The sequence below is a fragment of the Coturnix japonica genome, chromosome 2, assembly GCF_054131305.1.
Source record: "Coturnix japonica strain WE chromosome 2, WE-NBRP24, whole genome shotgun sequence".
Lineage (NCBI taxonomy): Eukaryota > Metazoa > Chordata > Aves > Galliformes > Phasianidae > Coturnix > Coturnix japonica.
Window position 1 is genome coordinate 5,943,941 of NC_140664.1, and position 144,179 is coordinate 6,088,119.

At 37.2% G+C, this 144,179-nt stretch overlaps 1 protein-coding gene across 3 annotated transcripts; it reads right to left on the reverse strand.

The window, feature by feature from the left end:
- Positions 1–5,874: 5,874 nt before the first annotated feature.
- On the reverse strand, positions 5,875–82,777 carry KHDRBS3 (KH RNA binding domain containing, signal transduction associated 3). Of its 3 annotated transcripts, XR_004306295.2 has the most exons (11): positions 82,297–82,777; positions 60,029–60,147; positions 49,295–49,411; positions 47,100–47,246; positions 43,587–43,726; positions 35,087–35,279; positions 23,870–23,952; positions 13,092–13,150; positions 9,917–10,066; positions 8,478–8,537; positions 5,875–6,605 (listed from the first exon to the last, which is right to left on the reverse strand). XR_004306295.2 is itself a non-coding variant. In XM_032442911.2 (9 exons), the coding sequence occupies exons 1-9, from the start codon at positions 82,382–82,384 to the stop codon at positions 9,975–9,977; spliced, it is 1,038 nt and encodes a 345-aa protein (XP_032298802.1). In that variant the 5' UTR covers positions 82,385–82,777; the 3' UTR covers positions 9,463–9,974. The 3 variants fall into 3 exon arrangements, 2 of the variants coding, with proteins under 2 accessions (XP_032298802.1, XP_085393053.1); XM_032442911.2 differs by lacking the exons at positions 5,875–6,605; positions 8,478–8,537 and having other exon boundaries at positions 9,463–10,066; XM_085536927.1 differs by lacking the exons at positions 5,875–6,605; positions 8,478–8,537; positions 47,100–47,246 and having other exon boundaries at positions 9,463–10,066.
- Positions 82,778–144,179: the final 61,402 nt, after the last annotated feature.

A 144,179-nucleotide genomic window follows, 5' to 3' on the forward strand; every position in this document is an offset into this window, starting at 1 on the left:
ATTCAATGATTTATACATAACCATAAATTTTCTCCTGTATGAGTCGGTTCAGCCAATGTTGAAGCTAATCCTTAGATTTAAAGTGCTTATGAGCAAAGAAAAGTATGTAGTGATGTTTAACAGAAAGCTCTGGGAACAAACACTAGCTATGGAAACACACAAGACAAGAAGGCCACGTCACAGGAACATCTGAAGTGGAAGGCATCAAAGGATAAGTCTTTTTCCGCTCAACCTTGGCCAGAAGGAGAGGAGGAAGGTGGGCAATAAACAGAGTTACGTGTACCTCTCTCATCTACTCCTACTCAGTAAAATTCACTCTATGCTGTGTACCAAACCACATCTTCCACAAATTACTATGACAGCTGCTTTCTGTGATTTTTTCCAAGTTTCTATTTATTTCCAAACCATATCAATTGCCATTATTTTCACTGTATCAACAAACCTAGATTTGGAACTGAAATATAAGTGGGAATCACCATGCCTCACTTCAGACATCTAGAGATTAAACATCCAAATGAGTCTAATCACCCACAAAATCACGGGGAAAGAGCCTGTTGCTTTCAGAGGATGAGACACCTGATCCCAATGTACTTCTGCCTCAGGTAAGATGAGTTATCATTTGAGCTCGTTTCTCTTGGTTGACTGTGACAGGAGTCTGGGCAACTAGTCTCGAGTTTGCCATCTGAGTTTTAGAAGCATAAATTGCCACAGTTATTAGATCATTATTGCAGTTATTAGATCACTCAACCTATTCTCCTGTGTAGAAAAACACACAGAAGCCTGTTCTTGTTTATGTAGCTTGCTGCTGTGGCTAACCCCGCTCATGTGAGCCTAACTTCTCATTTAAGACTGCAGAGCTCTTGCACCAGCATTAGTTCTTAGTTTTTTTGCCATTGCTAGATTAGAGTCATTTAGTACTTTTTATTCTATCCCTGCACACACAATTATAAACCACAATCAAGCTTTTTCAAGTCGTTCACAGTAAGATTTCTTATCTCATTTGAATTATTGTTCTGAAGAGCACTTACCAAGCACTTTAAATTATGTACACATGCATGTAAATACTACTCAGGAGTACACAGTGACCTTTCAATGAGGTACTGATTGTAGCATTATGAACATTATCTGCTTATAACTTTGAAGGCTACAACCAAAAGTTAATAAGGTTACTACTGCTCTATGAGGGATGCCAATGCCAGACTAGTTAGTACAGATAGCTCAGTTATCAGAGATCATGCATGGTACCCACATTTTGCTGTTAAAGGAAACCCCTCTGACCTAGGGCAGATCACTTCAACTTCTTAACATTAGATATATCTAATTCAAGAGTAAACCCCATGGAATCATGTAGGGAATACTGTCTGCCAAAATATGTTGTTTTGAAGATTAGCAGCTATTACATGGCCTCCCGGACTAGCTCAGGAAAGCTGTGCTCTGCAGCATAAAGGCTTTTTTCTTCCATTCCAGACTTGGAAATACAAATGGCTTTTAGTATTTAAATTGCTTTTTTAATGACCTTTTTTTTTTTTTTTTTTTTCCTCCATCCAGAATTTCCAATTCATTAATATACTTATTCTAACTTCCATTTTCTCCTGTCTGTAACAAATATAATAAAAAATGTAAATGCAGTCAATGTTCACCATAAAACACATCAAGAAACTGCCACAATTCCTTACACGTTACAGACCTTTCAAGAGGAAGAACTGCCAGAGGATCCTTCTCTGCTTTCTCAGCTTCTACTCATAGAATCATAGAATCACAAGGTTGGAAAGGACCTACAAGATCATTTAGTCCAACCATCCTTCCATTACCATTGCTACCACAGGCTACTAAACCATCTCTTGTAGCTCCTCATCCACATACTTCTTGAACACTGCCAGGGACAGCGACTCCACCACTTCCCTGGGCAAGAAAATTCCAGTACCTGACCACTCTCTGAGAGAAAAAGTTTTTCCTTATGTCTAATCTAAACGTCTTCTGGTACAACTTGTGGCTATTTACTCTGGTCCTGTTTGTTGCCTGGCAGAAGAGGCCAAGCTCCTCCTCATCACAACCTCCCTTCAGGAAGCTGTAGAGTGCAATGAGGTCTCCCCTGAGCCTCCTCTTCTCCAGACTAAACAATCACATCTCCCTGAGCTGCTCCTCATAAGACTTGTGCTCCAGACCACTCACCAGTTTCATTGCCCTTCTCTGGACATGTTCCAGAGCCTCAATGTCTTTCTCATAGTGAGGAGCCCAAAACTGAACACAGTACTCGAGATGTGGCTTCACCAGAGCTGAGTACAGGCGGATGATCACCTCTCTGCTCCTGCTGGCCACACTATTTCTAATACAGGCCAGGAGCCCTTGGCTCTCTTGGCCACCTGGGCACACTGTCGGCTCATATTCAGGTGAGCATCGACCAACACCTTCAGGTCCCTTTCCTCTTCAAAGTCATCAAGCCACTTATCCCCAAGCCTATAGTGCTGCATGGGGTTATTGTTGCCAAAGTGCAGGACAAAGCATATCAATCTTAGAGGGTCTCAACTGCTGATAGAACAATGATAGAATAAGTGAATCATGAAAAAGTACACACTTATTAATATACTGGATAACTGAGCGTCATCCCTGGTATATTTCTGGTTCAAACCATCAGAAGTTAAGAAGCTTAAGTGCAGTAAAAAATGAAATTATAAACTGAATATGGTTAATTTTTGCATTTGAAAAATTCCAATAATTCCAGACAACCTCCACAATCCATCTAGGAAGTATTCACCATAGTTAATGTATACTTGGTCCTCTCATTGGCTTTCAAGCCTGTGATCAACTATCCTGAAGGGTCTAATGAGTTTTTTAAAGAGTAAATATTCATATTGCAATATAAACATTACAAAATTATCTAGTAGAAACCTAAGGTTCATGAAAAGTACATGTAACAGAGCAATTCTGTAGCAGTCCATTGACACTGGAGGCAAAAGGTTGCATCAATGGATTTATGAGCTGGTAACTGAATGATCAGGAGAATTAATTTCAGAACAGATGCTTCTTTCATATACATCCTCAGTGACAGAAGCGATTTCTGTAGAGGTGGAGTCTGCATCTTTTCTCTAAGTAGGAGGTACACAAGAAATAGCCACTTCCAAATTAAGAAGAAACAGAACCACTCAGAAGAACAAGGAAATAAGACAATATTAAATGAAGATGCATGGTGTGGGGGAGGGGGCCAAATCTTTCACAGGCAGATCAACAGCATTAGCACAAGTTACCACTTCAATCCTTTGCCTTAGGAAGCAATTAACAACTCTGTTTGTTTGTTTGAGTCAGCAGTTGGAGCAGTTCAGAATGTTTTCCTTTGGAGGGGAAAATCACTCTAAGGTCAGTAAAATAACCTTCTCTGACTCCACAAAGGAAGGGGCCAGTATTTCAATTCAGATAAAATTCTTCTATCTTGACTTTATACATCACTTAAGCTGTGTTACACCAAATTATTCCGGGCATAATGAACTGTGGATAACTCCAGTTTTGCAAAAGCAGAATCTGACCCCATGGACTGATTCACATGGGATTTCTCTCAGGGTGGTAGGATTAGAACCTCGTTTAGTCAGGAACAGCACAGTAGCTTTCTGTCTTGAAATAGCATGAGTTATTTTGATATCTGGATGTAAACATTTCTGAGAAATTTTATCCCACACACTAATTAAATCTAAATTATTTTTATTTCATAAATCACAAGTATGATGAAAACTGGAAATTTCCATAAAGTCTCTTCCCTCATTTGCTATTCTTAGTAATGTCACCATTTCATACTCTCTTAATACTTTCCAATAAGGAGACTAAAAAATAACTATACAGCAAAGCAGCTTTATTTCTGCCCTTGGCTAAAGTTTCTGAGCATTTTAAAGATCCAAGCTAACAGAGATGTGTGCTCTCAGCTTGTAGCTGTAGAGACAGCCTGCCTGAAGACAAGCACCAATACACTGTAAACTCATTCAAGGCTGCACAAACATTTATCATCTTACCAATATGTGCTTTAACACTAACTACCTTCAATAATTTCCTTTACCATAGGGGATTTTTTTCCCCATTAAATAAAATGCAGCTGTCTTGGAAAAAAAATTGCTGAGCTAGTGAAAATAACTCTCAGCCTCTTGAACCAATTAATCTTTTACATAAACTTGAAGTCAAAGATACTCTTGAATCTTGCTGTGCATTTGCTCAGCTGTGACAGCATTAAGGTTGCTGGACATCAGTTATTTGGCAATTTTACCACCCAAGGGCAGATTCAGTACCATCAGCATATTAAATATGTTTTTAACTTTGATAACTATTTTCATCTTTAAAGTTTCCATTCTCTTACCCAGAAGGATGAGGAGTTCACACTTGAAAAGTACACGCAGCAACATGTTTTTAGGAATATGGATAACCAAGGTTTCATTCAACTCATCCACTCACAGGCTGTTTCCTTAATTTATGTACCTAAATGTGGTGAGACTACTACTGCTATTAGACACTGAAATACACTGTTGGAAAGACTAGGATTCAGATTGAAGATGCAGGCTCATGTCTTTTTTCCAAACCTTTAGGTAATGCATCATTAGGACCTGGTAACACAGAACCATAGGGGCTTCTGTATCACAGTAAAGGTGGGAGTCATCAATGACAGCACAGGCAGGATGCACCCAATGTTTCCAACACCCATACAGGTTCTTGATGTGAATGACAAAACACTCATCTCTTCAACATGTCCAAGATTTCACCCAAAAGAGATCACAACAAATACATGATTGCACTTAGTAAGAATAGGACTCGGCAGTAACAAAGATAATGACTCCCAGCACAAGTTTTTAGTAGAATTAAGCAATTGCTTTTAATACAGAATAGCACAGTCAGCTCACTTTCATTCAACCCTATCAGTTCCCATGTTAGGCTACTCAATGATTAGAAAAGATATCAGAATTACTGGCAATACTAGATAGCTTTGATAGTGCCATATATTAAAACAAGTCAAGTCATACTGGCCAGACATTTCAGTATCAGTGTTAGGAAACTCACTCTGTAGTGAATAACTTACTTATTAAATAGTTCATAATATTCCTCAAATGAGATTGTGCCAGTAGTCCTGCTGTTCAGTCCAAACTGCAGCAAGTGAAATTGCTTTCTGCTTATCAAAGTTCCAGCCCCCCAACCTCTTTCAGGATCTACAGATAGTTTTTATCCTTGGCCAGCACTTAAAATGTGCTGTTCCACACTGGAGGCGCCTGTCTGTCATTTGTGACGAGAATCCATTATAATCCATCTCTGGTGCTTACTCAAATGTTTTTGGAGTTTGCTTTTAAAGCATGTTATTCATTTACTATTTACTTATTGCTTGCTGTGGAAAACATTGCAAAAATGCAGTTGTAATACACTGAGAGATGACGGCAGGGAAATTCTTTCCCAACTTTGAGAGTAACAAGTAAAAATCAACTTAAATATTCAAACACTGGAGGTAGACATTTTTTAGACTATAATCAAAGTTGTTTGTTTGTTCGGTTTTGTGTGTTTTTTCTTTTCTTTTTTTCTTTTTTTTTTTTTTTCCCGCAAATTATTACTCAAGACATTTGCATCAGTGTAAGCGTTAACATGAAATCTTAATATTCCCCGGATGCCCAATAAATTTCTAATCCATTCTTCAATAAGTCAGTATTAGAAAATAATATATGCTGAAGAGGAGACACTTGGTGTAAAGATTTTACCTGACATTGCTTATTCAAAGTAAATTAGGCTTATCTTGCAGTTTTTGGTGGAATGAGACTCGGTGAATGTAAGAAAAATATATCTGATGGACATGTAACAAGAAGGGGACACTCGTGTGTTTTTTTTTTTCCCTAAATATTATTTGAAAAGCACAAGGACTTGAATTATCAGAATTTTATTTCTGTTTCAAATTATCACAACCACAACTGAAATAAAGCAGAAAGCGTCGAGTAAACAGAACTGTAAGATACAAGATTAATCAAAGTGTAAAAGCCTCATCCAGGACTACTGCTAGAAAACCAGTGATTGCTTATCAGAAAAAACAATTCTATGCAAACACCAAGTGAAAGAGAATAAGCGGCATAATACAACAGACAGGAATTAAAATACCATGTCATACAAGTTTCTGAAGGAAACTGGATTATCACTACTACCCATGAGTTTTGTTTGGTGCTTATGTTTAGCTAATACATAAATTTCCTGAAGAAACACTGATCCTCAGTTTAATTTATCCACGTTGTTCATATATCAGACAATCTATTTCCAAAAGCATATTTAAAGTCTAGTAATGAGAATTCATACACACTTAAGTTTCTGCATAAGGCTAAAAAGAGTCACTACAGGAATGTGAAGGTGCATTATTGCTTTGTAACAGGAACTTAAATGAAAATTCTTTATTGAGATCCAAGTAGAACATTTTGAATCACTAAACAAATAAGGGTTCATATATACAATTATTTTAAAAAGTATATAACATTATACACTTTAAGGCTTTAATACAAGAAATACAGAAACAGAGTTTTCATACTCCGAAGCCTGTCTCATTGTTGCCTAGGCACATGGACAAGTACAATGTTCTAAGCAGTCAGTAATTAACATGGCAGAAGTTCCTGAAAAAGAGAAAAACAGAATTTATTTGTACACAATCTGAGAATAGCAAATACTAGTTTTCTGAAGACTGTGAGATTACAGGCAGTAGGATCAGGAAATAATGTGGACAATAAATACATGCAGAATTAGGGAAACCATTGCAAAGACTGCTGTCATTGAATTCAATGCAAGTGTGATAATGGGTTCAATGAAAGCAGCTAATTCTGTCACTATAATGATATTTGACCAATAACAAAGCAAAACAGGGACACCTGATTTTTATTTTCGTTTTTCTCTCTAAACAGAACCAAGAAAATTAAGGTTTATAGAATTTCAGGACTGTATTGAGGAGAAAGTGAATACATTCATCCTTCATACAGAAGGTACTAACAAATGCAATCAAAAAATACATCTTGGGTAGGCAACCCAGAAAGCTGAATTCACTTCTGATTCACTTGTTCACCTACTAGCCAAGCCCCACCACTAGCCATTTTAGGTTTAAGCCACACAGTTTCATCGTATATCAAATGAATAACTTAATGATTTATGCAAAACATCATTATCTTTCAGTAGATAAAAAGGGCCTATAAGAAAGAAGGGGACAGACTCTTTAGCTGGATCTAACAGAACAAAGATAAATGGTTTCAAACTAAAAGAGGGGAGATTCACATTGGACATAAGGAAAATGGTCTTTTGCAATAAGGGTAGTGAAGCACTGGAACAGGTTGCCTGGAGATGTGCCGGAGGCCCAGTCCCCAGAGAAACTCAAGGTCAGGCTGGACAGGGCTATGACAAACCTTATCTACCTGTAGGTATCTCTGTTCACTACAGGGGAATTGGATTAGATGACCTTCAAGGGTCCCTTCAAACTCAAACGATTTCATGATTACATGGTGTTGAATGTGTCGATATAGATTTAAACAGGTTCACCATGTCTATTTTAAAAAGATGCTCCAGTTTGCTGCAGCAGTTCCAGCAACTAGTTTTTTCTCTCAGTTATTGAATCTTTGCCCTTTGAACCTGAGTGGGCAGAAATCTTCTCCAAGCTTTCCTAACCTTTATAAGGTCCTCTACTTTAAATCTTTGTAGTAGTCTCAAAATTGTTCTAAAACCATATTTGTATGTACAAAAAAATCCTTTAGCTTGTTACAGTTGCCTCCTAAATATACTATGCAATATGATGTGTGAAAAAATATTTTAAGTATGCAGCTCTAAGTCATGTCTACCGCAGGCACTGAGTGCATGGGGTTAGCAGTAAGAGTAACTGGTCCAAATAGGAAGCAAAGAGAGTATCTGTGCAAAATAGTTCAATTATTTCTTACTTTATGTATTGGATTTATCAGAAACAGCACAGCTAGCTATTCTATAGCTAATGTTTCTCAGCGACTTGCTCTCCATTTGTGCCAGAATTCACTTTGTGTCTTGTGCAGAAATGCTCACCTTTAAATCTTTTTAGAAAATGCTTTATTCAGCTTTATAAAACCACTTTAGACAAGCCTGCTGACCAGATCAGGATTTTAAGTTCCCATTTGAACATCAGTAGCATAAAATTACATTTAGTTTCATTCACTTTCTCCTGTGATGAAATTCTTAATTAGCTGAAATGCTATCAAAGGTAAATATACCTTTTATTCCCAGTCTGAGATACATTTACACAATAAGCAGCTAGAGGACAGTGTACGCACACCCGTACAGTTTAATGCCCTGTTTAATGACAATTTAAATTCATGCCTTTTCCCAGAGGAACTGAAAATGTCCAGTGATTTTGACCGTATTCTATTTCAGTACCTGTAACCATTATGTAATTAAACCCTTATGTATAAAAATTCAAGGACCCGATCAGAAGCTTCATTATTTATCTAATGATTTCAGAGATGAGTGAAGATACCTACCAAAGCATCAGAAGATTAAGGTTTTTGTTTTTGTCTTGGCTGTCCAAGGAGTTGAGTTTCCTGACAAGAGAAAAAAAAAACAACAACACAACATTTTACTAAATCTGAAATATTTAAAATAAAAAATAAAGAAAACAATATAAATCCAACTACAATAGAAACTTAATGATTAACAAAGCTTCAGATAACATTTGCAATGTTTACGTTACTAGAATTTATGGAAAAATAATATCTTACAAACTACTGGTTATGAGGTTTTACAGTTGTTTAATAGGGAATAGTTTGTCCACATTTAACTATCTAAGCTAAGGATTTTAGATTACTAACACAAATTAAACGTTTTAAAATGAGAATTTAGGTGCTCTTAAAACCTTCCCTACATTCTGAAATGAAACTCTCTAAGTTGTAGTCTCCCTGTTTTTATTGGTTAAACTAAAATAAATTAGTGAGATTAAAATCTTATTGGATTTATTTACCTTTGCAAATGAAGACCGTTTTAAGGGTTACACATCCTCTGCCTCTGACGAAAGCGACCTCAATTAGTCAAGTCAGAAAGTCTTTAAAAGCTTTGTGTTTATTGCTTCCAGCACGGAGCGAGGTGGTCATTAACGTACCAAAATTCTCATAAAAATTCCAAAGTTGCACTAGTGAAAAAACGCTCAACAAGGTGAAAACTAATCACATCGTTTTCAGTAAATTCATTAGCTATTTTAACCCATTTTTTTTTACAAAAAATATTTTGATTTAATGTGGCACTCAAGCAGATCCATACCATTTGGATACTTTAAACAGCATTTATATCTACGGTGAGTATGTAAACGTACATTTAAGTTTATACCTTTTTTTAAAAGAAAAAAAAAAAGTTGTGCAATGTTTAATATAAGCCTTTTATGCTGATCAGTGTTAAATTGATTTCTCCCTGTTTACTACTATTTATGGAGTTTTATTATAAGATAGACCATAAAATTAATCTCACACACACTGATTTTCTTTCAAAAGTTTATTTAGTATCAAGCAAGGGTAAAACTTTGCTTAACACTACAGAACATTTCAAGACTTGAGTTACAAAATACCACATTATTTGCATTTGTAATTTGCTTCCCTTTTTACGCATGTTTGCAAAGAGAAAAAAACTAGCAAATGGCTGAAAATAAAAAACTAAAAACTAAGTTGTTGAAAACCTTTAAAATAAAAGGTTACGCTTATGTTAAAAGAACGGACTAACATATTTAGTAAACCTAGTTTAACACTAGTTAATCAAAGGTTATTTTTTTGATTACCTATTTTTCAAATACAGTCTGGAAATAACAAAGTTCCTTGTTTTACATATCTTTCTGTCCAGGTTGTTCTGTCAACAAAATATTTTAAGCTCAGTCCATCCATTCAGATTTTTAAGCGTTTTGATTTAATAAAAAGGGATTGTTCATAGAAAAAATTACTTTGAACAGTATACAGGACTGGTGGAGATTGGATATTTCACAACATCAGACAGTACAATCAGTATCTGGCATATGGCTGGTCTCTGTAGACTCCTTTTGTCGTCCTTGCTGAAGGCGCCTTGTGTCTTGAGTTGGTCCATTCCTCTTGCCCTACAAGAAGGGAAAACACAATTAGAACTCTTTCAGTATTCTCCAATGCTGTACTTTCTTCTTAATTGTGAAATTAATCGAAACACTATTTTCTGAAACCAAGGTATACAAAAGGAAGTTTAACACTTGGTCAAAAAAGTGTGGATGCAACAGATCTGAATGAGCTAGCTTAGTCGTTCAGCCCATAACAGCATGCAGTGTGACAAGACTTAAGGTGAAACTATCTAAGGTTCTGGCATTCATCTAAGTCTGCATAGTGCAAAGGCAAAAAATGCCAGGTACATTAACAGACAAATAATTACACTAGAATAAAATAATTGAAGGATTTCAGTTACATTTAAGTGACTCAGAAATATTTTTATTTTGATCAATAGCAATTTAGGCTTCCTTCATATATGCTATCTAACAGTGAAAAGCCACAGCTTCACTGTAAATACTTGTGGCTTCTAAAAATCTCAAGGCAAAATTGAATTCCTTGAACACTCACTTCCTCTAGCTGCCAAGGAATGAGGGTACATTATAAAATTAAGGAGAAAGATTCATCACTTGTTTGAATTTTGACAACAACAACAAAAAAATCTCAAAAACGTGTGCTATACTCAGTGCTTCATAATTCTACCATTTTCATGGTCATAGATATTAAGACCAAGTATCAACACATCTTATTAAATGAGAATCCGAAGTGAAGTCAGGGATTCATAACAAGAGGAAAATCCAGGACCAAATGCAGAGTTTAACAAAACATGACTTAGGCATGCTTTAAAATGTAAGCACAAATCAGAGTACCTTATAGGTACTCATTTAGGTTAGAAATAATTCTTTACAGAAAGGGTAGTTAAACACTGGAATAGGCTCCCCAGGGAGGTGGTCAAGTCACCGTCCCTGGATGTGTTTAAGAGCCGTTTGGATGTGGTGCTCAGAGATACGATTTTGCAGAGGGTTGTTAGAGTTAGGGTACTATGGTTAGGCTGCAGTTGGACTTGATGATCTTTGAGGTCTTTTCCAACCTGAGTAATTCTATGATTCTGTGATAAACCCTGAAAAAAAAGGAAGAAATCCCAAAAGCAACCACACACATTCTAGATCTGTCTTCTGAGAACTGCTCTGCACTAAGCATAAAGGTGTACAACTGAATCCAGTGATATCCAGAAACGAAATGTCAAATCTAAATGGCTAGATATAGCAATATAAAACGTTTAAGTCAATAGAACAAAAACACTACAGCCAACAACTGAAGAACCTCTGTATTTCTTTGAATGATAAAACAACTTCCTCTGATGGCAGATATCTGCCATCAGCTGACACAATTAGGAAATCAATAATTTCAAGAGTACAATTTCATCACCTCATTATAATAGTCTAATTCCAGCTATTTTAATAAAAAGAAAAGCACAGCAAGGCTGGAAGAATTAAAATTTACCTTAGCCATCTGGTAACAGTAATATGCATGAAAAGCAACCTCTGAGGCTTATTCATTACAGTGAAAGCAAGGCTTGTATTAAGCAGAAGAACCCTGGCTACACAGTAAAGGCAGCTGGCTAAGGAATAAGAAATAAACTATTCTAGCTTTTACGTACTGCTGCAAAGAACAGTTTACATACAAAAAAACCCGCAGCATTATTTAGAAGTAAGAACAGTTTGAGGGGACTACATGCGTATTTTCAAGCACCTGACTAAATGAGTACAGTGGAGTCACAGTACTTTTCATTATGTAAGTAAGTACTTTCATCATAAGTATTGTACTTCTGCATTCTTTAAATACTCTTAGAAATATCATACTTACTTTGGCAAAGAGTTTAACGAAAAAGTAAATTTTTCACTTGCATTTATCTATCTATCAACATCAACTGAAAGTGATGTGGGATAAAGAAATTTGAAATTAGCACTTCTTTTGATGAACTGACTTTTCTCTTAAGCAAAAAGAACTATCTTAATCAGATGTCACTGTGAAAACTAACATATTAGGTATATTTACAGAACCATAGAATGCTTGTGTTGGGAGGGACCTTTACAATCTGCTTGTTCCAACCCCCCTGCTATAGGCAGGGACACCTCTCTTTAGACAATGTTTACTTATGACAAGGATCCTGGTTGGGGTAATTTTTGTTTTCACAGAACATGTTTTAAAATATAATTCAAGAAATACTCATAAAGCTCTTTTAAGTTCTAAAATCCTGTCACATGCACAACTCAGAATCATAACTCTCATACTGTGTACTAGCAATCCTCAAATGTCTGATATTTGAATGATCTTGTTTTTAATTTCTCTGATCTCTAGCCAGAGATTTAATATTTATCCCTTAAGCAAAGGTGCCTTTTAACATGCTTTATGCCTCTAATCCGTAACAGATTTCTTTAATTAAACCTGTCACTACCACACTTCTACCTCAAAAAATGTGATCTTTACTACTGGCATATGGTTTTTGCTTCATTACACATTGTTTTGTCTCCAGATGAGTAACTCCCTGCCCTCATGCCTATGAGCCACCTAAAGTACTTCCACAACCTTTACCTAATGACTGTGCTTGATTTCACAGGACTGATGCATGCCAATGAAATAATGCAAAAAGACCATAACAGTTTTAAATGCATTTGGTTTGGCTTTGTGTCAGAGAAGTTCAGCGTATTCTATGCTGGTATTGAGTTCACCACCAGTTATGCCATACGAGAAACATTTACATTCAGCAGCAAACAACCGTCGAACTAAGGACCAACACACATTTTTTAGTTTAAATCTCACTCAATGAGACACTGCAGCACAATTTAGGCTAATCTCTTTTAGTTTATTTCTTTGATTTCACATTCACATGAGTACACTAGCTAATAGACCACAGTAGTTTCCTGCAGTGTTCTTCTCAATAACCACATGTGGAGCTCTGTGACAGTGAAGGAATTCCTAGCAGCTGTTAGCCACTGCAGCAATGAAGTTTGCCTTATGGAAATTTTACATCTTTGATTATATATACATATAATTTTTTTTTCAGGCATCCTTACTACTGTAGTCACTTAGCCTAAAGCTACTCACCATATGATTCATATGTTTCTTCACTCAGTCCATGGCCGTAGTCATAGTAATCAGCTCCACTGTACAGGAGGGAAGCAGGAAGGAAAGCAAAAAATAAAGGAGTTACATTTTAAGAAGCAATGCTTCCCACTACACATTCTGACTTCAAAATGAGAATCTAGAATGTAGATGTGTCCTAAGCTAAAGAAACTGAGCATTCAAGTGACAGTACAGCTAAAAGGTCCTCATTGTACATTAAGAAGAAGGAAAAGTAAACCTCATTTACATCTGTTTAGGTTGATTTTTCCAGCATTGAGACCCCAGTCCACAGTGCAAAGTGTTATGTGGGAATTTTACATTTATTATTACACATACAGATAGGAAAGTTGAAGATCTTAGCAGTGCCAGTAAGAAGAGTAGCAGGTAATGTTCTGAATCCAATTCCTTTGCTATCATTGTCTATTACTTCCTAGTGGTTTGCATTTGAATCTTTGAATTCACAGTAAAAAAAACACACAAAGCATAAGCAAGGGTTATACATTGCCTACATGTTTGCAGAGTTTAGTGCCTTCAAAACAAGACAGATGTGCACAAATGCAAAGGCTATCACTTGAAGAAGTAGAAAAGAAATGACAATCAGAATTTCAAAGCTTAAAGCAGAAATCTGCATTCATTAGTACTCAAAAATTTGTATGAGTACTATAACCATGGATTAAAACAGTCTTCCTTTTCATGGTGACATTTTCTATTCACAGTAAGATCACTGAATGTAACCTAGAGGACAAGCACTACTAAAAGCAATATATCCATCATTCTCTCATATTTTGTATAAGTATAGCTATGTATAAGCTTTTATATATTGTCCATTCCATCCATTAGGTAACAAAATACTAGTCATCAAAAAAAAAGTGTCTCATTTTCTTTCCTTTTCTTTCTAACCACAGGCAGAGCACAAAGACGATAACTGTATACTCCACAAACCGATGTCACCAAATCTTTACCTGCTTGGTAAAGAAATCTTGTAAAATGTGATTACTAACAAGTAATTGCAAATACTGACAAAGTGTTTCCAAAACTAGATGGATTTCTATCAAAAGAAAAATCAGAGTGAAAAGGCAATTTACAGCCTTAGCATGAACCGGTAGATATAATATTATAATACAAGTAACTCTCAAGTTACAATTACTTCTAAGCTGAGTAAGATCACCACAGATTTCATTTTTTAATTAGTAACTTCTGAATTCCACAAAATAATCCAAGCCAAATACAGTAAAACCCTGATGTGTGTAAATACATATCTGAAAACTGTAGCTGAATGTTTTTTAATTGCTAATGTAAAACTTCCTGAACAGAAACATGAACAACGCACTATGAAAACCGTCACAATATATCTGTATCTAACAATATATCTGTACCCAACAAAACCACTTTATGTGGTTTGTCAGCCCATGTGATACACAGCACAGAAATAAGGTCGAAGTTTGAAGCCTAAGATATAACATAATCTTTCCCTGCAGCAGCCAGTGATAGAACAGTCTTTATTCTGACAACCAACCTGAAATTGACATGCACTATCCCTCCACACAGTGCGTGATTATTTATTTTCAAACTGTCAACTTCAGAGGCCTGTAGCAGCTGAGCCCTATTCCCGTATCTGTCAATCCTGTCAGAATGACTTCTGCAGGGTTTCATTTCATAGACCCAAATATCCATTAAACAAAATGTGACTCATTTTACATTATGTAAACCACAATACAAATAAACATCTGAAATGGAAAATATTCTACTTGCACTAATAGGATATCATGCCTTATCTATATTAATCGACTGATCCTTCAAAATTAATAATCTGTATAAAAATAGAAATAATAATGGGAAGTGATGTTGCCCAGTGAGATTCAGTACTTTTTACTTCAATTTCTCCTTCTCAGTGACGAAAGCCAGCTTTTTTTTGTTTGTTCTTTTGTTTTTGGAACTTGTCTCCTGTAATGCTTGCTAGGGAAAAATAACTTTTTTTTCCCCCGTTTCTCCATTTTACACATGGATATCAGCATTAATTTTGGAACTAACGGAAGGCAGAGAGTTTTCAGAAAACAACCAAAGAAAACTTCCAAACAGGGAAGGTATTTTGTTTTAAGAGTAGCTTCATAAATGTCACCTTTGTCCTAAAGAAATCACACACAACAACAATGTAGAAAGAACAAGTATGGATCTTTTTAGGAAGATGTCCTACATGATAGACCCTGAATGACAGGATCACATCCAAACAGAACTTTTCCACAAGGACAAGCCTCTTTCTGTCCCTCCCCTCAGATCTTCATGCACAGCTGCCTCTGATATCAAAATCCATCTGTCAACAGCGAACAGGAATAAGCATGTCCTAAGTATTATTGTCAAGACAATGATCATCTTAGTGAAGCTTCTCATCTCCACAATGTCTTGAGCACAACATTGAATATATGTTCTTAATGCTTTTGTGGATCATTAAAATAGATTCTGTAATCCAGCTTACAGCAGGGTATCATGAAACCAGGACATCCAGAGAAGATTTGGATCTCACAGATATATTTTTTTATTTACTGCACAGCTATAACACTTCTTGGCAGAAGTTTCTTTGGCTCACATTCTCAGCCTGCATCTCAGCTTATGTCTAATACAGAGATAATGACTTCAAAAAGCAGCTGAGACCTATATGTGCAAGCCTCATAAAGTACAAGAAAATGATGCAATCACTCTTAAACTACATTCCATTTTAATCTCATAATATAAATAGCAAATCTATTTCCTATAATCCAAAAAGATGACCACAGTGCCCTCTCAAGGATTCTCTTAGCTATCACTGTTTAGAAATTACTTTTATGGCAGGAATTGTAATATTTTTTACTTGTGTTGAAGAACAGTGAAATGCCTTCATAAACACCTGCATTTTGAAGCTACCTACCAGGCACAAAACTAGGACAATGTATTTCTAACAGAACTGTCTTTCCTTAAAGCAAACAGTTCTACCACCTGGAATTTCTGGTTACTGGTATCTCCAGTCCTTTATCCCTGGACTCCACCCCCATCATGTGTCATATCTCAAAAAGGGAAACACAAAGGACAAGCAGCAGGAGTGACTACAGTGCACAAAGCAAGTAAGAAGACTTCTCAGGAATGGCAGTAGTAGGAACCTATAGTGTTACAGCAAAACTGGACTATACTAACAATCCATTCCTAAACGTGGGAAAGACAAAACAAAATGTCAGCATCAAACCAAAAAGCAGCAGCAGAGAAACTAACAAGTTGAACCCTAACCAACCTCACATCACATTTCTCTGGCTTGCAAAGCAGTTTGAGGATGAGATAACAAGGATATCAATCCATGCTGTCAAAGGAAACTAGACTGGAAGTCCTGAACAATCCAAGTGTTTACCAATGTGTTTCAACAGCTAAATGAGAACAGAAACAAGAACCAACATGAACAATAATGCTGAAGTATGTCATTTTCAAACAGACAAGAACTCTCAGCACAATGGGAGCAGTGGGGGCAACAAAGATCTGAACGGTATAAGTTAGACTTCGTAGAGTACAGAAAGGCAGTCCTCAAATTACAGAGATGAATTCATTTAACTTGTTCACTGGCCTTCCATGGGTCTATGTTGTGTGTTTCAAATGCATTACACATCACTCTCATCTGATGTGATGATATGACAATAAAATTTAAATTCTGATGGGTACTAACTGATTGTTTTTCATGGCATCTGGTGCCATAATAGTGCAACTTCCATCTTCCAGTTATTTTTTCTAAAGTAAAATTAAGGAAGGAGAAAAAAAAAAAAAAAAAAAAAAAAAAAAAAGACTAATTTAACATTTTTCTGTAACTGTTTTCCTTTTCTAAGATTTGGCCAGTAAAATAGATACTCTACCACCAATGGAAACAAGTAGAATTTTTCTCCCCTTGCAAGAAAAGCAAATACTTCAGGGTACTCTCTGATTGATAAAGCTACAGTTTTCAAGTAACACTAGTAAGCATATGTTCTGTAACATAAAAATGTGTCCTGAACTGATGAAGACCTGTTTCTGTGTCTCTGTCACTTGCCTACTATTCACTGGTTTCCAAGAAAGCATGAGCTTCAAGTTCCTTCTCCACCTAACATCAGGGAAATCAATGTTATGTATATATATTTTTGAGACTCCTGTAAGTGTGGAATTATGGCATAGTCTTTTTTTTCCTATCTGTAAAAGGGTGATGTAGTCTTCGATCCTTCCATGTCTATCTTTCAATGAAACTGGTTATGATATATGGCAACTTTAAAGTTATTTCTAAGCAAATAATTTGTAAACCCTGGAAGTCCAATCATCCAGCTTTTGTCTCCAAAGACCATAAATCTGAGACCCCTGCTGCTGCACACTAATGCTTAGGAACAAGGTATTTCCAAATTACATTAATCTCACTTAAATGTAGTCTTCATTATTGAAGCTTAAGTCATCTTCTTTAGCCTAGCAACCGTGTATTCCAAAATTCATTTTACCCTACTCAATACAAGGTCTTATAGTCTTCATTACTGAAGCTTAAGTAACCTTCTTTTTAAAAACATACTCTAATTAAATTTAAGCACTAAAATTGATGTATTTTTTAATTTGTGACTAATTTGAGAAGTAACCATTAATATCTGCACAGACTTTTATATACAAAAAAATATTCACTGTTAATTATTTTCTCTCCTTATTAAGTATTTCTTAAAAAGACCCAATTTAACCCACTCTTTTCTCACACTGTTCCACCTGCATAATCAGCTAAGCAAAGATTCCTAAATCCCACCAAATACTCACCCTCTTTAATTAGCTTGTTTGCGATAATGCTTTTGAAGCTTTATTTGTGCAGAACTATAGCCTACAACAAGCTTCTGTGTACCAGGTGCTCATAAGCAGCAATAAAGAAATTGCAAAATTGTGGCCATTCTTACTATCCCAACAATGCTGTGAATTGATTTGATTTATAAGTCAGAGCATGAAATACTAACTGCTACTAGCATTAAAATCCAGAGAATTACATCTTGAAAAGCTACAGTAACAGACACTGTTTTGCATATAATGCATATTTATGGACCCTGGAAATGCTTGACTACTGACAAACTTAACTTAATGTAAATTTAACACATGGAACATCACAAACAAAATGATAGCAATTAACTTGGGAATGCCAACAGCAACACCTAAATAAGCTAGCTTCAAATCCATCTACTCAACTCTTTGCAAAATCCCTCCTTTCATAAAACAGTAATGTTGCCTGCTTTTTGTAAATACTAGGCACAGTTAAAGAATGTAACTGAAAATTTGAGTTCTTCGTTGAAAATATGGAGGACCACATTTTTGGGCTTGGGAAAGAAACAGAATCAGTTTGCTGAAACTAAGGTGCCTCTTCAGCGGCACTAGAAGAGGGACTGAGAAATCTGGAGAACTTTGGCCAATTAGTTTACCTATATTAATTCAGAATCAATTGAGCAACACCATTATTTGATTTTCTATCTTTGTTTTCGATTCTTGATGTGACGTCCAGTAATTTTTCCTTCATTAACTAACTGAAGCTACTAATAACTTCCTTGAACCTTTCCAACCAGAGTCCTTGAACATAGTCTCCTGCAAAAATAAATAAATAAATAAATAAATAAATAAATAAATAAAATTGTCTTGAATCAGTCACTTGATGAACAGTGAAGAACAGGGCTCCACTGCATGGCATCCATAACACTGAGTTTTTAACACTCTTAGCAATTGCCACATGTACATTTCTTTTCGCAAGCTTTTAGACATGCACTGTTCCTTCAACACATTGAGGAATAAGTGCACTGAACTAAATGCATTGAAAGGTGGACTGAAGAGAATTTGTAAATCCCCTCAAAAAGTTCAGATTAGCTTGACAAGATGACTCTAAAGCTTGTTATTTGAATGCACTGCATTTTGTTGTAATTTGAAGTGGTAGGAATTGTTGTTCACTATGCAAGAAAAGTGACTGAGAAACACTGCTTAAGGCAACAGCACAATAGCTGTTGCTGAGAGAAATCTGGAGGATTAAGAAGGAAATGTGGAAAGCAGAGAAAAGGATAGGAAACTAGACAAGCTAGCAATTATTTTAAGTGCTAAACTCTCCCTGTTTTTAATCAGTATTTAGATTAAATTCTCCTGCAACAGAGTCAAGATCACTCAGACTGAAGATCTAAAGCAATTTTAAAATAATAACTGTTGCAAATTAAACATCAAATGACTCCACGACTACAGCAATGACTTGATTTTGCCCCTGAACAGGCACAGGTATGCAGCTATACAAATCATTTCTTTTATAGCAAAGACTGCACATCTCCACTGTAGGTAAGAAATAATGAAAATAGTCATTATTATTATTATTTTCCTTTTATTCCTGAGGAAAAGATGTAAATGCTAGCAGGAAAGCATGAAGAGTTACCAGAAACTTCTGAGTGGCAAAAGCAGACAGATGGGGTTCTCTAAATTTTTTTGTGCTACAGTAGCAGCATTATCCATTCTCTTCACAGCAAACTTAAAAGCAAACAGTAAACCTTTAATGCTGTTGGAGAGGTAACAAACCCACCCCCTTTCTCAGTAACCTTATCACATAATCTGAATTTTAGTAACAAACCTCATTCTCTGGCATGTTAACTCTCTGCAGCATCTGTCACTGCTATGAATGGTTGATCATAAGTACCTCTGTAGTCATCTCAGTGCTATTAAGCAGATGGCAACGCTAAATCCGAATGATGTAGTACATCTCCCTAGTGGACTTTGTTTCCATACACTACCATTATTCTGCAATTCCTCAGTGATAAATCTTATGTATTCTAGAGAACATTTAACAGTGAACTGACAGTGCCAATTGATTTATTAGCACACGTTTCTCCCCGCCCTATTATCGTCTTCGCAAACACTTGTGCAGATCATGTATGAAACCACTAAGGGACAAAAGCACATTCATTCAATTTACAACATATTTCAGAGATTTAAAAGATTTAACAGACTTTTTTCTTCATATGAAAATATCTAAAAATTGATCTACCAGCTAAGAAGCAAGGCCCCATTAAATTATCTCATTTCCTCCACAACATTCTTCTCTAGATTTTCATAATAAAATTGTTCTAGCACTAATATCAGACCAGAAAAATGCCCACTACTTTCTGCAATAAATCTGAGTCAAAGACTGGAGTTCTAGATGGATTTGGGAAGTCTCTCAGGGCTTTTCTCTTTTCACTGGTGAGAGGATAGGGGGAAATGGACTTAGGTTGCACCAGAGTAAGTTTATGTTGGATAGCAGGAAAAACCTCTTTACAGAAAGGGTTTTTAAGCACTCAAATAGGCTCCCGAGGGAGGTGGTTTAGTCACCACCCTAGATGTGTTTAAAAACCATTTGTATGTGGTGGCAAGGGACATGATTTAGCACAGGGTTGTTAGAGTTAGGGTAGTACAGTTGGGTTGAAGTTGGACTTGATCTTTAAGGTCTTTTCCAACCTTGGCAATTCTATGATTCTAAGTTAGCTGTGTTGTGTGATCATGCACACACATAGTTAGGGGTGCTGTCAAATCTACATGCATATGATGCACACGAGTATATGAACCAAGAGCCCCACAAGGAGATGCCGCACTAGTATCACGGACTTACAACTCACAATCTACTGTAAGATCCCCAAGTTTTTCACATAGCTCTTCAATATTTAATTACTATATGCTTTTATACAACAGATTTCCTGAAGGAATTACTGACTGCATAATGGGATATCTGTGCAGCATGACCAACTATCTTGAGTTCTACTTTTGCTGCTTTCTTTAGCTATGCATTATGCATCTCCCTTAAATGACTAGAGGTTCTGAACATTTTTCATTGCTCTATAAGCAAAATTCTTGGCTGCTTTAATTGTTTAATTTTCAGAAGTTGAGACATTTGTGTTAAATTCATTTTAGATTGTTTAGGTTTTTATAAAAACACTGAACAGCATTTAAACACCTTACTAGTTTGCACTAACATATATTTTGTCTAAGGATCCTCTGCAAAAAATTAAACATAATATAGTCACATCTCTTCTAAAAAATCAGTTAAGATACCCAGTCAAGCTCAGTGCAGCTCCAAGGGATATCTTTTTAAAGTTCCTTTAACCATAACAAATAATTCTGATAAAAAAACATCCCCAAGCACTACAATCTGGGGCTTTGTAGCATGAACAAACAACTGTGGATAAGGAAATGTTTTAAATGAAAGCAACCTCTACAGGATTACAGGGCATTAAGATGGATCAGAACTTAGAAAGAACTCTGATGCTTCTCTCCTTATTAATGCTGTGACAGGCTTTAACTAAAGCTTCGCATTGTGTACGACTTACATACTTTCTTGTACATGATAATGTTAAGTAAAACACCACTGAAGTTAAAACAAACATGATATGGTAGCATTAAACCAGTAATAGGAATGAAGAACTGTTTGCAAACAAATGCAAACATGTAAAAATAAAAAGAATACTGAAGAGTACTGCTGTCCTGTACTGAATGGCTGAATTTGAAGGACATGTGATCCTGCATGCAGACATCTTAAAGATGCAAAAAACAATTTAGAACTATTTCAATTCTAGTGCAAATTTCCATTTTTAACAAAGGAACCACTAAAATAAGGAAAACCTTTAAAAACAAAATAAGTATTTAAACAAGCTCAACATTACCACACAAGAAAACTGTTTTCCTTTATTTATATATTTATATATTTATACATCTATAAATATTAACCAGTTCTAATGAGGTGAAGAACTACTGCATATGATTTAATGAGCAATACTCATATTTTCTGTTTATTAGTAATTTCCGAAATTTTCTTCTTAATACCGAATATCTTTGATATCAGAATATTCTGGAGAAATCAGTATCAGAAGATATGCTAAAATACTATTATTTAAAAAGATTACTGCTTTCAGCATTCAAATGGAAATAAGAGTATGTTTGTTATTAAATGTGTTGTAAGCATACAAACATCTTTTCTATCCATGCATCACAAGGTAGGTAAAATACCAAGTATTATTTAAGTTTAAGGTACGACAACAATTCCATTTTCCATTATTTCCTTCACAGGAAGAACACTGCAATGCAACTAAGTATGATAAAACATCTCTTAATGATTAAAAAACTTTTTGCAATATGGCCTACTATTGATATTCAAATTAAAGCCAGCAATGCTATTATTCTAGGTAGTTCAGATGGCTGTTGATCGCTACTACTTTTTGCCTGCCAAGACAATCCTAATATTCTTTTTGCCAAGTCAGAACGCATGCAGAGAACAAGCATCCATATCCCAAGAGAAATGTACAAATGAACCATTTTTTGTTTTCTTTTAGAATATTTAACGAAATTATGGGGGGAAAAAATGGAGCAATCATTGAAGACATGAACTCCAAACATAACTGTATGTAGGACTTTGAAATTACATGGAAAACATGCAGAAATCAGTTTGCGAAGCATCTCCTTCCAGAACAATTTTAAACATTTATGCATAAGAATATATAATATCCATACGTATGCGTATCATTGTTAGTTCTTTACATGAACAATTTCATCTCATGGGATAAAGTATTTTCTAATTTTAGTTCGAAGAAAAAGAAATCCTAGTGAAATCCTCAACATAAAAAAAGAAGCAAATCCTAGTAATGTTTTCAGTTTTGGCTCAGTCAAATGACTTGGTAATGAAATCTGATTGCTGTGTGCAATAAACCCTGTTACCCAACTCTAGAAGCAGTAAAATAGTACAGAATTACCAACATAAAAGTGGAGGACTATTCTGGTAATTTTCTTTCAGGGGAAAAAAAAAATCTATTACCAGCAGCTGGTCTCTAAATGCCTACAGAGCTTTGTATTTTGGAGGTCCTACACTGTGGAGTCATGTCTTTCCTTTTTTTTAAAATCCATTTTTAGTAGCTTACAACACTGTAGGAATCAAGTACCATATATGCAAAGGTAATCTTTCCCTTGTGTTAGTACTCAACAATAAAGACACTGGAACTTTCCACTAAGGTATTTCACATGAAGTTGATGGGAATAGGGAAATATTCATAAATACAACTAAATTTAAGTTGGGTGTGCCAACATTAAAGTAACGCAGATGTCAGTTATAAACAGCTTGGATCTCAATTTTGCTTTGAAATGTTTTGCAGTCTCATACTACACTGAAAACAAGTAAACATTGCTGAAGCTAAATAGTATTTCTCTGATTCTTTCATTAACACACATCCAGCAGCATTTCCCTTCCCTTGTATCTTGCTTCCAGTGGGCATGGTTTGAAGCCCTCATAATTCCAAGCAAGAAGTTACACCTCAGTAAAACATGCACAAGAATTCTCTCTCCTTTTTCAAATGTATCCACTAGAAACAGCTCATAACGAGGATCATAAGCCAAACTTTGTGAGAGGTGATGTTTGCTATTAATTCAAACTGCTACCCCAATACAAGTAACTATTACTTCACAGCTTTTTTTTTTTTTTTTGTCCTGCTACTGGAAATTTGGACACATTATTTTTTTCTATATAATTAATGGAATTTTCAAGTAACTTCTTTAAGCAAAAATTGAAGAAAGTAAATCACTTTCAAGATATCACTTCTGTTTCTTTTCATCCACTCAGTAATTGACTTTCATACTGGTGGTACTAAAGACAAAACAAAGCAGATTATTTCTAATAAGCATTTTGTAATATATTTGTTATCTAAAATGAATCTGAAAATGTCTAAGTAAAATTAACTTTCCAGCTGTACAGTATTACACCTACAGAACTTGAAACTTACCTTTGTGCTTGAGTACTATAGCTGTTATCATAGGAATCATAGCTTTGTTCATCATAAGCAGTTCCATAGCCATCATCATATTCCTGAAAGGATACAAAAGAAACATAAAATATTAACCCCCAAAATACTTTACAAACAGTAACTCAGTCCTAAATATGAAAGAGTATAATCTCCAAAAACAAACATGACATATGTACATCCTAAAATGGCAAAATCTTGATGTTCATCAAGACTAATTCCATGCACATCTAAGATTGTATGGTAACTTTGAAATTCTTAAGAGCTACTGGCAGCAACACACTTTGAAACAGAAGTTTTAATTCAACACACTGCCTAGTGCAGAGAGCAGTGCAAATGCCTCATGTTTCCACATACTTGAAGCATGAGAGGCACGGAGCTTCGAGAGTTCTGGGAAGTACTTCAGATAGTAACCAAAGCATCTGAGTAAAAAACTGTGGACTTATGTAACTGATTCTTTATTCTGGACACCAAATTCAATACTCCTACCTAGACATAAGAGATAGCACTAGTAAGAACCACAGCTTTACTTCAAATGTCTCCTGCATACTCTTCAACCTGTGGGAATTTAGCAACTCTTATTTAAAACACTGAAAGTAAGGAATGTAATATTGTTCCTCCTAAAGTTTAAGAATATACTGTAATATTGCTTTTCCCAACAGTAGCACTGCATTTCAAGCTGAAAAAATAAGCTTCAGCTATATGCTGTACAGAAGTTTAATATGGAAATGGTTGACAATGATGCTGGGCTTTCCTTAAAAGATGCAAAGTGGAGAGATAAAGAACTGCTGCTAATTTAATACTGGATAACACAATAAGCTGAAATTAGCTAAGCTAATGATCAGCAAAAATGACACTGCCTTGGTAGTGATCCCTCATAAGGAAGAATTAGGAAATCCAAATAACCCAAAGGCCTCAATGAATATTTAGAAGTACCTTGTCCAGTTTCACCAAGTGAGAAAGCCCTCTCAAAACAAAGGGAGCCAGAGAAATGAAGATCATGTAACAGCATATAAATTATGCCAGTAGAAAACATCTCCAGTGATCTCAATCTGACAACCTGCCATATTCTGGAAGGAAAGCTTTCTACAGCAGAGTCAGTGACATCCTCAAACCAAGTAAGAGCTGTGAAGTTGCTATCTATGAGGCTTTTTAGAATTTTCCCCGTCATTTGATATTGTTTATGTGGAAAACCAAGCAATCAGGCCATCAATGCTGCTTCACCACTAACCAGCGAAACTTACTGTGTCCCAGCAGTGATTAGTAGAAGGATGCCTATGATTATTTGCAGGTAGAGGAGAATGGCAGACAATCCCTATTCTGGAAGAGGAAACAAAGATTCCTCCAGTTGGGAAAATAAATACAAATTATTAAAGCCTAAAATGAAAATGAAATATATTGTTTTCTCTTTCATCAATTCACTACCCAGAAACTAAATATTAAAATAGAGTCTTAGCATTTTCTTTGCCCATCTGATACGGATATGAATTTTCCTTGACGCACCGCACACCAAGCCCACAAAACCATTGCCTCTTGGCACTTAATTATGAACAAGCACTTTATTACTTATTGATGCAATGCACAGACATCTGTTTACAACAGAGTCATTGATCAACAGCAGAAGCTGTCTGAGCCAATGTATTTGCCCTGTTCCAGAGCACTTACATGACATTTGGGCTCCCCTCATAGAATCTACCAACTGTGAAAGCTCCAATCCTAAGAGGGACTCCCAAATTTCAAACTACGTGCACATATCAGTGAGAACAAATGAAAGCAGAAGACTGAAATTAACCTTTTAACATTTAACAGGAATTGGTCATATTCTTCACATTCACATCGAACAGGCATAGAAAAAAAAGGGGGGGGGTGGGAGGGGGGAACAAGACTGCTCGTATATATATATAATGTCTCACAGACATAAGAACAAATTAAAAAGGAATGGACTTATCAGGTTAACAAAGTATAAAAACCAAAATGAAAGCAGAACTTTAGGAAAGCCCACTTTTCATATTATACTTCAGTGTCTGGTGTTACCTTTCTCTTCCACAGAAAGTTTGCCTGGAATTCATTACTGCTGACAATTGTACATGCTAATTTCTGCAGTAGTGAATCTAATATCTTTTTCATTATTATTATTTTGCTTTAGGTGACTAAGCTTTGACTGAAAAATAGCTAGATTCTGTTTTTATAAGTAGGACTCCTATCAGTTAAGGACGATGTTGCTTATTACCATAATCTACTTAAATAGATCAATTTTAGTGCTGTATTTATATTTTAAAAAAATCACAAATTTACACTAAAAATAAATATCCCGTGGTACATGCTCCAAAAAACAGAATATTTTTATATAACTGCTGATGACATCTTGTGAACAGAAAAGATTCAAATTTCAAAATATCTTTATATTGTTCACTTGAAATATCAAGGGCACAGGGGCAACTGAAATCTCTATCAGAGCATTCCATGAAATTGGTCTGATTTTGTATTTTGTGTCAATCACACTGGATTTGAAGTTTCCCTTTCAGGAAGTCATTAACAAGGCTGGGCAAAGTAGAGTATTTTAATGCAATCAAAGCCGCGCTATTTTTATTTTTATTTCTGAAATAAGACCTCTTGTAACTTCAATAAATGGCTCATTTAACATTAGTTGATACCCATGTGAAGGATTCTCGGACACTTGTATGGGAAACTGTTGATCACAGCCTGAACCTCTGATTAACCAGGTGAGGTAAGCAATGAGGCAGCAGTGGGAGCACAGGTGAAGGTAATTCAGCTGTGGTTCCTGAAGAGGTGGAGCTTGGCTCCACCTCTCCCAGATCTCATTTAAGGCTGACTACCACTAAGGCAGGATCTCTTCCATTTATCATAGATTATCTTCCTATCACAATAATCTTTCATATGAAACATCTGTTTAACCTCTGCTTACCTATCAATTGTATAACTGTACAATTGTATAACTGTACAGCCACCTGACCTGTTTCAGGTAATATAAAACATGTAAACATGAATAGAAAGATTTGCATTTATATAAATAACGTAAAACATGTAAATTTAACAGTATATATTCATACATAATAAAAATATATTATATTTTTATAATGGTATATATTTCAGAACATGAGATTCATTGGCCAACAGTGCTTAAAGTGAGTAGAAGAAAAATTATACCCTCATACAAATATTTCCATTACATTTTTATACCTTATTTTGGTATGTTTCAGTTACTTCTAAGATATTATTTTTCTTATTTAAAGCCATTATTACATTTCATGTAGCAGACAGCATTTGTACTTCTACTACCTATTAAAAGCAATACAATGGACTTCTCCTGTATTCTAATCACACAGGGTTAAAAAATACCTCTTGCTGAAGATAATCAGTAACTACAGAATTATAGAATCATAAAGGTTGGAAAAGGCTTCTAAGATCTCTAGTCCAACCATCAATTCATCCCATTAAGCCACATCCCTTGGTACCACATCACCATGTTTCTTGAATACCTATGGAGACAGTGACTCCACCACCTTCCTGTTCCAATGCACTGACACACTGGGAATTTTTTCCTAATATTCAACCTGACCCTTTCTTGGCCACAGCTTAAAGCCATTACCTCTTGTGCTGTCACAAGTAACAGCCTCCTATCTCACCAGAACCACATTCAGGCAGTGGTAGAGGGCAATAAATTCTCCTGAGCCTCCTCCGGATGGTCCCTCCACTGCTCCCCACAGAACTTATGCTCCAGACTCTTCACAGCCTTGTTATCAGGAAATTCATATTTGCCTCCCAAGCAAGCACAAGCAAGAACACTTTATCTATGAATGGAAGCACTCTGTTTCTATGACTCACCATCCTGCTTCTCAGAACAACCCGGAAAAGCAACCCTCAAACTTAGGCTGATGAGAAGGCAGCAAACGTGCTGCCCAGTTCATGCTTACAATATAAAAATGTAAAAAATACTGAGCTGAAAATATTACAACTGACTTAAAAGTGCAGGCATTTTTCACAGTACAACTGAAATATAAACTAGAACGGTATCATGAGAGACTGCCCTGATTTAAATCCTGATTTTAGGAATTTGTTTTCAATTTAAGAGATTAAGTAGAATTATATGGCAGATGCTCTGAAATGATATGAAACTGTTCTGTAAAATCTCAAACCTTGTTAATTACTATCCTATTAAGCTAGCATCACTTTACTTTTCCTCTTAAAGAGAACCCATGCCTGCAGTTGTCTTAATGACAGTGCCTGCAACTGCTGTAATACCAAAGAGTGGAGAGCAGCACAGAAATTTTTCATGGACAGAACCAATGGCAACGTGTAAAAATTCATCATTCAAGTATGTTAAACACTAAGTTACACGGGTCAAATGGTAATAATGATAACAAACTTTGTCAAAACTTCTGCACTACCCCCCAAAAAATCATGAATTGTGTTGTCTTGAACATCTGCATTTCCTTCTAATAACCGAGTACTTTAAACATTCCCTTGTTTATGGGGAATAGGAAATGGCGGCTTTGAATTATAACCTGCAAGCAGTGACAATGCCAGATTAGTGGCTAGGACATGAAATTCACAATGTTTCAAAGAGAGCATGGCAGAAGCTGGCAAAAAAAGTGTAAAAAATTTATTTTTGCAAGAAGGTCATTTGCAGTGCTGGAAAAAATCAATAAGAAATCAAATTCTCAGCTCGTTCTCTGTAAGAAAATTTAGACGGGCTGGTATCACTACAATACAAAGGTCTCTGTTTCCTTTCCTCATCGTTCTATGAATTTAATACTCACAGCAGTACTCTATCACACAATGCTGGTGGAGTGCCTACCTTTCAGGCAAGAACTACCACATTCAGAAAAGTACTGAATGCAGAGATGGACTTGAAGGAGAAAGCTCATGAGGTAATACCAGCAATGAAGATTTTTTTTGAATTTGAATTTGAATTTGAATAAAAAAATGAAGAATTTTTTTAGGCAAATTAAAATGGTAAAAAGAAGCAACAGCTGTTTTACTGCGTAAAAATGACATCACCCCATCATTTAAATAACAGGGAATAGAGAGCTATCGAGACAAACATAGGCAGCTGAACTCTGAGTTGTAACACCTGAAGTCTGAGTGATAACAGCAGCAAACAGGCACAGGCTCTAAACTCTTAGAACGCTTCCATTTGTTTTCATTGAGGAGTCCATGTTCAACCAGAACAAGCAAGGTGTTTCTGAAATGAGAAATGCACTGGTAGGTTCTGTTTCACGCACTTTAAAATACAATAATAAAATAAACTAGGGAAGTTGCTAAAGAATATAAGGAGCAGCACTTAAAATCAAGACCAAAATAGTTGTGTGTGTTCTTTTTTTTTTTTTCTTTTTTTTTTTCTTTTTTTTTTTTTTTTTCCCTGTATACAATGGCAGGAGCCAGAGTCAGAATCAAAAACTCACACCTACACAACTGCATCAAGTCACAAAGGTCCAAATAAAGATTAGCAGCTTGAAATCTGAAATAATTGAGGGAATTGTTTACATGCACAACACAGGTTGTATTTCAACCTCAAGATAGGCAGGCAAGAGAAATTTTCCTGCTTTGGCTCCAAAACATTTTACTGTTTCCACAAGTCAAAAAGCATGCCTGAGTTCCTGACAAAAACCAAAAGCTTTTCCACAGTCTCTTAGGCCAGTCACAAAAATCCTAACAGTAACGTTATACCATAAAAAAGAAAAATAAATAAAACATAGCAACTTTAAATTTTCTTTAAACATTTATTTTTGCTTGACCTACTTAGTAAGTAAAAGAACTCTGAAACATACAATAAGACAAGAAACTGTGCTATTTTGTTCTGAACTTCTTTTCCAAAAGCCTTACCAGAATTCACCCTGACTTTAAGTACTTCAGAAAAGCCAAAACTCAGTAAACACAATGCTTTAAAAATCAAGTGAGATTTCAGTGTAAACCACAGCATTATCCACAAAAGGGAACAGAAACAGAAAAGAGTATTTCTGTAATCCCCAGAGAATGAAGTTACGACAAATCCTTTTCCAGGAACTGAAAGCTGCACTGAAGGAAAACAAACAAACAAACAAAAAAAAACAAACAAAAAAAACACTTAAGTAAACAAGAAGTTCTGAATTTAATTTGATTAAAATAATTACAAATTATAAAGAAAATATCCAAATTCAGAATCACAAAATGGCTTGGATTGGAAGGGACCTCCAAGGTCTAGTTACAACCCCACTGCACATTGCAGGCAGGGTTAAATGCCCTGGCAAATCAGAACATAGTGTAATTCCTGCAAATTGAGACAAAAATTATATTGGAACTCCGTGCAGTTAAAATTTTAATCCTTTATAAAATCTTATGACTTCTGTGTTAGCTCTTTGCATAATATTTTGCCTTGCATCCCAAGAAATTCATTTGTTCACTTGGAAATAAAGATTTCATATTTTTCTTACAGTATACAAACATTTTGCTGCCACTCCTGACAGATCTTTCCTTTTCAACAAGAAACAGCAAGTGAGCAAATGAATGTTAGTGAGAAGGAATTCTGGTTTAAACGCAGTCTGCCCTGCAAAATCAATATAGCTCCAAGAAATTGCTCTCACAGTATGCTCTGTGTAATCCTCACTTTCAGTTTTCTGACATTTTCCAAATTTGGTGTGATCTCAGTGAAAAGATGCAGAAAGGATACTTACAAATCAGAATGCTGTGTTAAATGGTTGAACTTCAGAACTTCTTATCAGCTAGACTCCACACAGCCCCTGAACACCTTACAGAGTGGATATTAAGACACCCAGTAAGTACTGAAGTCACCTAACACAAGATTATTGGTAAAAACGAAGGCATGAAAAACATTCATTGTGGCCTCAATCCTGTTTATATTCAAGAAGCATCAGTCTTAGATACCTGGCTTAACTCTCAGATTGCTCTGTATGCAGCCAGGAGTTGGGCTTTATGATCTTCATAGGTCCCTTCCAACTCGGGATACTCTATGGTTCTGTGACTTTTTATAAACAGTTATTTAGGAATTGACGCATACACTCCTATTCTCATTGCTCTAAACTCATCACCATTACATCTGGCATTTTCCACAGTGGAAAAAAAGACTTGATGTTACAGCCAGTACTCAGCATCTGCAGAGTTGAAGTTGAATGCTGGAGATTAAGCCTGAGAGAATTTGAATGAACTTTCTAAGAAGATGCACTATAAAAATAGGTTGATCAGCTGAAGGGGCTCTCACCTGGAAACATTTAGGCTTTGCATTCATTCCTTTCACTAATTTACACATACATATTTTATAATCATCACTGGGCTGTGAAATGGAGTCTGGACTTTTGTTCTTAGCCATCCAGCCAAACATCACTTGTAAACAAACTACCCACACCTCCTCCTTCCTTTTAATCTTCCCACAGAATTCTTAAGAGTTCCTTCCCAAATGGAAAGGATGGAAACCACAGCTCATAACACTGAGAATGCCAGGACAGCCAGCAGCATGGTGATGAGCATATGCTCCCCAGGGAGAACTGAGGAAATGTGAATATCTTCAACAGAAATCTCAACTGAAGGCCTTCCACTGCTTTCAGTGGAACCAAGCTTTCAGTTAAGTGAGACTTACAGCATTACATTTGATCTTTTTTGTGTAGATCTTGTTATTCAGAATGTTATTACGTCCTTTGAGTTTTCCCCGTTCCTTGCAGGGAACAGTATGAGTATAGCCTCACACTATCAAAGTGAATGTAACTTGTATGAGTGTAGCTTTGTAGAACAGACTTTGCATGACAATTAAAAGCTGAAGTCTGAATTCAATCTGAAGCACATCAATGTGCACCAGTAAAAGCAATGTATTTCTGGAAATACCCACAAGTGTAAGCTTTACAAACAGTAAACTTTAGCTATTACTAAGATCTTCCAGAAACAGATGATAAGATAATCTTAAAATAGATTATAAAACATCAATTTTGAAATTTGTTATGGGCACCTATTTCACATCGAAGTGTTCTATAAATTCTTTGAAGAAGGCTGCACCTTCAAGTTAAAATAAATAAATAAATAACCCCCCTGTAATTGACGTTCCATCTTATTCAGTAATAAGAAACTTAATTATTTCAATGAGAATGCATTCTACTTATAACAGTAACTGCTAAACATTGTGCATGTGGCATTAAGTAAATCTTCCACTAAGTTAACCCTTATCTGAACATAAGAAGAAAGCATCGGTAAACTTCCAGAAACAGGACTAAAGCTCTGCAGTCACTCCCACACACATGGCAGAACATTCAGAACTGACTGTTTTCCGAGGTAGCGCTTAAGAAAGTCTTGTCCATAACTTACTAGATTGCCAAGTTATTTTTTGTTTCAATAAACAATGTGCTTTAAATCCATGTTTAAAGTTCAATATTTAATGCCTAACAACTGATTATCGGGTCAAGTAAATCTCACGTTAAATTTAACACATTTAAAAAAAGAACTTGACGTGGCATCATAACTAATATATTAAAACAGTAGAGAATTGAAAGGGAGTATCTACAAAACATTTTTGTGAAACGAGAATAGAAGCAAATAAAAATCTAATCTTGAACAGCTTCAATCACACTGCTGCGTTATTAATTTGGAAAAAAAGCCTCAAAGTTTTAAAGCTGGTGGGAGAACAACAACAAAAAGCACAGAGCAGGAGTAGTTTCTAGACAGTACTTGTGATTCAACAGTTATGCTCTTATCCTGTGTTTGACTGAATATTAAGAAATCAACAGTAGAAAAAAGAAAAAAAAAAAAGGATTATGTTACTTATTTCCTGCTTATTGAAAATTATGGAAAAGATTAAAATCTCCAGGTAGTAAAAAATCAATTTCTATACCTTATCTTCATGGAATAAATCGGCAACTTAAAAATACACGAAAAATATTTTGACTTACTTACCTATTGCATGTTTGGTTCTGTAAATACAGCAACTCTTGATGAAGAGAACAGCATCCCTGAGACTATCTGCAAGTGCTTCTATAAAGCCAGCAACTGTCTAGGATGTTTTCCCTTATCCACCTATTATAAAAATAATCCTGGACATCATTCTACCTCATACCAGGCTTCCTCCTGACCCAAGCATATGAGGATTTAGAAACGGGAGGTGTATTAGCCTTCCAAGAAAGTTTATCACACCAGAGCAGAAAGATTAGGACAGCCATTATAAAGCTGGCTGGCTGCAGAGTCCTGAATTTTTTCCTATCGCACAAACTGATGCTACAGCTATTAAAAAGACAATGTTAACACAAGACGATAAGGAGCTGTGGTTTAGTAGCTTCAAAAACTTCATCATGGTACTAGCAATATGGTAAAGCCCAAGAGAAATGTGTCCTGGGGTTGAATACAACACAGAAGTGAGACTGGCAAAAAGTGGAAAAACTATACTGAAATGGAAAAAAGCGTGCAGATATTGCTGCTATTCCAGTACTTCTGTGATGTCAGCAGAGAAGGCCACATCCAGCGTACAAGAGTGTTACAGGCCTCTGAGAAAGCTCACTGAGCAATGAAGGCAGTCTACCTCTTGTGTAGAACCTCCTGTAAGAGTTAAGTCCTGTGCTCCAAAGATGGGACGGATCATCTGTTCCTGATGATTTTGAGCTCACATTAACTAACTTCTCTGTCAAAATCAAAGAGTATTTGCTCCTGGCATCATTTCTGTAGTGTGAAATACTGCCTCAAAATTCACCCTTCAGATTTTTCAGACTATTGTAGGTATTTTCAATTTGGATTTATTTTTACAGATAGTTTCTTAAGTAATAGAAGACAGGAGAGAAATTAGGATAGACAGGAGAAAGAACTGAGTAAATTACTGTTAGATGTTATAGATTCACTGGTCTGATGTGTTAAGGACTATGAAATAAGTCACTAAAGGGAGTGATAAAGAAGAAACTGTTTATGTGACTCAATGATGGCCTCATTTTCTGTCACACCATGTACACAATTGTATGTTAGAGAAAAGGGCAAAGATTTTATGTACTGAAAGCTCTGCATCATCTTAGATTACAGAATTACAGAATAAAGTGTTTGAAGGCTGCATCCACTATACAGCTTGCTTCCTTCCAAACAATTTCACGCTGTTTTAAAGAGTACAGAATAGAGATATGTTTGTCTGTGGAAATGAAAATTTTCACAGATCTTTGTAGACATTCCAGTCTACAATGGAAATGTTTCCAAGGCTGTTCCGTAACTTCTGCAGATATCTGGGTCTCTGGGATTCAGAAACTATGCCATAGAGGCTGCTTAAATAGCTTCTTAATGATACTCACAATCTATTTTCCTTTCAGCAAACTGTGACACCTTACCCACCTTGGATATTCCATATTGTAAAAGAACACTTGATACTTACCAGCAATTAGTAAGCGAAGACTGAAGTAGAACTCTTATCATGTTACCTTACTGACTAAAATGTACAGTTATGGCCCTTTGATTATATGCTAAAATTGGACAGGTGGATGGAGTATCATGCATTGACACACATACAGTACTCTAATGGTTCATATTTTCTTCAGACTTTTCTAGCAAAGCACTATTTTAACAAAGGAGACACAACTTTTGATAACTGTTAAATGAATCTGCTTGCATTGCTTCATCAGTTACAGGATAATGTATTTACCATTGCTCAGATACATGGAAGATAAGTGGTCTAGTTTAGAGAATGCTGTTGCTTTTTAGCAGCCGTATAACATAGCACTGTTTTTATATGTATTTCCAAACATTCTCTCGAAAGAAACATATACCTGGATAGCAATTCAGAAGGCTGTTACTTCCACACCACACAATTGCTACAAACAGGCATTTAAAAGTAAGAAGTTAATCAGGTGTACATTCTACCAAACTGCCACCCAATCTACAATGCATGGCCTAGAAATAGGCAGAGTAATTCAGAATTAAACATCTACCAACAACATGGTTTTCAGATTTTTTTGAAGCAGAAACCTAATACATTTAAGAACTACGTAAATATTTTTCTGAATGCACTGTAAATGTCTTTATGATCACACACAAAACCTGAAGTCTGAGCAATATGAAACAGTTCAAGCCTGAGAGGGCGATAAGATTATCACATTCTCCATAGATTCTGGGTGTAAGGATTCATTAGGTTCTAATGAAGAGGTTCTGTTGGGTTCTAAAACAGTAGTTAAGCCCATCCCTTCAAAAATCCAAATAGCTCACATTAATAGCTCTGAGAACAGCTCAACTTACATATTCACCATATGTCTCCTGTGCTGGAGGTGGTGGCAGAGGCCGGTAGCCTGCAGGTGGAGGTACTCCTCTTGCTCTGGGTGCTAGAAGTCCACGGCTACGACTGACTGGTCCTCTACTGGGAGGCACTCCTCTGGGTGCTGGTGCCCCTCTCGGTACTCCTGCAGGTGGTGGAGGGACTCCTCCACGGCCCCTGTGAATACATGGATTACTTACATAAATATCCCCCTTGGTAGCTCTCTCAGTAGCTCCCTCCCACAGCAGCATGACAACTGGGCTTTGCTACAGACAGAGAAAAACTATGAAAGAGCCATTTCAGTCTGATATATTTCTGTATGCTTTAATTCAATTAAATGCATTATACAGTAAATGCTGGAAGATTAAAAACTAGTCGTATGATTCAGTGATGAACTTCTCAGTGGTTTGAGCCATTCTCTTTGCTGATCACATACAAAGAAACACTTAATCAATCGTCTTCACTAAAATTAGATTTATAGCATGTGAAATCACAAACACAGAATATGAAGTTCATTTGAACCTGTCAAGCTACTTCATACTCAGAGGAATCAGTCCCAATGCTCTTCTCATCCTGAGCAAGCTCCGAAATGCAATCCAAAGATCACACTGCATGCAAAAGCTTGGATGGGTCAGAATAAATTATTTTATTTTTCTCCTAGTTCTAAAGAAGTGAATTCCAGCTGTTGCAGGAAACTTTAAGACTTGTAATAAATGCATAAAGTGTTCAATTGGAAACAACCTATGTATATATTCAGGGACAAGAAAAAACAGTACTATATACATATATTTTAAAAAAAATTCTGAAGGATTAATAGAGGTTAACTTGCAGCCCATTGATTTTGACAATTCTATATTTGAATTACTCCTACTTTTCCATATTGAAGTAAAAAAATCAGAGACGTAAACAGGGACAGTTTGCAGAAGTATTTGACCCATTTACAGGTAGAGTTCCCTCCTACCTTCCTATAGTAAAGGCAGATCCGTAGAAGCACAACTTGTCAAGTTTGCATCAATTATCCTCTTTTCAACAGGATGTCTAAACTACTGCAAATAGACATCTCCTATTTAAAGGAGTCCATTTTCCCCCATTTACTATAATTGAGTTTAAATGACTGCTCTGTAGGCATACTCGACTTAAGACACCATCATTGTCTAATATAACAGTTACATAGAAGAAAATGAACAAAAATTCTTTACTACCTTCTCTACACATCAAACCATTATCTAATTTCCAGAGTAGTAATTGGATGAAAATATTCTGTCCTGATTTCAATAGTTATTTGCAACATCACCAGTACTGTAGAATAAGATCCAGATCTAGTTTTGAGATTTCCTATTCCATTTCAATTAAATTACATAAAGATCTTCTACTTCCAGTTAAGTTAACTACTTCCTAGTTAAGGTCCCTTCCAATCCAAGACATAATATAATTTTTTTTTAATTAACTTATTAAAAAAGAGTTCTATTTTAGCAGAGAATTCTTATTTTAAAAACTACATAAATGTTAAAAGAATGCAGAAATGTAAACATTTCAAGATCAGCATCTAATTGCTTTTAATTACTGATCAAAACACAGAGAGTAAATGATTTAAAACTGTGCTTATTACTTGTTTTTGGCTAATCTGTAGAATGACTCCTCAGGACAGGGTACCAGATGCTTATTTGACTTCACTGAAGTGGGGGCATGGGTGAGCAGTGATGTTCCCAGACAGCCTGCTGAAGTAATATAAAGAAATTGCAAATACGACACTTTCCAGGCGAAGCCAAAGGAAAGGGAAGTGAGTCTATTGGCATAGACAATAGCCAATACCAAGTTAAAAACAAAAACAAAACAAAAAACAGTCAAAAAACTCAAGAATCACAAGACAATATTCTGCACTTCATGTTGGGTAAAAGTGAAAGAAGGAAGAAATTGGATATGCTGAAAAAACATCTGAAGGAAGAAAAAAGTACAATTTTTAAAGCCTGCATCAGTTTATTCTTGGAGTGGTATTATAACACTAGATACACAATTAAAAGGTATCTTCTGCAAAGTTAACAGGATTGATGTAGTGATGCTGGGTAATCATACTTATATTAGAAGACCACTTATATAAAGGTTTTCTGAGTTCTTGAGACGTGTACGAACAATCTGTGAAGTACAGAACTGGGCTACGTCACTCGGATGTTAACTGCAACAGTCTGGGAAAGACCATAAAAAGGTGCAGAGATGGGAAACCCAATAACTGGAGAGTTCAATTACAACCATGCAGAGAGAGCCTATCAGGGTATGACGTAAAAAGCTAACTTTAGGAAACTAAAGAAGATATCAGGAACTGAAGTTTGACTGACAGGAGCAATAACAGAAACTGATATATAATACAGAGGAAACTCTTGAACAGCAATCCTTGCATGTCTTTACGGAAAAGAACACAAGTTCTATTACTGCTTAATTTGAAAGAGGGAAGGTAGATAAATCGTTTTTGAAAATATGAAAAATATATAAGAGCAAAATGTGTACACACAGCATGGGAAGAAATTCCAGAACATCCCATGCTAAGTAGTACCAAATACACAACAGTAGTCAAAAAAAAAAAAAAAAAAAAAAAAAAAAAGGATTTAGGGAAAAGGAATAAAGGAGTTCAGTAAGGCCAGCGGAGCAGAAGGAGAGGTATTTAAACAGGTGTCACTTGAAAAGCTGAAACTATCTTTGAAATTGAGAGACAGAGACCATTAAAATGTATCTAAAATACTCAAAACCATGTCAGGTTAAGGCATTTTTGAAATGCCTACACAGCTACAAGTCATTTAAACACTCTGGAATCAGGAAAGCTGCCAAGAGTCTGAAATCATCAGTAAAGAATATCTGTAACATCCATTAAGTTTTTTGCAACACAATCAAGAAAGGATGGACAAGGTCCTAAAGCAGAAGACTTCTCTTATTGGGAATGCATTGGATGCTGCAGCCAACTATCTTAGTAAAAATGTTACAGAGCATATAAAGCAAGTATAGTATTGTACTATCTTTGTACAAACTGTAATATGAGTTCAGAACCTTAGCTCCATAATCTGGAGCTGAATGCCAAACTGAATGTCAAGGAAAGAAAATAGCAACCAAAATTCAAAGCAGTAAACTAAGCAGGTGCTGTTAGCGTGTGTGTGTGTGTATTAGACATACAGGCACAGCTGTACATCTCCTAACATCACAGAAAGTAACAGGATTGGAGTTATTCCTACCCATAGAGCATTTGTATTTAACACAGATCCAGTGGGTCAATGATCCAGTGAAAAAAAATAAGCTACCTTCTAGAAAAAAATTAATAGTGAATAAATAGAACACTACTATGCTTATTTACCATTTTGTTTTCTCATTTGCAAAGGACAGTACAGAACAACCTAAATATAGGAAAAAATTAAGTAGATTAAGGCACTTTAGACTACAGTTGGGAACTGAGGACAACACAATGTGACAGAATCCAACAGAAGCCAACAACGGATCAGAAATTATATAAAGAAATATTTACCAAGCGTTCTCAAGGTAAGAATGAGGGGATAGGAATTAAGAGGGACTGTATATCAAGTCAGATTGCCTTAAGGTTAGAGTTGTTGTGACTGCTCTTACAGTGTATGTTCACTGAATCACAGAATGGCTGAGGTTGGCAGGAACCTCTGGGTCCATCTGGTTCACCCCCTGCTGAAGCAGGAACACAGAGCACAGTGCACAGGATCAGCTCTAGGCAGCTTCCAAAGATCTCCAAGGAGCAGCCTCTGAGCAACCCGTGCTGGTGTTCAGTCACACACAGTGAAAAAAATTCCCTTATTTTCAGTGGAAGCCTCTGAAGCGAAGTGGTCATTGTCATTACTCACATTTATGATACTGCAAACTTGCAGTACATAAGCACTATGAGAGACAAAAGTTTGCCTATTTTGCCACATTTATGAGAAAAAACTCTACTCTTGAATATTAGTATGCTAACCAGAACCCCCAGCATTTCTCTGGGTGAAGAAAATTCCACTCCTTAAGTACATATATATACACATACATAAACTGTATTACATATACCATAACCCTAATATCAGTATTATCTACTGAACAGTCTGCAACAATTAATAATAGCACTTAAGCACATGCCAAAACTTAGCTTGTAGCAGGTGCTGTGAACACGACCTCCAGACATATTCTGAAGAAAAAGTGATGGTCTACGCACTTGAGGCCACTGTTATCAAAGAAATACTCTGCCCTAAAACATCACTACAGCCAAGCACATTATTGTTCCACTTTTATTACCAGCTTGGTTTAGATTTTCCAGACTGTATAAGTCTGGCATTGACGAAACAAGTGACAAAAAACTGCATATTTAATGAGGATGTAAATTCAAGTGTTTAAAGAACTGATTTTATTCCTAGAGCTTGGTAAATTAACATGTAGATTTTTCAAGGAACGAAGTCTTTTAGTCCTATTCCCAGGGCCTAAACTAAACAAAACATCTCAAATATACATACATACATAAATATATTTGGTACACTAATCTGTACTCCAGAACAATGTGTGGAAGTAACATAAATCGCTCATTATGTCATGAAAGATATTTGGTTGGAATGTGAATAATACCCCATAATACCTTTCTAAAAATTATTTATACTTGCAATTTAGCATAAGAAAAAATCTACAAGCAAAAAACAATGCATATGAAGCAATTTTCTTAATCTGCTGTTATGAATGCAGTGAAGAATGAAACAACAGTCCCTTCAGAAAATCATTTAACTTTGCTACAGCACTATCTGTAGAGATAGTATAGTAATTATATAACTTTACTTCATGAAAATCCCAAAATGCACCTCACTGTGTTCAGATAAAAATAACTAGAGCACTGAATCTTGTAATTTATTATCGTGTGCTTTTTGACTCAAGAGTGTTACACAAGGAAAAGCACTTTACTCGTACCATTCAAAACCAGGTTATATTATTATTAGACTTAAAGATGTGAACATTTAGCAGTAATTTACAGGTAGTAGTATAATTTTTGACTGCCAATGAAGTAGCACAGTACTAGCTCATACAACTTAGGTACATTAACACAACTATTTAAACACTTTTCTTTTGTCATCATAAGCAATAATTTTTTATAATCACGACTACTTTATAGTAGCCTTGTATAATTACTATGACTTATTTACAAGAAGTAATTATCATCGTTGACCATTACAATCACCTTCTATCTAGCATGTCCTACCAGTTTCCCTTGGCAATAACCCTGCTGTCTCATCTGTTCACTTATCAACATATTTTTACCTAATTACATATCAGATGCTATTACAAGCTTCTCCTTTCATTCAATGGCTGTATGAGTTAGTAACTCTGATTACAAAATCACAGCTTAAGTTTGTACCTTTCTGTATTTTTACTAAAAACAAATTTAATTAGTACTTTCTATATAAAGCTCTTTTTCAGTATCTGATCAACAGTAGGAAGTATATAGAAGAATGGATCCAATATGAAAACGCTCATGAAATTTAGGACTAGCTTCCTAAAACGTTATTACTCAGATACTAAATGCCTCACATTCCTTAATTTTAACATCCATAATTCCATGCATCTGCATTATTTTAAATGTAAGTCAGTCAGCATAGCATTATTTTGTCAAAAGGCATTGAAGCACTTCTTTATTTGAGCACAGATGGCTACAGTCAGTGCTCCTCAAACAGGTAATTTTGTCCAGGTTTAACAGTAGACATCTGAAAAGTAAGAGTTCCATTATATTATTTTTAAGTGTGAGCACCAAATTATTGAACACTTCAATACTCAGGTCCCCAGCACAGAGAGCTAGGCTTCCTCTGCCTTTTCATCATTATACCATTTATATGACTGAGGGTAGAAAAGCTTTGTGGAGGCCTCTGAATAGATTAGGTTGATAGGCTGAGTCCAATTGCATGACCTTCAAGAAGGCTAAGTGTCAGGTTCTGACCTGGATCAAAACAATTCCATGCAGCAGCATAGGCTTTGTAGTCACAATAAATAAATAAATAAATAAATAAATAAATAAATGAATAAATAGATAGATAGATAGATAGATAGATAGATAGATAGATAGATAGATAAATAAATCAAGGCAAGAAAACCTGCAACCATCTGGAAACAGTGAAATAAAAATCATTAAGAAATGACTTACCACATACAGGAATGCACAAGCTAGAATTTTATATGAAAGGACAGGACATTAATTTCTACAAAGAGAAATTTTCCTACGGAGCTAAACATACATGTAATAAGTTGTCATAAAAGAAGGCACTTGATAAGATACGTTATCTCCAGTTTATGTCTGATAAGGAGTAAAAAGGCAAAAATTAGCATTCAAGTGAAACTATTCATGAATAATGTATTATAGAAAGGCTTAATAAACTGGGAACTTCAACACAGTTATCACATCCTCATTAGGATGTTGTAAGAATATTGTAAAAACATTCTACAGATTATAAAGAGAGGTTAGAACTGATTTTTTTTAGACTTAATTTTAGAAGTCTTCTCAGGCTGCCTACTACTTTGAAGATATGCAAGTAAATTTTGTTATTCTGAAAGCTTTGCTTCAGCCTCTCTTATAGGTCTCATACATGCTTATTACTCCAACTGCCTCATCATGGGAACGAAAAGCCTTTAACGAAGTCTTATTTCAATGAAAATATTAATCACTGAAGTCAATTTCTGCCAAAAGGAATGACAGAGTTACAACTGAGTTTGAGAGCTTGAACTCAGTTGCTGTAGTACCACTGCTACTGAGATATTATAAGTCATACTCAAGTAATCTTTTCTGCTAAAGCAAAACTTCAATTTCTGAGGGGAAAAAGAAGAACCAAAGTTTAAGAAAGTCTTTAAAAAAAGGAAAAAAACAAAAACAAACAAAAAAAAAACCCACAACCATCTTCCAGTTTTGTTTGGATCATATGAAAAAATGGAGAAGACAAATATATTTTTTAGCTGCCATCTCCAAATCTTTCACTAATAAAATTTACATTTACCCTGAAGATACTTCAAGAGCATGCCAATTCAATGAATTGCAAACAACTGAGAGATAGATAGCAATATATGTGCCTTGCATAAAAATGGTGGTTTGAAAAAATAATTTACTGAAGGGGGAAATAGTGGTAACTTTTTATTATACTGAAATTCTCAGATAAGTATGCATGTAGTAAGTGCTTCATAGAGGAAATTAGTTACGAGGAACTTCAGTGAGAAAGATGGAAGAACAGAACAAACTACTTATATTCGGTATCACAGAAACACTAGGTTAAGGATACATTAGGAATGAGAAAACGTTTACAGAGAACTGTAAATGTCTGCACTAAGACCTCAGTATCTGTAAAAAAGTTCTGGTAGAGATCTATAGAAAAGTTGAAAACAAGGTACTTAACTGAAGTAAATCAGCAAACAAAATTCATCAAAATTATTTAAGATCTGATTTGCAGTATTTTTTACAGCTGATTACAGTGCTAAAGTCAGGAACCTCAAGGTATAATTACCACTACTTAGAGAAAAATTAAAATAAAAAGGAGAATAGACAAATTTATTTAACATAACTCAACTAAGAATAAATCAACAAATCTGTGCTGTTAAAGAGAAGGCAGTTATATTCCAAATTCCCTAACTTAAGGTCCATTCTGTATTGTGTTAACAATCATTGTTGGGACACAGAACTATTTAACAGATTGGAATTTCTCAGTATTTCTTCTAACATGCTTAAGCTAAAACAGAACACTTCAAAACACTATCTGAAAACCATTCTAGAAGCTACAATGTCAGTTACAAGCTTGCTGTAAGGAAGATTCATAGTAAGATAAAGAAAGCAGATCATCATTGCACTTAGCTGCAGCAGTCACAATCTACTGTAAAAGAAACAGTTAAGGAGTTTATTTGGTTTTGTTTTCACACTTTGGGACTCAGGACTTAAAGCTGTCATCCCAATACTTCAACAAAGGCAGGGAGCTTCCAGAGCAAAAACAAGAGATGCCAAAATCCAAGTTCTACCTCTACAACATATCTGTAAAACAAATTAATCACAATCTTGAAAATTGACTATGATACAGTAAAGAAAAGGAATGCATATATTCTATAGATTAGAAAAATCCCTCTGTAATCTGTAAATCAAGGACACCTTTTAAAAAGCTGTGAGCTCCACAGGGCCAAGACATCAACCCTACATGTGCCAAAGGAGCAACTGGAAGTTAATGGTTAAGTGAACAACCACAGTAAGACTGAACATCTCCTATGATGTACAGTATTTCTTCAAATGTATAATTCAAGTTTCATAAGATAAATTTCAGCACCGTTGTTAATTCAGCCTAAACTGATTAGATGATCTTTGAAGAATCAAAGTTATTTCTTTCTTCCCATTTTTTGGGTGCTAATGTACACTATATAGATTGTTTTGTTTTGTTTTTTAAATGTTTGAAGGGATAAGCATAAAATACACACATACAAATGAAATTCCATTGCAGCTGAGACATCTACCTGGTCAAAGCAGGAACCGGTACTCCCCTTGCTCGAATAGATGGCTTTCCACGAACTACTGGAACCTCTGCATTCTCTGAACCACCATTCAAATACGTTAACTCTTGAAGCTGTGCCTGTCTGATTTCATCATTGTAGTCCTAAAACAAGGGAGGGTAAAGGGGGAGAAAGCAAACTTTTCAACCACCATACCAAGTTATAAGCAGCAAAACAAAGCTTCTTAAAGGGCTTCCTCTTAAATGAACTCCCCACTGAAAAGTTTAATACACAGAAGAGTGCTATAAGCATATTTCTAGAAGAAGCCTATGCATTAACTGCAATTTGTGCTCAGGTCATGTTTTTCTTCCCTACTGCATATTACCTCCAGGTAGCTTTATCACTTAAAATGTGAATGTTAAAATGCTGTAGATGACAGGTGAAAATAAAATAGAAAAATCAAGGTCTTGTACTCTGAGCTGAGATCTAGCCTGTAGTTATTTAAGATGGATAGCTCATAAAAAGCAGGAAACATCTATTGCCTAGTGTTGCAGTGTGGTACAGAAGAAATGCGCTGTTGTGAACAGCCCCCCACAAACAAGGAATAGATTAACCACCTATGCTCTTAAAATCAGGAGTTAAGGAGAGAATAAAAAATGAAACTCAATCAAATGTTCACTGTTCTCTCAAATAAAGACCTCAAAAACCTTCAGTTCTACAATAAGCAAGGGTGAATAAAGTGAAGACAAATTATTTGTTTCTTATTCAGTACAAATCTTCACTCAAGGTCTACAGAAAACTGAGGTCATTTACATGGAATTAATATAGTATTTCTCAAACCCACAAAAGACTTTTCAAGGGACTTTGTGCCAACCTCCAAAACTGGCATATCACAGGAATAAAAGGGATAGCACAATGAGCTCTTCAGAACTGAGCATATTTTACTGTCATTTCCCTGCACCTTAACTGGAGCCAAATAATTAATATGCTGAAGTGAATCCAAAGATTCATTTTATTCAGCATGTATACATATATAGTAAGTATAAAAAATATGCATAGCTACTTTAAGAATGAAGTGATACTTCTGATAAAAATCGCTCTTCTGCAAATCTTTCCATTTCAAAGAAGGATGGCTTGTACAAATACTACTGCTTAAAGAATTCAGTTCTGAAATCAAAAGAGCTTCATCTCTCCCCAGAAATCTGATTTTTGTTACAATTAGGTACTATGCAGATACCAAATGACAATAAGACAGCCTTTCACTGGAGAACTCCTGAAACAATGCTGCACAGGAAGATTAATACTTCTGTAAATTCAAAGATCTCAATTATCCTTGGAACATTCTCCTTCCCTTAAACTTCTGCAAAGAAAATACAGAAGTTTTCCTTTACATGCCATTTATGAACCACTAAACTGAGAAATCTGTGGCACTATACAAACATTTTGTCTAGCTACTGTTTTATAATAGGATCTGAAATTTAAATCACAACTGCCCCTTTAAGATCATTCTCTAAATAGCATGAGAAACCAGCTGGCAGAAGATGAGGAATAACTGGAAGACTGAATCAACAGAACTGTTTCAAGAACTGCATATAAGAAGTGTCTGAAATATATATTCCATTGTAAAACCAATGCCCAAGATCCAACAAAGTCACAAAGTCACACTACCACAAGGAAGAGGCAATAAGTATTGCTCTGATAACTACTGAACAGAAATCCAGAATGAATTCTGGGTAGATTAGAATCAAGCACAACACCTACAAGTCTAGCAATCGAAAATGCTATTGACCATAAAGTCTGACAAGAACAAAGCGACTGAGTAATTTAAAGGAAAGGAAGAGAACATACCAAAAGACAGATAAGAGTCAAGGCAACTCGATGAGCACAGCCAAAATAAAACAAACCCAAAACATCAAATGCTTTTATATCTTACTTTCAGTCATTCTGAAAAAGTTACACTGCTGCAGGTGTTGAAGGCTCACCTTCAGTGTAAAAGTGATTGCCCGTGATCTAGAAAGAGTAAAGTGGCCCATAGTACTTTACCATACTCAGCTGAAAGGATATTTCATATTTTACACTTTACCACCATCTGTGATTGCATATTCAGATCTGATCTGGAAATTGAAAAACTTCCATAAATCAGGATCAGTATATAAGAATGCATCGTCAGCTGGCACTGTTCAGAACAAAAACTGAAATCATATTCTGAAATCAGGTCTTCTTTCTGGAAGAAAACTGATAGTTTGCCTAGAAGCCACAGCAGATCATACAGGAAATAAAATCAAATAGCATTTGGCAGCAGTTAGCCCAATATTTATTACTTCTAGAAGGGACAAAGCCAGTCCCTATAACTTCACGGGGATAATGCTGCAAGCAGTTGGGGAACAAGAGATTATGGCTTTTAGAACAACCGCGATAAGATTACATTTGAAAAGCCAAAGGGAAATTAAGTCATGATCTCATATTTCACAAGAGATCATGCAGTTCTGCTCAGTACAATCAAGGCAATGATCAAAATGTGAGTAGAAATGTCTAATCGATAAAAAGAATTGTTCATTATCAGTCTAATTTTGCTGGTTTAATGTTAATAAGGACTATAATTTGCTAAGTATGTTCATTATGACATAAGGTAAATTAAGCTCAATGAAGAAATGAGATTTGCACAGGACTCAGACATACACTCTGAATTCAAAAGGCGTTTCTGATCAAATCATGGGCATTTTCATCTAAAAACAGCTGTTTGCCCACAAAAGCAGACAAGCTCCTTATATCTTACTGAGAAGATACTTAAGCCTCCACACAAATTTGAATCATGTAAATATAGTAACCTGCTACATTAAAACGACTCAGCATTCCTACAAATGTTCTGCTGGTTTTCCCTTACATCATCAGTTTGTTTGTCTGAACAGAAGTATATGAAAAGAGGTAAAAATATATGTAAAAAAATCTACTTGGAACTCTTATACATATTTTTGTTATTTATATATATATATATATATATATATATACACACACACACACACACAGTAGCATTCTCAGGTCCAGTTGCTCCACCCTAGAGCAGAACTTGCAGCTCCACTTAGGCTGTAGTAGCCATACAGAACAGGCATCAAACTGGTTCTTCACTACACTGACTAAACACAAATATCTGTGCTACTGTCACTCCTGGACATGTACTTTTGAAAAGTCTTCTTACCTAAATCTCCCACATTTCCAAGATCTTATACTATTCAGGAACAAAATTTAGCAACCTTATCAGCACCATATAAAAAGAGAAGTGAAATCAATACACCTTGAACAAATATAGAAACCAAAGCATGCTCATTCAATAAAACTGATTTCTCTGAATTCTGTGTAGCAACTTCCTACACAGAAGAATTGCCTTGTACATTAAAAACTATTTTCCTGGGATTATCAAGATACAAGAATAATAACTTCAATGAACATCAAGATAAATTACCTTATGAACTGATTATTCTGCACCATCTTATTACTTTGATCAAAGTCAAAGAAGGAAATATAGAAATAAATACTAACAGGGATGAGAAACTTCTTGATTTCTTCTAACGCATGCCCCATTCTGGCATATGCTTCTGCTGGTGGAGCAAAAACTTCAATTAAAACATGAAGGTCATCATTTAGGTGGAAGTATTTTGCCTCTCCGCTTTTTCTCAATTCCTCCTCCTAAAAAGAACAGAAAAAAGGTGGTTTTTCTTTTCTTTTTTTTTTCTTTTTTTTTTTTTTACTTTATCATTTTAAACATTTTAATGTAGGTGTTAGATTTTCTTTGGATGCATTTATGCTTACTGTCCACGTTTAGACAGCAGCAGCTAAAAAGCCTAGAATTTTATACTTTTCTGACACACTTCAAACAAACTTGTTGCTAAATATCATAATGTTATCAATTTGCTTGTCAACACTAGAAGCCTAGTAACCTAGAAAAGGACTCAGTAGCTTCTTCTCATATACAAGAATGCTAATACAAGGCAGAAAGCTTTCAGTTTTCCCCAAGTGCGCCAGTTTTATGTGGGAAACAAAAAGAGAAATAAATAAGATAAAATGGAAAGCTTCTTTTCTCAAAGGTAACATCTTTAGAAATAGGTTTGTTCCACTATTCCACAATAGATCTTTGCCAGTATTATTTCCATCTCTTAGTTTTAATGCACTCCTCAAATGCTGCAAAGAATAAATGGGAAGTGTGGCCAAAAGGTTGAAGGAAGCGATTCTGCCCCTTTTCTTCCTGCAGTTATGAGACCCTACCTGCAATATTCTCTCCAGCGCTGGGGTCCCAAGCACATGAACTTTGAGCAATCTGGTTTAGTGCAAGGTGTTCCAATAGGGTAGGAACTAGATATGTAAAGGTCCCTTCCAACCCAAATCACTACTGCTTTGAGCACTACTTAGACAGCAATGACTAAATTGCTTGTTTTGGTACCTGCATTACTGTCAGATAAAAAAGGATGTGTAGTCTATCCGCAGGAAGAAACAAAGCTTCTGTCCACATTTTAAGAATTATATCATACAGAATGATGTAATTTCTTTTTTTGTTAAACACCACATTAAAGTTTCAATTAGAATTATATGATTTTCTAGGAAATACACGCATTAGTCACATCTCAGAACTTGCCAGCCTAATAACTAAGTTGTTAATCAGTAATTAAATACTAAGCTCCACTTCAGTGCAGACTGCTGTTCCTTCTCATACAGGAGGAAAAGCACAGAGTGGTTTTATATTTTTGGGAACATTATAAGCCAGACAAGGTGGCCAGTAAATCATGGCATACTATTGACAAGTACTATTTTCATTTGTAATAGTGAAAACGTGCAATTCACTAGGCAGGTGATGTGATTGTCTTCTTACTGATTTACATTGCCTTTGTGTGCTAAAGCTTGAGCCAGATTACAGAATCTTAGAATCACACAATCATAGAATGGTTTCGGGGACCTTTAAGACCACCTACTTCCAATCCCCCTCTTGTAGGCAGGGACACCTCCCACTAGTCCTGGTTGCTCACGGCCCCATCCAGCCTGGCCTTGAATGCTTTCAGGGATGGGCCATCCACAACCTCTCTGGACAACCTGATCAGTGTCTCACCACCCAAACAAATACATCGCAACACAAAAAATGCATATAAATGTTAAGCTACAGATTTCTGATGTCTGCTTGGGCTTCACGTAATGGATACTGTCACGATAACCAAACATCCACTATTAAAACAACTGCAATTGCATGTTGGCTTAACCTGTACCCAGCATCCTAAATCAGGGCTGTTAGGTTTTTTTTTTCCTTCTTGTACTTCATTTGCTTTCGTCACCTGTTATTCTTTGCATATAAAAACAAATGTTATTAAACATAAGTGTTTTTTTCTGTGAAAACTCTTTGACATTATCCAGAAGTCTTTCTAAGGTGGAAACACTGTGATGTGGACACTATACATTACAAGCACTATTAGACTGATCTATAATGAGCCACTGCTAATGCCAGTTACTTTCCCAGGAACTCTTGTTTTAGAAATATACATGCAGCTTGTAGTAGCCTCAACGCCAAATGTGACAATAGGCTCCTTACAGACAACAGACTCCATCTGAGTCCAATTAGTACAAGTATATTTGATGTTTTTTATTTCCTCCCTGAATTTATTTTTTTTGTCACAGGATTTGCTCATCTCTCCAACAATTTTAGGAAGAAATTCAGGTATCTTAAACACTCAACTGAAATAATCAACTCTTACCTTTGTCTTATCCCTCATAGAACCTTTTCCCAAAATAGACATCTTTGTCAGCGTTTCTTCCTGCAAGCGCTTTAAAGAATTGCCACGTGGACCCAAAAGCTTTCCCACAAAGTTAAACTGTAAGAAAACAAAAAGATATTATGACCACTCAATTTCTAAGCACAGAAACATGCAAAATTTGCTGAAACAACTTTTTGTTCTGGGTGCAAAAAAGCAGCAAGTGCTTAATCATAAATGACAGTCACTAAGTAGAAACGTATAGGACAGTTAACAGCATGTTAGGGAAAACCAGATGCCAACTGAAACCTAGAAGTATCTGAACTCAAAGAACTTTCAAACAGCATAGACAAATGACACATTCAAGGCTGAGACCAGATGTGCTCAAACTGCAATTCAGTTTTTCAACAGTTGTTATCAGGTATATAACCATAAAAACAAAGCTGGCAGCAATCCCTCACAGATGCAGTAGCACCCAAAAAAAGTTTTGAAAATGAAAAAATCTGAATTGCCTTATGCTGCCTGTAAGATTTATGAAGTAATATAGCCTCTCATATAATATACCCTACACTAAAACACAGAAACAAACAGGGAATTAAATCCAAAATTTATATGCTTGTGTTTTCTGTCTCAAAACAAAACGAACATTCTTTAAGGCATTCTCAACTGTTTCCTAACCTCTATTATCACTGAAGTTTACCAAAACCAGCTGCAGTTCATAGCCAGGGCAAAACACTACTAAAGTAACTAAGGAGAAGGTAGTGATGCACTACAAATACAAAGGAACAATATTACTCGGTTAAAACTCAAACACAAAGCATAAAAACAGGCTTCTGTGAATACCTGGTGCTCTATCAGCCCAGAATGTGATTCAGAGGGAAGACAAGTCAAAAACACAAATTCTACAACCCACCTAGAGCAGAGAAATAATAAAAAAAGAAAATGTCTGCTTTTATTTAAGTATACAAAATTGGGTTCAATGGAGCCAGGTGGCATGAGAAATCTGCACAGCACATATATTCCCAGATGCCTACTGAGAGAAAAGGTACGTAAATTTAATAGGTCACTTTTGTACATCTACATGTTGCATTTTGGAAGTTACATGAAATCTGAAGGATGGTTAGAGAAGATTTTAAGAATAATTTTAAGTAAACATACACTATTTATATATTTATTTATTTTCATACTAAAATGGGCCTGTAAACATGAGATACACTTTGAAATTTGTATGGAACAGCACATACCGAAAGCATGAATTCATTCTATTATAAATAATACACAAATTTGGAGATTACTGTTCAGGTATATTTACTATACCCTGCAAAGCTTTATAAAACCATGATATCCATAAACTGTTACAGTCTAAGGCAACCCATTTATGGTAACAGAATTTTAGGCATAAGTGATAAACAACAACACTATAAAACAAATACCTTTGGACTACTTGTTTTTCTGGCCTCATTCATGCAACTGTTCTTCACTTGTCTCTTCCTCTAGTACTGCATGATTAGAGGGCCACAATGGAGAGCTCATTAGAGCCCCCTATCATTAGAGGGCTCATTTGATCTCCCTACTGGGCTAGACGAATCCAATAGCAGTTGACAATGGGGCAGTAGCAGCTCTAACAAACTCTATTGTTGCTACAATGGAAGTGCTGATGGAAAAAGAAGTCCAGCTCAGGTTCTCCTACAATGAAGAAAGTCTACAGCTCCAGTTCACCTACTTCAATCTGAGACAAAAAAGAAATGCAAGCAATAAAAAAGCCTATTAAAAATGAAAACTTAATTCTTCTCTCTTTAGTACATGCAAGGTCAATTCCTGACTTAGAAACAAGATACGACTGAATGTATGGCTATGGATGACTGGTCCACACAAGCTATTGAATAAGGCCTTTCATGAACTAGCCTTTTCTGAAACTAGCAGATCAAATCTCAAAAAATACTAATGTGACACTTTACTGTGATGCCTCATTTTATTGCTTACAGTTTTTTTTTTATATACTGTCAAGGAAAACAGATTGGAAACAGGTTGCCCAAAGGAATAGAATTCTGCCATGCTGAGAGCGTTCACAAGGTCATCAGGAGGTTGTACCAGAGCTGTCACAGAATTCCCTTTCTACACAGACTTTTGACTTTATGATTACAAGGGTGTAACTGCAATAACACTCAAACTAGTTTCAATAATTTCTTTAAAAAATAAAATAAAATAAAATAAAATAAAATAAAATAAAATAAAATAAAATAAAATAAAATAAAAACATTAAAGAAAATCCAAACACAGTAACTGTCAAGTCAGAAATGCCTTGTCATTTTCTTAAATAAGTGATCACTACTAATGATCAGGGCCTTTACAGTTAAATGCAAATGGAAACCTTCATGTAATGGAATACGACATCAACTTTACAAGAACTTCAGGTTACTCACATTTTCAGTAGTCTTGTTAATTAGGAAAACAAGGATTACATACATTGTTAAAAAAGATTATTCAGCTTACAATTGACTATGATAAAAATATTTCTGAATGCTCAGTAGAAGTAGTCTGATATAAGCTACTTTCAATCTATTTTACTATGTTTTCAAATTGAACTTTACTCAAAAATATTCACAACTTAGGAATATGTAATTATGTAATTAACTATTCAGTGCATAGTGCTGAACTTGTAATTGAAACAAACTACTTGACCACTGAAAACTAAAAATCCTAACATACAAATACATATTTCCAACAATAGAAATGAGTTCTACTTTCAGATGACATTTTTGGAAAGGAAAGAAAATAACTAGAAAGCTCTGGAACTCTGAGAAGAGCTTTCTTCTGTTCACTCCTACTGTTTAATACCAAATTGTGTGTGTGTGTGTGTGTGTGTGTATCGTGTACCAAGTGCTTGCTTGATCTAGAAAACTAATATCAAACATTGTTGCCTTTTCTGCAAATACAAGAAAGCCTGTAGTACGGTCACTATATGAGTAGCCACAAAGCTGGACATTCTAGGCAGCACATTTAATAAACATTAAAGTTATTAACTGCACCCTGAGAACCATGGAACTAGTCTTTACTGGGCAATCAGTCTCCAAACATTAGACTTGACACCTTTGAAGCATGAGAAATCTGTGGTGCAAGAATGAAATTCTGCTAATTGGAATGTGCATTATCTTTAGATATAGCCAGATATTACTATAAGTTACTAGAAATAACATTACATAGTCTTATTACTCCCACATAAGAAAGCTAGGAAAGGACTGACCCATTTGAAATTGAATGAAATCTTTTAGTAAAGTTACTTTGAACATGTACTAGACTTCTTGAACGAAGGAACGTTAAATAGGAATTATCTCTTCAGAAAAAGCTTTGCATAAAATGTGTCATTTTATCCTACTGAAATGCTCAAAAAGATAACCACTAAATTACCTTCACTATACAGAGTATATTAGTATCAGTAATCAACAACTGGGACTGGAACCCAAGGTAAGAAAAAGCAACCTGGTAATACAAATTTTCATAATGAAATTAACAAATCCAGCCTAGCTGCTGGTGGAACATAAGGAAATAAACCTGGAAAATCCAAGCTAGCCCTTACAGAAGTTTTGCACATGTAAGGTTCGCAGCTACTTCCCTTGCCTCACACTCCTGAATTTCTTTTGTCCTGAACACAGGAAAACAAACAAGAAAATCCGATTGGTATTGAACTCAAGCTTGCAAACTCACTGAATTAGATAATGAATAGTGAAAACAAGATATCTGTGCAGGTATGGACAAGCAAGATCAGACAGTGACTTGTTATCTCTGGTGCAAAATTCAAGCTGACAGATTCTTCTCTCCACTGTCCTCTCAGTACAGCATGATCTTACCTAAATTGCACACTATTAGTCAAAACTGTATTCAAATTTGCTAGTTTCAGTTTAAAAATGTATTAAAACAGACACATTACTTTCCACTACTAACAAGTGCTTTCAGAAAGATTGGGAAGGCTATGGCAGACACGTGACCCTTAGGAAAACACATAATAGCAAAAAAAAGTTGAGACATTTTAGCAAGAAGCATTAAGGCTGAGAGTAACAGACTTAGGCAGACCAGATTGAAGAAGACACCAGATATTGCTAAGTTAATGCCTAAAAACACTCCCCAATAGTGAGTGGAAAAATGGTACCCCTGAAGTCCCACATCAACACAAATAAATCCAACACAATCTCCACTAATTCCTTAGGTATGAGATTGTGTCTGTTGGCCACAATGCCCACTAGCCCCAAAACCACTTAATCTTCTGTATGAATATCAGGAAAAAATGGAATTAATGCCAATGCTGCAGCATGTTTAAGTGTATATATTACAGGAAGTAGGATATAATAGAAAAAGTAATCTTTGTTTATCCCCATCAAGACAAGTCTGCTGAGACCGGTTCATCCAGCTTAAAATACTTAGTGAAAGTACAAATACCAAACCAACTGCTTTGCTGTAAAGCTCTAGCAATCCATTGCTAAAGCTATAGAAAGTTTTCTTGGCATATTAGTTTTCTGCAATGGTTCATATGTGATAGATTCACTAGGAGAAAAAGTATTTAAGTTATGATTCAGTGCACTTTTCCTTCCAGTGACCTGTAGTCTGGAAGAGTTCAAGATTTTCCTAACTCAATCGAAGAAAATATGGTTTCTATAGGAAGGTGAGTGCTTCAATCATTTATGCTGCACCAAACTGCTCCTTCCTCCACTCAGTTCTCATATTCTAAATAGTCACACAATTAGAAGGACTGCTCTGAAAGTAATGCCTCCTATTCCTTTATGTTGAACCAGAATTTCAGAGGTGGAGGTTTATGAAATAGCAGAAGAGGTTGATATATTTCAATATGACATTTTGTTGCCATACGACATATGGCAGAGGAGAATCTGATTAAACGGCTCTTGACATAGAAGTGCATATGAAGCAAAAGTGCGGAACTGAACTCTCGCATGTGGAAAAAATGGCACCCACTGACATTCATCAACACTCGCGGAACCTAACAGTGGATTTGGGCACAGTGAGGTGGTGGCTGTTGCATGCATTTCAGCAGTATTAACAGCAGTGTGAAAGATTGGCCATGTACTGGACGGCCATACATAGCTTCATACCATGAAATGAACAGCATCTCTCTATTAAGTGCAAATCAGCAGATTACAACCAAGAAACGGTATGGAGCTGATATTGGCTTCAATACACTGGAAAAAATGGTGACAATGCTGGAAATCGAAGTTTGCACCAAGTGGATCCCACCAATGCTCACTCAGAAAAAGAAGACCATATTATATATGTCAAAATCTACTGAACCAATAACAGTTTTGCCCTTGCAACACAATAATGCCAGATCCTGTATCTGTTGAAGACCATGTAGGCTAGATTTGGTGTCTCCTGACTTCCATCTGTACAAGATAATGAAAGACAGATTGCATGAGCAGCATCTTCCTAGCAATGATACCATTACAGCAGTGGTGAAACGGTGGATCACATCCAGTGGTGCAGCTGAGAATTTGCTCTATCAAACAGTCTTAATATGCTCTTTGTATCTGTTGTAGTTTCCAAAGAAATAGGAGGCATTAATTTTGGAGCAACTTATGTAAAATATGAATCTCTCCAAAACTATGTAGATACTTCAAATACCTTATACATGACAGTCAGTTTGAAATATGCATTCCAATTTTAAATGTTGAGTTAGAACACTTTATGGAAGTAACTTTTGAGAATATAGAGTATCACTTTAGGGAAATATTACAAATCACTTCTTATGAACTTCCAAAATCTACTCAGTATTTAAATATAGTTCTGTAAGCAGTTTTCAAAATGGTAGATTGTCAAAAGGTGGAAGTGATTATTCCTGCAGTTTTGATTGATTCCATGGAAAATCATTACCATTCCATTTATCACCTATTAAAGCTATTTCTCTGAAGTCAGAACACTTCAGCTTACTAAGCTAGCAGAAGAAAATCAGATGTCTGAGATTACAGACTATTTCACAATGCATATTTATCAGATGCATGTGCTTGGGGGGATAATACCCTCCTGCTGCATCTTTACATATGTAAGTTATGAGAATTTTCAGAAGTTCAGGCATTTCATAGATGCAGTAGGAAAGATTTAGAGGCCCTTCGTTCTCATACTGCCACACCATGATCCTCCATTGCCAGCACTCTTTATCACTACCATTATGTCCGTGCAAGTTTAAAGATTCATTTTTCAAGCATGACATTGAACAGAAGTTATAGGGTTGCATTTTCACACTTGACCTGGCATCAGCAAAGATATTCAGCTGATGAGATAGCAAAGTATATTAAATCACCCTAAACTCCAATTCCTACCAGGACAAAACCACACTAAGCTAACAGCATGTAGAGGCATCCAGCATTCACATGGACTGCTTTATATAGGTAACAATCTGGAATGTAATCCTACCTCAAAAAACTGGCCCTTTTCCATTGAGGCTGCATAAAATCCTAACTTTCCCACTTACCCTTGTTCATCATCCATGTCTCAGAATAGGACTGCACACAGCCTAATCAGAACATACAAAAGTCTCACCTAAATATTTCAGAGTAATTCCAGTATCTCAGCAATGCAAAACTTTCAGACGAATCCATCAAGCTAGACCAACCTGAAGTACTCCTAACAAGATTGTACACAATCAGATTTCGAAAAGACTTGCTGGGGCCTGCAAGCCTACAGTGCCTTTCCTACACAGTTCTGTCTCACCAAATAATGCCATCATCATGTTGAAATATAATGGCTGAATTCTTTAAAAGCACAAATGTTTCCAAGTGGAAGAGTAAAATGAATAGTATATGACGTTGTTACCATATATTGTCTACTAGATCACAAACATCTTCTGTACAGGGAAAAAAATCAGCAATAACTGCAACATTCTCTTTGTCAAGTATACAGGTATTTCTAGAGTAAGACTAAATGCTAATGTACTACTGGTCATTAACTTATGAAAGATAGAAGAAAAAAGCTAAGAGAAGAGGGGGGGAGGGCTCCTTCTTCAGAGATATTCAAGATCCATCCCAGCACCTTCCTATACAACCTGCTGCAGGTTATCTGCTTTAGAGGGAGGTTGGACTCAGTGATCTCCAGAGGTCCCTTCCAACCCCTACAATTCTGTAATTCTGTGAACTCTACTATGAGAGATTACAGTTAGGCAAACTTAACACATCCACATCAATACTCAACTATTCAACTACAAACAACTGTTGAACTACTACTAAGACCAAGAAAACAAGATTTTTTTTCAGGGAGACCAACAATAATCAAACAAAGGAAAATGGGGGATACTACTTCTCAACCTGATATATACCAGATTCCCTTCAGAGATAAAACCAGCAGCTCTGAACTTCAGTTGAATAGCTTTCTACTGCAGTTAACCTGTCACCCTTAGGTATGTCAGAGGTAATGAGGCTGAGTATGCACAGGACCCAGCCATGATCTTGCAAGAATACATCTGACAGGACAGGTAATGTGAGCAGTCATTACAATGATGTGTTGATCAGATCAGAGCTACAACTGTCTGACCTATGTTGAGGCTATTATGATTTATTCAAGGAGTCAGAGTTGGAGAGGTTTTAAAGAGAGAAAGCACAATGAAATACTTAAAGGGAACTCAGTTAACCCTGTGTCAGCATAAGTGAGGTGTCTGAATGGTGAGTAGCACACTGGTGGACTGATTTGGTGCAGGGATCTCAAAAACTAACTGGTATTTCATTGATCCCATCTATTTATCTAAACAGCAGTGACATCATGACTTACCAGATTATCACCAGCAAACATTAGCAGAATGGTTTTTGCTAGCAAAATCATTTGTAGTTAGTAACATTTTAGATACCATACCATCTTAAGGATTTAATAACTTCAATAATCCACTATTCCGTTCCAGTTTAAGTAGAAAAAGCTGCATTGTTTCAGAGTTGAAACAAGCTTCCTTTTTTTTGTCACTGTCTGGACACCTTAGGTTTGTCAGTCAAATTGGTACTCCACATGTATGATGGATTTATCAATTATCATAGTACCTTTGTCAGCTCTAAACAACAGATTCTCACTTCATTAACAAAGTGACTACATCTGAAATACTAGAAGTATCCTTGTCCAGGATTTGTATGCTAACTGACAGCTTTAGCATGGACTGCTGGCATAGAGAGAGAAGAAAAATTGTGATGAGAACTGCTCTAGACTTATTATTTACATGCAGAAGAGCTTTTTGCACAGCTGTCATCCATATTTATCTGCCTTACATTCCATGTTTCTGAAGCACTTGTCACCAGTACTGATCAGCAGAAAGGAGAAAATTACTCACAAATCAGAATCAACCTTCAACCATTTTTGTGAGGTACTATCAATTTGGCACCCTCTTCAAATGACATATTTGCATTAACTCTAACACCTCTTGCAGGCAAAATGGTTTGGCAAACAACATACAAGCACAGAAAAGCATGGCCTAGAGGTGTAAAGCATCATTTCAGGCTTTTTAAGAACCACATTATGTCTTCTAGTTAAATTCTGCACCATCTGAATATATAATAAATACATTCAAAGAACAGCTCACTAAAGTGTCTGGAATCCCTTCATAGCTACCCTGACAGAACTGATAAGGCATTACTAATTCAACCCTACCCTGAATGTATTTAACGGGAATAGAATTAGTATTTAGACTTTCTGCATTGTAAGGTTTGCTCTTTCTCCCCTCATGTTCAAGGCATTCAAAGCTGCAGACTACAATACATCAGAATAAGGCACTCTGTTTGTCATGTTGAAGCAATGCCACCTTGTACAAAGTATTTAAATTTATTACAGATCGGAAATAAAGCAGCAAGCCCAATTCTAGTAAACAAGATGACACATAATTACAGCGACTGCTTGTATTTTGGATCTCTTTCAGAGAAGACCAAGATTGCCTGTGACAAGCCTGAATCCATGCCCACCTCCCAGACTGCTCCCACACAGTGAGGAATTTAATTCCTTTTGACAATATTTAATCTGTAATGAGCAAGCTTTTACACAATTATCCATTTATATGTAATAAGATTGAACTTTCTGAAAGAAGTATTGAGCATCTCCCTATCCATTAGGGATCAAAAACACATTTCAACCAGAAAATACTTATAGCTTTATTCCCTTTAGGAGAAGAGATTTGTCTGGGAGGAGCTGCCAGTATTCCCCATTTTGCTGAAAAAGGAGACATGCGAACTCACATGGGAAGCTTGTTCTGCCAAGCAGCTGTGTACTGTCCCTTGGATCCCGTTCATCTAAACACACAGCATTACAAAGCCCAATCTTTGGGATATAAATTCAGGTTCCTTTCCATAAGATAAGATAAGGCTTGTCTCCAGTTCAGATAGTCAAAAAAAAGTCCATGGACCTTGAATCTCCCAGCAGAACACAGCACAGCATCCCAGTCCTTTCAAAAGACAGCATGGACTTTACCACTAGCTATCCTAAGCATGAATTTCAGTGTTTAGATATTTATGGAAAGTTGACACTAAAGAAAGAGAACCTTTCAAAAGGCACTTTTTCTCCTCTTACTGTCAACTCCTGCTTTCCCTCCTTTCAATCTCAACTGCCTACACATCTCAACATTTAAATGAAGAAAAACATCTTGATTAGAAATACGAACCACGTGCGTTTACAATTCTTAATGTCATATTTATAAGACAGCTCTTCCTGATGATTAGATAAACATGGAATTCTGTGTCAGAATTCCAAAAAGGTGCCCAAGCATACAAAGTCATCGAAGCAATATTTCACTAAAATTTGTTCAAAGTTGAAACTTCTGCAAATTACTTGGCATAGTCTAAGAGAAAAACACTGATAGTGAAAAGAAAACTATTTAGAAAGTCTAGTCTTCCAGGCATAATGGAGGAAAGGAATGAAGATATTAGCAGAAACAGAAGCAGCCCTGAAATTTCCAATGAAGGCTATCTCAAGGAAGTAAAAAACTGCAGGATCATATGATGACAGAATGGCTTGGGTTGGAAGGGATCTAAAGATCATCTAGTTCAACCTTCCTGCTATGGACAGGATTGGTAACTACGAAATCAGGCACCTGATTAGGTTACCCAGTTCCCCATCCAACCTGGCAAATTCAAACAGTCTTCTGTTATTGTTTTGTTCTTTTTTTAAACATTAGTAGATACATTTTTGGAGACACAAAAGAATCAAGTTCCACAGAACACTGAATGTCTAACATGCTTCCACGCAGCAACGTATTAACACCTAATAAAGAAATATTAGGAATTCAAAATTATCAACAGAATAGTTTCTACTTCCCATAGAATACACTGCCTAATTTCAGAGTGTGCATATGCCCAGTTCAAGACTAACACTGCCTAAAACCGAAGACAATAAGGAAGAAATTTACACAGTGAGTTTCTCTGGCAGTTGATTTTAAGCTGTATTTTTTGTGTGAAAAATCAAGTATGTCCCCAAGCCCAGAATCAGCACTAATTTAAAAGCATTATTTCTTTCTTCTATTCCAAAATGGATTTTACTATTCATTAGATATCATTTATAGCTTGTTTTCAACATGTTTTTTGTGTGCTTCACAACATTCTTCTGTGCATTCATTTCAAGAAACATTCCAACCTTAGAATTCCCATAGAATAAACTAGAGAACAGCATTAGTACAGGTAGTTAATGCTATCTTAAATGGAAGAGTCATCTCCTTAAGATATACCATTACTATATTTTTATAAGCATTCAGCTATGTAGTATGAAAATCACACTTACCTTAGGGAATTGCTTTACTGGAATCAAAACTTTTTGCCCCAACTTCATATTTTTATTGATGACCACATCAATATATTTTTCTTCCTCCTTTCCTTCTCCTTTCTGGTATTTTTCAATTTCTATTAAAAGAAAAATGTTTGTTATTTTCTTAGCTTAACACTGCTATTTGAAAGCTAAGAATCTTCAAAACGAATATCAATTTAAAATAACTTCAGAAATAATACTGTATAGCATGACACTATTATACATAATTCCCGATGCATAAAAAAAATTGAGTAAACCATGTTTTCCACTTACAGCATTTTTAATACTTACATTCAGATCATTATCTTAAATTATCAGTGCAAGCATTTTAAATTTGTTTTAACTTAATTTAGGATACATTTATGTATCGTATAGCTCAAGAAAGGAAAACTATTTTGTCTTAGACATTTTACTTTTTGAGTTAAAAAATTTATCATGTAATTTAATTATTATATGTTATTACATATACATTTGTATATGAAGTTCTGTAAGGTATGCATTTGTAATGGTGGTTGTATACTGTTAAAAAAATGCCAACTCAAGTTCTCAAAATTTCAGAATTGCAACTAAAGCACATTGGAATAACACTCGTCTGAGACCTCTGACCCAAGCTGACAATTAGGGACAAGATTTAAAAGTAATGAGATGAGAACAAACACAGGCCTCCTATTCTGCAGACCGAATAACTCCACTTCCCTCACAACTGCTCCTCCTAAGTCTGTTCTCTACTTACTTCACCAAACCTGAAGGTTTCTGAAAGAACAGACCTCCCTAGATATACATTCAAATCTACCTGGCACGACCCTCAAAATTTTAATCATACGAATTCTAACATGGTAAACATTTGGGAAGATCCATATTTTGTAAAGCAACCTTCTTCCAGTGCCCTTTATACTGCAGTGTACTAATAAAAAACACTGAATTTCAGTACATGACCCTGTAAAATGGTGACAACAGAGAAATATTTCAAACACTGAATCAACAACGGAATTTCCGTGGGTTCTGCAGATGCCACTTTATGGACTGAAGAATTATAAGCAATAAGATAGATGTAAAGTCATATTGAAATTCACTCCCAAATGAAATTAAGACTGAAATTTTGCAGACCATGGTGTTCCAGTTCACAGAAAGCAGATGAACAATGTGTTAAGAATTCTGAATTTCTCAATCCACACAGACCTGAAGTGCAGTACTACTGCAGGACTCTGAAATATAAATGAACTACTTCCAACTCCCCTGCTTCCTCATCTAACAAGGACAATGAGGGAAAGGCTCTCATTTTTTCGGATAACAAGATCAGACACCCAAAGTTTTATGTTTTGAAGTGCAAAGCAAACTATGACATTGATTTTTAGCACTCTAGTTTGTACACGCTAAGTATGAATCCTCAGGACTCAGAACTGTGAAACAAGAATGAAGGACTCTAGCAAGATTTTATACCAATATTTACCACATAGCAAAACTGTAGTAAGAAAAGTTCTATTCTATGACTGAAGCAAATACAACCATAATGAAATTTAACAGGAAGACTAGAAGTTGTTTAGAAAAGCAGAATAACATATCCTGACTGCGTTCCAGATCCAAACACTACAAGACAGTGCATTAATTTCATTTCAAAACAGATCAGTGCACAGAAGACTCCCAGTAGTTACATAGATACAAAATCTTCAGACATTTTCAGTAGCAGTAATGAATGATAAAGTCGAGTCATATTTCTAGAGTAATTTAAGCTCACAGAGTAGGAATTGCATTAAGACTCAAATTCAGAAGATCATTGTATTTTTATCAAAGGGTAGGTACAGCTAAAAATTCATTTTCTCCTGCTGAGAACACATTACGTTACGGTACATACAGCAATCCTCCCCTATCCGCCAGAGGTATTTTCATAGAAGTTGCATTTGTAGATCTAATTTGAACCATGAATTTGCAAATTAATCCCTGTTAAAAGATATTCATGGAAAACACTAATAAGTGTGACACAACTGAAGGTTTCAAGAACATTTGCAGATCTCAGACTTGTAGATGTTTAAGTGTTACAAACGAGGCCCTAAAAACATCACAGTAACATTCCTCAGATGACCAACCACATAAATTCCTTCAAAGCTCAGTGTGATGTTACTTGCATGTTCTAAATCTTAGCTCATATTATCATTTGAGTTTGGTATTAGAAAAACTTGTTGATGGCAACTTCAATGCAATGTTTATTCATTATTCTGATTTACTTAAGACAGCAAGATTAAAAAGGTCCTAAAAATAGCACCATCTTCTTGCACTAATAATCACTCAACATGAAGTAGCCAGTAAGTTTTGGGGAAAACAAACAAAACATACAAAACAAACAAACAAACAAACAAAAACCCTCTCATTTGAAGAGCTGCTTTTGTACCACTAATAAGCTATGTACTTTTATTGACCATGTTAAGAACAGTCATTTCTGTATTTCCCACTGCTTAAAAAACCTTTCAATTGATTGAATAAGCTACTGAACCTCATGAGATTGCCAATCAATTGTTAGCAATATGGATGACATTTTCCTGTTTTACTTCAAATTCAAATGAATTCGTTTTCTTCTGAGCAGCCATAAAATGCACTGACACAGCATTACAAAACAAGAATTTACTCATATTATTTTCAAAAGAATCAAAATAACCTAAGACTTCTTGAATGTTCACTGAACTAATGACAGAAGTTATCCTAAGAGCAAAAAAATTTTATCACAGATTTGTATTTACTCTGATTTCATTACACTCAAAACTAAGGTGAATATGAAATAAAACTAAGCATTGAATTAAGCATCGAATCGGATTTACGCAAGTCACTTGCTATTTATTATCCACGTATATAAAGCTTTAGATAATTAGGGAAAAATCATGCACAATCACATAGTAAATCCAATCTGATTTCCAAGGTCAAATGGACAGGAAGATTTGCTTTTTCTTAATCCTTAGATTACATTCACTGCTGCTTAGCTATATGAAGTAATGACTTCTCTAAGATCACAAATAGTAAATGAACATGTGATTAAAGCTTTTCCTAATACTAGATATTAAAATCCCATGCTCTCAGATCAAGGATACAACTAATGCAATAGTAGAGGAATTTAGCTGGATGAAGAAATAACAGCTTTTATTTTTATTTTTTTCTTCTTTGTTTGTTTGGCTTTACATTTAATCATAGCAGAGATCTATGCAATGATTACTTCTCAGTTAATTCACCAAACAACACTGTCAGATACATTAGATAATGACAAAGTAGAATTGCTTCATGTTAATCGCAAGGTAGAATTAATCTTCCTATGGAAAACTACAAGCTACAATTCCAGGTCCCTCTCCTAAGCCAATCTAAGTTTCTGCAATTAATGCAGAATGACGTGATAGTGTGTAATTGTCTCTTGTAAATCAATCTGTAAATCAATGCAAGACAAAATGTCATACAAGTCTGTATTGCATTTATACTTAATACAGAGTTAACAAAACAACAGAAACAAGAATCAGCTAAGTCTGGAAATCCATAACGAAGGATATTGCTTTTCCTCTGACACAGAAGTTTTATTAGAGACCTTATTAAATTTAAGTGATTTCATTAATTTTCCTACTTCAGATGAAAAGTAGGTGAAGAATAGAAGGTTAAACTTTGAGGACATTGAAATGTTTTCAAAAAACAGGGTGCTGATGAAAATGCACTGTGGTTCCGCTAGAAATATTATTCACATTCATTTCCAAAATTAAAGTATTCTAAGAATATGATAATGTATGAAAGCTCTTAAATAAAGAGTGATGGCAAAATATGCCAAAGATGTTTTGGAAGCTGCTAACAGCACAACAACATACCATTGCATGTTCTCAGCAAATCTAGTTCTGGACTCCCCAACACATAAGGGACATGGACATACTAGGTAAAACTGTTTTTCCTAGAGAATGAAAGTTGGGAGGGATGTCAGTGTTCATAAAATGAGGATGCAATGATGATGGAGCCAGGCTCTCCTCTGTTGTGTCTAACATGAGCACATAAGGCAGTGAGCACAAAATGGAACACTGGAACTTCCCCTTGATGTTCAAAAAGCTGTGCGGATGACAGCACTGGCACAGCTTGCCCAGAGAGGCTGCAGAATCTTTTCTGCTACTGGCCAGATAAAATACTTTTCTAGATGGATGTGTGGCCTGACAGTACAGTCATTCCTTACACTTTCATGTTGGGAAATACATACATATATATATATGTATCAGTAAATATAATATATATATATATATATATATATATATATATATATATATATATATATATGTATGTATGTATGTATCAGTAAATATTATATATATATATATATCTATGTCAGAAAAAAGATTAGAACTACACTTTGGCTCACTAGGTTACATTTTTATACAGATCTACATTAAAGAATACATATAGGCTTTGAGAAAAGCAAGCTTCCAAAGGAAGAAAAGTGTATTCTCAGTAGCAGCAGAATTCCAGAGTAGTTTAATGGAGAAAGAACAAGGACAACATTATCTGCCCTGTTTCAAACTTTCTACAACTCTTCCAGCACAGAGCATCATTAACTACCTCTGGAGCAGCCTTTGGTATTAAAGGACTACATTTATACCATATGTGAAGTTCTCCTGCATTCCATACTATTTTTCTTATTTGAAATTTTTGACTGTAACAAATCTACACTTGGATCTCAGGAGATTCAAATTCTTAGCTTACCAGTTCTGAGAATGCTGGCAAAGGCAAATTAGAGAACTAGAATAATCAAGAAAATGAAAATAGCCTCACCAACTTCAAAATAATGGACAAATATTTGTGGTACGGTTACAACTAGATCCATTCTGAATGGTTACGACAGACTTGAATGTAAAATATTATAAAATTATAAATGTTCAATGCTGCTGCTCTACTACTGTACCCATCCACATTCATTATTTCACAAATTCCACCCATATTCTTTAGTCATCATTTTAGTACTCTGAAAAAAGTGGGTTTTAACACAAATTTAGACTCAGCAGTAGTTCATAATTTGGAATTGGTATAAAATGAAAGATTTCATCTTGAACTACACATAAGAAACTGGAATTCATTTTAACAAATTTACATTATTACAATAGCAAAATTCAGAACAACTGGTTCATTTTTTTGTTGTTGTTATTTTTTAATATGTCACTGACTTGCAAAAGCAACTGACAATGAATCTGATTGAAATGTAACATAACATGAGTGATTCATGCTAGAATGATGTCTGCAGTATTCAAAATACTCAAATTAATAACATCCATGTTGAAGGACTTAAACCAATCTTGATAATAAACTGCATTCACAAGCATTTTAAGTTCTCTTACCCAGTCCAAACACTGCTGTCTGCAGTGATCTGAAAATACATTTCAGTCACCAATATGACAAATTTGAACAAGCTTTTTATTTAAGCAATTCAAAACTAAATGAACACCTATTACCTTCACACCCAAAATGCATATAATAACATTTCTTCAGACTTACTAACGTTGAAACTGTTATTAGGGAAGTAGCAACTAAGATATTTGCAGATGTTCACTCAGCCTCAGCTCAGGAAAACAAGGTGTAAACATAGGCTTGAGCCCCAGATTCCCACACCACTTCACTAAAAAATTATTATTTATCTTACTGTAAGTAGAGCTTTGGAACTCATCTGTATAATAAAGTGCTAAAAGCTCCCAAATGATTCACCTAATGTTGACAATTTTCTTCAGAGAAGAAAGCCCATATATAGCTAGTTCAGGAATCCACTAACTACAAAAACATCAACTCCTTTGTTCCATGATTTCATAAAAGATTCCAAAAGCAACTGAAATGTATGTACTCTATGTGGATCACTTTGAAAGTAATGCCTCATATTTGTTTCCATGGAAACTACAACAAAGGGCACAGTAACACTAACTACACAGCAAATTCTCAGCTATAAAACTCAACACTGAAATGTACTCACTACCATTAGTTAGGTATTTTCACCTGCATACCACACTCAAGTGCACACTCAGTGCTGGGTCCTGCACTTTGGCCACAATAACCCCATGCAGCACTATAGGCTAGGGGCAGAGTGGCTGGATGAATGTGAAGAGGAAAGGGAGCTAGGGGTGTTGGTAGATGCTCACCTGAACATGAGCTGACAGTCTGCCCAGGTGGCCAAGAGAGCCAAGGGCATCCTGGCCTGTATAAGAAATAGTGTGGCCAGCAGGAGCAGAGAGGTGATCATCCCTCTGTACCCAGGTATGGTGAAGCCGCACCTCAAGTATCATGTTCAGTTTTGGGCTCCTCACTACAAAGAAATCAAGGCCCTGGAATGTGTCCAGAGAAGGGCAACAAAACCTGTGAGAGGTCTGGAGCACAAGTCTTATGAGGAGCGGCTCAGGAAGCTGAGACTGTTTAGCCTGGAGAAGAGGAGGTTCAGGGGAGACCTCATCACACTCTACAACTTCCTGAAGGGAGGCTGTGATGAGGAGGGGTTTGGCCTCTTCTCTCAGGCAACAAACAGGACCAGAGGAAATGGCCAGTAGTTGTACCAAAAGATGTTTAGATTAGACATAAGGAAAAACTTTTTCTCTCAGAGAGTGGTCAGGTGCTGGAATGGCTGCCCAGGGAGGTGGAGCTGCCATCCCTGTTCAAGAGTGTTCTGGATGAAGTACTATGAGATATGGTTTAGTGCCTTGTGGTAGCAATGGTAATGGGAGGACGGTTGGACTAGATGATCTTGTAGGACCCTCCCAACCTTGTGATTCTATGATTTAAAAATCTGCACCAGTGGAGTGACTCACTGTTTCACAGCTGCTATGACATCATCACTGCTAAGAAAATATTGCTCAAGCAGTCCACTATTCAATGTGATAACATCCACTGCTTGATCTCCATAAATGTTTAGTAAGCATCAAAGAATATCAACGGTTACAATTTTCATTTCACATGGAGAAATTCAATGACACAACTTTACTTTGCATACACTTCTGTGTTAGGCAGCATTTTGTTAGACTACCCTCTGCTGCCAGCTGTCACACGGTAACAAACTGTAACTGAATATTGGTGGGGAGGTACAACATTTACTGCTATACCATCAACATTTGTCTCACGTTGTGGACCAACATGATAATATGGGAGGTATCACTTTCAGGTCAGCCTTCATACATTTCACAAGTGGTGTCAGGACTCAGTACTGGTCTATTTAACATCTTTACTAATAATCTTGATGAGGGGATTGAGTGCACCCCCAGTAAGTTTGCAGACAACACCAAGTTGGGAGGGAGTGTTTATCAGCCAGAGGCGAGCGAGAAGGGCACCACAGAGGGATCTGGATAGACTGGATGGATGGGACAAGGCAAACTGTATGAGTCTCAATAGGCCCAAGTGTTGGATCCTGCATTTTGGTCACAACAACCCCAGGCTACAGGTTTGGGGAAGAGTGGCTGGAGAGCTTCCTGATGGAAAGGGACCTTGGTGTGCTGATGGACAGTCAGCTGAATATGAGCCAGCAGTGCACCCAGGTGGCCAAGAAGGACAATGGCATCCTGGCTTGTATCAGGAATGGTGTGGTTAGCAGGACTAGGGAAGTCATCCTGCCCCTGTACTTGGCATTGGTGAGGCCTCACCTCAAGTACTGTGTTTGGTTTTGGGCACTTCAGTACAGAAAGGATGTTGAGGTGCCTTTATTTCCACATCCTCCTTCAAAAATGGCTCACACTGCTTCCTAAATGTTCAAAATAACATTGGACAGGGGATTGGACCTTCTGAAGTTTCTTAAGGCTTACTCTGTGGTCCTGTCCTTCACAAAATCACAAAGGATGGATAAGACCTCTAAGATTGACTAGTCCAGCCATTAACCTATGCATGTAACTGCTCTGGACCACATCATTCAATGCTACATTTACTCTTCTCTTGTACATCCCCAGGGATGGTGACTCCACCCCCTCCCCAAGCAGCTTGTTCTAATGCCTCACCACTCTTTCCGAGAGGAAATTCACAGACTCATAGAACAGCCCAGGTTGAAAAGTACCAGAATGGTCATCTAGTTTCAGCCCCCTTGCCATGTGCATGGTCACCAACCAGGTGACCAGGCTGATACTGTGGGAATCAAAAGAATGGGGCCAGGGCCAGGCTCTTTCCAGTGGTGAGCAGTGATAGAACAAGGGGCAACAGACAAAAATGGTAACACAGGAAACTCCATACAAACACAAGGAAGAGCTTAATAACTCTGAGGGTGACAGAGCACTGGAACAAGCTACCCCAAGTTCATGGAGTCTCCTTCCCTATAGGTTTTCAAGAGCAGTACAGACACCTACTACTGGAGTGACATACTGCTGTGAACCTGCTTTAGCAGGGCAGTTGGACCTGACAATCCCCAGAGGTCCCATCTAACCCCTAAGGTTGACTGGACAGTTGCAATCCAATAGCTGTGAACAGCGTCCAAGTGGAGATCAGTGAGAAGTAGCATTCTTGGGAGATCTACATTGGAAACGCCACTGCTTAAAGTAGTTTTCAGAAGCACAGCAGTGGGATTGTGTGCTCCCTCAGGTCATTTGCCAGCAACACCAGTGTGGTATGGCTGAGGAACTGGAGAGAATAGATGCAATACCAGAGGGGCCTGGAAAGGCTTGAGTTGAGCTTGCAGAGACCTCATGAAGTTACATGTTGACACAGCATGCACATGCCAACAATGAGATAAGGGCTAACCAGCTTGGGATCATGAAGGTAGGTCCTGTCTGAATAGCCTCATCTCCTGAAGGGAACGGAGTCAGCTAGTGAATGAGGGAAAGGCTACTGAAGTAGACCATGTAGACTTCACCAAAGCCTTAGCCACTGTCTTCCACAATATTCTGGAGAAGCTGGCAGCCTGTGACTTAAACAGGCACACTCTTCTCTGGGTAAAAAGCAAGTTAGATGGCCTGAGAGTGACAGTAAATGAGCTAGTGACAGGTCAAGTGTGCTGATCCCCAGAGGTCAGTAGTGGGGCCCATCCTGTTTAATATTTTCTATTAACAAATTGAATTAGTGAATTGAGCACATCTTCAGCAAGTTTGCACATATCTGGAGGAAAAGCATTAACCTGCCTGAGGTCAGGTAGGCCCTACAGAGAGACATAGACAGGCTGGAAAGATTGACAAAAGCCAACTGAATGAGCTTCAACAAAAACCAAGCAAGTCCAGCACTTTGGCAATAACAAGACGGACAGGTACAGGTTTGGTGCAGCATGGCTAAGAAGCTGTGTGAACAGAGAACGTCAGGGGTACTGATCAAAGTTCAGTTGAACATGAGTTAGCAGCAGGCCCACCTTGCCAAGTCAGCTCAGGGCATTCTGACTTCTATCAGAAACAGTGTAGCCAGCAGGAGTAGAGAGGTTACAGTTACCTAGTACACAGATCTGATTAGACCACAAATTTTTCCACTGGTCACAGCCATGTCATGAACAAGGGCTCTATCTCTGGGCAGAGGCAGATAATGTGTTCCCCCAGGGTTGCTGGTTGATGTTGAAGAGCACCAGTCCCAACAATAAGTAACAGAATTGAGTGCACCCTCAGCAAATCTGCAAATGAAATCCAGCTAAGCAGGGCAGTCAATACATTGGAGGGAAGGGAAGCCATACAGAAGACCTCAAATGGCTGGGGCAGGGGATCCATGTGAGCCTTATCAAGTTCACATGGGCCAAATGAAAAGTGTTGCACTTGAGCTGGGACAATCCCAGGTGTTTATACAGACTGGGAGAAGAACGAAACCCTTGAGAGCAGCCCTGCAGAGAAGGACTTGGGAGTTCTGGTGGAAGCTGGACATTAAGCCAGCAGTGTGTGCTTGCAGCCTTGAAGGTCAAATGTGTTTTGGTCTGCATTAAAAAATGGGTGGCAAGTAGGGAGAGGGAGGTGATTGTCTCTCTCTACTCAGCTCTTGTCAGGCCCCATTTGGAGTACTGCATCCAGGCCTGAGGCTGCCAGTACAGGAAGGATGTGGAGCTCTTAGAGCAGGTGCAAAGGAGGGCCACTGAGATGATCAGAGGGCTGGAGCACCTCTCCTATGAGGAAAGGTTGAGGGAAATGGGATTGTTTAGCTTGGAGAACAGAATGGGGAAACCTCACTGTGGCCTTCCAGTACTTGAATGGAACACAGCTGTTTACAGTGGTGGATGGTAATAGAACAAGGGGGAATTGTTTTAAACTGAGACAGAGGAGGTTTAGGTTAGATAATAGGAGGAAGATTTTCCCACACAGAGAGTGGTAATGCACTGGAACAGGTTGCCCAAGGAGGTTATGGAAGCCCCATCCCCAGAGGCATTCAAGGCTAGGCTGGATGTGGCTCTGGGCAGCCTGGTCTGGTGGTTGGCAACCCTGCACATAGCACAGGGGTCGAAACCAAATGGTCATTGTGGTCCCTTTCAACCCAGGCCATTCTATGATTCCACGATTCTATGCTAAGCAACACACTAAAATTTAGTGGAATAATTAATGTGTCAATTACACCAACATTCAAGGTAAGACAAAACCCAAGTTGAACTGGTAATATCAGCATATATCAAGGAGTGAGTAATACCAGAAAATGCCAAAGCTACTATTGACCACAACCACCTTCACTGCCTACATAAACCCTGATACTCAAGTTCCTCTTCTACCGCTTTTGTCCACAAAGGAGCAATATGAAAAGCACAAACACCAAGAACCAGATACATAATCACCTGGTGATTTAATTATGTTTAAATATCTTCAGAACTAGAACAGAAAACACAGATGCACTCATTTAAAAATAAATAAATGTATTTTCTAGATGTAAGTGGAGAAAGAAGTTGCAAAAAAAAAAAAACAAAACACAACAAAACAAAAAAACAACCAAGTGCTTCTATTCAGGAAATGAGGGGTCTGGCCTCTCAGGATGAAGGTTAGCTGAGAAGAAACTCAGTATGCTATGTTATATACACAAGGTAAATGGAACAGTTTAAGGGTACATGTGAAAATATCAAAGCAATCATAATACGCACTTATTTTCCCACACATTTATTTGTAAATCATGGATCTTGTATTGAAATACACACATTAATGTATCAATCACGCTAAGTTTCACACCTCACTTACCTTAATTCACTGACAGTATTTTAGAACAAGTGCAGGAACAGCTGATCTCATTAAAAAACAGTAACTAAAATGCTTGAATGTGCTGCTTAATATAAAGTCAGGAAATAAAGGTTCTTAAATGAACTGAATAGGATCAGGCTGCCCGTTAAAAACAACAAAAACTAGAAAGAACATTTAACAAAGGAAAGTTTAATTTTTCATCAAGGCACGAGCATAACTAATCACAAATATTTCCACCAGATTCCTGATATGAGGGTTTAGAGACTTAACAGTCGGTATTTCAGAGAAGAAAAAAAACAAATGTTAGTCTCCACTGGAGACAGATGTAAACAAAACTACATTCTCAGAATTATGTTTTATTATAGTATCCATTTCAGAAGCTAAACATCTAAACAGGTTATTATTCCCATTTACTATAGCTCAGAAATATGAACACTAAATTCTTATTAAGAGCAGAGATAGAAAAAGCTTTTTTTCCCCCCATTAATTTCATATAGCTTCCATTTTAGTCCTTGTATAATAACTCTATTGGCAGTACCCCTTGACAAGAAGCAAGGGATTAACTATGTAGCTGGCCAGAAGCATCTATTCTCTTTAATCTATTTTTCTGAAGGGGCCATCTGCTCTTATTTCTTCATTTCATGTTCTAGCCTGAAATTGCATTCACTATTCTGTTAGGATTTCAATTAGTTGCATGTAAAAGTTTCTACCATGTTAGGATGGCTGTCTTGAGAATGAAATGCTCTAAGGTAAAAAAAAAAAAAAAAAGGGGGGGGGGGAAGGAGCTATTAGGAAAAGCTGATTGACTGTAATTTATACAGCTCAAATAGCTAATTAGTCATCACTGGAGTGAAGGGAAAATAACCCTCTCTAGCATTTGCCTTATTACAACACAGCCTGACATCCAATACAGACAAGTGCGTACAGCCAAGTTATAAGGTGCTGAACTTGAACAGAGAAGGGATCACAGTTTTGCTCTCACAGCTCTTTCCAGATGATTGCTCAAGGATCAGTAACAGCACCAAAAACTTCCAAATGATGTGCCAAAACTGCTTCAGAAAAATGCTGGCAAGCTATTGCTGCATGATTAGCACCATTTGCATGGACTTATGAATATCTACTTCCAAAGATCTTACTCACCATAAACTACAGGTGTGAGCTCTATCTAGATATCACTAATAGCCTTCTAGCCAAGTCAGCCAGCCAGTGGAAGCTCTGGTCACTGCCTTGAGCTCACAAGCAAAAGAAAACAACACCCTGTGGATCTACTAATTCCTTAAGTACAGCAAACTTGTTAATAATGCTGAGCATATCCAATGAAGTCTGGAGAAACTGATTTACTTGTTGAAAGCAGATCATATCAATTTCTATCAGATGCATTATTTTAGTAATAATTTGTTTAGAATTCTTCACAGAACTCATTTCAACCAGCTACTTGCCACTTACGTGGTAATGAAATACTCATCAGCGTTTTTAATTAACCTTATATGAACTATTACTTGGCGTTCCAAACAAGGTTCGTTATTTCAGATGCGTAAATTTTTAAGCTACCTATGAACATACGACTTACAAATAACAATGATAGTTGCCCTGCACTCTCCATTTAATCAGTGATAATTATGCGATATTCTAAGAGCTTACAGTTGAAAGGTTTGGTGAAGTGTTGCTCTTAAATATCAATTTAACACTTAACAATTGGCCTGAGCCTTACTAGTTAAAGCATACATCAAGACAACAGCACAGGTCAAAGCTATTTCAGTTCCTATCCACAATTTAATTACATTTGGAAACCCTGAATCCCAAGTAAAGTTGCTTTACTCTAACTACAACAAGCAGTCTATGTGTAAGCCTACGCTAATGATAGAACAGTGAGTAGCAAAGAGAGAAAAAACCAACACATCTATGGGACAGAGAAGCAGTGTGATGCAAGCACCACCTTTCAGAAGCAGACCAATTAAAAATTGGAGCCTTCATACCCTCAGCAACAACTTTTCACATTTACATAGTTAAATTGAGTCATTTTCACAAAGTGATATTCTAATCACTGAAGTCTCAGTTAACCATACACTGGCTTTCTTTAGGAGGGACCCACACTTCCAGGAGCAGACAATATAATTGGCTACAGAAGTCACTGTGACAGATGAACACCGATGGCATACAGCACTCAGGTTCATCTCCCTGCTTTCTTTCAATAGGACCAACATCACTTTCCCAGTTCTGTTCCCTCACAGCAGCAGCAGACACTCGTTAGGCTAAGTGCCGGCTCCCCCTGCTGACACACTGTCAGTACGAAAGTCACAGCACAGCTGTCATGCTGAAGATATGGGCTGCATTTCAGGAAATCATAGCATCATACAATAGCTCCGGTTGGAAAAGATCATCAAGTCCAATCACAACCTGACTGTAATACCCTAACTCTAACAACCCTCCACTAAATCAAGTCCCTGAACACCACATCCAAACCTGAAATTAACATCTGCATGATGGCTCTAATATTTGGTGATAGACTGCTAACAATAATGTTCCTTAGTAGAGGTATAGCAACCAAAAATAGTTTTGAAAACAGGTAACTTTAAGATACACTTCAGTTACCCTGTAGCAAATGTGTGGAACACGTATTTCCATACTTCTCAGACTAACATTTCCTAATAACCTGAGAACCCCAAATTCAAAGAAAAAAGTTAAGACTGGAAGAAGTCTTAGAAATACATTCATTTCCTCACACATTTTACTGTACTCATGGAATTCCTGAAATGTGCTTCACATGGAATTAATGCATTTCTGAAGTCTTCAAGACAGGCTTAAGTAAAAACACATTTCAAAAACACAAACATTAAGTGTTAAGATATTAATCCTCTGTTGCACACTTTTATATAGTAGGCCTTCCCACCCCAATCACAGTGTAATAAAAAAAAAAATAGTTTGTAAGCAAAAAGAATCTTTAAAAGAACTTGGTTTTGGTCAAGATGAATAGGATCACAGCAATCCTTTCCAGATTTCAGGTTAAGGACTGCATTTCACCTTACAGTCTCTGTCTAGGATATCATTAGGATAGCACTACAAGATACTGACTAGAGCAAGAGGTATCACTGCAATTGCAACCTATCTGCTGCAGATCCTCCACTGAAAGTGAAGCAGATTAGCTTCTCCAACAACCGGGATCTAAAAAGAGGAACTGAGTCAAATGGTTCATAAGAAACCTGTTCATTCAGAAAATTCTCCAACCCCTACAGAAGTGTTTGGGAAATCCTTGTAAGGCACACAAGGAACTCAGCTTCGATAGTTCTCCCTTGAAACCAAGGCAAATTGCTCTTAAAACCAATGCAGGCTGGAAGTAGGAATGAAACTGTCAGGTAATTAATACAGTGAAAAACCATTCTAGCTTTCTGAACTTCTTTAATCTGTAATAGAGTAAGATTGGAAGGGACCTTAAAGATCATCTACTTCCAACTCCCCTGCCAAGTGGACAGGGTTGACAATGATAACATTTAGTTATGTTCCATATGAAGTGATTTCAAAACGTTTGTGACAGTTCACTTAAGCAAGATGGCCGAGACTTTCCCCTACATACGTATCTATGGAGATTTATGGTGTAGAGAAGAAAGCAGCTTTGAGTTGCATTATACGTGTAGAAACTGCTTTCATCTGTAATGACAAAAATCAGGGGAAAAAAACAAAACATGCTTGCAGCAGCTTTAGGTCAGAAGGGCTGAGGGTGCAGAGGGGTGACAAGTCCTGTCATACTAAGCGGAAAGTAATCAAAAAGCCATTAACAACAACTCCTTTGGTTTCTGTATTTTTAAGTAATACTACTACTATCCCAAAGCAAGAGAAAAATACAGCTGAAAACATTAAACATCTGCTTTCAAGAGTACAGTTATTGTTCCTGGATAATCAGGCACACTTCACTACAAATGTATATAGACTGAGCAGTCAATGAACGCAGCTGAATGTTCAGTGTCAGAGCAACAACAGAAATTTTGATTTCATTCTAGATCTGTTCAGTACATGGAATCTTCCCCTACTAATTATGCCACTTGTACAGCTCAAAATGGATTGAGAAAACTAAGAAAATCAGTAAACCCTCAAAGGATTTGAATTTCAAGTTTTTCCTCTAACACTACGCTATACCAGGATCAGTACAGCAGAACTTCCAGTATGAAGGAAGTTTGTTAAGAGCAAGAGCAATAGGTTTACTGAAATGATTCCTAGTTCTTACATGTGCATATTGATATTGACAGTTATCAGTACTAACCCTAAAAATCTAGTCAAGATTGAATGCCCAGAAATCCATGTGTTCTGAAACAAATTTCTCAAGGAACCATTTATTTTAGTTTCTTATTTAACAACTAGGCACTCAAAATATTGTGCTTCAGTTTTCACTTCATTTTTTTGCTACGCATTTCATAACTCTGAAGAGCCTCTTTGCACCTTTACCTCTGCAGAGGCAACTACACACAAACCACAAGTTAATTATTTTCACAAACAGATCAACATAAAATTATATCCCTTTTATCAAGGTTGTAATATTTTTCCTTTGGTTTTTCCATCATCTTGAGGGTGAATTCTAGGTACAGAATTTACTTTATGTCATTAGACAATGAAATTCTAGTCCATATGACCTTCTCATCTCAAAGACACGATTCTATTAATCTTGGTGTAAGTTACGTACTTGGCACTTCTGCTCAGCTAGAAGAACTTAGTTCTGAGAATGACCTACAATCACTGCTATTCACACCCATTTCACAGAATACTCTAAATCAGAAACCTTGGAGTAGGAAGGGACCTTTAAAGGTCTTTTAATCCAACTCCCCTGCAATGAACTTGTGTATCCACAGTCAGATCAGGTTGTTCAGAGTCTGGTCCCACCCAACCTTGAACATCTCCAGGGATGGGGCACTCACCACATTTATGGGCAACTCATACCTGTGCCTCACCACCCTCACTGTAAAAGACTTTTCCCTTAAGTCCAACCTAAATCTCCCTTCTTAAAGTTTGAAACAGTCTCCCCTTGTCATAAAACAGACACTGCTAAAGAATCTATTTCCTCCTTCCCTGTAGCTCTCCTTTAAATATTAAAAGCTGTAGAGAACAATGAGGTTTCTCCTGTTTCCCTCAGCCACTCCTCAAGTCTTGCTTTACAGTCCCTTTCATCAGCTTTATTGCTCTTACCTGCAACTCAAGAAGTCCACATCCTACTTGTAGTGAGGGGCATAGAACTCAGCACAGCATTACAAGTGCCTTCTTATTAGCACCAGATACAATGAGACAAACCCTTCCCTAGTGCTGCTGACCATGCTGTTTCTGAAGGAGGCCAGGACACATTTTACCTCCTTGGCCACCTGGGTACACTGCTGGCTCATGTTCAGCCAGCTGTTGCCTCTAGTTTTCTGTTGGGCAAATTTCCAGCCACTCTCCACTAAGCCTATATTACTGCACGGGGATCGTTCTGACCCAAGTGAAAAATCAGACCTTTAGTCTTGTTGAACATCACACAGTTGGACTCTGTCCAGTGATCCAACTTATCCAAATTCCTCCACAAACCCTTCCCACCCTCAAGCAAATACAACCCAACTCAAGAAGATCAGTTCCCTACTATATCAATATAAACCATTTGCCCAGTGCATCTATCCTTAATTTTGTATCACTATTAATAACAAACATTAAATTCAGCTATGAACAGTCAGCCTATTTACTGTAAGCTATTAGTTCCATCAGTTACCAGCTAATCCATTTCAGCATGCTTTTTACTGCAATTGCTTAGTGTCAATTAGAAGTCACATAGTACCACACTTTACAGACTGTTCAACTCTGAACTTTGATACCTAACCCTCCCAAGAAAGGAAGGACATGACTTTAGTTCTTAATTATACCTCAATTTGAAATCATATAGAGGGAACTACACAGCCACAAATATCACATACATAGATTACAGGTACATGCAAGTAGAGCAGAAAAGGCCATGGGCCAGAGAAGCAGCCATTCAGTGTTGTGACTTCTCTGATTTCTTCAGTAAATAAGTGCTCAGAAGGTTACCATTTTAATTTGCATGGATGGTGTCGAAAAGGATTGAAAGTGACAAACCATGTCAGCTTAAATTTGAAACCTTTAAATTTGATATCTCTCATTGACTGCCAAAGTAAGTGTGCAAGTGAATTAGAAGTCAGCTTTGGTCTCAATGTGATCATGGGTGAGCAGCTGCAGGCTAGAGTCACGCTTCAGAGCAGATGAGCCCAGGGTGAAGTATGTATGATTATCTTTAGCTGCATTTCCCAGCTTCACTGTTAACATGACTGGAATACCTGATAAATCAATTCCCCTGCCTTTTAGGAGACTAAGACTCAAATCTAATTGTTAACAAGCTACAACTTTCCCAGGGTAGTTTCACTGCAGAAAAAGCAATGAGCCAACCACAACAAATGTCTGCTTCTGAAGTATAGAATAGGGAAGGTACAGACTGGATGAAATGAGAAAGACAGACACTCTGATGGCTTCAAGTCCTTACTACTTTTTAAGCTGTCTTAAAAGAACCAGAACCTAAGCCATCCTCAGATGGTCTTATGGGGTTGCCATCAAGCACATTCATATTTTTGACACAAATTTCTCTTGCATTAAGCCTGCCAAGTAACCCCTGTAAGCCTTTACACACTACTATACTGAAATTTGATCATTAGAAGATAATAGAGTTTCTGCTTTCTAGTTAACTGCCAGGAATGACAACTTCAGTGGACGTGGTCTTAAAAAAAAATTTCAGTCTGAAGTGTGTATTACAAAATTAACTCATATTCAGGATTACATGGAACATATGGAATCCCATCAGCTTTATTCATTTGCTTTACAAAACGCTTATAGACTTCAAAGAGCATTTTGCCAGCCTCCGAAAGCTGAATACTCAAAAGGAGAGTTACTCCTTTGCTTATGGAGGTTGCAATGAGGAACAAACGCAATGTAAAGCTGTACAGCAACGGAGGATGTGCAACATCACAAGAGACTAGGAGCTGAAGTTATCATGCATGTCTGCCCCATGCCATGCTTGTCCTCAAAGCAGGAAGATGATTCACCAGATTTATATCACAAAATTGCATATCAGTTCACTAAAAGGTGTGCTTGGTGACTCAAAATTTTACATTTTCACACAAATCTTTTTAAAAATAAAGGAAATACTTAGTAAGCACCCAGAAACTCACATCCCTGGGTAGATTTATTCAAAATCATTAACAAGTATGTTAGTGCAACAAATTAAGTTCCTGCTTTAACAATTTTTACACTGCAGGCACAGAACAGCTATAAACATAAGGCAGGTTAATATTCTCTACAAGGCAGGAAGCCAGTTTGCTTCCCACACAATCTATCTCCTCCTTGGTTTTTAGGAAGGTACTGGTTTAAAAAGACAGTGATTTGATCACTAACTCACGAAGCTTTGGACACAAGTCAGCAAACCTGTGCTGATCACAGACAGTCACGTGGCTCAGCACAGTGATCCAGCATACAGCTAGCACACACAGCCATCTACTGATCAGAAGGCTTGTTATTCCTGTATATCTTGCTCTTGACAGGAGTTTAAAGGTAGCCTTGCCAACTGAAGCAATGCCTTAAGTCTCAATATAGCTAAAATAAGATCTTAAGAATTCCTTAAGACCAGCCTACGTAGAAGTAAAAGCTGTCTCTCAGACAAGGCACTGGGACTCATTACCTCTTAATGTAATGATTTCAGCTGCCCTAACTTTAATTACTGGGTTCCCTCCACCTACACATTTAACATTATATAAAACAAGCACCAGACATCAGTTTTAAAGTCTTCTCATTACAAAACACAACCCATATCAACATGTTTCCACAGTGAGCTTCTGGTAGCACACAGTCTGACATACCCTACCCCTACATTCACAGAATACTTGCCAGATCAGCACAGATCTAGAGGACGAAAAATAAAGCAACTCTTTCCTTCCCTTTTACATCCTTACAGTGCCATTTGTGAAGTTATTCAAGTACAGCGTTTATTGTAATATTTACAAACACTTGCATGCAATGGGAATAGCTATCAAAAATACTGCAAAACACAGCTACAATATGATAAAGAACTAGTTTTACTTCAGAAGTATCGCTTTTACACTCACAACATATTTTTCAGTTTTTGCATATAAAATGGAGTAGTTGAGATAGCAGTAACTTGGAAAAATACAAAGACACATAATACCTATAACAGATTTTTGCTCTGTCACATAACTGTATCTTTCCCAAGGCTCTTTACTTACAGAGCCTGTAAGAGTAAACAGACAATATTCCAGTCCCCCCTGTATGGTATCAGCTGCAAATTAATCCTATTAGGATGAACACAATTATGAGAAACATTCCTGCTTCCAACCTACAGCATGCTTAAAGGTTAACAAAAAGCATTTTTAAAGCATAAAGTAAATCTTATTCAAAGCATAAAAAAAAAGGTCTCCTTCAAAAGATTCCTACTACACTAAAATATAGGCAGCAGTTGAATATCAGTATTCTTTAAAAACATATATTAATAGATTTTGCATCCCCAAAAAAGACAGTCACCAAATTCCTGAGCAGCGTTCATTACCAATGAAAAAACACCTCAGTATTACAACAGTACTGCAATATACTACAAAGGATAAATGAAATGTGCTGTCTCCAAACTTAATACTTCCAAAATGCTTAAGGTTTTTATTAGGGCAAGAGGAGACAGACACCTCAATCCCTAGAGACCAACAGCACTGCCTATAGAAGTATTCCGGCAGCATCCTAGTCATCTCTGTATTGTGTTTCAAGTGACTCCTCTGAAACAACAAAGCATGTCGAGCTCTTTCTGTATCATTTGCAATTACGTAATTTGTATGTATCCAAATTATAGTTTGTAATTACGAGCGTAACATGCAAATGTGTCCACTTCTGTACAAAAGCTGTAATTAACAGATTTTTGGAAGTCTATACACAGGCCACTTTTCCCTAGCCTAGAAGCTGAGTTTCAGCATGGGTAGTTATTTCAGCTACTCTGCTCTTCTGTTGGTGTTGAAGCAACTGAAGTGCGGGTGGAGAATCTCAGGAACATCTGCAAGTTCAACCATAGGATTCCTAAGCATCAATCCTGAGTTTATTCAGTTAAAGTAAATGCAAATCCTATATGTAACACTCTTAAGACATTAAAACACCATTACGTAATTAAGCTAGTTATTTTAAGCACCTAAAGCCACTGCTAAGACGCTCTCACACACCTAGGCTAAGCTGAACTCTGAAACATGCTTCATTCTAAACCGAGAAACTAAGCAACTTCAGCTTTAAAAAAAAAACACTACAAGCCACTTAATCTGCCTTGCTGTTTTATCACAGAAAGAACTCACTGGAGTTGGCATATGAAGAACAAGCAAAAATAACACACTTTGCCACTAATGACTGTACTCACTTAACTGTGAATATCAACTGAAATAAATGAACCAGCCACTGATAAAGTTCTGTTAAACATCTTTTCTCAAAACAGTGAGTTTCTCAGTTCTATTACACATTCAACTCGCCTCACTTGGTTCTTCAACTGTACAACTGCCTAAAAGGGTTTTAGATAGCAGCTAATGAAATACATTTTAAACTACAGTTAACTGGTTGATAGTTGTCTTGCTTCGGTTTTTTACCTAACATGTGAACACTTTAATCACATTTAAGGCAAGACTTCCAATATAGGCAAAAATTTCAGGGAGACTAAAATAAAGAGGTTAGAACCACAACCATCCACTTTCCTACCTATGAATACATTAATTGTTCTTGGAGCTACAGGTATGCAGATAGGTACAAGTATTATACAATAAAAGCAGGTAGACATTTCTGCCTCCTAATTGCCCATCTGAATGAGAACTCCAAAATCTATCAGCTTACAAAAGTGATTATTCCGTAGCAATAACTGGAGAATTGTATGTACTTCTATAAAGAATACCTGAAATAATTTACATACGTCTACAACTTGTACAAATTGTGTAAAGGTTCTGACAGCATTGACTTAAAGTAACTTCACTAACTTGCAGCCTTAAATTCTGAGCCATCGAGTCAGCTTTTAGCATTTCTTTAATAGGGAACACGGAAATAGAGAGCTGTGTTAACAAAGAGCTTTCTCTCGCTATCAGTGGCACTTAGACAAAATCAAAATGGGAGTAAATAGGCAGAATGTCAACAGCCCAAGGGCAGGCAGCTGCAAGTCACCCAGTATACACATTCCACAGCTGAAACTAACAGTAACACCAGAACATTTTGGACAGCAGTTGAGTCTCCTTCCAATTTAAAGGCTGGCATTTGCAGTCCATTACACATCAAGCAGTATGTCAGTGCACTGGAAGAAGTCACACTGATGTAGCCCTATCCCTGTAGCATGCAGTACATCATACAGCTAGGCTATCACTTCAACTGAAATAATAAACATTTAGCTGCCACTGAGTTACACTGGAAGACCGGTCCCTAACTTGCTTCAATCCAGCATGCTAAACCTTCAGAGTGTCTAAATACAGAGCAGGACTTGTAAATACAGAGATGTGTAACGGGCAGGTGATTTACACCGAGCCACACAGCCCAGGTCACATGGCACTGCTTTTCTACTCAGCATTACTGAAACAAAGAGCCAGTACGACAGGACGTGTTAGAGGCAGAGGGATCACTGGGACTATCTGGAGCTGAGTATTTGAAAAGAAGCATGTTCACTGTTTTGGGTAAAGGCAACCAAATGCGTTGTTTGCTCTTTAATACTGGAGTTACAGTGGCAGCAGATCCGAAACAAAGATGCAGGCTCTGTCCAACTGGGACACGTCTACAACCACTAAGCTAATTACGCTGGAGGGTAAAAGAGGGAAACACCCGCGGGCTTAACTGCCCCAAAACTTCAACCCATCCTACACAGCAGCTCAACTCGGAACACTCTATAATTTAAAGCACCTCAGACCAGAGCAGGGCTATAGGAAACCGCCCTCAGCCACCCGCGGGCAGGGGGGGGGGGGTTCAGGAGCCGGGCAGCACCTCAGCAACAGCCATAGGATATAGAACAAATCGCCGCCGTGACGGTGGGCGGTCTCCGCGCCCCTCCGCGTCGGGCGTCTCCGCGGAAACTTCCGGCAGCGCGGAAGGATGGAAGGATAGAAGGATGGAAGGAAGGGGCCGCCGCCGCTCGCCCGCCGCGCCCCTCACCTTGGTTGACCAGCCGCAGGGTGTGCGTGAAGGACGGGTCCAACGAGTCCTTCTCCGCCATCAGCTCGGGCAGATACCTCTCGTCCATAACGGCGGTAGAGGTCCGGGGCGGTAACGGAGCGCCCGCGGGGAAGGAGATGGCGCGGGGTTGGGTCGGTAAATCCTTGGAGGCAGCGCTTCCCCCCGGCCGCCTCCCGCCTGGGGCTGCGGGGACGCATCCAGAGGGAAGCGCCGCGAGCCTCCGGCCGAGAGGGGAAGGGAAAGGAAGGGGGGCGGCCCCCCGGGCACGGGACGCGAAGAAATCCCTCAGTGGAAGCGCACGGGGCGGAGGAGAACGGATAAAAAGGGGCTCCGAGAGCCGCCGAGCCCAGCCGGGACGCGCCCCTTCCGTGTACACACAGGCGCCGAAGAAAAGCGTGTTAAAAACAAAAGAGACAGCAGACACGCACAACAAACACCCTCCACGGCACCGCACCGACTGAACGAACAAATTCCCCTGCCCCGGGTTTAAATACCTCTGCACAGGCCCCGCCCCCACACCGCCCTAAGCCCCTCCCCGAACACACAGCCCCTCCCTATGGGCGGTGCTCTGCCCTCCCTATGGGCGGTGCTGCTTCAGCCCCCGCCGTGTCGCCCCGCCTGCTCCTTTGCCGACTCCCATTGGGTACATCGGGTACATACGAAAGGGGAGGATTTTGGTTGTTAAATGAGAACCAAAAACACGATTTTAACTTATTTTCTCCCCCCAAATAGTGGTCGATCTGTTCATGCAGTGACAAAGCCCACGGGAAGCGAGGACATGTGTCCTCCTCTGTAACACGGCACAAAGGGGACCAAATCACTGTAGCTGAAATCACCACGCTGAATTTTGGCTTTCACCCGATGAAAGACCACCAAAAGTGAAATAAATAGTAATAGTAATAGTAATAGTAATAGTAATAGTAATAGTAATAGTAATAGTAATAGTAATAGTAATAATAATAGTCTCGTGCGGGTTGGAAGGAACCTTAGAGATAGAAGTGGTTTGTCTCTGTGATCATAATCATCTCAAGCTGCCTTTTGTATTTCATGCCAAATAGATTTGCAGTAGGTTTTAATCATATCCTCTTTTTAGTCATAGACGGGGACAGAAAGCCCTGTAAAAATGTGAGAGAAGTCACTCCGAGTTAAAAGGTTAAGGCTCCTTCCTCAGAGCTCCATGTGCTCCTTCACCCTTCAAACAGGAGATACTTTGCTTCTTGTTCTATTTTATGGACTGGAATGCCACATAAAACAATTTTTGCTGTGCTACAGTATAACGTCTGTTTGATTTACATTCTCCTTCCGACCCTTCCAAATAAATCTGACCCAGCAGTAACAAGAACCAGAAATAGATGTACTAAAAAATATATATTCTTGAATATTCTCCTGCATGACATCAAACTTGACAGGCGTACGAGCAGACAACAAACACGCGAGCAACTGCAGAAAGTTGGGTTGTAATGAGTTTTTTATTTCAATCCTCCATCTAAATCTTCTATATAAAAAAAGAAAAACTTCCTGAAAGGCAGCCATCTGTTGTGAAAGAGGGAGAAGGTGACACAGGACAATATGTAGGAGTGCAATCTTTATTGAGTGACCTGGAGCAAAATAATCCCTACCTCTGCTAGTAAAACTAAAAATGTATTTACAGTCCCTCTGCAGCAAACAGAACCTCAGAAAGAAAAGTAGATATATTATAGAAATGGCATAAAATACAGCGTGCTTTTCTTGGAAAAAGTCATATTCCTCCTAGTACCTGATTAAATAAACATTTGATGTTTCAGAAAGCCACAGTATTTCTTCCCAAAGTATAACAATTCTCCCTGACTTGAAATACAAAAAGACTTACTGGATGTCTGTAGAGTTGTTTTTCATCAGGTCTATAGTAATGTATGAAGCGTAAAATTACCACATTTTATCCTACTGTTGAAAATCAAAACTTGCACATAAGAAGTATTGTACATTGTATTCTCAAGTGAAATTCACTAGGATGTAATAGAAATAGAAGATGACAGGAAAGATGGGAAATGGGAGCTATAGGAAGCAGTTCAGGATATGGTTAGCTAGAAAACCTCCTCAGCATAGCTCTTACTGTCAATAAATAAATAAATAAAATTGGATTTGATTGATTCCTGCTACAGACACGAAGATCAATTTGATTAAGGAACTGCCCAGTAAATATTAGCTTTACTTTTCATAGAATCCTAGAATGGCTTGGGTTGGAAGGGACATCTAGAACGATCATCTAGTTCCATCCATGTTCCAGTTGCACACGTGTAGAAGATATGAGTCTGAATTTTCAAAATTCACAATTCGAGTGTTTTTACAACTATTCTAAAACAATGCTGTGTTACATACTCTCCCTGGTACCTAAGAGTTTCAGTACAACTTGCTGCAGGTCCATCTTCCATGTTTGATGGGTCAGCAAAACAAGCAGTATTCTAAGGATAAGATCTTTGTTCCTAATATTCTAAGTACACTTGAGTATCCATGATCCTGCCCAAATTACTGTCCACTCATTCCATGGCTGCTGTTTTTCCATTAATTCAACTATCTTATTAATCTGCTCCTGACCACGGTAGACTTTATGTGGCTTTAATATAGCTCTTACTTCTGATTTACAGATTTAAAGCTCAAACCCTAGCAGACTGCTAAGAAATTATTATTTGAAGCTTCAGCTCGTTGAAATGCATGCAGCTAAAGACCTATAGAAGCAGGGTTTATTTTAGGAATAGTTTTTCACAAATATCTAGTGAATATGTCCTTGATATGACTCACCGTAGTTCTGATTAACATGTTGCTAAGTAGGTGTTGGCTTCCTTAGTATTCCAGTATATCAATTGTCAATTTCTACTTGGCATATTGAAATTATCATTAATTTTTTATTATTATTATTATTATTTTTTATGCCTAGTATTTCTGTGGCTGATTTATTTGTGTTTTTTGTTTTCTGTTTTGTGTTTTTTGTTTTTCTTGCACTTGGGCTAAATTATGAAGAAACAGACAAAAGCATACTATCAATCAAAGAATCGTGGAATCATTAGTGTTGGAAAAGGCTTCTAAGATCACTTAGTCCAACCATCATCCCATCACCATGACACCCACTAAACCATGTCTCTCAGTGCCACATCTATCCTTTTCATGGGAACACCCAGGGATGGTAATTCCACCATCTTCCTGAGCAGCCTGTTCCAATATCTCACTACTCTTTCTGAGAATAATTTTTTCTTAATATTCAACCTGTATCTCCCCTGGTGCAACTTGAGGCCATTTTCCTCTTGTCCTGTCACTGGTTACCTGTAAGAAAAGACTGACCTCCATCTTGTTTTAACCTCCTTTCAAGTAGCTGTACGCATATCGTTAAATGTTTATGAAAGCTTTGCAATCTTTCTTCTAAAAAATTGTAGGCTTCTCCTTTATCACATTTGCTCCACACTTAAAAGTGAAGACTACTTTCATCCCCAGTGAATCTTACTGCTAGAGCTGTTTCTTTTAAAAGATTTGTTACGTGTTTTATTCCCTTTATTGCATTTACTTTTAAGAGAAACAAGATTTGCAGGGGAAAAAAAAGAAAGTATATTGCATTAGAAATTGAAATATTCAGCCATACAAGCTGTTTAGTACCACGTTGACAGCCACTGCAGCATGTGTGGGCACCTATTCATCCAATTTTTCCTTTTTTTTCTTTTGTACCTTGTTTTATGGTATTAAATGTCAGAAATAGATTGACAGGAACCTTATGGAGTTCCACAAGGAGTAGATGTCCCTTCTCCTGACAGGTGATCTTTAAAGGTCCTTTCCAGTCCAAACTATTATATGATTCTATGAACAGAAAAGTCATTTGGGGTCTACTACTGGCTGCCTGATCTAGTGGAGATGGTTTATAAAGCCTTCTTTCTCCAGCTACAGGATAAAGAGTAAAATCCAGGAGCTTAATTTTAGGTAAGCCAACTTGCAGCTCTTCAGGGAGTCAGTCAACCAATCCCTCTGGAAATCTGTCCTCGAGGACAAAGGAACGGAGCAGAGCTAGAATATCTTTAAAGAAGCTCTATTCTCAGGTGTAGAAAGTCAGCAAAGGAAGGCAAGGGACTGGCCTGGCTGAACCAGGACCTGGTGGTCAAACAGGAGAGCAAGAAGAAAATGCACAGGTAGTGGAAGCAGGGACAGGTAACCTGGGAATTGTTTAAGACTAGGCTGTGTAGGGATGGGGTTTGGAAGGGCAAGGTCCAATTAGAACTTTGCAGGAGGTGTAAAGAAGGGTAAAAAAGATAGGTATATCAACTGGAAAAGGGAAGTTTAGGTGACAATACCCACCCCAGTGAGCAAAACAGGTAGGCTGGTAACAACAGTCAAGGGGAAGGCTGAGGGATTTAAGAACTTTTTTTGTTTCAGTCTTCTCTAGCAATTGCTCCGTACACAGCCCTTGAGTGGAAGCTGGAAACTGGGGGAGCAAAGCAAAGATCAAGTTTGCAACCACCTGAGGAACCTAAACATCCATAAGCCTATGGGTCCCAATGAGATGCACTGCAGAGTCCAGAGGGAATTAGCTGGCATAGTCACCAAACCACTCCTGATTGTACTTGAAACTCATTGCAGTCAAATGAAGCCCCTGGTGATTGGAAAAAAAAAGGCAATATAAAATCAATTTTTAAGAAGAGTATTCTATTACACACATTTTAAAAGAGAATTATATTCTTCTTTCACATGGTATGTCTTTGTTGTTGTAGAGTCAGCATCCTGACTGTGATCCCAGTATTATTGTCTTAGTTGCTCTACATTTCTGCTGGTCTAAGTTATCATCCTCATTATGTTCTTGAGGTATTAGAAAAAGAAACACAAATTTAATTGCTTTAAGCACTAACTCTGGAGAGTTTGATACCTCCTCTATTCTTGGACATAAAATGATTAACACAGCCTCACCTGCTTTCTATTAACTATGATCCAATTTTAGATTGTACCACCTAGTATTTTTTCCTGACATTGTACTTTTGCCATAATTTTGTAGGGTTTGTTGTTGTTGTTGTTTTGTTGTTGTTTTGTTGTTGTTTTGTTGTTTTGTTTTGTTTTTCAGTACTCATTTAAAATGGCTAATTCCAAACAGTTCTTCTAGTCTGTCATTTAACTTTTCTTAACTATCCCATGTGCAGCAGTTATGATAAAAATCATTTCTTGAACTGCTCTCTTCCAGAGAGCTGAAAAACATGTCACTAATCTCTGCTTGGGCTGACCTGCTGGTATTCGTGTTGAGTGCCTAATCTGTGCAGTGTATGAGAACTGGAGAGGTGACAGATAACATCAGCTGTAGGAGGTAAATTTTAGCGTTCCTCCTTTTTTTTTTTTCCTTAGAAGCATTTTAGAAGATATCACACTGTATCACAACAGCCTTCTCATTTCTTGTGCAGTAATTGAGACAAAACACCACAGTGAGTGCATCACCTTTTTTACAACAGAGCTTTTTTCTTTTCTTTATACATTACTGCTAATGACAGTGGTAGCAATCCAAATAATCCTGGAACTGCATGCACATGTACCTTGGCCTTATGATCTGCATGTGAACATAATGAATAACGTAATATTCTCTGCTATGAAGTATCTCATAAGATTAAAGACTCGCTTCTATTTATTTATTTATTTTTAAATTAAGGTGCAGTTACTTTACATCTTTTGTCCTGATACTGTTTTTTTACGTTTTAATTAAACATCTAGATTTTGACGTCTTCCTTTGTATACTTGCTAATATTTCATGTAGTTTTAAAGATGCAAAACATATCATCATCCTCATGCTGATGCGACCTTTTTGTATACTTTTATCTTGTGTCATATTTGAGTTACATATATACTTTTTTCTATGTGTATAAAATGGTTTAAAAATACTTTCTTGATACTCCTTTCTTGATCTTGCACTGTAGCTATAAGGAACATTGAATTATTGCTAAATTTCTCTGCTAGGAGCATTTGCCAGGTTGTGTGCATTTTGCTTTCCTATTTTCCCGTGTAGCGTGTCTGTAAATGTGGTTTACTTTGTACACTTTGTGACTGCCTTCTCTACTGCTGAACAATCAATGTATACTACAAACCTGGTCTTTCCACAAGCCTTTTACTGTAATGAACAAGGGTGTTTCCAAATCCATTGCATCGTTATGTGTCTTATGTCTGTTGTTTTCCTGGTCACACCTCCAGTAGCACATTATGCTGTGTGCTAATGGATACTTTCTTTTGCTTTTAGGACATTTTTTTTCCACTGTGAAATTGTTAATATTTCCTTTAATTTTTTTTTACCCTTATGCAATCTCATTAAAAGCCTATCTTTCACAGACAGACATTCCTATGTATTATGGCCTTACAAGCCATAACAGTTGTCTTACTAAGACCTTGGTGTATCTCAAAACATTTGACTTTGTGTGGTGATGTTTTCTTTAGGAAAAAAAAAAAAAAGACATTCCTCAGTTCAGAATGTTGGTCTGTTTTTTCCTGTCTCTTCTTACAAGTACCGAATAACTGAGATTTTAAAATACATCTGCCTAAAAAGTATCCAATTAGAGAAGATAAATATTATGAAGCCTAAGCCTTGAGAGAAAACTGCTGCATTAGTGTGTCTTCTACCTGCCACTGTTTTCTTCAGTAAGTCTTTGCTGATGTACTTTTGGACTATTTCTTTCATTATTCTGCATGAAAACTGAAGTCAACTTTTTTCTTCCCATAATGTATTAGAAAATATTATTGCTGAGGCTGCTCAGGTCCTCAGAGAGTCAGGGTAAACTAAAGTTATATAATAGAGACCATTTGGTAATATTAGTTTATTGAATTTGCCATTAAACAAAGTTAAACAGAGTAATCACGAGCAGTTTATAAATAGCTATTCTCAAGCTTCTGTTAAGGGGGTGATGGATAACAGTAAAATGTCAGGTTTTCTTTTCTAAAAAAAATAAATAAATCCAAAATTGCACCAAGTAGTGGTTTTTGTTGTTGTTGTTGTTTTGTTTTGTTTTTTGACCAAATGCTCAACTGCACCAGCTACTGCTAGAATGAACCAGAGAACACTTTGCAGGCTATATTGAGACCAAAATGCACTAATGAGGCTTATGAGTGACTGTGAAAAATCTACATATCTAAAGTGAAATTGTGAAGAAAAGTAGCAGTTGTGGGAGAGCCCCAATGGAGTCACTGAAAAGAAAACAAATTTATACACAACACACTATGAGCAGTTAATCTTCTGTTTGTGGATGGAAAGCATGCTCTTTCTAAGCTTTGTATAGGTAACAAGATGAAAGGAAAGGGACTCGCCATGAAAGACAGCAAGATTTTAGCTCCTGCTCAAAGTATTCGGGCAAATCAGTATGTGAAACATTGATTTTATAAGCGCTCTCAGTCTGTCAGGCATGTGTGCTACAATGAAAGTATGAAGCAGTGGAAAATGTTCTCACAGTCTTATGTTCCTGGTATTTTTGTGATTCAGAGGGGGAAAGGAGGGAAATAGCCATAAAGCATTTGTAGTCAGAGATTTGCTCAATTTACTAGCAATTGCTGAACTGGCTAGCATGACTTTGTATCTAGTTCCAAGTGAAGTCTTTTGTGCTATTAAGACAAAGTAGTTGTGTTTTCTAAGGCCCAACATTTTCAAGTTGACTACTGATACAGCTCCTCCATGAAATGTTGATGTAAGTATCTCTGGTTCATTTTGTAATATCATGGAATAAGCAGCCAATATATACACAAAACTGTTTTAGAAAAGTTTTATGTTCTGTATATATTGATAATGTTTATGTAGTCTGCTCTTGAAAGTAATACCTCCTATTTATTTCCATGGAAATGACAACAGATACAAAGAACACGGTAGCCCTATTGCATAGAGCAAATTCTCAGCTACAGAATGCTATTTTTCAACATTATCATCACCATTAGCTGCGTGTTTTCACCAGCGATGAATAACAGCTTGCATGTCATGCTTGTAAACATCTGCACCATTGGAGATGCCCCACTGTCACTAAATAGATTAGAAACAGTAACAGTCTGATTTCATGTGTAGATTTTCTTTTATATCAGACATGTACTGGCATTTAATGCTCTGCAGCATAGTAGTAAATTAGAATAGAAATCTTGAGTTACATTTTGTAATAATTATATAACATATATAGCATTATACTCATTTCTCTCTTTAAGGTAAATTAATCTGGGGATAAGAATCAATATAAATTGTTTAACAGGATTTATCTTTCCATTAGTTGTCTCATTGCTGGAGAAAAACAATGCTTTCATCAAGCATTGTTTAAATTCTGAATGGTCACAAAGTTAGGTAGCATTACATGGAGATGTGGTGAAAGGGAGAGGGGGTTGTTTGGACTGTTGTTGTGATCATTATATTAGCTTTACAAGTATGAGGTGTTCTCTTGATGGCTATCTTACAGTCTCCTACTATGTGCAGTATTATGTATTTAAATAAGTTAGGAAATCGGCTAGCGTCTTAAGAGAAATATTCAAAGTGAGAGGTTGCAGAGTGCAGTCTAGCAGTAGTATATTAAAAGATTAACATTAGGGTCTCAAAAATAAAATAAAATATAATAAAAATCTAGGGGCTCTCCCAGATTTGTGAGTCCTAACCATGTTGTGGAAAGAAGACAAAGCACGCAGAATGGATTAAGATCAGAAGAGTAGATGGAGCTCTATTTCTTTAGGGGCTGGCTGGTAAAAGGAAGTGCAGCTTTGAGAAGAGAAAGAGGAGTCACCGAACCAAAAAAAAGTACCAATTTCTTCAAATAATTCTGAGAATTCAGTGGACAAGAGTTATTTTACATTTCTAATTTATATCTCAATGGGAAAACAATATTCACGATCATAAGTTTGCAAGTATAACAGCATTTCTGTCAACATGTTACATTTTAGCAAAGCATAGCTAAACTATTTCATTGCAGTCCAATCCGTAAAGTGAAATAGTAAGAAAAAATATACGTGTGCTTCTCTGCTTGAAGGCTTTAATTAGGTGTAGCGTATCTTCCTCACCCAATCATTTTCCTTAATAATTTGGAATACTGACTTAATGAAATTACGTGACTTAAGTTGAAAAAATGTATTTTTGTCAGAAGAAAAACAAGTTACTAGAAATCAATAGTTTTTCTTATTATTTTAGCAGTGAAGAACAAGGAATGTTACCTTTGGTTAAAGAAAAAAAAAAAAAAAAAAAAAAGAAGAAGAAGAAATTGCTTAGAGAGGCTTAAAATTTATCCAAGCACAGATTTCTTTAAAAGTTACATATATCTGGGTACATAGTGAAATTTGGTCTTTTTCACAGGTTTCTAGGTGGATTTTTATTTTTTTTTTTAATTAGTAGAGAATTAGAACATAATACATCCCAAGGAAATAACCTCTATTTTCTTAATGAAACTGTGTAATTTTATTGACTTTTGGAGAGTTCACCTCTTAAACAGTTCAAGAAAAAGTGCAGTGTGTGAAAAATGGGGTATAAATGGGTCTTTTAAATTACCTCGAGAAGCTAAGGATATCTTTATAGCATCAGTATTTAGTAATTGATGCATTCATCCTAAATCTCAACTTTGCTGCTGCAGCAAGTCACAGAAATTAGCATAGCAATTGTAAAGAACAAATGAGTCCCTTGCTGTAAGTTTCTTGGCTACTGATATTTTCATTTATTACTGTGATGTTTTTCTGGTCTTTTGCCACAGATCTTTTGTTCACACAACGTAACATGCAGTTAAAATTACCTCATTCTCTGTGTGCTTTTCAATAAACAGAATAAGTTACACAAACATGTTATGTTCTTAGCTGTTATGCAGTGTTGTAAATGACAAAGATGATTTGACTTTTAATATTTTTTTTTTATTTTTTTTTTTTACTTTATAATGTCCTATATTATAGCTATAAGGATATTAAAATGATGTCTTCAGCTCTATATTGCATTAGATTTTCACAGCAGATTATGAAACAATTCTAAGAATATCCAATCCTAAATATATCCAGATAAATTTCTATCTCAGTTTTTTATAGCACATAAATAGAACAGCTGAAATTTTATTCTAGAAACTGATCTAATTTGAGTAAAAACACTTCAGGTAGGCTGGGACAAATTAAAGCATAAAAGTGGGAATGTGTGAAAGAAACATATGCTTCCATTCCAAGATTTGTCGTATTTAGCTATGGCAGTGCTAATGTCCTGCTGTTTTGGTGGGGATTTTTTCACATAGAGGAATATATGAGTAGTCAAATTGCTTTAAGATGGGCTAGTAGTCAATTGTGGCTTTATAAAAGAATGTCTTGGCAGATGCAGTTGTATTCCACATGCAGAATAAAAAAAAAAAAAAAAAAAATCTACATGTATTTTCTTTTTGACAGCAGTCTTACAGCAAGTTGTGTGATGCAGAATGGTAGGAAAATAGGGTGGAACAGACCCCACACAGATATGAAATCCATCTGTTTGGCTAAGGAAAGAATCCAAGAGACATCAGCTGAACTACCTTGATAAAAAATTAGATGCGAGATTCCAAGCATGGACCTTTCCTTTAACCTACAATCTCCTTTGAAATACTGTAAGCCAGGGCAGAGGTCACTGTAGGACTTGAGCTTTTGCTCTAAAATTATGAAGCAATGCATATAACATTTGTCCCACTTGCCTTATGTGCAGAGGTTGTTCTTATGCATCCTGCACATATTCATTGATATTCACTTAATCCAAAGAATATGAACAATTATGTTTTGGTTTTAGAACATAAGATTCTATACAACTGCCTAACTGCCTACCTTACATGAAATGTACAAGATCTATATCCCTAGATATCTATACCCCTTATTATATAAACTTCCATGTGTTTCAGTCTTCATCAAGTCTAGCTGTGAAAATAATCTTTGTTGTACTGTTTGCCAATTAACCCCTTTCTAGCAAAAAATGTTTCTCTATTTCTTGGAATAGTTTAACTTGAAAACCTACTGCAATAAAATAGCTGCAGACTAATAGTCTTCAATGTCCCATTAAATGTAAAGGCCAGACTTTTGAAAGGTTAACAAAAAAGTTATGGGCTTTCAAAGAAGAAATTCTGAATAAAAGTTTTGTAATTAAAATTATAATGCTTCAGCCATGCTACCTAAATGGCCATGCTACCTAAATTGCTATGCACTGGAATATGGAATGGGTGAAGTTCAGAAACAGTATTTAACCTAAAAACTGCTTCAAAACAAAAGGACTCAGAAAATCACTTAAAATAAGTCGAGACAATTGTTGCTTCAGATGCGGTAAGACAGAAGATATTAATTCAATGAAAGAAATGAAGTCAAAGTTTGTCTGGTTTTTGTTTTCCATTGTAAAGGAGTCTAGAGGGCAGATTAAAAAAAAACAAACAAACAATACCACCCAAACACTTAAATCTGAGGAACAAGAAGCTATTTTCTTTGTCATGAGGGAAAGCAGCCTGTCCATTGGATGGTTCATTTTAATTCAGCAGCTTGCACAATATGAATTTATAGCATTTCCTTAATGTGTCTGTCCTGTGACTGACAGTATGAATACTTGCATTACTCTGTAGAAAAACAAAACAAAACAAAACATAAAAAAAAAAAAAAAAAAAAGAAAAAAAAGTAAATGATTAAAAATATTGTTTAATAAGAAAGGCTAGCCCATATCTATATTTCAGAGACATAAAACTACATTCAATGTGTAATCTCAAGTTACAAGACACTGGAAGAAGAAATATCTATAAGCTAAAAAGTGTTCACATAATCTTTATCACAGATAGCTTTTTCTTACTTACCCTGAGCTTTCATTTACTACTTGTCCTGGTTTTGTTACAGCGAAGAAAATCCATACATCGTTTTACACAGATATACTGATTTGTCCAGATATACTGATATAGCTGGAGTCATTACTAGAGTAATGTCTGGCCTGATTTTGTAAAAGCTGTCAAACTCTTAAAAATCAGAAAACCCACTTTGTACCACTGGTGACATTTGTAAAATGTTTCTTTATCCAAATGGAGAAAGAAAAAGCTCTGGAATTCTGAATCCATTTTTGAGAGTCCAGGATCTTAGAAGCAACCAACCAAACTGTGGGGGATAGTCTCTGATGTTTTTAAGTATGAAAGAAATAGAAAACAGCATGGACTAATACAAAAGATCATATTATCTCGCATTAACGAACACTGTTGTTTTTAAGGCTGTTTAAGGCCCCCAGTTAGAAGTTCTCAATATAGCCATAGATTTTTCCCATACTACACCACTGTATTGATGAAATTCTTGAAAATTTTGTTCCCAGTCCAAAAATTGTTGTAAATAAATTAGTTGTAATGAGCAACAGAGTATGGATACTACAGTATAGTAAGATGAGACAAGATAAGATCTCTATAAAAAATTATTATTTCCTTTTTATTAAAAAATAACTGCAGATCTCAAGTTGAGAAAAACTGTAGTGCCAATTGCTGTAGTGGTTGTTTTGACTGGCTTCTCAAATCCAGCTCCTCACAGAAGTTCATCAATGAGGTTTCCTTTTATGTGGGTCTTGAGAGCTATTAGAAATAACTGCTTTGCAAAACAGGCTGGGAAATGTAGTTCTACTGAAGGTGATTATTTTGGCAATTAACCCCTAAGCACACTGCTTAACAGGGATGAAGAGCTGGAGTGCTCGATTAAACTGTGTGTTTCAGGTAAAGACTACTTGGCAGTGAGCAACACAGTGTCAGGGGGCAATAAAAGTCTATAAACTTAGTTGTGTTGTGTTGTGTTTTCTACAGGTTATCTTAGATTCTAGATTCTGTGTTGTGATGGCATTCTTTAAAGTAGTAAGATTCTTTCTGTGAGCGTAATGCAGGACACTTGGTTTTATGTCATTTGTTTAACAAAAGACTATGTGAGCAACATGCAGTAAATCATCTATTGCAACCTATTAAGATTTATTTATTTATTTATTTATTGTGGTAAAAGCTGAAGTATTGAATTTTATGACACTTCTTCAATATTCAGATGAAGGGGTGATAGCTTTTGCTTACAGCTATCCGCTTCCTGTGTGATATAATCAATAGTTTTACACACCCTGGAATTCAGTTTCCTACAACTCTGATGCTGTAGTGTTCTTGCAAGTAGGTGATGCTGTACTGCCTGAGAACATTTCTAGTCCCTCGTATCTGAAAGTCACAGAATTTACTGGAAAAGATTACCTAGTTTATGATACACAATCTCTTACATTTTTAAAAGGGGATTACCAGAATGAATACTGTATTTCAGAAATTCTTAGCTAATGCTTTTTTTGTTTTCAAGAAATTCTTAGCTAATGCTTTTTTTGTTTTCAATCTGAATCAGACAATGAATATTTAAAACAAAATAGTTTCTTCTAAATTTAGTCTTGCATGAACCCTAAGCAATAAAAATGTAGAGCTTGTTTTGTATGTGAAAAACAGTTAACTCTCAATGAGATTTTAGCATGAATTTTAGAGTGGAAGGAGAAAGAACTGAGTGTGAGTTAGAAGTGCTGACAACCATAATCGAAATTTCCGACTTCCTTATTTTCATTACAAACATGGCAGTGATGCTGCCACCAGTGATACAACATAGAGAGCTCAGTGAGGATTATGCTCCTTTTTAGCATGAAGGTGACACAGAATTCATTTGGGTGGAAAGCTGGTACCAAACGCTGCTCTAATGCAACTTGACGTGTCTAGCTTAGCAGATTTGACCTCCAGCTACTGTTGCAGATGTATGTGGATCACCTATAGATCTTATGTCATATTGCCTCTCCCTGTATAAATGAATCTCTATACTCTCATCTCAATGAATCTAAGGTAACACCAGATGTTCATGCTTAGGCAATTGAATTGAATGCTTCCTGCTCTTGGAAGATTTGTTTCTGGCTCATGAAAAACCAATGGAAAGACACTATCTTTGACAGATAATTATGGTGAGAATGACTGGAATTTCTCATCCCAGTTAAGAAAACAGTTATATTGACTTCAGACTGTGTTTACTTTTCTGTAAATGGCTGAGATGTGTCCAATGACAACATTCTGTTCCTTTGATGTTAACCCCAATGAAATTTGTCATTAGCTGATTTGTTTTCACCAACCAAGTCTGCTCTGTATGGTTAGTGACTATTAAAAAGACATGTTTAAATAAGAATGTAAATGCTTATTCTTCTGTATTTTTACTAGAGCTATTAGGGAAATTAAAATTCTTCTGCAGGTTTTTCATATTCTGATAATATTTAATGACATTATGATGCTTTGGTAACCTCTTTAAAGAATTCAAAACAGGCTAGCATGAGAAGAGATGAAAATATCTACCAATATAGCGGCTAATTGCTATGGTCACATTGTGCCAAAGGTTATGCAAGTGTTTAACTTCAAACATACACACAGATCTACTATGATGGCCTCTAATGAGCTTGTTTATAATGGAGACTGAGAGCCTCAGAAGTTTTAGACAAAAAGAGCCTTCCGCATCTTCCAACTTTCCCATGATCCTGTTTCTGTGATCAAAAAATTTCTGAGAACTGCTTAGCTTTTTTTCTATAGCAGTTTTTCAGTGAAGTAGGACTCCTTCCATTCTAGCAACATAGAGTGAAATTGTCTCACATCACGACTAAAGACAGATGGGTAAAGAACTAAAGTGATTTTTTGAGATAGTGATTTTTTTTAGGTGTCTGATCCCAAAAATGGAAGCCAAACCTCTCGGTGTGCTTTCTATGCAATGCCGTGGGGACAGCTAGTTCCCTCAGAGATGCAATTCAAAGATACTCAGATTCAACAGGAATCTGCTAGTAGTTTCAGCAGTTACTAGTAGAAATGTATTTTTAATGTCCTGTTTTTGTACATACCACTGTCAGTTCTGTAGAGGAGATATTATACAACCTCGTCAAAATCTAGATCCAGAACCTGCCCTTGAGAGAAGATGCCTAGTCTGAAAAAACAGAAAAAAGATTGTGATACAAGTATTGCATTGTCCTTCTTTTTCAAAAAATAATCAACTAATTTTAGCACATAATCAGGAATGCTTTTACATTACTGCTTAGTGTGTTGATTTCAGAGCACGGAGTTCTGAAGTCTCCCCTTTCCCTCAAGATTCTTCATTCTTTTTTGATGCATGGACTGTTGAACGAAAAAGATAGTAGCCTGTAGGTATATTCAGTGTGTTCTGCTGTGCTGAAAATGAAAGATTCATGAAGGCATCAGGAGAAACTGTGGAAGTGTAAGCTTCTAACTGGCTGTAGTTGCTTTCTGAGAGGAGGGAATCTTCCCAAAGCATGCAAGTTAGTTCTCAGTAGCTCCTGGATAAATACTGTGGCAACTGGACCATTATAATGACAGCTACTGCTACAGGTGGTTGGGTTTTTTTATTTGGTTGAGGGCTTTTTGTTGTGATTTTTTTTCTTTCTTTTTTTGGGGGGGAGGAGTGTTGTTTTGGTTTGATTTGTATGGAAAGAAACTATAAGTGCACTTTGGCAGCAGCATTTGTCTTATTGAATATGTCTAGCTGCCGCAGACATCTTTCCAGACTGGGTGTCTTGGGAGTCAGGCATTGCAATACCTGTTTTCTGGATCCTGACAGAGCTTGTGCTTTGGGCTATTGGGGGAAACAAGATAAAACCGCACCTGTTTGGAAGAAAAATGCCATATTTGTGTACGGAAATGAGTTACCAAACAAATATCCTCAAGTTGTTTTTTATAAGCATTTAGCATTTAGTTGCACATGATTATTCCTAAATTCTACAGTGAATTCAGCTGTAAAAGTGACTTAAGTACCTATTGGATCTGTGTTCTAAGTGAAGCAAATCTCACAATCAATCCTGCAGGAAAGTAAATATTCTTGTTCCATTTGCTCCACAGATGAAAAGAGGCAGAGAAAGCATCACACCGAATATCTCAGCATCTCCAAATTATCACTAATTATGATAATGTTACAGTCTTGCTTTTGGATATAGGTGTTTTTGTTGTTGTTGTTTTTGAAGGGCTGGGGTTTAGATAAACATTTTTAATGAAAAATCAACAGTAAAAGCATTTTCAGAGTAGTCCTCAGAGCCCTGGTTGTTACAACAGAAATTCCACAGCATGCAAACAGACAATAATCAGTCCATCTGTATAATTCACTTTATTTAAGAGAAAATGTGAGGAAAAACAAATATATTGAATAATAATTTCGTTTTTATCAAACAAAGGGAACCCTGTGAGATGCCTTTTCCCATTTTATCAATCATGGTACAGAGCCAAGCTATGTAAGTCTGTTTCCTTATGTATGTGTAGTTCTGGTGTCTGGAACAACACATGATCATCACATTAGTGTTTAGATACAGCTATTTTTCTTTCTTTTCTTTTCTTGTCTTTTCTCAGTTGCTGCCCTTTTCTATATAAATGTTGTATTTCAAAGATACTATATTTTCAAAACAGAAGACAGGAAAAGCAAATTCCAGACACACTGTGTATATTCAAACCTCATTTTTGTGTGGAAAGGTTTATTTCTGTACCTTGGTAAAAGAAAGCTAATCTTTTGTATGTTTTAATGCAGTTTTAAGGAATTACATATCTCATTTCTTTTCTCACTGATGCAAGCCAGAAATGAGATTTCCTTGTCAATGAAATTATACTAATACCAGCAGTTATATAGATCAGGATAAATACTGCCATAAAAAAAATCTATCAAAAAATGAGAAGGATAATTAATTATAGGTTAAGCTTCCTCCAAGTCATGACATCGTACAGAACATTATGAGGTTAATGATTATGATTTTTTACTTTTTTCAACTGCAAAAGGGTCCTAATTTGCGACCAAATGGCTGTTGCTTATAAAATTCCACCAACTTTAATACAAATAATATTTTTCTTTGGAAAGCAAAACAAAACAAAGTGGTGTACAAATTCACACTCCCAATAAATATGGGTGATGAGTTTAAAACTGAGAATTTGATGGGCTGTGTGCTTTTTGATGGACTGGTTCAAGAAACCTGGTCTACTTTTTGCAAATGCAGAAATCTAAAGCTATGTGAAAAATCAAGTTGTGGGTTTAAATCAGTGAAACTACTTGCAGGTTGTCTCTGACATATTGTACAGCAATAAGAAATAAACAAATAAATCATATAAACAAATATTTCTCCTCTTCCTGAAGCTGCTGAATGTCTTATGCCTGTGGCATATAAGTACTGCCTGTCTAGCTTTACTGCATTTTCATAGAGGAGAGCTCTTCAGACCTCTTATCTGAGCTGAGCCTTGTTACCACAGAGTCAGAAAGCTCAAGACAGTCATTAGATAATTTATCTTTTAAATTCTGTGATAATTAGAGAATCTTTTGCAGGTGAGAATCCAAAGCACAGAAAAATTCCTAAAATAAGCTGCAACAGAGCATTAGGTTTCGGCTAGAAACCCCATAGAACAAACTGTAATCTACTGCACTGATGTGTACTCCTGGTACCATGCTGCTCACATTGGAGGATGGCAGAGTGCAAGCCAAGTGTAAAAGCAGAACCATTTATTGTCATTTGCTCAGGTTACTACTCGTATCCATCATCTCAGGTGATGCACTGTCACATGAGCCCAGATACCAGACCTGGAGCTGATCTGCAATTAGCTGGCTTGGAGTGGAAGCAGAATTAATGACATATTTCTGCATGCCTGAGCATACACTCATGGCCCAAACAGTTACACCAGATATCTGATATTCCTGTGGATTAACCTAGTAGACTCCCCATAACATTAAAACCTTTATATGAAGACAAGTTTCAGCTGAGATGCTGTATTGTTTTTCTCTCGATTTCTTCTGTGTAGTGAACTAAATAATTCAATGTATGATGTGCCTTGAAATTGTCCACTTTCAGTTCTTTATGCTATAGATGTTACTATACTTAACACTGTCAGCAAATCTTTCTGAGTTAATTGTTGCTGGGCAGCCAAGGGAGATGATAGCACGTCTATCAGTAATTAGAAGTGTGAGCATCTTCCTTCAGGTTGAAAAGAACAAATGTCTACCTAAGAAATATTGTGGAAAACAGCAGAAAAGGGAAATGTTATACATGCTATCAGCTTCAGGGATTAAACTCTCACATATATGGATCAATGGAGATCATTAAACATAATTGAATGTAGCAGTTTTCATGTTATTCTTATTATAAAATAAAGCTAAATGCTAATTAGTGTCATATTTTCCCAAGTTTATGTTATCTTATAAAAATATGATGATTGTTTATGACAATTAAGTTACGCCTGCTCAGATTGTGATCCTCTGTAGGGAAGGGTTGCATTTTTCATGAAGATCCTTCAGAATCACTGAATGTAGGGGATGAAAAGACCTACAGTATTCCACAACTTGCCCAAGAGTTATTAATTACATGAAACAACAACAACAACAACAATAATAATAATAATACAAAGATTTTACTTTTGGCATAGTGGAAAGAAAATGCTGAATTTTCAGAACTTTTATACTGATGAGAGGCAATACAACAGCAGCATGTTTCAGGGTTCTGCAGATTTTCAACTCTGCCACACATGGTTTTGTTTATTCTTGTGAAGTTATAATCAAAGAGGTTGATACAGTGGAAAATTAATTAAACACAAATGTAAGGGGTTTTGACAGTCGAGAAGAGTTGTATTAATTCATCACTGTATGTCTCTTTGGCATAGCAACTTGCATAAGGTATGTGCTCACAATACAGATATTCCCTAAATTCTTGGATGGAAAGAAGCTCTTTGCTAGGTATATTTAGCTTTGTTTTGTTTATTATAACCCCCACCATTTTCATACCACGTCTGTTCACAATGAGGACACAGGGCAGATGATGCTACGCCGTATGAACAAAATAGAATTAAAAAAGAAAGGAAAACAAGCTTTTGTCTTGGGTAACATTTGCAATTCTACAGCATATTTTCAGTACTATTCAAGGCAGGCACAAATGCATCTAAATGTCTGTCAGCAGTGTGTTTTCTGCACGTTGGTGCTCCTGCTTGGAAGCTGCTGCTCTGCGCTACGCAGCGCTGGGGTCGGAGCCGAAGGTAGAACTCTTTGACACTGAGTTTGCCAAGTGACAATGCTGCCTCCCGGTGGCTTCCTCAGTCACTCTTTCTTGATGCCTGTACATTTAAAGCCGTGTTTTGGCTGAAATGCATTGTGCTGTTTGTTTTCTATTATTTTGTTGCTAAATGCACACAAAAGAGCACGCTTTTTTTCTTTCTTTTTTTTCAACATACATATATCTGTATATAATAATACATTGCTACACCCAACTGTGCACTGGCAGGATGTTTTTTCTGGTTTTTTTTTTGTTTTTTTTTTTTTGTATGTCTGATTACTACATTTGCACCACTTGTGACTCAGACTGAAAACCCTAACACCTTGTTTTCCTTTCATTCTGACTTGGCAGCAGTTTCTAGGGAGATGCACAAAGCACTATACTCCTTAAGTCACATGTAAGTCCAGAGCAATTTCTTCTACAGCATAGTGAGCAATCTAAATGCTAGCAACTTCTCACAGTTTTTGCAGAATGTAAGCTTTTTTCATGCTTTAACTAGTTTGTGTGCTTTAACCTAATTATATACATTAATTTCTTTTTGTTGCCTGTGGCTTTCCAAGAACACCCAGGTCCACCTGACCCATCTGCTAAAAGACTCAGGCTGCAAAGGTGTGACAAAGCTTTCTGAAGCTGAAAACCAGTGAGAAGATTGGTCAGCCTCTCAAAATTTTTGGGCACTCACTCCAGCAGCTCCCACTGTCTCATTTATAGTAGTCTTCTATTTAATCCTTCATATGCTAAGTAGCTGAAAATCTGAGACGTGATCACATTATAGACATATCATGTGACATGTAATATGTATATGAGATAAGGCAGATAGCTCTGAGTATGGACAAGATGGATGAGAAGCTTAATGAGCTTAATTCTTTACTGTGAGGGCTGGAGAAGTTGTCACTAGCCATATTTCTTTACGCAAAATATGGGAAGGAAGAGGAAAGGAGCTTAAATGAATGAATATGCAACTACTTCTGAATGTCCTTTCAATGTTTCAGCTTAAAGCAATGCACTTCAACCTGGCTAAGCTAAAGCCATTGTTTACAGAGCTCATGTTGTATTAAGTTAATGATAGTATAGGATGAGTTGAGATGTATGTGCTTTTTTACATGTATTTTATTCAATTATATGCGAATTAGAAAACCTCATTAAATATCTGCTTTACTGAGTGTGAAACAATGCCTTTTTTCTTAAAGATAAAATTAAAAAAGGAAACTGCATTAACTGTCTAAATGCAACATTATGGCTGTAAAGTTAATGCTGAATGTTTATTTCAATATTTAAGTTTTCCTGCTGAAGTTTCAGTCTTTAGGTTTGGGTTTGTCATTTGGCTGTTTGGTTTGATTTGTATTTTTTCTCATTCACCTTTTGGTCATGCTCAGGATTTCATCTAGTGATGTCAGAGCATCTGCAGCACTGGATGCCAAGACCCCATTAAAACTACAGCCTATTTTTTTGAAAGCAACTACTAATTTTAGGCTGCTGTTTCCTAGCTGTGATTTTATGTAGGAAAAGCTAAAGCTTAGACTCTCAAGGCTGCCATTCACCTATACATTCTTGACTACACCTACTCACGCTTCACGCAGCTAAACCCTGCCTTGCTGAGAATGTGTATTTAAAACACAGACGTGTGAGCCGATGCTACATGGAGATGGCACTGGCTGCACCTGCTCTGCTATTCCCTTGTGTCCTCAAACCAGGAGAGATTTCCAGAGAAAAGTGGAGGTATTGTAGGTTGGTTGGTCAGTGTGTCTCATGTTGGGTATCAGAATCTGAGAAGCCCAGAGTGCTAATAACTTTTGTATAGGTGACTCATGATATGACTCAGGTGGGAAAGATGGATTTAGACACAGCACTAAAGACAGAAAACAGTTGTGATCTACCATGAATCTGCATTAGCAGTTGTCTCACTGGAAGAGGGAGGTTGCTGGTATAGAAATGCCGGCAATCCTATCTGCTTGCGCTGTTCAGCTTCTGGAGATGCTGAGGGTATACAGATGTGTCTGTACTGTGCAATAAACATGTTCTGATATTGCCAGGTGCAAATGAGTTTTTTGCATTTTAGAGCAATCCCCAAGGACAGCTTTCCCATAGTGCTAAATTCACGTAGCTGGATAATGATTCTCGTGTCATGTAATTAAGTGAACAAGTTCTGCCATAAGGCAGCTCTGCAGCCACTTTATATGCAGAGCTTGCTGCATGCAATGTTTGGGCAGTGCTGTTCTCAACCCTGACAGTTAGTTTTTTTCAACTCCATGGTGCAGGAAAAGGAGGAGACACAGGTTCACCAGGGGCCAGGTTACCCAAGCTACTTGGTTCCAAGTTTTCAAGTAATTACTGAAAAAGCATTTACCAAAGAAATTAGAAATTGTTATGTCCAGCAGTGTCTTTCTACATCCTTACTTTGTTTGTGTGATTTTCTAAAACATAATTGGCTGCCTACAGTTTCTGTGCTAGCCAAGTTCCTTGGGAGAGCAGAAGCAATCCCTGCCATGCAGCAACTTTTTTATTATTATTATTATTATTACAGTCTTTGTCTCCCTTGTGTATTCAATCCACACGTGCCCTACAGAAAAGAACTTATTGTCTGACAATAAGTGATTAATAAGTGGTTAAATTTTTCCATGTTCCAGATAACATAGCTCTGAGGGAGGCAAAGGGAGCATATTAAATGCTTTCAGTTACAGGCAGGTACTTGAAGGACAGCTGTGACACTGTACACTGGTAGCACAGACAGGTGAGGTGCAATAAGGATGCTGTACACAGTGACTGCACAGTTCTTTTTGTTTCAGAAAGCACTCTATTTCTGCTGCTGATGACCTTTGTCAAGCATGGTTAAATAGCTTTTAGTTTTTGGCAAATGTATTTTAGAACAGAATATATGATTTTTGTTTTTAAAAATTCTTTCTGTTATTTTTTTAGGAGTTCAGGTAAATTATGGCTTTTTCGTCCTTTTCCATTCAAACATCTGAGCCTCCAGGGCATTATTTGGATGCAATGCTCTTCTCCTCTTGGCTCAAAAGCTTTGCAGAATTGCTGTTATCAGTTTTCTGTCCTGTGCTGGTACATTTGAACAGCAGGGAATGCTGCAGCCCAGAAGCCTGCACCTGTAATGGCTCTGCATGTTTGTGATGTTTATGACATATTGTCTGGAGCACAGCAGAATTCTTGTAAGCATCTTGGGTTAACAAATACACATGCAGCAACAGAAGCAATATTCTGTTGAAGAGATTGCTGTAGGTAAGAATCTCGTGTGCCAAAAGTTTTCCCTTCTAAGCAGTTCTAAATTAATTTATGAGGCTGAGCTGGTCTGTGAGTGCTTGCTATGGCTTTCAGGGAGCTGCTTGCTCCTATGATTTAGTCTAGATATATTTTTTTTTCCTTCATCGGCTTCTCTGTGTGTCTCATTCTTTTTGCAAACGGCGGCTTTGAGACATGTTAAAGCCTCTGAATGGTGAGTGGAGAATCTCACTGCCACTGGCAAGAATGTTAAAGCAAGGAAGAGCCACTCTCAAGGTGCTGCTTCCAGAGCTGTTGTTTTCTGGAGAAAAGGGAAAAATAAAGTGTTGTGCAGGCGGTCTGGAGGCAGCCAGGCAGTGAATGCAGTAGGTGATAGTGAAGAGGGATTCAGGGAAATGTGTAGGATGTCCCATGGAAAGGAACCATCCAACTTGGAAGCCTATAGGAGAAGAAATAAGTACAAAATATCAAAGTAAGCATGGGAATGAAAAAAAGAGATGAGGATCTGGGTGTGGATAAGCGTTATCAAAGGAGCAGAGAAAGAGAAAAGAGATGATCAGATGGGCTCAGCATCATTTCTTGTATAAAAATAATGAAAGCAAGTGGCAGTATTATACTGAAAACATTCCTGTCAATGCAGACATAAGTGTAAATATTTACATATATGTAAATATATCTAGGTTGCTCCAAAACTAATGCTTCCTATTTATTTCTGTGGAAACTACAACAGCTACAAAGAGCACAATAACATTATGAGATAGAGCAAATTCTCAGCTACAAAACACCGTTTTTCAACACAGTCACTACCATTAGCTATTTATGGCTGTCCAGAGTGTAACTTGTCTTCCATATCACTGTTGTCTCCACTGAAACAGACCACCCACTGCCTCCCTGTACTCACATTCGCTATTTGGTCTCCATAAATGTTCTGCAAGCACTAATGAATGTCAATGTGTGTAATTTTTTTTTCCACGTGGAGGAATTCAGCGTCTCCCTTTTGCTTCATATGCACTTCCATGACAGACAGCATTTTGCTAGACTGTCCCTCTGTTGCCATCTGTCTCATGGCAACAAAATGTAATGGAATATTGTTGGAAAGGTTCAACCATAATATCAACAATTGCCTCTGACTTTGTGGGCCAATGTAAGAAAATAGGAGGCATTACTTTCAGAGATGTCCTCATAAATAAAATATGGTTTCTTTTCTATACAAGCAACAGCTACTTCTGCCAAAGAACAGAATGATTATGATGGTTTCACTGCAGAGTTTGCAATAATCTGTGAAGCCCTTTGCTCTGGATAGTAAGAACGTGTCCTGGGATATGATTGATTTTCTTCTAAGCTGCCGGTATAGCTCTGTGTGTTGGATTTCAGATGAGAACAGTGTTGATAACACCCTTGTGTTTTAATCATTGCAGTGCAATGTACTCTAAGTTGAGCGTGTTTCAGCTCCTCACACTGCTCTGAGTGAGGGGTTCAGGGTGCATCCCCAAAGGGCCAAAAGGATGTTCTGTGCCACATAGCATCACAGTGAACAATAAAACTGGAGGAGTTGCTGGGGGACAGATAGTGCTCGGGGTCTGTCTGGCCATTGGTCAGCTGATAGTGAGTGACTGCACTGTGCATCTCTTGAGTTTTTATTCTTTTCTTTGCTTGCTTGTTTTTCCGTTTTTCTTATTAAATTTTCCGTATCTCAACTCATGAGTTCTCACTCATTCACCTTTCCTATTCTGTCTCCAGTTCCACTGGTGTGGTGAGTGAGCAACTGTGTGGGACTCAGCTGCCCACTAGGTTAAGCCACAAAAGAAAGCTCCTGTATTTCTCAACAGAGTGAATATTTCAAAGCATTTTGATATCATTACCTCAGTCTAGTTCCTCTGTAATTCTGTGAAGTGAATGTAGAGACTTGGATAATTCAAATGTATGAGTTAATAAATTACAGTTAGAGTATATCCAGTTACCATAATGGCTCTTAAATAATTGAACAAAGCAATCTTAAATAGGATACTGCTACACTGCACTAACTAGAAAGGTGTCATCAGAGTTACTAAAAGCCTATCTCTTAAGGTCCCCTTCCACTATGTATGTATGTACAATTAGTGGTTGCTTTGTGGGTCTGGAGGAATTGAGTATAAATCAAAGGAATAGAGAGCTTGTTGGGAGTCAAGTGGAATATAATGTTGAGATCTGTGTGAGTTATGGAAAGTGTGGCTTAGTTGCTGCTGATTATTTCTATGAACTACCTAACTTTGCTCTAACTTGTTTTAACTGTCTGCAGCCCACTGCAGGGATGAATGTTTATAAAGATCTTTCTCATTCTTCAAAGAGGACACTACTTTCTAATCAACATCTGGAATCAAGATGGTATTGAAAGGCAGCAGTGTATATTGACCATGCCTCTGTCAGGCCTTGGAGTCCTGATGAAAGCAGAAAGCTTTGCTCTTGTAATTAGTTCCACCAACAACTGATAATTTACTTACCAAAGTGAAAGGCAAAGGATTAGTCCTATGTTAGAACTCTTGCAGGAGGTAGATTTACAATGAGGCAATAATGGGCTAATTGATCTTTTGTGCAGACCTTAATGAAAATTTTAAAGAAAAATGCCTAAAACTAAAGGAAAAAGAATATCTTATCAATTTTTTTTTAAATTTTTTTTTTTATTTTTTCCCATATAAAACTAGTGATATTGTCTAAAAACTGAGTAAAGGATATAGAACATACCAGGAGAGGACTCTATGGAAGAACTTTACTTGAAGGCTTTTTACTATTTGTGGGATTTCAGATATTCTCACAGCAGGTGTGCCATATATTGTGTTACTTTCTTTGAGAAATTGCAGGAAAGCAGCTGGCAATACACAAGGTGTCATCCAACACTGCTTTTATATACAGTAAAGCAAATGAGTAATGTGGGTTTCTATGATTTATCAATAAACAGCCAAACCACATACTGGAATTGGCTCTATACAACTCACTCAGTGTTCTTCCAATATTAACAGCTAAGATTTATGTAGTTCCCGTCATACTCCAAAGATCCCAAAGCATTTTACAAATTCTTTAGAGAACAGTTTTTGAGAGGATACTTGGGGCTCATGAAGAAAAGATGACCACTGTTTGGGCCAGAAAAATAGGCTGGCAAAATATGCAATACCATAATACTACAGGACTTTGGGCCAGGAAGTGAACAGAAGAACAGACAGAATTGAGCTAGACATCATGAATAAATACATCTTAGTATGCTGAAACTGGAATATAGACACTATACTACAGGGGATCTGCTTCCTTTAGGGGATACATTTGTACTTTTTTAGCCTATAATACAAAATCAATCCAAAACTTGGTGCTGAAATACTGTCCAATGTGTGCATCTGCAATGAGAATGTATTTTTATCACTGGTGGTTACACTGTTGTAGTATCCAAAATATATCAGTTGCTGTAGATATAGTGCTTGGACTGAAAAAAAAAAAAAAAAAAAAAAAAGAAAAATGTAGAACAAAAAGTGAAGGATATATAAGAAATTATGAGCATGATACTACTGCAGCTTACTCTGCTCCTTCTTCCACACCTTGTATTTATCTTGATCATCAAATCTGTTTTCACAGAATCACAGGAGCTGGAAGGGATCTTTGGAGATCATAGAGTCCAACCACACTGTAAAGCAGCTTCCCTACATGAGACTGCACAAGAAAGCATCCAGGTAGGTTCTGTATATCTCCAGAGGAGACTTCACAGTCTCTGAGCGGTTGTTTTGCCATTCTCATTTAGAAAAAAAAAACAACAAAACAACAACACTATTTTTCTCCTTCACATGAGCTATGAGGCTGTTTTCACCTTTATCTCAATCAATGGGAATTAATAATGGTGTATTCCTACACTCCAATAGAGCTCATATCTGATTTAACTTGAATCCCGTTAAATCAGTAGGGCTTTATGCAGTGTAAACAGGACAACCTTTGACCTGCTGTTCTGTTTGTTTGTTTGTTTGTTTTTAATAAATATTATGAGTGTGTGGGAGCAGGCTGCTATATTTTTTAATTCCTTGCCTTGCCCTTCAGAGTCTTCAGAAGCCCTGAAGGGAATGCCTTTGGGAATTATTTATTTGCAGAAAAGTGAAGAGAGGTTTATTGAGTAGTGAAAAAAGCATCTTATTTTGTTGCTGTATTTTCCACTTTTATTCTGAGAGATTAACCTGTACAAGAAAAAAACACTTTAATGGAATATAACCATTCTATGAAGAGGGCCTGAAGTGATATCTGTGCAGCATTTTGTAAGATATCTCAATTACAACTGCAGAATTGTTTGATGATTCAGCAAGGCCCCTGACAGCATCTTCAATAACTCTTTTCCCTTTTGGTCTCTCTAGAAGAACCAAATATATGCTACAGTTCGATCTTTTATTCCCTTTAGGTCTCACATTTTGGTACAGAAAATACATGCACAATATTCTGTGAGCTGGAAATGCAGATGAACCAGGAAGCAAGGGTGAGCAGAATGGCAAGCCAAGGTTTTGTGACAATGCAAGCTTCTCTTCTCCAGGTACTGTAAAAGAAACATGCCTGGATTCCAGTTACATGGAAAACAAAAGAAAGCAAAACAAAAACACGCTGAGGATAAACCACTTATGGTCCTCTCAACAGAATACACACAGTAGTCTCAACAGAAATGTTCTGTGATGAAGGGAATGTGTTACATCAAATTGTTTGTGTAGTTGGTGTGCAATATGGAATGGTACATTTTCATTGTCTCCAAAGGCAAAATCCTTGGAGTTAAAACTAATGAAGAAGCCAAGAGAAGAAGTTGGGAAGGGTTGACGTACAGCACCGTGTGGGAGATGCTGTAAAGTTTGTGGTTTTTTTTTTTTAACAGTGTCAGAAACCACATCAGGGGAGCTGGTAGCAAGTGTTGGTCACACAGGAATACGTGAAGAACTGTTGTTAAGAATATTGTGACAAGTTATATGGAGCGCCAAGGGAAACTCCAGACTTTATCAAGTGTGAGGCAATCATTCCCTCTGCCATAAAAGTATCTTGGCAGGAAAAGACTATAAAGGTAATAAAAGAGGAGGGTTGGGGGGGGGAAATGTTGTCTGTGCCCATAAAAGGGGATGGTGATTGTGCAGCTATAGTGCTTCATAAAATCTTTCAAGTTAAAAGGAAGGGAAGAAATTGGGCTAAAAGACCAGCACAAAGCAACCTATGATATTTTTGCTGTGTGCTGGTAGGGATAAGGGAAAATATCATCAGAACCTCAGTCTGATTTTATGTCTTTCTATAAACAGAAGCTACTCTTCTATATTGGAGACAGGACACAGCAAGATGGACTTTTTTCTTCCATTTTCAGCTAAAATAAATGATGGTATTAAGAGTGAGAGAAGCAATTATTTAATTAATTAAAGCCTCCTTGTGTTTTTACATGCTTGGACAAAGAACTGCACAAAGTACAGAGTGGAAGCTGGAAATTACATAAGACCTTATTCGTGGATTTTTTAGCACAAAAGCAAAACTGATTACAACTTTTTCCTGACCAAAATGATTGCACTCATTGAATGATGCAGATTAGATCACAAAAGTAAACAAACAAACAAATAAATAAATAAAATATTGAAAAAAAAAACCAACAATTATGTCACTTCAGAAGATTTTGTGACAGTGATAATTTCCTTGAAAAATTCTTCGAAAATGAAATACTGTGTTCAATATATCTTGTATATATCGAAAGATTTGTGGTTTACCCTGATTTATTTAGGCTTTACTCTGCTTCTGCAAGACAAGACATGGTAACAGGTAAAGATTCAGGCTTGAAAATCCATGCCTTTGGAACAGCAGACTTGCTTCAACTGTTCAGATACAGTGATTAGTGAGAGTTGTGATAGCTCTCCAGAGATACATAAAAGACTGCTAATGACTGGTTCATTTATAAGTGATGAAGATCTCTCAAGATCAAAACCCTTCAAAAATACGATAAATGAAGAGCTGTGAACTTGCAGAGATCTTGACAGTAGTACATTGTCATTGTCACCCCAATGCTGAGATTTCTTCAGTGCTCAACTTTTAAAGGAATTACTTTTCATTTACAATATCTTTTAAGCCATTTAATTTACTTTCATCTGCTTCACATTTCAGCTTTGCAGATCCAAGTGGTTTATGGCTGCCATAGGTCTACATTTTCTCCATCACAATTTTTTTTGTCTGAAAGTTTGAGTCAGGTCAGAGAATTTTTCATGGTTCTGTACAACTGCAATGTGCTCACAACCTTCATTGCATGGATGGCCAACCTACTGGAGAAGTTTCAGAATGCTGAGCAAATAGAGATCAACTGAACAATATCTCTGCAGCCTGTCCTACCCTTGTAGAAGTTGCAATACAACTCTACATTTCTGCCTGGAAAACACTTATCAAAATAGTATAGCCCTTAGAGATAAATATTTAAATTGCACAGGGACCTCTACAAAAACATGAATCCCTAAGCACAGAAATACAAGGGTGTAAGTCAACATGCAAATAATGTCTCTATTTATTTATCTTTTTGCAGATCTTCGTGTTACTTGTGTGACAATAGCAAATGAAATTAGATCACCTAAATATAAAAGACAAAAAGTAAATACTATTTTTATGTATATTGGACAGATAAAATAAATAATTATTTCCCAAAATAATTATTTCCAGAATTTTTTCTTCAATACTATTGATAGACCAATACCTTGTTGATTACCTGGAGCCTTGAATTTAGCGAAGGCTAATCAATTCCTCCCACAAGAGTTTATCTGAATTACTGGTAAAGTTGAACACAAATTATAGGACTCTGCTATTTGTAAAGTACTTTTATGACTTGTGTATAAAATCTCTTCTATAAATACAATTTTACTTATTTTTCTTAGTTCCCTCACTGAATGTTCAGTGTAATTGTAAATACATACATAAATATATAAAATTCTATACATATAGTTCTCTCTTAACCACACTGTATGAATGGCAAGACTGACATTTACTCTAACATTGGCAGTCAAATCCATGATCTGAAATGGAACTGAAATTAGAGCAGACAGCATCAGTGATTCAGTAGCTTGAGAAACAGAGGTTGGCTTTTAACCTCAAAAGTAGCAAGCATCTGTATCTGCCACTGAAGCCAAATTATAAAGGCTTGACCCCTCCTAGTGCTTGTCCCACTATTCTGAAACATAGATAATGACTAGAGGACAGAAGATGACAATTTCAGCAGGAATATTTTGTCAGAGTTAAGTAATTCATCAGCAGCTGAGCTGTGCTGAGACTGATGGAACAGATTTCTTTCTACTCAAACCAAAATGTTAATATATTCTGAATGAACGAAAAGGATTTTGACACTTATGTCATTATGAAAATTAATACAGCTGTGAATAACAAGAAAAATCCACTTCAATAACATGAGCATTTATATAGTATCACTATTAGATAATGGTTAAGTTGGCGAGGTGTTGTAATTGCTGTTATTGATTAATTCTAAATGATGCATTTTGGTGATTGATACTAAAACAGTATTCTGCTTTGAGAATCCCCTTCTCCACTTTTATTTACCATTTTTTTTTCTCATTCAGCTCGCCAGCGTTTCCTATCGGTTTTACTCATGAGGGCAGAGTTTCTCACCTCTTCTGGCTTCTCCTATAGGCATTACCTTAATGAGAGCAAACAGTTGCCATTTCATTTATATTGAAGCATAAAAACCAAGCAATTCCAATCTGGCTTAATCTTGGTCACATAAAGCAAATAAAATCCTGGATTAATATTGTTGCATACAGAACATACATAACAAAAATAAAAATGTTAAATAAATATATGAGTTTCTAAAATGTTAAATTATGCATTATAATATCTGTTTTCATAAGGTCAGGCACTGTTTTGTTTACACAAGAGCCTCTTAAAGAAAAAAAAAAAAGACAATTGTGCTAATAGTTTTCCCTTATCAAGCGAAATGCCCATTTCTGAAGGGATTCCTGAGTTGTTTTGAGCATGCCAAGAAATATAATTATCACTGTATTACTGCCTGTCTCTGGTTAATGGAGGAAAAGAAAATTTAATTCACCCAAAGGATCATTAAAAAGATGCAACAGAACTCAGATCTACTGTCTGGGATTTGACCTGTAGTTTCTGGGCCTTGAGATTTTTTGAACAGTAGCCTATAGAATGTTAAATTTATACCTACGGGTGGAGTTCCCTTGATACTCAGGGTCACATCCAGGTCTCTGAGGTTTGACTTTCTGCCTGGTATACAGGAAGATTTAGGCAGAGGAAGCAATTTAATAATGTGTAGCCTGAGGGTGAGTTTTCATGGAAAAGGCAAAACCAAGCCAGAGGTAGTTCTGTCCCTTCTCCTCTTCCTCTGTTCCCTCTTTTAAACTGAAAGAAAACTACCCTGGGTAGAAAAAAAATGAAGTTTTCTCCTGGACTTGTGAGTTGCAAGGTACCTGATGAATGTAAGATGCAATGAGATAATGTAGCCATAATTAGGACACCCTGCAGATTAGGAAGAGCTATTAGATCAACTCAAATATTTCAGAGCTCAGGTTGATCTCTATGTATCCAATTGCATTTATTAAGCATGATTGTGTCTTTCCAACTCTGGCACTCTTTCAGAGACAAGAAATCTCAACAAAGCAGTATTAGACTTACCTATTTAGAAGCAAGAGTTTAAGTCCTCACTTTAGGATAAGTCCCTACAGTGGTTCTTCTAAGGAGTTAATTTAATGATTATTTACTCTTCTAAAAGAGGAAGATGGAGCAGTATTCAAGTCATTCCTCATCTTTCAAGACAAGGGGTTGGCTCTTATCTATGAAGTGAGACCTTGATTCCAATGACTTTCTCAGCCACGACAGTTTCAAATCTGCTCGAACATCATGCAAGGGACCAAGAGGGAAGGGAATCCTCTTCCCAAGCCAACTTGGTCTGCTGTCTTGGAGGAGTATGTTAAGCGATACACTGAATAGGAGAAGCTGGTAGTACCATCAGATAGTACTGAAATAAACATATAATATAAACATAGCCTGCACTTTCCAGAGAGCTGTTAGCTGCAGCTGGTTGTACTGGTTGATTTGTCAGAGGTGTTGTGGACCCACCCTACTTTTTTACCCCAACATGACCTAGATAGTAAGCAGGAGGTAGGACTCTATTTGATTAACCAGGCAAATCTAAGTATGAATTCAGGACCAAGAAGGCAAACCTGATTTGTGTGAACTGTTTCAGTGTTATGTATCAGCAGACCCAAGCCCCATGTTGAGTTTACTCCTTCCGTTTCTATTTCACTTGCCAACACTTTTTCCACTCTTGATATGGTTTTAATTCCTTTTATATCAATCATTTAATGAGCAGTGACCTCCCTGAAGTCATGGCCCACTTCCAGTAGTTAGAACTATTGCTCTCCCTCAAACTAGCAATTGCTCCAAAGGCACTTCAGAAATATCCATGAGTGGATTTTATAAAAATTGATGAAATAAATATTTTACTAATAGAGTAGAAATCTCTCTAATTATTTTTTGAGAAAAGTTGGATGACTCTAATCTGAAAGTTAAGTGAATAACATGACACATTTAATGAGAAGGAGGTGGTGTAGCCATGCTTTCCAACCTCCCAACCCTCTGAGAAGAGAGACTTTAGGGGGCAATAGCATTCTTTGAGCTGTAAAATATTAAAGGGACAGCTGAAATATTTCCCTTGCATATTCTACCTAAAGTTGATTTATTTGTGGTTTAACACTCAAGTACTCTCAGTAAATAGGACCACAGAAGTGGCCATATTTCTGTGTTGATAAACCTGATGAATTATGGGATCTGGGACTTTTTATCCTATATCACATGGTCAAAAATGGGTGCAGTGATATCAGTCCTGTTTCTAGGGGCCAGACGTTCACCTAGTGACCCTAACTGTTGGCCTCTTCTGTTCTTTTAGATGACAGGATGCCATTCATTATATCATAACTGTACTGGCCTTGAACACCTCCAGGGATGGAACATCCTCAGCTTCTCTGGGCAACCTGTTCCAGCATCTCACCACCCTTACACTGGTGTATTTATGAGGCTGGAAACTTCACAGTCTCTGTGGAAAACTAGTGCCAGTGCTCCATCATTCTCACAGTACATTGTACTTGTGGGATATCTTTCCTGGACTTTCCTACAACAAAATGACAGACTACCCTTATTCTAACAAATCAGAAGTGTCTAAGACCATCAACTGCCCCCAAAGTTATTGGCTGGTGTAAACAACTTCATAAATAGGGTGGTTGCCTCCAGACAACCACTTAGGAATGATCCCAGGCCTGTGCTCACTTTCAGATCCTGCTTGGTTATTGTTCTGGGAACTGCAGTTTGGCATGGGCCAAAACAGTGCTGGGGACCATTGGAATGATGTAGCAGCACAGACAAAAATTCCAATCTCCATGTGGGAATGTTTCCTGTCACTGTTTCTGTGTGGAAGGTACACCAATGTGGCTTTTAGGTAAATATGAATAAGTTTTTGACCTTAGAAACAAAAAAGCATTTCACAATTCTGTCATTGGAAGTATAGATCTTTCACACAGTAGTGAGAATTAAGTAGTTGGTGAGAAATCAGCCAACTTGCATCTATATTACTGCAAGTGACACTGAGGGGTTATGGTGAAAGGGGAGAAGTGCCAATGCAAACCCTCTACCTATATCAGATCTCAGAGATGACTTGATTCATATCAAAGTAAGTCAGAATTTCAGGTAAATTAAGAATCTCAGCACAGAGAAATACTTTCTCCATTTCACATAGTCTTATTATTTCTCTTCCAGGGCTTCAAAAGGGAAGGAAGCCATTTCTGTACACTGGGCTTTGAAAGTGATCTGCTTTGTGAGAACTCCCTGCAGTGCTGTGTCGCTGAAGAGAACAGTTTGAAAATGTAAGCTGTACTTAGTTATAACCCATCTTTTGAGTGGCTGTAAAGGCTAAATGCAAATCAAGCTATTCCTTGAGCTATACCTAAAAAAAATAATATATGTGTATATACATATATATATATCAATCTCTGTTGTTTCTCCCAGCTCCTATATTCAGTTTCAGATCCTGCTCACATTTGCCTTCATGTTCTCATGAGACCTAAACACCTTCTTCTTCTTCGCTACATCCATGAGCTCAGAAGAATAGGTCTGTGGTTCCTATGACCCAGCAATGAAGCTCTTGAAGGTTCTGGAGCACAGTTCTTATGGGGAGTGGCTGAGGAAACTGGGATTGTTCAGTCAGGAGAAGAAAAGTCTCAGGGGAGACCTTATTGCTTTCTACAGTTCCCTAAGAGGAGGCTGTGACCAGTTCTCCCAGGTAACAGTGAAAGAAAAGAGGGAATGGTCTCAAGTTGCTTCAGGGGAGATTCAGGTTGGATATTAGGAAAACTTTCTTTTCAGGAGGAGTGCTGAGGCACTGAATCAGGCTGCCCAGGGCATCTGTGAAGGTATTTAAGAAAAGTGATACGTTTTGGTGAGCATGGCAGTGATGAGTTGACAACTTGAACAGAAGATCTCAGTGATCCTACCCAATTGTAATGATTTAGACTTTCCCAGCCTGGAAGTTCAGGAGCTGCATAATACCCTCCCAAGGGATAGGAAGAGAGAGCTCTCTCTTTCATTACTTAGAATACTTAGCCATGTTTCACTTACTGAATATGAATATGAGTATCAATAGATGTGTTGTTGCAGGGGCCAATGTTTTTGCAGGATTTACTCTCCTGGAGTATCAGTATTGAGTTGTGGTTGTACATTGTGTACAAAACAGTTTGGACTCTTTTCAATGCAAGGCCCTATATTTGCACGTATGCATTAGTATTATGCACTTATTCATGCTGGAAAAGTATTTTAATGACTTTCAGAAACATGTAGAAATGATTTGATGTGAATGGTTTCATACGGTTCCTTACTTGTACTGTATCATTTGAATAATATTAAAATATTCTGTTTATCTTAATTTCCTTTTTAAAACTGCAGGGAACTGATAAAGATTTATCCAATGCCCGCGTGAGTCAATGGGATACATGAGATCTTTTAAAAACAAATTAATTTTTCTGGTTGATTAAGTGGCTTTAGGTAAAAGGCAAATTAAGTAATGTAAAATATCATTAGCCTAAAATGTTATTTGAATATTATTAGTTTTATTACAGCTTTCAGGCTAGAGTCTGATCATAATTATGCTAGTGTGAATGCAGATAACTTCTTACTTAGAACTACTAACATATTCTGAACCTTTACTAATATAAAAATCAAAATCTGAACAGCTCGTCCTTTCTGTTAGCACTATTTCCTTTGCTGCTTTTCCAGCTGATTTTTCTTCTGACTTCTACAAAAGTAAAACCCAATCAGACTCAAATCTGTTGCCAGAGAGCATTTTTTTTTTTTTTTCTCTTTTCCACATTTACCTTTCTGTGTTCTTTCTCTGGAGAAGAAAAAGTGATGCGGGTGCACACTTAATAGCTTTTTACCACACTATTGATTTAAGCAAGTATTTGTTCTCTTTAGGAAGTTACTTTAAAAAAAAAAAAAAAGTTTTCATTGAAAAGGTTTAAGAAATACATAAAAAAAACATAATTCTTATCACTATGGAATGTCAGTACTTTGATGTCTGTCTCCCTAACAATTTGTTTTTCCTAGGTAGCCTTGTATGTGCATAAATAACAGGGTTCGTAAACATATGTCCCAATCCATACGGTCAGCCATATGCTGGTAAAAGTCCCCAAGCAAGAAACCAATTAGTGGAAACACTAATCTAAACTTAGGAAATCTACAAAGACTATGTTATTTGTATAGTTTGCAGATGACAAATCCCAATATCACTGTTATAACTGATAAATTTCCAAAGTGTCTTTCATCTTGAACAATTTTGCGTGTACTTTCCAAGCAGGATTACTACAGACATAATTATGTGATGAATCTTTGATATACAGAAGAATTCAAAATAAAAGGACTATAGAGTTTACAGGTCAATTACCTATGTGACTTGCCCTCAGAGGTGTTTGAGGCCTGGCTAGATAAGGCTCTGGGCAGCCTAATGTAGTGCTTGCTCTTGCTGTTGGCAACCCTGCTTGTGACAGGGCGCTTGGAACAAGATAATCTTTGAATTCTCTTCCAATCCAAGCCATTCTATGATTCTGTGACTTTACTGTTAAAGACCTGCCTCCTTTCCCCTAAATTCACAGCCTTGGACACTTACGTTTTCAATAAAAGAGAAAGAATAAACTAAACTTGTGTGAAAGGTAATAACTGAACTGTGTGTCACATATAAGCGATTGCCACGCATCTAAGCTGCAAATCACAGAGTGCTTTTTCATAGAAGCACAGAATGGTTGAGGTTGGAAGGAGCATCTGGAAATCATCTGCTCCAACCTCTGCTCAAGTGGGGCCACCTAGAGAAGGTTGCACTGCCCTGTTACATTTCTACCTTTCATCTGACAAGAGATGGAGGAGCAAGGACTTAAGGCCAGCACAAGCACTCTGCAAACACACAAATGCACCCTCATCTTGAATCTTGGGTTTAGCAAGACTTGAACTTGACAAGACATTTGGTGTGTGTCTGTGCTAATTGCCAGTATTCTCTCAGAAAGCCAGTGGATATATTCTGACAACCTGTTCTTAGACCTGTCCACTCTTATATCTGGGTTATCTTTAGATTCTGGAAAGTAACTAGATTAAGAGCCAGGACAGAGGTGTTTTAAAAGCATGTCCTGAATTATCCCATCAGTGTTTTTTTTATTGACAACACCTAGGTGGCTGCACTCAAAGCATAAATACTCTTGGCAGCTTTCTGCTCAGCACTGTAGCTGCCTTGTAGTGTGTTATCCTCTGTGTCTCATATCCAGGCACTCAGCAAAGAGTTCTGGATTCTTCCCAGGGGGAATCAGGCCTCTAAATGTCATGTATTAGCTTCCAGGCACAGGACTCACTCACTGGATCTAGCTTAGAAAGCAGAAATTACACTTAGGGGAATGAACATCTTTGGTGAGGAAGTATTCATGTCTTTTTCAATGGCAAGTGTAGGATACTGCCACTAATCATTTCTGCCCGTTTTTATTACTCAGACACTATTTGAGTGTGATTTGGGGAAATTAACTAACTGAAAGACCCTCCACTGAATATTTTGGAACATAGAATAATTAATCTTCCAGCAAGATCTGAAGGAATTTCAGATGTACAGAGTGTTTTGATTGGTGGTCACAGGGAAGATTTTCAAAGGTCAGGAGAGAAGAGGAATGAAGAATTTATCCAGGGAAAAAATTGGAGTTTGCTATATATATAAGCAAGTTAAATTTATATCAAGCCGGAAAAAAAGGTGAACATTATTTAAACTCTCATTGCTGGAAGACAGATGACTCTAATGTACACTATTTAACACAGTGGTGCACTACACATGCAATAAGGATAAGAGAACTCAAGCCATTATTGTAGGTATGTATGGTCACTGCAAAACTTTGGTTCAGAAATTCATAGGACAATATTGTTGGCAAGTGGACAGTTGGACTAGATGATCTTAGAGGTTTTCCAACCTTAATGATCTTATGATTTTCTGAGTGCAATTAGCTGATTGCCAGATGTTGGCAACAAAAGATAAAAGTTACAGTAAATCATGTTTCTCTTCTGATTAGTGACTATGTGAGCTGTAACATCATTCCAAATGCATAGCATTCTAGGGGCTTTGAGTCAAGTGCAATCACTTCACCAGCAGAAAGATGTGTACTCATTTCTTCCCTTAGCTGTCAGAGCTGGTCACTCAGTTTGGAGTATGGCAGTGCCTTTTCTCTGCTGGCACTTTATTAGCAGCAGTACCAATTCTGTAACACCTTTATAACCCTCTCACCCTTTCTTTATCCCAAAGATACAACAAGACAAAACTTTTCTACAGAAAATGACCTTTTAGAGATGGAAATTAGCATCATATGGAGACAGTGGGATATAACCTGAGGACATATGGATAAACCTGTGGTGCCAACATTATTGATGGTAGTGATATAAAAGGAAAAATGTATCTGAGCCCTGTGTGTCCAGCAGTCAGAAACTGGACGTGTAAATACATGTGCGAGTCCTGGAGCACCCCTCCAGACCCTTTGAAGGTACCTCTGTGGTGCTTTCTGTAGAAAACCTCAGCTCTGGTTAGCACTTCATAGGCACAGGCTTGACTTTGCAGAGTGAAGGAAAACCCCCTCAAGTTTTATACTGAGCATATTTGATATGAAAATCACTGGCGTGAAATGCTTATGGAGCCCCACTGTCATTTGAAGAGCAGAAGCGCATTGTAAATAGCTATTAGAAAGAATTTACTGGGCTAAAATTATCTGCAGCAAGAATAGGTATAATAAGACTCTGAACAAGAGAGAAATCTGTTCTTGAATTGTCAGGGTGGATGAAGGGTATGGATCTGTGTCATGACAAGCATGTTGTTACTTATTAGCTTGAAAGACATCCCAAGATATCTCTGCAGTGATGATACCAATATTTCGTATTGTATTTAGCACAATTTCTAATCTAAATGAGTTATTGATTTTGGTAATATTTTCATATTTAAATTCTTTAAATTCTTTTGACTTAAGTATGAGTATTTCATACTTGTTTTTAATGCAGATTTTTCTCACGCATATTATATTATCAGAATTTGTCTAAAGATGTGAAGGTGGAAGATATGGAATTTAAAGCTGCAGGGAATGAAGGGAGTTGTTGGTTAGATGAAGAGAAAGGCTTATGAGAAATCCAGATGGACAAATGAGCCAAATAAAATCAACTTCCATGAAACAACAGAAACTTACTGAGCTAGAAACTGTTTGCTGATTATATATGTTGTAATTTGAGACACGTTTGTTAAATCATGGAATCATAGATAATAAATAAATAAATAGAATGGAAATAAATAGATAAATAAATAAATAAATAAATAAATAAGCTGTTATTCAACTAAAAGAACAACAGAGAAACATGCCAGATTTGAGCTAACTGCTTTTTTTGTTGTTTTTTTTTTTCCCCCCTAAAATGGCTGATTTTCAGGCAAGACACCAATGTGATTCTTTTTAATATTGATTTTTCTCTGGGAAACTGAAACAGTGAGGAAGACATTGGCTGATAAAGGCCTCAGATTATTTGAGACTATCAGCCTAACTGAAGGACTTCAACATAAGACCTGTTTATGACCAGAATTGAGAGGACTCGCTTCAATTTCAAAGCAAAACTTAGTGGTGCATTTCTATCTTCCAAGACAAGTGAAATTCAGGTCTTTTCTTAATCCTACACTGTTTTTTTCTCCAATTGTATCATATGAAGTGGTGTCACAACTTCTATATCTGGGGATAAAAATGTCAACAAATGCCTTGTAAAGTCTCTTCAACTATTATATGACATTTTGAATGGAGACTACTACGGATATACAGTAGATTGGTGTTACTGGGAAACTGAGCAAAGGGTATATTGACATTCTACTGCAAAACTAGCCAAAATGACCATAGCATGTGCTCCAGACTTTTAAATGTATAAGCCTTACAGATCCTAGGAGATATTCCATTGCCATGCTGTGACTGCTCCTCATTCCATGCCTGTCTGAAGCTCTGCTTGTGCGTGGCTGGGGACAGAGATGAAACAAATCCCAGCCCTGGATCACAGGCTGATATCCTGGCCTGGTCTTGTCCATCCTCATCCCAACAGAGGTACTATATGACTTGTGAACAAGGTTGTGCCATCTCCATCCTTGAAGGTGTTCAAGACCCAATTGAACAAAGCCCTGAGAAGCCTGGACTCCAGAGCTGCCCATACCAGGTATTGGATTGGCGACTATAGGTTCCTTTTGACCTGAATTATTCCAGGATTCTCTGATTCTAAGCTATTATCAGACATAGGAATATATCAGTAATAGGAATAATTAAAAATGAATCATGGAATCACAGAATCACAGAACTGTAGGGGTTGGAAGGGACCTATAGAGATCAACGTGTCCAACCCCCCTACCAAAGCAGGTTCCCTACACCAGGTTGCACAGGTAGGTGTTCAATCAGGACTTGAATATCTCAGGTGCTAATCTATGCTAAATCTATGCTAAACAGAGCACAGCACAAGTATCATATGGTTGATAGACATTTCTTTGACTGCTGTCTTTATTTCTTGACTCTTCCTTTAGCTTCTGCAGCACTGTGATGGAATATTACCTGGCTTAACCATGGGACATTCTTGATGTAGAAGCATATGACCTGAATGATATATATCTCTCCAAAAGGGAAGAAAAGTGTAAGTTTTCCTATTGATAGTCATTTAAAAATTGGTTTTGCTTACTCAAAGCTTTGTGTTCTGGACCTCATTGTAGATTATTCTTTGAAGATACCTGCTGTGATATTGTGTCATGTAGTGTGTCATTCCTCTGAAAAGTGTTATTTATTTAACAGACCAAAAATACAGTTTATTCCTGTGATATATACACTTAGCAGCATAAATCAATGTGATTCTTTGATATCTGTGGAGGTATGTTAGAATGTCAGAAAGTGATGTGACTATTACATACCATCTTTGCATACCTATATGAGGTTTATCTTGCTCGCATACAAAATTTCATTTAAGACCTCCTCTCACAGAGGGATTTTATTAGTTGCCAAACTCAAATGTCATTCACTTGACTTCGTAAGGATTTTGTATTTAAGCACCCTGTGGAATCATGACAAGGAAAAACAAGTAAAGGATGTAAAGAGGGGATAATTTTAAATATTGAGATCTGCCTACTGTCTTAATGGAATGATCTGAAATGTCTGTGCTTCTTTTCTTTCTTTCTTTCTTTCTTTCTTTCTTTCTTTCTTTCTTTCTTTCTTTCTTTCTTTCTTTCTTTCTTTCTTTCTTTCTTTCTTTCTTTCTTTCTTTCTTTCTCTCTCTCTCTCTTTCTTTCTTTCTTTCTTTCTTTCTTTCTTTTCTTTCTTTTCTTTCTTTCTTTCTTTCTTTCTTTCTTTCTTTCTTTCTTTCTTTCTTTCTTTCTTTCTTTCTTTCTTTCTTTCTTTCTTTTCTTTCTTTTCTTTCTTTTCTTTCTTTTCTTTCTTTTCTTTCTTTCTTTCTTTCTTTCTTTCTTTCTTTCTTTCTTTCTTTCTTTCTTTCTTTCTTTCTTTCTTTCTTTCTTTCTTTCTTTCTTTCTTTTTTTTTCTTTTTTTTTTTCCTTAAACTGACTTTTCTGCAGGGTCCCTTCTGAAGGATTTGAAGAGTCAGCAAATTCCTTTGGTATTTACTTTGCATTGCAGTACCTCCACTTTTCAGTTGCTTTCCCTGTAACATAGACCTGTTCTTTGTCACTTGACCTCCTGCTTCTCCTTTTACAAACTGCTCTTTTTAAAAAAGCCCTGCTACTCAAAAGATTGTCAAGTGCTTCGGTTTCTATTTTCAGCTTGCTGTTAAAAGATCTTTGTTATTTTCACAATCCTCCTTTCTTCCGACTTTTACACTACACAGAGGTTATCTAATCCCTATCACAAGGATCCTTGCAAAAATACTCATCAAATTAGGTCAACTGAATGTATGAACAAATCCTATCATGTCTTAGATTGCATTTGGATTAATATGATTGACAAAATCAAGAAGTATAGAACTGCTCAAAAAAAAATAACCATTTTTAAAATCTTGCAATGTCCATGTAATATCCATGCAGAGTTGTGAGACAGTCCAGAGTTCTAGTTGAAGAGCACCAATGAACGAAGCAGGGGGGTTGGACTTGATGATCTCTAGAGGTCCCTTCCAACCCTGACAATTCTGTGATTCTGTGAGGTAAACCATAGCCTGAGTTCATGATGTTACTTGTTCACGATGTTACTTTGCAGCATTGTGTTTCACTCTGAAAATGACTGACACATTATTGTGCATATAAGCAATCAAATCAGTTGTGCTGGATTTATGTGTTCTGGCAGCTCCACTGTGCCCAGTCAAGCTTGCTCTGTCACCTTAGTTCGTCTTTAGGGCTTAACTCAATAGAAAGGGTGGCATTTGTCCAAAAAGCATGCTTAACCAAATCCTTGTACTTCAAATGTCTTATAATTTCTGTTATTATAGGTTTCTGATGATTGTATACCTTGTCCATCTGATAATTGTTACAAATGCTTTCTCTTTTGAGCTTCGTAATTCAGTGAAAGGAGAAAAAGTTGCAAACTGATCGCCTATGATTCACCTTTCATTCAAGTTGCTCTCTAAAGCATACACTTTACAGAAATCTACACAATCTTCATTCCAAGTTTAGATCAGTTTGTGTTATAAAATGTGGTGTGAGCCAGTATCTGTGACACAGATGGGAATTGAGACTGGACTCAATTCTTTGTTCTGCACGAGAAACTGCCAATAACCTTTAAATCCTGTAATTTCTTTCCAGCTAAACTCCACCTTAGGGATGGGAAATAATTAACCCTTTCTATGTCTGCTGTGCTGGTTGCCGCAATTGCTCATTTTTTTCAGTAAAAACATACAATAAATCAAACAACAGCCTCTAATCTAAATTGCCTAAATTGTCAGTGATCTGATTGCTCAGTAGATAATGCCAATACTGTGCTATAAGAGATGATATGAAGCAAAAATTAATACTTATTTATACCTTGCATGCAGACTACTTGCAAGAAATTCTTTCAGAGGACCTGTCATTAATATTAATCTCTCCCCTCTTGACTACCATTTTTTTCTCCTTACATTTATGTAATGTCAGCACTTCAGCCCAAAAGTGCAGAAAAATATTTACTCTGTTTGCTACATCATTCTGCTCCCAGTTGGCAGCAGATGTGCTTGATTCGCTTTTCAATTCAGAGGTGTGTGAGAGCACATTCAAGTTAGGCTAAAGGCGAGATTCAGCTCCCTGCTGAACAAATTGCTGTGCTTGCTGACAATGGTATCTGCTTGTGAATGCATGTAGGAGTAAAATTGGTATTAAGATTACAAGATTTATGGGGCAGGGACGATGTCTTTTTATCTACTAGAACATGTGTCTGAACCAAATGGCTCCATTCACTTACAGGGCTGTAATAAGACCAGTGACGAAGCTCTTACTTGCAGGATATTGGAAGGAGTTCAGCGATTTTTATAAGAGCGGGTAGAGACAGTATGAGGGGAAATGGCTTTAAACTGGAAAAGGGTAGATTTAGACTAGATATTAGGAAGACATTCTTTACTGGGAGGGTGGTGAGACACTGGAACAGGTTGCCCAGAGAGGTTTTGGATGTTCCCTTGCTGGAAGCATTCAAGGCCAGGCTGGATGGGGCTGTGAGCAACCTGGTCTAGAGGGAGATGTCCCAGCCTGCAGCAGGAGGGGTGGAACCAGATGATCTTAAGGGTCCTTTCCAACCTAAACCATTCCATGATTCTATGATTCTATTCATTTCCTTATTGTTATAAGAAAGTAGATTGAAGCTGTTGTATCAGTTGCAAAGAAAAAACCTCATGGTAAAACATTTTGGAATGAAAATACTGAGGAACTGGATTGTGGGGACAAAACTATACTGAAAATTGTTCTGGGAACCTTCCTATTGTATTATTGGGGGTGGTAGGATGGAGTTTTTCTGTTGTTTTAATGATATTTTACTATAAGTGAGAAAAAATAATGATAACCAACAGTGTATATTGTGAATATTGCTGCAGTTGACTCTGTTTTTTGCTGTGGGGGGTGAGTGAGGGTGCTTATAATCCACGGTGATGCTCTGTCTTCAGACTCACTGTAGTGTATTAAGCAGAAAAAGTGTCCTGACTTACAGTAAAATGAAATTGACTGATAATTAGTTAAGTTAAAATTTCTCTGATTCCTGATCCAGAAGGCAGATATTTCCACAAAGCAAACATCTGAGTTTTTTTACTTGAATTAAAGTTGATGGAGCAAACCTCAGGCTACAAATGTGCTCACTGCCTAAATCTCCCTGTTTTGATCTATTGGAGATGGGATGTTTGGAGGTAGGTATTTTGAAAGCTAATAAGGTATCTTACATGGGTCTTAAAAAGACCCATTATGCCCTGGAAGAGATTCATGTCTGCTGAAGAAGTAGATCATAGATTAATAGAATCATAGAATGGTTTGGGTTGGAAAGGATCTCAAAGGTCCTCAAGTTCCAACTCCCCTGCAATGGGCTGATCCCAACTGCTAGATCAAGCACCACAGTGGGCTGCCCATAGTCCCATCCAGCCTGGCCTTGAATACTTCCAGAGACAAGACATCCTCAACCTCTCTGGGAACTCTTTCCTGCACCTCACTCTCAGTGAAAAACATCTGCCTGATACCTAATCTAAATTTACAGTAAAAAGTTGATTTCCATCCTTTTTATAATCTCCCTTTAAATATTGGAAGGCTGTAATGAGATCTCCCCACAGCCTTCTCTTCTCCAGAATGAACAAACAGTTCCTTCAGCCTGTCCTCATAGGAGAGGTGATCCAGCCCTTGGGTCATCTTCATGGCTCTCTGGATCATCTCCAAAAGTTTCACATCTTTCCTGTGCTGGGAGTCTGGATGCAGTTTTTCAGGCTCCTCAGGAGGGCAGTGTAGAGGGGGACAATCACCTCCATTGCCCTTCTGGTCACCCCTCCTCTGTGGCAGCCCAGGATTCCAGTGGCCTTTGAAGCTGCAAATACACATTGCTGGCTTATATCAAGTTTTTAATCTACAGTGATTCCTGAGTCCTTCTCAGCAGGGCTTCTCTCAAGGTATTCTCCATCCCAAGGGATGGCCTTGACCCAATTGCAACACTTTGCATTTGGATTTGTTGAACATGATTAGGTTTACATGGGCCCACCTTTCAAGTTTTGGCCCATGTAGATGTGACACTGAGGGAGATGGCTTACTGGGTATGGTAGTAATGGGTTGATAGTTGGACCAGATGATCTTAGTGGTCTTTTCCAATGTTAATGGTTCTATGATAGAACAATCTTCAGACCACAAATGTCCTCATTGCCTAAATATCCCTGTTTTGATATACTGGGGATGGGATGTTTGAACTCAGTGGGTATTTTGAAAGCTAATTAAGTATCTTTAGTGCTTATAGATAGGGATGGGGAAAGCATAGGCACTGCATAATCAATGATGAGATGGTTTTGGACCTGCTCCGAAAGATGGATACTCACAAATGCATGGCCAGATGGATTGCACCCTAGAGTGCTGAGGGAGTTGGTGGATGTGGTTGCCAAGCCACTCTCCATCATTCTTCAGCAGTCCTGGCTAACTGGAGATGTCCCAGTGGACTGGAGACTGGCAAATGTGACTCCCATCTTCAAAAAAGGGCTGGAAAGATTATCCTGGTAGCTACAGACCTATCAGTCTCACCTCTGTGTCCAGGAAGATATGGAACAGATAATCTCGGAAGCCATCATGGACCAGTTAAAGGTTAACCAAGGGAGTAGGCCCAGTCAGCATGGGTTTACAAATGGTAGATCCTGTCTGACAAATTTGATTTCATTCTATGACAAGGTGACCCACTGAGTGGATAAAGGTAAGGCTGTCAATGTGATCTACCTGGACTTCAGTAAAGCCTTTGACACTGTCCCCCACAACATTCCCATGGAAAATCTGGCTGCCCATGATTTGGATGGGGCACACACTGGCTGGATGGCCAGGCCCAAAAGGTTATAGTAAATGGAATCAAATCTAGTTGACAGCTTGACAGGAGCAGTGTCCCCCAGGGCTAAGTACTGGTGCTGCTTCTATTTAACATCTTTAGTAATGATCTTGATGAGGGAATTGAGTGCACCCTCAGTAAGTTTGCAGACAGCACCAAGTTGGGAGGGAGCATTGATCTGTCAGAGGGAAGAAGGGCACTACAGAGAAACTGGGATAGACTGGATTGATGGGCCAAGGCAAACAGTATGAGTTTCAATACGGCCAAGTGTCAGGTCCTGCATTTTGGTCACAGCAACCCCAGGCAATCCTACAGGCTTGGGGAGGAGAGGCTGGAAAGTTGCCTGATGAAAAGGGACCTTGGTGTATTGATGGACAGTCGACTGAGTATTAGCCAGCAGTGTGCCTAGGTGGCCAAGAAGGCCAATGGCATCCTGGCTTGTATCAGGAATGGTATGGTTAGCAGGACCAGAAAATCTGATGAAGGGAAGAATATGATCTAGTTTCCACAGGAGAAAATATTTAAATGGAAATACTAAGAAAAAATATATATTTTAACTATTATGTGCATATGCACTGAAGTCTCCATGTTTTTAACACAGAGTCTGGGTTTTCTGTTGTTTAGAAGTTGAGTAGAGATATGTCTGAGAAGGATCTGTGCTAGATGGAAATAGAAAGCTTTCAAAGATTTAACTACACAGTAGAGGAGATAAAATACCCTTCAGGTTTGTTGTTGGTTTTGTTGGATTTGTTTTGTTTTGTTTTGGTTTGTTTGTTTGTTGTTTTTTTTTTTTTTTTTGCTTTCAATAATACAATTCTGAGAAACACAAAGTGACAGAGAAGCACTTGGAAGGGAAATTTGCAGTAATTACCCAGGCTTTGAGATTCCACAGAGAATTTTTGCAAGGCCAAGTTCTCCAGTTTCATTGTGATTAAAAATGAAATCTATCCTTAAGTACCAGTGGTTCCTGCATGGCAGTCACTGTTGTCTCTGGTTTCCTAAATGTGTTGTCCCTAACGAGACAGAGACTGTTCCCTCAATAAATCCCTTGGCTTGTAGCGATCCCACAAAAGCTGCTCAGGAAGGGAAATCCAAGTAGATAGACATTCTTGTTGTTTTTTTTTTTTCACTGTTGTCATTTGCTTGGAAGAATATTGTGACATGTAGCTATTTCTCCTCTGGTGCGATGGTAAAATATGAAACCTATATTGATTGAAGTAAACTTTCACTGAGTGTAAGCAATTCCACCTCTAGTGCAGCCTGCTATTGCCAAGTTTAGCAATAAAACAGATGCTTTCACCTGATGTTTATTTCTTGAATAAAGCCATACTTGAAATCGTTAAGTTTTCATGCTGATTGTTTGCAATCTTAAAATTGGCAGAAAAAATTTGGCCTAAAGTGACACAGAATTCATTAATGAGACCAAGATAGGATAAAAAAAATCCCATACGTGTATTTCTTTAACTTAAGGGGATTACTGTAATGGGACATCTGCTGCTTTAAAATGCAGATTGCAAAGTCACTGTGCCGCATTATTTTAATACTTTACTTTTAATAAGTAAATGCTCCCTTCCAGCTTCCTCTCTTGTATTGGTTATTTTCCTGCTTGCTGTCCTTGGATATAGGAAAAACGAACCCAAGGACAAAATGTAGAGAAGTGATTTGATTTAGTACGCACTTTGTCAGGCTCTATCCTCTGAAGTTGTGCAGAAGTGGGAGAGGAGTGAGGCTGTGCTGTATGGCTAAATCACATGCTTTAACATCTCAGCTTCAGTTCAACATGACATGACTTCAGGCAGACCCAGATTTTCATATGGGAACAGTTTAATAACTGAGAACATCTAAAGCAGAGCTGAACAAAATCTGGCAGTGAGGGGTAAATGCCTACAGGCAGTCCAAATCTATGGAAGAAATAAAATGACAAAGATATGTATTCTGTGTAACAACAGAAATGCAGTTATGGTGAAGGTTGGCTAAACTTAACCCAGTTTTGGATAGGCAATACAGTGATTACCATTGTAATCTCAGATAATTCGTTAGTATAATTATCGGCCTCAACAAAGTTTGATATATGTGGTGGATGGAGATTTGTGAAGTTTGGATGCTTGCTTGCCTCTGAATCAGGGCTGTGTACCTCTTCTGCTGCTGTTCTGTTGTTATGCTGTTTTGAAAAGCAGATTATTTCCCTTTTTAATTTCAGAGAGGATTCTTCAGAAGAGATAAAGATCTTACTCCATGCTGATCATCCATATCTGTGTCTGAAAATATCTGTTCTGAGTTTTAGTGAAAAACAAAGTCTGATACTCGCAACTGCATTTCTAAATATCCATTCTACTAAGCACGCATTTTCTTTATAAGAGAACAGCCATCTGTGAATAGTGGAATTTCATTAAACAGATGATAAGTGTTCAGTGATAATCGTTTCATTAAACAAATGCTAGTAAGTATTTTGTTTTCCACAGGATTAATACATTTCATACATTAGAATTATCATAAATTAGCAGTGGCCTAAACAATCTGCAAAAAAATTTGGGAAGTAGTCCCAAAACTACGTAACTTCTTTAGTCGATTCAAATTAATTCCAAAAAGCAGGTTAAAAAACTTAATTATTATTATTAAAAATTCTTCTGAAATTAAAAAGAGGCACACATAGAGCTTTTGTAACTTTTGTATTTCAGAAATTGCTGGCACTGCTTTGAACATCATTTTGTGTGACTGCGATATTTTTGTTAACACAACTGCTTTCTCGCAAGTATTTAAATGAAAGATTTCTTATTGTTCAGGGAAGCATTTCAGCAGAAAGGCTGTGAAAGCCATTGTGAAGCAGAGTTAAAGCCAAATGATTGTTTTGCCTTTGCATATTGTGCCTGTTTGGGTGACAGTGCTGGTCTGACTTCAGTGTCGGATCAGAGGAACCCACATGAGTGAAACTCAGGGTGGGCACTGCCAGCTTCAAGTGGAGAACAGAGATCTGGCAAGAAGCATCACCTGACAATGGTGAAGGGTACCATAATGGCTTGAAGAGTTTTCTTCTGGTTTCTGCTGTCCATCCCTACAGAATCCACTTCTCATACTTGCCACAGCTTAGTTTTTGAGAGCAGTTATGACAACTTGACATGACTTTTGTTTCTTTCCTTCAGTCCCCAGATTTTCTCTCATTTGCAAAAGTATGAGTTGGAAATATCAAGATGCTTCCCCCCACCCCCCATTGCACCCGCCTTCCGAGAGTGCTTCTCTAAAAGGAACTGATGGATAAAACATACAAAAAACCTGCTTCCTTTTACATCTTCCTGGGGTTTCCAGCAGATTCTCACTTTACCTTCAGTTCATAGTGCAATTTTTTTTTGTATTCATCAGTATTATATGATCTTGCATTCAGTACAAGGGAATATCACACTATCAGGAGTTGGACTCGATGATCCTTATGGGCCCATTCCAATTTGGGATATTCTATGATTCTATGTTTTCTACTGAGGCAAGGCCCAGACCAACCACCTCTGCTCAGGATCCATTGTTTTGTTCTGTTTACATATTCCAGCTTTAGGTAATGGAGAATTTTGATAGTTTTTTATTGCCATGTTCACTAATTAAAATATTGAGAATGGTAAATCTGAAGGAACTCTGGAGAACTTCCCTAATAGCTTCTTTTTAGTCTGACACTTCCCTGCTGGAGCACAGCTGGTTATCAGCCCCCCTTGGCTTCATCTCTTCCCACTCAGATGTTACACTGATTCTCCATTTTTCCCTCACTAGTGTTTTCCCACTTGGCACTGTGTCTAATGCTCTAGTTAAATTCAGACAAATTTTATCTACTGTACTGCCTTTGTCTAGTTAATCAGTTTGCTATCACAGGGAGATATCTAATTATTTTGGCATAATGTTACCCTTGGTAAACTACTTTGCATTTTATCTCATTCTCTGTTTACTTCATGTCACTTCTGTTCTTAATTCTATTATTATTATGTTTTTTTTTAATTTAACTTAGCATACTAGTGAAGCTTTGAAGCGTAACTTATTCCAATTGTTTCCCTTTCCCCTCACTTGAAGTTGAACTGCTCCCCAGACACACAGCACAACCCTTCCTAGTCCCTTCTGAAACCCTCCTGAAGCTTGTGGAAGAGGGAGGCCGAGACTCCCTACTTGTTTCCACTTTGGAAATGGGGCATTCTCATTTACTACCTCTCATTTACCTTCTGCCCTTCGCTCAAAGCTATCTTCCCAATGGAAAATGAAGATACAGTGTTCTCGGGGAACCAAAAACTGCTTGGACAAATGTTCTGCTGCTTGCTAGGAGTAAGAGCTCCTTTATGTTTTCCTCTCTTGAGGAGCACTGTGCTATTTTGCTTTATGTAAACAGGCTGTTCTTTACATCCAGTCAAAGATATCAGAAACAACACTGACTGCAAAAGCACAGAGGACTTCCCAGACTTAGATGAAAGTAGTTAGCTGAGGTTTATATAATTCTTGTTTTAATTCATTATACATGCATGGATACATGAATCTTGCAAGAACTTTTCTAACTATGTATTTTGGTGCCTAAGGAATACTGTTATACAGAGATAAAAGCCCAAATCCTGCAGACCCTTGTATCAGAAATTCTTGTCTAATTTACAACATTTATAGAAGGATAATTACCTTCATCCTCTCCTCTCCTCTCCTCTCCTCTCCTCTCCTCTCCTCTCCTCTCCTCTCCTCTCCTCTCCTCTCCTCTCCTCTCCTCTCCTCTCCTCTCCTCTCCTCTCCTCTCCTCTCCTCTCCTCTCCTCTCCTCTCCTCTCCTCTCCTCTCCTCTCCTCTCCTCTCCTCTCCTCTCCTCTCCTCTCCTCTCCTCTCCTCTCTTCTTCCCCCCCCCCCCCCCCCCCCCTCCCCTTTAACAAGGATTTGGGTAAACTTCTTTCACTCGGAAAAAGTTCAATATCCAGTTAACACTGATGTGTAATCCAACTTCTGTCACTGTCTCTTATCAAGTCATATACATCAGTGTTCACAGAATCACAGAATCACAGAATTGTAGGTGTTGGAAGGGACCTCCAGAGATCATCATGTCCAGACCCCCTGCAAAGCAGGCCCTCTACAACAAGCACAGGTAGGCATCCAGGTTGGTCTTGAATGTGTCCAGAGAAGGAGAATCCACAGCCTCCCTGGGTATCCTGTTCCAGTGTTCCGTCATCCTCACTGTAAAGAAGTTCTTATGCAAATTTTAATGGAATTTCCTGTGCTTCAGTTTGTGGTCATTTCCTTGTCTTGTCCTGTTGCCACACACTGCTGAAAAGAGTCTGGCCTCAAACCTTTGCCTCCTGCACCTTAGGTATTTATAGGCATTGATCAGATCCCATCAGTCTTTTTTGTCAAGGCTGAACAGACCCAGTTCTCTTAGACTTTCCTCATAGGAGTGGTGCTCCAGGCCTTTTATCATCTCTGTGGCCCTCCAGGAGATCCCTTTTTTGTACTGGGGAGCCCAGAACTGGACACAGTACTCCAGGTGAGGCCTCACCAGGGCAGAGTAGAGGAGGAGAATCACTTCCCTTGATCTCCTGGCTGTGCTTTTTTAAATGCACCCCAGGATCCCATTGCCCTTCTTGGCCATTGGGGCACGCTGCTTGCTCATGGCCAACCTGTTGTCCACTAGGACCCTCAGGTCCCTCTCTGCAGAGCTCCTCTCCAGCAGGTCATCCCCCAACCTCTACTGTCGCATGTAGTTATTCCTCACTACATGCAAGACTCTACACTTGAACTTGTTAAACCTCATCTGGTTCCTCTCCACCAATCTGCCAGCCTGTCTAGGTCTCACTGAATGACAGCACAGCCTTCTGGAGTGTCAGCCATGTCACCATCGTTCCATGGATCAAGCATGCTAGATACATTCACTTAATTCTGGTTGTTTAATGTGAGAAGCCAACAACCTGATTTTGGTGGTACATAGTCATGTAGCTGTAAAGTCAAAGAGAAGGAGTTGAGCACATTTCCAGCTCCTGGCCTGCAGCTTTTGCCCACTGTGGGACTTAACCACTGACAAACTATTTGTGCAAGCACAAAATAATGGTAGCAATAGAAATTATGTGATATACATTTGTCTGGGGCATTGAATTAACCATATTTTCATGGGAGAAATGAATGAAGGAAAGAAAAGGAATGATTACTCTGCAGGAATCTAAATCAATCTTTTTCCATTCTATACCAGACCTGGAAAGATTTGGCTCTTGCAAATAATCTTTAATCAGATAGGTCACACTATTAAAGTCAATGGCTCTTTCAGTGAATAAGAACTACTCAGCAGGCTAAGCAGTTGCTGGACTGACTTCTAAGTCTTAAAGTGCTCGGAGAAAATGCAAAGACAGAAAATATTTTTATAAATTCTTGTCGTTGTACTTCACATTTTACTACAGAGTGATATTATACTGTTAGTTGTCATTTATTAGAAAAAAAAATAAATCAAGAAAAAAAGAGATGGGAGCAGAACCCAGATGGCATTGTGCTTTCTACATAATTGCAGAATACTTGTATTGCAGGCAATTTTCATTATGTACTAATCAAACTTGTATAATCCTGTCAGTGCACTGTCAGTATCATTATCACATATGTTTAACAAAAACTTGAATAACAATCATAAAGGAAAACAGACAAATTAATGGTTGTCTCACCAGAGACACCAAACTGGAAAAAAAATCCTAATACAAATGTAGTTCTCAGAATATAAGAAGTCAGGATGGATCATAACATCAGTGAGAAATACTCTGGAGAAAAGCAAGTTGTGTGACAACAATCAGACAAGATCACAGGAGCAGTTAAACCAGCCAGCAAAGATTTTACCATGTCCCTTGTGAACAGCTGAAAGTAACACTCAGAACCTGATGCGTTCCCTTTCTTTGCCACGCAGAGTGCAATAAAATCTGAGACCGTCTTTGTTTTATATGATTTGGTCATGGAGAATTTCTGGGTTATGAAGAAAGAATCAAAATGTTACAGGAGCAGTAAGGATATACAGGAAGGAAACTCAACTCACAGTTCAATATTTGCAATGGCTAAGTAACCAACTATAGAAACTGCAGTGTGCAACTCTAAGATTAGTATGCTGTAGGACAGAGGCAGTGTCCATGGGTATGGAAGTAACAGTTTACGGCCACTATAGAATACTACTATGCTCACACTCTTGAAAAATAATTTTGACTACAACCTGTAGATGTCTTCCTGGAGGTTTTTTATCTTGTCCTCAGACTATCTGCAGACCTCAATAACCTCTTGTTGAAATCTGACATAGGACAGCTATGACTGATAGCGGGGAGTAATGCTGTGGGGCTTCATATCAACTGATCAGACTGATCTCCAGCTTTAAGTTTCCAGTTCTCATCCAATCTGTTGCAAAGCCCTGAGGTGACCACTCAGGGCAAACAGATCCTCTATGTCCTGTGATTTTTTACCCCTTTGTTGCTGGGGAAGAGCTGATTCTCAAAGCTGCCTGGGTAGCTTTGTGATGGCAGGCAGCTCTGATGACTCAGCATGAGTGCAGAAGCAAAGAAGCCCTCAGTTCAAATTATGGTTGCCACTGCCTGTGGGTGAATACCATATCCAGGGTAGCAGATTTGGCTGGAACAGGCCGTAGAATCATGGAATTATTTGAGTTGGAAGTGACCCTTAAAGATCACCACCAAATCCAGCTCTTCTGCAATGAAAAGGGACACATGCAACTGGAAATTTTAATTTCTTCACTCCTTTGGGTACTGCTGATTTACCCAAACCATACTAATCCTCCAGAACACTAGAGTCTAGATGAACTCAAAACACCAGCTTATCTTTTTAAGCATTCAGGAATAAAACTCATCCTCTGTATAATCCCCGAGGCATCTGATTCCTGCCTGTTGACATTCACATGCTGCTCAGGTCCTTCCTGTAGAGGAAGCCCCAAGGTATGATTTTCAAAGGCTTTTTCTTCTGAGCACAGCTGAGATCTTACAGAAGAATCACCAAGAATTGCATTAAAATTATCTGGAGAATTCCAGTAACTTCTTGAGGATTCCCATAGGCACCTATGCTCTTCTGCTGACATTTTGTTGGAGTTTGAGGAGTCCAGTGCTTTGTGGTTCACATGCTTTTAAAAGACTGAGTACTGATAGCAATAGCAGGAAAATCTGAAGACAATATAATTTTGATAAAATATGAGATGTTACAATCTCTTTCATTGTTCTGAAAATATCCAGTCTGGGTATTCTCAATTATGCTGGAATTTGTTGCAGTTGGTGCAGGAGGAGACTTTGGAAATATACAGAAATTAAAATAAAAAAAAAATAAAGAAAAAGAAAAACCATCCTGAGAAACATCTACTGACTATGAATTCTATGTAAACCACTTATAAATAAAGTCACAAAAGGATACCATGGCAACGAAGAAAGAAAGGAGTTCAAGCTATTCGTTATTAAAGACAAACCATATACCATCCTTATTGCAAGCTTTATACTCTCTCTTTCAGCTCTGTCCTACAGCATCATAATGCATAATTTTGGTTAAAGCACTCTGGAACTGTTATTTTCTCTTCTATACACAAACCATTGACTTCCAAGAAAAAATAAATAAATAAAGGAGAAAATATATTCTGTATGGAAAATATTCCCTTTAAAACAGGGGTTTTGTCATAGAAACAAGCAAATAAATCTATTTAGTCCACGGCCAAATGTAAAAAGAACACACGAAGCAAAAGAGCTAAGTGTCAAAGAAGAGAAGCCCAGAGCCCAACAGCATGAAGGAAACTGAGGAAACGTGAGAAGAGGAATAAATGTTACAAAATATTGTCTAATTCCTATAAAATTGTTACTTCCACTTTCTCATCTCTCTCCTGAGTTACATCTATGTGCTATTCCCTGTGTTTAAGTCATTTCTGGTTTACTGCCTTTTTACTCAGAGCAACTGCTGCCTTAGAGGTCTTTATGTTCTCTGTCACGTGTAAGAGCAACTGCCATCAAAGTCCTCTGCTTTATGATTTTGGTTTTATCAGCTACTAGAATTGTAGACCTTCTTCATACAGTCATTTCCACTTAGTTTCCAGAACTGTGTTACAAAATATGACCTATAAGGGAGATGAGCTCCAGCTGGTAACGATTTAATGTCCTATGATATCTGATCTCTGCCTGAAATTCCCTATGGATAAGGGTCTCCCAAGAACCCCATGCCATATCTGATACCAGAGTGAGACATCTGGGATGTTATGATACATGTCAAAGGACCATCAACAGTACCCTTGATTACGCAACAGAATCCCACTTCTACAGTGGGATCCATCTCATTCAACATATAAAGAGAAGAAGTCATGCAAAAAAAAAAAAAAAAGACCAGACTATTTTTGCAGTCTATGAATATTACAAGTCAAACAAAAGATGCATTAATAGAAAGTTTCATACTGTACTTGGGAAAAGTAATTATCTCTCTTTTTTGTTTTGTTTTGTTTTGTTTTGTTTCATTTTCCCCCCTGTTTTTCTCACTTTTGTTTTTCCAGATATTTTGTTTCAATTAATCCCCGTGATCTTCCTTTCTTTTCCTTTTTTCCTTTGGAGTCAGATATCAAGTTTTAGTGTCACAGTTGTTGACTGAGCAAGGAATTGCTTTGCTTTTTCTTGGTTTCTTTTTTTCTTTACAAGTGATAGTCGTAGCAATTTAAATACCATAAAAATACCAAAATTACTCTGAAACAGAATAATAATATTGCATGAAATAAAATGCCAGCCAAGACTGAAATTTGCATCTATTCTTGCCTTTGTGAGTTGATCCACTTTTAAAGCACTTATATGGGCTCTTTTTTTTTTCTTTTTCTTTTTTTTATTATTATTATTATTATTCTGAGGATAGAAAATAGACTCCAGGATTCTTGTGGAAGGAAACAGTGCTCTTACAAGTATTTCTACCACAAATCAGTGGTATTGAAAGGAGAAAAGGAATTCAGTTCAGAATTCAAGTTTGCCCTAATCCTGTGGCTTTGTGAGAATGTTCTACAAGACTCTAAGTTCTCCATTGAACGTGGAAATCAGTGCTTCAAGAAGGTGAAGCACATAGGGTTGTGCCAAGCATTCAAAAATATTTTAAAGACGTTTAATTATATTTTAACTATTTATATTTATAATAACTTTATAGGCTTATAATTAACTTTTTTGTTATGCTTTTTTCTACTCTTTGTATTGTAAGATACTATCCAGCCAGCATTGTTCTTCAGTGTGAGGTGCACTGCATTATCCTCATTAACTATAACTTATTTGTGAAATATTTAACAAGTAAGTGTCACTATCGATACAAAGGCTCAGGTAAGAGGTAGCAGTGGAGTGGGAGGAACACTATGTATTTATGTTGGTCAGCTTTATACTTATCTATTTGGATTTAATATTAGATACATGGCATGTTATACAAATACTAGAATATTCTTGTCTTCTGACCAATCCCAGAAATTTGTTACAGAAAGCAGAATGGGAGAAGAGCATATCTGAACAGACAAAACTGGAATTTACAAGAGTTGGACTGTAGAGATTGTGAGTTGTAGGCTAGATATATGGACTTTTGTTGCAAAACTTGTAAGGGAGTCTGTAGGGGAGTGATATGAACAGAAGAGAACTAGGAAGAAGGTGATGTTAAAAAGCGCAAGGGAGAGTGGAACTATTTTTTCCAGGTAAAGACACAGAGTTAACCTGCATTTGAAGTCAGTGACTCTCAGAGGGATAGTGAAGGGACTCAGGAAAATGACTGCAGTGCCAATAAAAGCTAAGAGGATATAAGGGATCAGATTTAAAAGTGGAATTCAGATCAAGAAAACTAAACATCCTTTCTGCAATGAGTACAGAAAGGACTGTACGGATAAGAGGCCAAAGCAACCTGGTTTGCTGCATTTAGTCACTAGCAATGGGAGAAGTACCATAGACAAGCACTTGTTGGGAAGGACATGGGGAAGATTGGAAGGTGTGATTGAGGGCAGCAGCCAAAATCGCTTGAGTTTAATCAGAGGAACATTAGAGACTGAGCTTCTGATGGAAGTAAAGAGGTAGGAAAATTAAACAGTGAGATAAAAAATGAAACAGAGTGGAAAGAGTAAAAGCGTGAGCAGAAAGGAGGAACCTGAAATTGTAACACAGAGCCAGAAAAGGTATGATTTTAGGGAAGGATGTGGTTGACTATGTGAAGGTATCTGAGAGGTCAAGATGGATGAGATGAAAACAAGCTCTTGAGATATTTTATGATCAAGGCCTCCCTGAAGACCTTGAAACACAAGGAGGGAATAAGGAATCACAGACAACCGGAAGCAACCCAGAATCCAGAAAGAGCTCAAAACCTCCTCTAGGTACAAATAGAACTGCTAATCTCAAGTTTTATTTGTCCTGTTTGTGCTGTGTAGCTCAAGAACTGTATTTCAAAAATAGTATTTCATAACTGAGAAAACCATCACAATGGGTTCCTGTCTGGAAGTACTGCTGGACGACCTGACATTTGCAGGAGATGTCTCAAGGTCATTTGCAACAGTCAGAAACAGGGCACTTTCAGTCTCTGCCTTTGGACTTGAGCTCCTGCTTCAGCGACAGCCTCTGATGGTGTGGGTAATGGTAAGTGGCAGACTGGCCAAGAGCTCCTGCTTCCTCCCACATAGGGGACTCTGTGCACTTCATCTAATTACACATCAGGAGCTGCTACATTGTCCCTTGAAGTGAGCGTAAATCAGAAGTCAATTGTCCATTTTAATCAGATTTAGCCAGAATATATTCTACATGAAGTTTCAAGTGACTAGAATTAGCTTACACGCAGTAAACATTTCAGGTCTAATCTTATCATTTTAAGGAAAAACTAGTGAGCTTTAACTGTAGGGGAGAAAAAGCCATGCTATAATCGATAAGAAGGAATGATCTGGGAGAGGGAACCAGCATGTCCGATTAATCATCCTACCAGCTGATCAGATTTATGATATGAAGCCAATTAATCACTCGCTTTGAAAAAATTGGGGTTTATACTATAAAATTCTTAACCACAGCCTGCGCTGTGGTAATTTGATTTGTGAAGATTTCCTCTGAGACAGCAATTGGATTCATTTACAGCTGAAACGTATACAAATATTCATCATTCTTTTCTAACAGCTATTGTATTAATTTCTTCCCGGGCACATTTGCTCTCTTGTGACTTGAAGATACATCCACTTTTTCAATGCTCCCACATGAATCAGAAAATGTAACTTGGTCTCATTGCTGGAATTTAATTTCTCAACACAAATCATACTCCCATCACAATAATAAGTATGACTTTTGATTGCAGGTTGGTTTCATTCTTTTTTGTATCCTTTGTTACTGCATTGTGTCCTTGCATGTGGTTTTTAGAAGCATTTTTGCTGAGATATCAGTTTGTTACATAAAGTGCCTGTTTTCATGGTATAAGCCTATCCTCTCTTCCCTTGTTAAAATGGTGTTTTCAGGGAAGAGGGAAAGTGGGAAGGAATGCCATTTTCCAATGTGTTTGTTAGTAGTAGTAGTAGTAGTAGTAGTAGAAATTTAAAGCCTGAAGTGTTGAGACCCTATTAAAGGTGTTTTTGCTGTTTTGTTTGTGGTGATGTTTTTGTTTGTTTTGTTTTTATACTGATCGTATATCTTTATGTATTGAGCGCTCTATTCCCTTCCCACAGGAAATCCACAGCTGTGTTCTGCTAAAGGGCACAGGCTGCCAGTTTGTCTGGATGCTGTGCATTCTGCAAAGGCAATATTTTAACAAATCTATACACAACTTTTCAATAAAGCTAAATACGATCTCTTATAAGAATCAAGTGCCAAATGCTCTGTGATTTGCTAAAGGGAGAGGGGATCTTTTTGTTCAAGGTAAGATAAGTAGAAACTGTTTTGGCTTTTTTCCTTGACTAAATGGCGTAAATTAATAAGGCAGAGAGAAAGAAGAAGTCAAGAAACTGAATAATTTTTTCCTTATCTATAAACATGTCCAGTTGTCTGAGTTTTCCCAGTTAGCATATTTCTCAATTATTCAGCCAGGGTGAAAGTCAACAAACTCTTTTCCCCTAAATGCCCCATAACAATCCAAGAGGAAAAAAAACAAAACAAAAAGAAAAAAAAAAAAACAAAAAAAAAACCCTAATAAAACAATAAAACAGCCGGGAAGTTTCTCAGAGGTTAACAACAATCATAGCAGACAGCATCATCTGTTTGGGTGCCTGTGCTTCATTGCTATGACATCCACTCCACTCCCACTGATGCATCTGGGGCTTACTTGCAGACATTGTGCAAATCTGGGGATGCTGTTCAGTTCTCAGAGTGGATTTTTCCTGTTTTCTATGTTTATTGTCTCCTGTTCTTTCACATACTGCTTTAGATTTGTCAGTATCTCTTTGCAGACATTATCTTTTATTCTTATTATTTTGTACTGTTGGGCTGTGGTTGTTCTGAGACCATGACCAACTATGTAGACTGGTTGATACATTGGCTCCTTCTGCTCCTCTGACTATCAGCATCTCTCGATTTCTCCTAGAAGTATGTTGGTCACAGATCACACTTCCATCCCATGGTGTGAAAACACCTGGAATGAGAGGGCCACAGTGCACAACAGTAGCACATATTTCTAAAGCAAGAGGAACAATAAATCTGTGTCATGACACAAGCAATAGAGTTGATCGGATACACCAGAACCAAAAGCAATAAATCCCTGCCCCTGAGACCTAACCTAAGCCAATCACTGTGAAAAATCTACTGGATGTTTTAAATACATATTGCACTTGCATAAATTCAAATTTCAGTGCAAGTTTTGCCTCCTTGTCAGAGCATTACAGTAACAGCCTTTGTTCAATATCATATCCTCTATAGCCTCCAAATACATCTGTGTGGTATTGCTATTGCAATCTCTCATTTGAGAGATGATCTATTTGGTTACTGAATATTCTAACAATCAGATAACTTGTGGATATAGAAGCTTGTCCAAAGGATTTCTCTTCTGAATGAATGCTCTGCCAATAAGCATCAGTAAAAGCTTTCCTGCCAGTGTAGATACATGCGTTTTGCTGTTTGACTCCAATACAACTGAAATTAAGTTGCTCATTTCATTGCTATAATTTGAACTATGTGCAGTGTTCAATGCAATGAGTGATATCATACCACTATAGAACACAGGATATGTCATTCCTCCATGATTCTCTCCCCAAGTCAAGAAAATAAAACCACTGAGGGTAATTTAATGAGTTGTCTTTCAGTCTCTCCATGAGCTGGATTATTCTGAACATATGGAGACTCACTCTGGCTATGAAGTATGCCAGAGGATGGTAGGGATGTGGAAATGCAAATGTTTTTGGCTGAGTGAATCTTGTGTTAAATACTTCAGCACTTCATAGAACAGTTGGAATTTATATATATATATATATTCTAATCATCTATGACAATGCCAATAACTGTACTTTCATATACTGTTCAGATCTATAAGAAGATAGTATGGAAGTGAGGATTTGTATCATAGAATCACAGAATTGTTTGAATTGTCAGGGACACTTAAAGGTCATCCAGTCCAACTCCCCTGCAATTAACAGGGACTTCTAAAACTTCATCAGTTGAGGAGAAGATAGAGCTTGGAATAAATACAGGGTATTGTTTAAATTTAGTAATTTCTTTTTGCAATTGTACCTGTTTTGACAGGAATAGAGTGGTTGCTTTTCTTTTCATGGTAGCTCACATGGATCTATGTTTTAGATTTGTGACCAAAACAGTGCTGATGTTCTAGTTGTTGCTGAACAGTGCTTGTGAAGCATCAAGGACTTTTCTTAATTCCAGCCCAATCAGAGTCAGTACAGTGATACAAAAGAGCCCTCTATGTGTCTGGGTGTATGTGTGAAATTCTGTGGTCAAGGCCCACTGATCTTATATATACACTGAAATGTATATATATGTAATTCATTTTTAAAATTAATTTTCAGTTCTATCAATGGAAGGAGCTGTATTTGTAACTGTTGTTTAACTGAGTTTATGCTCAACAGCAGCTCTGTCCCAAATCTTGAATGACCTGAAAGTCTCATTTTGGTAGGTACAGTCCCTAAGATTAGACATCATTTACCCATTGTGAATAATAATTGCCTATCTCCTCCTTGTTCCTTCTTACAATTCTTGGTCAAGACAAGCAGCTCTCCATCTTTCACAGTAAAAAGAATTTCATCACCAGGGGCTGTGTTAAATCTGTCTACTGTCTCATTGTGGACGTATGTTTTCAAGCCTAACACTCTACAAGTTTTGGACTGGTTCTACATCTGTATCACATAGTCCCTACTCACCAAATCCGTACAGGCAATGTCTAATTTAAAGGTAGTGGTCACAAAGCATTACATTCTTCAGCCTTGCAAATAGATGCAATTCAATGGAGAACAGTTATTTTTTTTTGACATTGAACTTGTCCCTTCACTGTTAAAAAGCACTTGAGTATCACATAGACATGATAGAAGATGTACAACTTTTCCTGACACCGCTGATTTGTCTCCAGCTTACCCAATGCTTTTGAAATAAAACATAAAGTGTTTCTCAAACAGTATGCCTTCAACCAGCAGAAAGCTGGAAATCAGTGCAAGAGCTCAGGTGGGACAGGATAAAAAGCTTACAATGATCTCTTCTAAATTCTTATTCTCTGAATTTATGGAAAATTGATGTAAGTTAAAGTCATACTCATAACTGTAAACGTAAAATCAAAAGGACCATTGATTACTTTTATTAAGCACAAGGAAAGCTATTTTGAAAGGGAAGAGAGAAGTCCTCTGCTCGTTCATTGTAGGCACCCATTACAAGGTAGTTAATGTTATTTTTATTTCAGCATAGATCATAATTAGTCAGACCCATTGTTCAGGTATGCTGAAATCTGACCATTTTCATTGGTTTTGTAGGACTTGAAAAAGGTTGCCTACACAATCTGTTATCGTTTCAGTACATACCAGTGAAAGTATCTGTTACTTCAATGAGGAAACTGTTAGACATCTCTCTGCTGTTTGTCAGGATAATTCAATTGATGTTCCACCTAGAACCCTGCAGGACCACAGCTGCTGCAGTGGGAAGACCTTCGTTAAGCCTCAAGTTACTGGTTTAACAAGCTGCACTAATGAAATGGGTTTAAATGGGTTTTTAATGAGGTGCTTTATCTAGGCTCCATGAATGTTACTCTTTATCTCAGCCCTATATTTCATGCATTTTCTTACAATATAGCTTAGCAAATACCTTTTTTTTTTTCTTTTCTTTTTTTTTTTTTTTTTTTTCTTATCTCCTTCCATGGATGAACACAAAATATTCCAATTAACTTCTACAGTGGCTGTGGCTTTTCTCAAAGCAGCAACTGCTCATCGAGCCAATGGACATAATACTGGGCTGGAGGCCCTTTGGCCTAACTTACTGGTCATTCACATCTTCTCCACTCACAAACTAAGCATGCCAAACAATACCTTTGATAAGTGATATGTCTCTCCTTCCACAGCACTCTGTTGGCTCAAGGTTGTAGTAGTATTTAGGACACTGTGTTTATTTAATGTCAAATACTAAAATAATGTTCTTTGTCAGTAGTTTGCCAGAAATCAACATATTTATTTATCAGCTACTCAGTTTGATCCAGATTCACATAGTCATTAGCAGAGATAATGACAGATTACCCCATGTGACTGGGATGTGAGCTGAAACCTCAAATAATAACAAAGCTGTACACAGATCACACAGAATAACTACCTTGCTCGAAAGCTACTCTAATTTTGTAAAGCAAGTTGTCAAATCGATGTCTCTGCTGTCAAACAAAAATATGTTTTTAAAGGAATGCCTCAAAAATCCATAGAAGGAACGTAAGTGTGGCATGACATTTGTTTGATTTCATTCCTCAGGCGATGCCGTAAAAATTGATCAGACCACATTAAATGAAGAAATCATTAGAAGTCTAATTCAACCAACTCCAGAAATATTTATGAAGAGCAGTTTAAAACCACTGATATGATACAGGAGGATACTTGTAGTATTATTAATGGCTAGGAAGACAGAACTTCAACGTATGATTTCTACAGCAAATCAGTGATGCATTTCCAGCAGCTCTTGTACAATGGGTTTTTATTAAAACAGCACAATCTTCCAAATTGCCGTTAGCTGAAGATAGGCC

What these genes read in the sequence shown, in the direction of transcription:
- KHDRBS3 (XM_032442911.2), bottom strand. Translation starts at nt 82,384, where the DNA reads ATGGACGAGAGGTATCTGCCCGAGCTGATGGCGGAGAAGGACTCGTTG. An exon ending in CCGGTTCCTGCTTTGACCAG is followed by an intron (nt 35,280 to 43,586) that starts GTAGATGTCTCA and finishes ATGTATTCACAG; the next exon opens with GGGCCGTGGAGGAGTCCCTC. An exon ending in TATAGTACTCAAGCACAAAG is followed by an intron (nt 13,151 to 23,869) that starts GTAAGTTTCAAG and finishes CCTCCTGTACAG; the next exon opens with TGGAGCTGATTACTATGACT.